This window comes from Amphibalanus amphitrite, unplaced genomic scaffold, assembly GCF_019059575.1.
Source record: "Amphibalanus amphitrite isolate SeventyFive unplaced genomic scaffold, NRLGWU_Aamphi_draft 001212F_arrow, whole genome shotgun sequence".
Lineage (NCBI taxonomy): Eukaryota > Metazoa > Arthropoda > Thecostraca > Balanomorpha > Balanidae > Amphibalanus > Amphibalanus amphitrite.
In genome coordinates this window covers 1-142,932 of record NW_024882706.1, presented here as the reverse complement: position 1 = coordinate 142,932, position 142,932 = coordinate 1, and the positions used below count along the sequence as shown (strand labels likewise).

At 51.1% G+C, this 142,932-nt stretch overlaps 5 protein-coding genes and 2 long non-coding RNA genes across 20 annotated transcripts; 4 read left to right on the top strand and 3 right to left on the bottom strand.

The window, feature by feature from the left end:
* Window positions 1-12,662: 12,662 nt before the first annotated feature.
* On the top strand, window positions 12,663-18,451 carry LOC122371168 (protein ALP1-like). Its single transcript, XM_043347301.1, has 3 exons — window positions 12,663-14,254; window positions 15,711-15,913; window positions 17,304-18,451. Exons 1-3 carry the CDS (start codon window positions 13,962-13,964, stop codon window positions 18,074-18,076), a joined length of 1,269 nt encoding a protein of 422 aa, XP_043203236.1. The 5' UTR covers window positions 12,663-13,961; the 3' UTR covers window positions 18,077-18,451.
* On the bottom strand, window positions 18,440-26,280 carry LOC122371169 (serine/arginine repetitive matrix protein 2-like). Of its 3 annotated transcripts, XR_006254684.1 has the most exons (6): window positions 25,975-26,269; window positions 23,280-23,451; window positions 22,705-22,885; window positions 21,033-21,128; window positions 19,949-20,781; window positions 18,440-18,997 (listed from the first exon to the last, which is right to left on the bottom strand). XR_006254684.1 is itself a non-coding variant. In XM_043347303.1 (5 exons), the coding sequence occupies exons 2-5, from the start codon at window positions 23,437-23,439 to the stop codon at window positions 20,016-20,018; spliced, it is 1,200 nt and encodes a 399-aa protein (XP_043203238.1). In that variant the 5' UTR covers window positions 23,440-23,451; window positions 25,975-26,280; the 3' UTR covers window positions 18,440-20,015. The 3 variants fall into 3 exon arrangements, 2 of the variants coding, with proteins under 2 accessions (XP_043203238.1, XP_043203237.1); XM_043347303.1 differs by having other exon boundaries at window positions 18,440-20,778; window positions 25,975-26,280; XM_043347302.1 differs by having other exon boundaries at window positions 18,440-20,781.
* A 28,695-nt stretch (window positions 26,281-54,975) lies between these two features.
* LOC122371165 (organic cation transporter protein-like) lies at window positions 54,976-126,913 on the top strand. The gene is made up of 12 exons (XM_043347300.1): window positions 54,976-55,216; window positions 55,490-55,783; window positions 119,625-119,762; window positions 120,203-120,306; window positions 120,537-120,691; window positions 121,174-121,342; window positions 121,824-121,947; window positions 122,532-122,715; window positions 123,016-123,144; window positions 123,526-123,716; window positions 125,059-125,201; window positions 126,028-126,913. Exons 2-12 carry the CDS (start codon window positions 55,553-55,555, stop codon window positions 126,107-126,109), a joined length of 1,650 nt encoding a protein of 549 aa, XP_043203235.1. The 5' UTR covers window positions 54,976-55,216; window positions 55,490-55,552; the 3' UTR covers window positions 126,110-126,913.
* On the bottom strand, window positions 90,151-105,224 carry LOC122371164. Of its 10 annotated transcripts, none has more exons than XR_006254671.1 (5): window positions 104,640-105,224; window positions 98,410-99,301; window positions 97,003-97,169; window positions 92,143-92,281; window positions 90,151-91,764 (listed from the first exon to the last, which is right to left on the bottom strand). XR_006254671.1 is itself a non-coding variant. In XM_043347298.1 (3 exons), the coding sequence occupies exons 1-2, from the start codon at window positions 94,932-94,934 to the stop codon at window positions 92,147-92,149; spliced, it is 2,481 nt and encodes an 826-aa protein (XP_043203233.1). In that variant the 5' UTR covers window positions 94,935-96,025; the 3' UTR covers window positions 90,151-91,764; window positions 92,143-92,146. The 10 variants fall into 10 exon arrangements, 1 of the variants encoding a protein (XP_043203233.1); XR_006254678.1 differs by lacking the exon at window positions 104,640-105,224 and adding an exon at window positions 104,604-104,621; XR_006254672.1 differs by lacking the exon at window positions 104,640-105,224 and adding an exon at window positions 104,476-104,596.
* Window positions 111,158-113,799, top strand: LOC122371166. The gene is made up of 3 exons (XR_006254680.1): window positions 111,158-111,243; window positions 111,760-111,872; window positions 112,727-113,799. It is a non-coding gene; the product is annotated as an uncharacterized LOC122371166 (long non-coding RNA).
* LOC122371167 lies at window positions 114,437-118,417 on the bottom strand. 3 transcript variants are annotated; one of them, XR_006254681.1, is made up of 3 exons: window positions 117,690-118,400; window positions 116,009-116,273; window positions 114,437-115,487 (listed from the first exon to the last, which is right to left on the bottom strand). It is a non-coding gene; the product is annotated as an uncharacterized LOC122371167 (long non-coding RNA). The 3 variants fall into 3 exon arrangements; XR_006254683.1 differs by having other exon boundaries at window positions 117,885-118,400; XR_006254682.1 differs by having other exon boundaries at window positions 116,009-118,417.
* Window positions 126,914-135,241: 8,328 nt separating the features above from the next.
* On the top strand, window positions 135,242-142,129 carry LOC122371160 (the record flags this gene model as incomplete). Its single annotated transcript, XM_043347296.1, has 6 exons — window positions 135,242-135,650; window positions 140,030-140,176; window positions 140,590-140,679; window positions 141,117-141,251; window positions 141,877-141,921; window positions 142,085-142,129. Coding segments are annotated over exons 1-6 (591 nt in total), but the record flags the coding sequence as incomplete, so codon positions are not given.
* Between the last annotated feature and the right edge of the window lie 803 nt (window positions 142,130-142,932).

Genomic DNA, 142,932 nt, shown 5'->3' with positions numbered 1-142,932 from the left:
AGGGGAGGATAGATCTCGAAAACTACGCAACGTAGCGACAGCGTCAGCGACAATGACAGTTTGTAGATATTGTTGGGCCGTAGATGTTGTGTTTGTAGATCTTTACCTTGTTTCGATCTTGTTGACATTTTGTAGATCTTTGTAAATCTTTTTGAACGTCCGGAGCACACTAACATTTTCCTGATCTGCTGACAAATATTATAGCCGGTATGCTTAATTGAGTGCGTCACTGTATCCCAGCTTAACCTTCGCCCTGGTGTGGGGGGTCATTTTGCCCCGCTTCGGGGAAGTGCTGACCCGAAAAACGGACATTTTTATTCGGTGACCTCTGGTGACTTAGCTTTTGACCTGACCGAAAAAAAATGACCGAAGTACTTTCGAACGTACTTGTTATGGGCTTTCGTTTGCTTTTGTCGCGTCTTCCTAGCTCCCTCCGTTTTCGAGTTAGCGAGTTAGAAGGGGTCATTTTGACCCCCCCACCACCACCACCACCACCACCACCACCACCACCACCACCACCACCACCACCACCACCGCCAGAGGCGCCAGACTTCGGTGGCGAGAGCCGACGTCTGGGCCTCCGGGCCCCGTCGCAGTAGCTGCAGGCCTGACATGGAGTCGGTGAGGAGGCGAATTCTTCGGGTCTGCGCGCGTTCCTCGGCGTCGAGGTTGGCGACCACCGCAAGAGCCTCCTTGATGGCCGTCAGCTCGGCCCTCAGGCTACTGCAGATTCCGCCTGCGGGGGCGCGCACCTCCACCTCCCTGTCCAGTCGGTGGAGTTCGATAAGCGCGCCCGCGCCTCCGTTTCGGGTGCCGCCCCCCGCCGATCCGTCCGACCAGATGGTCACATCCGTCGGTGGTAGCTCGGCGATGGCGCGTAGCGCCGCCTCCCTTCTTTTGTCCGGTGGGTCCGTCTTCTTGGTTGCAGTCGGTAGGCTGACCACGAAGCGGACCGCTCCGCTGCCAGGGCGCCAGGGCGGTCGGCACCGGTGGAGGCTCAGCGGCTCCGCAGGGAGGGACGCCAGCTCAGCTCCCTCGGCCATCCACCGGCCGACTCTGCGCAGGCATGGTTTGTGCGTCAGGGTGGCGTCTTCATCCGGCGGTTTCGGTAGTGGGCGGCGCCCGGCTGCAGCCTCTGAGCACGCTCTAGTCCACGCCTCATGGGCTCGGTACTTGAGGCGTGGCGGCGGGCACGTCAGCATCAGGGTTCGGGCTGGGTCGTTCTCTGGGAGGCGTACCATCCGCTGGTACTCGATGCCAGCAAGTTGCTTGGACCTCACCGTCAGGGGAAGAAGGTCGGCTTCCGCGGTGAGTGCGCCTGTCCTGGTCAGTCGGATGGACCCGGTGATCAGTCGAGAGCACTTGTTTTGCTCCGCCTCAAGCTGCTCCCTTACCGCCGGTGCGCAGTGGGTTCCGAAGACAGCGGCGCCGTAGTCGTACAGGGCTCGGATGTACCCGATATACGCCGTTCTGAGGGTTCTTCGGTGGCTGCCGTACGACTTGCCGGTGAGGGCTTGCAGGCACTGTCTGTCTTCTCTGGGCCATTTTCTTCTTCACAGCATCAACCTCCAAATGCAGATCTAGGTTGGCGTAAATTGTAAGGAAAACATTATTGACATAGTTCGGTTTGTCAAACCGAACTGCCTTGAGCTTGCAGTTCCAGGCAGTAAAACATGCGGTATTTAAAATATGAAAATAGCCTTGTTATGCAAATGCAGAAGCAATATGCACCAATCCCATCTTCTTTTTCTGCCACCCGTATTTTATGTGCTGAGTATTGGAGTCGGAGCCGCCGGGGCCGCCGGAGCCGGACCATTTTACCCGGAGCCGGAGCTAATTCTAGGATGACCTTCCTTCGGGGTTCTTATTTTGATCTCATTGGGTTTGTGGCTTTCCTTAGATTGACTCGCGAGACCTCCACCACGGTCTGGCGAGTGGTCCGCTCTTCGATAACTGCCTGCTCCAGGCGGACCACCGCACCGTGAAGTGCGGCGTACTCCCCCTGGACTTTAGCCACCACTTTGCTCAGTGAGGCCACCTCCTGGCGAAGGGCGGCCAGGTCTTCACGCACATCTGTCATCTCCATCTGTAACGCAGAATTACAGTTTTTTTTTACGTTTCTGCTAATCATAAAAAGGTGAAAAATTACATAGGAGTGTTGTGTCGTACGCATTACGTCATGTCATGCAGCGTCGTGTCCAATCACGTTACAAAACGACATGTCATATCGTTGGAGGGTTCACATTGGAGCTTCATTGGAGGCTTCACATCATCAACCTCCAAATGCAGATCCCCTCTGTCTTGCTCTTCCGTGGACATCCTAAATGCTGGTCATTATCATTGAAATAAACCTCAACTTCAAATCACGTAATAGCAATGTGTGCTCAGTGCTCACGTAATAGCAATGCAAACCGCGCACGTGTGCTTCGCTTTTGTAATGCCTGCGCTACTATCAAGGTCGGTGTAATAGTTGTTATTTGGCCACAACTGAAATAAATCAAATGCTGCCAGATCCAGAAAAGAAAAACTTCGCCGCATGAAGGTTTCATACACACCAGTAACTTTACAGTAAACTTTTCGCTTCGAAATAAAAGTAACGATTAGCGGATTAACGGACTAAATTTTAAAGATTAACGGAGCCGAAAAGTAACGGAACTAAAACGGTCCGTTACACGTGGAAAAAATTAGCGAGTCCGTTAATCGTTAACCCAAAATTTAGTTCCGCTAATTAACGGATTAGCGATTTAACGGACTTGCCCACCTATGCAGAGTTGTTGTGGCGTTGAAAGCAAATGTATCAAATATATTCGATTCAACGCGACAGCTACTCAGTTCCAATCGCAGCTTTGAAGGAGCTCACTGATTACACGAAACGTCATTAGTGTGACGTCATCATATAACGTCAGCTCGCGAAATGCGCTGGCAGCGCGCTGCTAGCGGCCGTGAAACACCGCTTAGGACACAAGCCTGAACGTTACCGACGACGCACGTTGTGACTATCCAACCTTTACGTTAGTTTTGAGTTGAAATAGTCAAATTGGGTTTCCTGGTTCGCAATTACTGATTTGGGGACTTGCAACATCGATAAATGCCTTAATTCGGATCTATATATTTTTAAAGTCTGCAGCACTCGAATTTTAAGGGGCAAAATCATTCGAAGTTAAAGGCACATTCAAATGATTTTGCCCCTTAGGATTCGAGTGCTGCAGACTTAGAAAATAAATATTTCCGAATTTAGGCATTTCTCGGTGTTGTGAGTGCCCAAGCCGGTAATTGCGGGCTAGGAAACCCAAGTTGACTATGGGTGACTAGCGATTTTCCTGTCCACGCCTTCACTTTAGCAGAGCCTGCACTTCACGCAGGAGCCTGTTTGGCAACTGCGGCCCACCATTGATGCCCAGAACATATCGGTATATGAATGCTGAGGCGTACCTCAGGGCGCGGCCCCCACAGCCCCCCGCCGGGAGCTTCTGCTGGAGTGCCGGGAAGGCCAGGGCCCAGGCCAGGGCTTGCTCCACTTTCCCCATGGTGAGAGGGATGCTGATACACTCTACAACCAGCTTTGGGCCGTCTTCTTTGTTCTCCTCGATGAACGGCGCCGAAGACCAATGTCGAAGACCAACCAGGTGATGTCGGCGCCGTCCAGTTCTTCAAGGAGCTCTCGCATCAGTCCGTCCTCTGGGAAAAGACCGCCTCATGTCAATTGTAAGCATTCATTGATCAGCAAATTATTACTTTAACCCGCGACCCGCTGGGGCTCCTGGATTTCCATGCCCTGACGACATGTCGAAGGTTAAGGTTAGGCCAAATGTCAGCGCACCAGAGGTCATCTAAGGTAAAGTTTTGCAAATTTCTAGGTCTAACTTTGACAATTTTACGCAAGCCGGCGCATGGCTCAGGAACCGAATACCGATAGAGCTACAGCGCCGCAGAAAAGCGCATTCAATAGCTCTTTTAACGGTTTTTCGCTAATAAGTCCTTAGATTTGACCTGAGTCAATAGTTAAAGCCTGCAGGGGACAAAAACTGCCAAAATGGACGTTTTTTTTGTTGAAACAGCTTTTCTGCAATAACTCTTGACTCAAAAGTTGCACGAGCTTAATTTTACCAGCATCGTGTTCCTCTCGTCGAAATGCATCGAATGAGCTCTATAGTTTAACCTTGAAAGGTCACCTTAAAGAAAGGACCACAGGTCAAGACCATGGCCTGACCGGAAAAGGTCGTGTTGCACGTAAGTCGATACATATGATCAAGCTGAGCACATCTAAGGTGTTTTCATTGCTCTAGCATGTATCTATCAAAAGTCATTAGCGAAAAACTGTTGCATATCCTCCGTGACCTGAGATGACCTCAAGTTCATAAGGAGGGGTCACGGGTGCGGGGTGCCATTTTCCGGTTCAAAGTGTCATGTCGTCTTTCCCCGTGTACTGTCACCCCATGTTTCGTGCATTACACACTTGTCATTTGCAATTTTCACAGCACAAACACACATGTAACTTACCCATCTTCAGACACGACGAAAAATAGGGCCTCACGCAACTCGCGCAACGGTACACTGACATACAATACCAAACTGCACCCTCAGCCGGTACGCGCGAAACTGCCGGAAACTGGCGTCGGCGGCGCCGACCACGCTGTTGCGATTCCAAGTCGAATGTGTAGCGAATGAAACCCAAAAAAAGTTATAAATACACCAAGCGGATGTATTTTAATCAAAGTCCGGGCAAACCCAGCTCTAAACACCGGAGAAAACAGTGACCCTGCCGTCCGCGCTTCAGGGGTCGCCAATCGCACTAAACAGATGCGGCCACAGTGCCGACTCGATCCTTAAATGGGTACAAGTAAATACTCGAGATAGGCTCGAGCGCTACCCCGCAATTACCAACCCTTTAATAGGCTCACAGCCGTATAATTATGAGCGCCCGTACTTGGCACGCTAAATGGTTAATTTCAATACAGCACCATTAATAGCAGCAGACGATCAGCCCACAGACGTTCACGTTTTAACTGCCGCATTAATGGCGCTGTGTTTTGGTGGTCGGGACAAAATGGGTGTGGGGTGGAGGCTAGCCGACAGACGTAGTCTCCAATTTAGATTCTCGAATGCATATGCGCCGCGGGGAACGCCGACAGACTGCCCACAGACGAGCCTGCCAACGCCCCGCAAACGGATATAGATTCGAGAGCCCAACACACCCAGCCGCAGCAAGGACTGTTGCGCGACTGCCCTCCGCCGGCACGACACGACCCGACATCGCCTCACCACACGTGGTCAGCCGCCGACCAATCAGCACACGCAGGGCCGCGGCAATCGGCGGCGCCCTGACAAGTTAGGCTGTACCGCAATGCGGCGGCCCGCCGCGGCGGCCGGGCGGCGCGCAGGAGCGATAACCGGGGCCCAGCCGTTAACACAAGTTACAAACCAAAAGCAAACTAAGATACACTTTAAAGTTACATGAAAAATATTAATTCATTATGCAAACTTAACATACTCCCCACCAAAATGGGGCTAGCCCCATTTTCTTGAACCACAGGGGACGTCGCTGTGCCTACTTGAAGGCCGCTGTCAGCGAGATCCAGATGGGCAGCCGTAGTGCATCGGCCACTCTGGCGTACCCTTCGGCGGTCAGGTGCACGCCGTCATGTCTGAACGATGTGGCGCACTCCTGGACGACGCAGTAGCGCCCGCCAGCGCGACGCAGCAGCTGCCGACCCAGCGGCACCAGACGTACCGCAGGCGGAAGGGAGTGCTTTAGCCGCCGCTCGAGGTGGTAGGAAGCCGTAGTTTATTTACAGGTCGGCGGGTTTTCACGCCTCTCATAAAAATGTGAGCCGCTCGGGGCTGGCCATCCGAGCCTGGGATCAGTGACATGACCCGCGCCAGCGGCCAACGTCCTCGCGGTCCCTCACCATGGACCAAGACTACATCACCCACGCCGGGGAGACGTCCGGGGCGACCGCGAGGCGAAACTGTCCAACTGAGTCCACCGGGGTCCAACAAACTGTCCAACTGAGGGCCATCCAGGGCATCCCAGTCACGGGTGACGGGTACGTGCAGGCGGTGTCGGCTCTCAAGGAGCGATTCGAGCTCGAGGATGTGCGGAGAGAGACTCTCCTGAGGGAGCTGCTCAACATGCCCTCAGTTCGCCAGGGCGACTTGAAAGCCATGCGATCGTTCATCGATCACTTGTCCGCTCATACAAGAGCTCTCTGCACTCTCGGAGTATCCTCAGAGAGTCTGTCCAGCCTGCTGCTGCCCATGGCAAAGGAAAAGATTCCTGAAGACTGGCGCCTGGAGTGGGCCCGGCGAGCGACTGACAGATTTGAAGATTTTCTCACTTTTCTAAACAACGAAATTCGCATCAGAGAGTCCGCCAAGGGTGCAGTGCACCATCGACCGTCTGTTGATCCGCCGGCGACCCTCTCGGTGACCACCAGTTTAAATGCCCAGCGTGAGACCCACAAACCCAGCTCACGTAACCCACAGAGGGTGTTCCAGTGTTCATGCGGGCAAGGTCACCGTAGGCTCGACCACTGCCCGAGCTTTCTGAAAATGGCCGTAGGCGATCGCTGGAGGATTGCCAAATCCAGGAGAGCCTGCTTCAGATGTCTGGACACTGGTCACTTGGCCAGGCGGTGTCACGGCAGTCTGTGCGCTGAGTGTGGCCGCCCGCACCATTCGCTGCTACACAACGCAGAGTTTGTGTCACCGCGCTCGGCGTCTGCCGGCTCTGAGTTGCGTCCAGGCGCTGAACCGTTCTCGCCTCCTGGAAACCCAGCTTCGGCTTCGGGCTCTGGTGCGGTCACTCAGACGCACAAGGTTCAGCCGCCCAGCCACCACCGGTACAATGTGAGTTCCACTGATGGGAGCTTTCTCCAGACTGCTGTTGTCATGGCTACAGGTCCCCACGGCCAGCAGACAGCGGCTCGTGTTCTCATTGATGGAGGATCGGACGCCTCCTATATCAGGCGCTCTCTGGCGCAAGAATTGGGACTTCCTGTGACAGGCTCCGGTACCTTTGCCTGCCTCGGGTTCCAGGAGAAGGCCGAGCATCCCCGCACCTACGACCAGGTCCAGGTCAAACTCGAGAGCCGTTTCGGTGGCTCGTCCGTCACACTGGATATGTGGAGCACAGACTTGCTGTGCTCGCCGCTCCCGTCTGCTAAACCGCCTCTGGTGCCTTCCGAGATCCGGATGGCTGATGATTTCCATGGTGGGAAAGTGGACATACTCATAGGAACTGATAACATGTATCAGGTTGTCCTGTGGGACCAGAGGGAGCTGGCTGATGGGCTGAGAGCCATTGAGACCATTTTCGGCTACGTCTTGCACGGATGCTACGGCCGAGACCCGGACGGTCAGCGCTCACGCCAGTGCTATGCCAACGTGCAGAAATTCGTGGTCTTAAAGTCTCATCTTGCCGGAGCGGCACTGGTTGTTATGTACAGAAATAGAAAAGAGTTCCCAAAACTCAGGCCATTTCATCACCTCACCGTTGAAAGTGGGAATTTTTACGGAGAGGGATGTTTTCAAATCGGCGCTACCAGCTGTGTTCAGTGACTCAGAGGCCCTGGATTGAGCTTCTTCAGCTCTCTCGAGGCGAGCCAGGAGGCGAGAACCGAGGAAGGCCTCATCCTCCAGAGTCTGAACATGATTCGTCTCATCGGCTTGACCCTGTTTGTCCAGCTGGACCTGCAAGCCCTGCAACTCAGTTTGGATCTTCTCCACATGGTGGAGTTTTAGGGCAAGTTGGTCCGGGTCTAGCGCTTTCCGATCTCCCTCCCTGTAGGCTCGGAGATCGTTGCACGCTTTAGTAGCCTTTGTGCGCAGACGCGACCTAGCAGCCAGTAGCTCCTCCATGTTTGAGTGAAATGGGAACTAAATCAAAGTACAAAGTGGACTGTATGTTCAAAAACAAACTATCAATTTACCCAGTGGACTTAACAAAATTTAACAAAATTTAATACCGGTAGCCTTGGGGACTGTGTCCTCCACTGAATAAATGATCCGGCCCGGAGGACTATGTTGCGATTCCAAGTCGAATGTGTAGCGAATGAAACCCAAAAAAAGTTATAAATACACCAAGCGGATGTATTTTAATCAAAGTCCGGGCAAACCCAGCTCTAAACACCGGAGAAAACAGTGACCCTGCCGTCCGCGCTTCAGGGGTCGCCAATCGCACTAAACAGATGCGGCCACAGTGCCGACTCGATCCTTAAATGGGTACAAGTAAATACTCGAGATAGGCTCGAGCGCTACCCCGCAATTACCAACCCTTTAATAGGCTCACAGCCGTATAATTATGAGCGCCCGTACTTGGCACGCTAAATGGTTAATTTCAATACAGCACCATTAATAGCAGCAGACGATCAGCCCACAGACGTTCACGTTTTAACTGCCGCATTAATGGCGCTGTGTTTTGGTGGTCGGGACAAAATGGGTGTGGGGTGGAGGCTAGCCGACAGACGTAGTCTCCAATTTAGATTCTCGAATGCATATGCGCCGCGGGGAACGCCGACAGACTGCCCACAGACGAGCCTGCCAACGCCCCGCAAACGGATATAGATTCGAGAGCCCAACACACCCAGCCGCAGCAAGGACTGTTGCGCGACTGCCCTCCGCCGGCACGACACGACCCGACATCGCCTCACCACACGTGGTCAGCCGCCGACCAATCAGCACACGCAGGGCCGCGGCAATCGGCGGCGCCCTGACAAGTTAGGCTGTACCGCAATGCGGCGGCCCGCCGCGGCGGCCGGGCGGCGCGCAGGAGCGATAACCGGGGCCCAGCCGTTAACACAAGTTACAAACCAAAAGCAAACTAAGATACACTTTAAAGTTACATGAAAAATATTAATTCATTATGCAAACTTAACACACGCCGAGATTCAGCCAATCAGCGAGCAGAATGGCAAACTCATCCATGGATTGGTAACTACCCCTCCATGGATTGATTGGCCTTACCCCTCGTACCTACTCACAAAGGTACTAAATCTGAGGGGCGAAGTCGCCACTACAAAATCGTTCGATATTTTTTGTGATTTTTGCTCGGGCATTTTTGCTCACCGCTCGATTCCACACCAACCTGAGCAAAAATGACAAAATATATATAACGGTGTGCATTTTATAGCGATTTTACTAAACCACTACACACTGTCTCAAATACCACTGTCTCTAAGCGTCCCACCTTCGGTACATTTTGTAATACCTAAGGCACATCCCAGATGCTCACATCAATACGCGCTGTTATACACATTGTGAAAAACAGTGAACGTATATTAATAACATAAAAGACATGTGACACTCAGCTTCGACACTTTCGAGTATATCGTTCAACGCACTGCACGCCTCCTTATTTTGTATTTGTGCGTGCTGAACACATGAAACGATCATGCATAGACCTTTGTCCGTAAGGGTCTGTGGGCGTATCGAGAAATATGCTCCAAAGATCATGAGTACGCGTTGCAAAGGCAGTCTGCTGAAAACGGGAACGCGTTCTAAAAGCCGTAGCTGGAAAGGGGCAGCATATAACGATCACGAGTACGCACTCAAAAAGCATTGTCATTATGTAGGTAACCGTAGCTGACAACAGGCAACGCAGCTAACAACGCAAGAACCTGAAAAGTAAAGTGGAACCTTCTTAAAGTGATGCACCCTACTAACTTACATATCTACATATCTACAACTTACACTACAACTTACATATCTAACGAGCAAGAACTTGACGTCCTTTCTACTCGATCACCCCCTTTAGCTTCATGCAGTGTCCTGAAATTGATTTTTCGGAGAGTGTGATTGAAGCCGCGAGGACGTCGCTATTTCAAAAGGACGTCGATATCGGTGCGGAGCCTAAGCCACTGAAGCCCTTACCTAAATCTCTTAAAATTAGCGATTTTCACTGGCAATATTGACTAATACCACCTCAAGGCACCTCAAATGATCATATATAGACACAAAGTAATGCCAGTTTACCCCTAGTAAAATACAAAATTCAAGCATTCACCACAAACACCAAAACAACACTTTGAAGATGTCTAGTTCTTGTCCATGGTCGTATATAACAGTCAACAACAAATATGCTTCAACAAAAATCAGCCCAAGAGCCAGCGGCTATCACTAAATGTTGACGTCATAAGAGGGATATCATATCGAGCAAGAGGACTGATGTAAAAAACAGACGTCCAAACAAAGAGGTGGAAAACAGCTCGGAAAATTAATTTCCATAGCTTCCTGTTATGAAATTCAATTAAGAAAACTCCAAGGTGGACGCTGAATTTTTCTTGGCTGGAAAAAATGTGAAATCATTTTGCACTTTTCAGTTTTGTACCGACGTCGATTAAATGGGAATAACAAGGTCAATCGACGTCCCCAACATTGCGTGTATTTTTAAGCCAAGGACGACATACTTGAATTAATACTGTTGAAATTCGGTGGCTTTATTTTAATTCAAACAGATAAACATTAAACTTTTTCCCCAACCACTATCAACATATGCAAAATTAACTACTTTTGAAGGGCATGTTCAAGGGGCAGCGCTAACCCGTTACTGTGACCTTCTGAGGGGAAAAAATAATTAAATATGTTACAGTAATTTGATACAAAAGGTATGTTGCGTGCTTATAGATAAATGTCCAAGTAATATATTCGCATGATTAATTTTTATCTATACACTGCACAGTTACTAAAACTAAAAGTGGAAAACGACGTCCTCAGATCCCTCTATTCCGACATCTTTTCTCCTTCATATGGCAGCATTACCTTCACATGGTAAAGGAAAAAACTTATCCATATCTGACGCACAGAAAACAAAAATAAAATAAAACCGCGTTGTTTACATACTGTTGCGGCAGTTGGCCAGGAAAGGGGAGTTGAGTGTAAGAGTGAGTTTTTGAGGACTTAGGATATATTTATTGTCATTTTGCATAGCCGTGTTTTTAGGCTACAGAGGTGATATTTCTTTTTGTTAGTTTGCTTTTGGTGTTCGATATACTTATCGACTTTTATCTGTCAGGGACGTCGTTTGGCTTTCCGGGACGTCACAAAGAGAATCTGTTAGGTGTGGGTTTCCACCCAAATTCACGAAAATCAGGACACTGGCTTCATGACTCGTCCATAGACCCGGCTCGCCATGACCCCGCCTGCTTTTTCCAGCTCATGCGAAGCGAGGAAAGGAAAGCGTTTTTTTTTTGCAGTTTTCTCCGGGGTCTTCTGATTAAAGACCGGAAATGAGACCGCCGATAGAAGCAGCAGGTCTGCCTTGGTGCCACTCATGTTGCACACAACCCACTGTTCTTCCACTATCAGGCTGTACTGGCCTTCGTTCTCCTCGATGCGAGGAGACGTACCTGCCTGCTCGCCAAATATCTCATCAGGGTTTGTGAGGACGTACTCCAGCAGAACGTCCACCTTTCCGTCGTCGGGAAATAAGAATAATTAATTAAATTCTAATTGACAAAATCGGAACACTTCTTTTACCCGCGTCGGACCGGTGCTCGACGCCAACCGCGCCGGAACGGGGAGAAGGGGTGTTTACTGTTTGAACACTCCCGTCTAACTCGGCTCTTGGACCATGTAGCGACGCGCGATAAGCGGTATTCGAAAGAGCGTAAAAATGTGAAGGAAGTATTTGGGTCATTTTCTAGGTCAGGTCAAAGGTTAGGTCACCAGAGGTCATCAGAGTCAAATTTAACTGTTTCAACATTTTCCTGTATGTTTGATGCAGTGTTGCAATGCAAGCCAGCCATCCAAGAAACTGTGCACGAGACGTTTTCTTGGATGGTTTTCTTGTATAGCTCGATTTCATCTGGAGGATTCACCGTCCATCACGACGGTGGTGAACTACACCACATTTCCGTAGTCATCACGGGGCCGCTGCTTCTTCAGCAACGCGCGTCCTCTTGCAGCTGCAGCGGCCATCCCAAACGCAGGCAAAACCACAACTAGCGTAATGCATATCGCATCTCCTGGCATATAGGGCCTTGCTCTTGGCACTGAGAACAGGAACTGCAACAGTAACTGTGGATTATCGTTCCTGTCTTTGGCTGATAAGAAGACTAGAGCTATCGTTGAGAAGACATAGTGTAATTCCCAGACTAACAATAAACAGCCATAATTACATTGCATAACAAAATAAAAGGCATTATGAAGAACACCTATTTTCCCTTACCATATTGGAGCGAAGCCACGAGCCAACAGGAAAAAAACGGAACCAGTCGGCACCGGCTCGCTCGTTATCCACATCAAAGCTGTGCTTGAGCTGATTCCTTTCTGTCAGCTGGAAGGCCAGCTTCTTGAGGTCGTCGGTTGTCAGGCCGGCGGCCATTTGCATTTAGGCACAGAGCCATAGATATAAAGACTAGATAGGACAGGCCTGTGTAAAACCCGCTCGCTAGATACGTAAAGCGGCCGGGCGGCCAACCACAGTCGACATCATAGACTCGCTCGTGCCCTCCCGTGTTAAAAAGTGCATTTTGGGGGGGGGGCTCGCACGAACTTTTGAATGCGAGTCAAATGTCGCAAAGCATCTTAAATGAATGTTTAGGCCTTTCTCCTAATGAGAACCAAGGTTTTTAGTAGCTGACGTGCCTCTGATGGTCTACAGGACCCCTCCTATGAGGACAGTTCAGTTCTGCAGTTCTTCGATGAAAGCCCACTTCACCTGCTGTCCGTCAGCGCTGACAATCATGCCGTACGCTTTCAACATGCTTCTCAGCAGCTTCTGCATGTGACATGCGTCGAAGATGATTGCCATTTCCCGCTGGCTTGCTGGCTCCAGGAAGGATGTCTGTTCTGAGGCGATGTCACACCCCAACACTGCGCACATCCGGTAGTTTGATGTGTGGCCGTCCATCGTCAGGGCGCGAACCACTCTCCAGGCTTCGTGCAGCCTGGAGAGCGTCAGCAGCACGAGCTGGGACTGGGCGGTTGCTGTGAGGCCGTGGTTCAGGAAGTAGGCGACCAGAGCCTTCCAGTGGCCTGAGGTTCCGACGACCATGAACACAAGCGCGTCTTTGGCCGCCTGGCTGCACCCTGCTGGCCGTCGCCGAGGTTCACGAAGTCCACCATGTCATCCTTGGCGCTGTCGTAGGTGATGTGTTGCCTTATCGACATGCCGTCCAACATCAGCGTGCAGTTACGGTAGGTCTCATCTTCTTCTGCCTTCACCTTCAGCTGCTCGATCATGACCGAGCTGATGCCGGGTGACGCGTTCAGCTTCTCCAGCCACCTATCAACGACACGGATAAAACAATTAAGCGCATACTCTCAACTGCAATAGAGGCAGGAGAACACTAAATAGTAAAGATAGGGCGGTTATTGGAGAGGCAGGGTCAATTATGCTTCTTATTAAGGACAGACAAGCACGAAGCAGCAAATGTTAATTTAGGATTACAACGTTCATTATCGATTCCTTCAGGTTCATATGCCAACTGAAAAAAATGAATATAGTTCGTTTTTTTTCAAAAGGACGCTGGCTCCAAGTATGTTTTTCGAACAAGCACGTGTTTTAGCCGCCAAAACGAGCAAAAACTGAACCTGAGAAAATCGAACGTCGACTAATTTTAACATGTTATTTCTTCCCGATGATTTCCATATGTGCGTTTTGGAACCAGATATGGGGACAGTGGTGACGTCATGCTGTCGAACACGTATTGCAATGTAACGTATAAAGCCCGGTTCTCACTGCCGAAACCGATCGGAGCGGATGGTAAGCGGATGGTGATCGTATGGTAATGGTATGGTGAGCGTGGCTAGAGAAAAAAGATAAAAATCTCTAGGCCCGATACGATCCTGGGGCCGCTGCTCCCATCGTACGCCGCGCATGCGCAGAGGCGTTGTTTATTCTATTCGTTGCCAATCATGGCGCAGTGCGATGACCTTGGAAACCACAACAATAACAGACGTTTTGTGCTTTGATATTGTATTTTGTGGGTTCAATAAATAAATTTAGGTCAAAATAGGGTATGGCGGACGAAGACATGTTCCTTTTTTTAGCGCTAGCTTCAGGCAGCGAAGTTCCTCAACAAAAAAAGAAAATATGGGTCAGGGAAACATTAAAACACAGGGATATAAGGGGAGAGTACGCTACACTTTTACGAGAAGCACGAAACCACCCAGAAGAATTTTATAGGGCCTATAGAATGATGCCTGAGAGATTTGATGAGCTGCTGGACTTTGTGGCACCCCGCCTGAAGAAGGAGGATACCAACTTCAGAGCTGCAATCCCTGAAGCGGAGCGCCTGGCAATGACGTTGAGGTGAGTTTTTACCTGTTTCTGATGTTATCTGTTTCTGTCAAGACGGGTCCGCAGGGCTGTCAGCGCCATGTAGCTGGTCGGCGCGGCCGTGATGGCGTCACGGACCTGCCGGGCGACGTCTGTCAGTGTCGGCAGGTTCGCGACCAATAAATAGGTCGAACTTGACAGCGTCTTCCGTGATGCCATTGCCGGCCACCCGGCAGCCGCACTCCACCTCACTCCACCTGGGCCGACCTGGGCCAGCCAAAGGGCGGCATAGATGGCGAGCTTGTAGTTGACAGATGAGGTGGCGCTCACTAGATGGCGCCACCGCGCCACCCGCTTTCGGTAGGTACGGCAATGGACGCCGCCGCGTCGGCACGCGGTAGCCGGGCGTGCTGAGGCGTCGGCGATCGTCCGCAGCGCGAGTGCTGGACGAGGAGTCAATGGCGTGACCCAAACACGCTCAAAAGATGTCAGATTACATTCACTTGCGTCCAGCCGTGATGACTCCTGCTTGTGCTCAAAACGCTCCAGCGGGAGAGGAGGTAGCCGCGCCATAATACCGAAAGCTCGTAGGTAAAAGGATATGGTTCACGAGGAGTCACCAATATGTTGTGCAGTAGAAATCAAGGTAAATAAGTAAACTGGCGTTACATAGGGATTACTTACACAACGAAATAACAAGTAAAATCAGAAGCGCGCAGGAAAGCCGCGCGTGCCGCCCGGCCCTGGCCGAAAGAGACGCGGGAGGCCTTGCGCGGGTAAACAATCAGCCGGCCGCGGCGGCCGGAGCGCCCGGGGGAATGCACCACTAAATGATTCGCTACAAAGTCTGTTTTAATTTTTCATTAGATTCTTATACTGAACTGTTTCATTCTATGGTGATTGGTGAAGTGTTGTGCAGATTGCAGTATTTTGGGGGATCCAGCCCGGTTTGGGAGGGCAATCAATGACATAACCAGTACCATAAGTTCAGTGTAGTAGGCAGAATCCGGAACAGGGGGTCCGAAAGTGGATGCGGTCAAGAATTCGAAGTAAAAGTTCGGTACCCTCAGGTTAGGTATTTAAGGTATATACATATCAAGGAGTGCGTAAACCAAAAATGAGCCAGATCGGACTTCTCAGCCGGTGGTGAGAACTCAGAGCCTAAATTGAGAACAAACAAAAATGCCGATAATTTTTACTTTGACCTGACCTGTGACGTCATCGGTGACCTCTAGGTCAATGAAATTAGGTTCGTTCAACAGTTTTCCCAGGGTTATATCAGAGATCGTTTGAATTTTGACGATCAGCCCAGTAGTTAGGGGGGGGGCTCTGGAAAGCCCCCCTCCCCCCTCCCAGTCACTCGCGTTATGGAAAATACCCCAGGGATGCGCGGGTTAATGGTTGCAAATTCAGTGTATTGTCAAGATGTGCTGAGTTTTGTCTGCTGATAGGAATATTAACTTACGTGTTTTCCTGTCTGGCTTTATAGGTACCTGGCCTCTGGCATGAGCCAGCAGGACACCGCCCGGTACTTCAGAATGGGGAAGTCGACGGTCTCCAGCATCATCCCTGAGGTGTGCAACGTCCTGTGGGAAGAGCTGGTTCCCACAGAAATGTCTGCACCTACCACCCAAAGGTGGCTCGACATCGCTGAGGAGTTCGAAGACAGATGGAATTTTCCACACTGCCTTGGTATGAACCTTACCATTTTGACTATTGTGTTGCCGTTAATGACAAATAATGATCTTTTTCCACTAAATCTGAGTTCAGGTCATATTCCGAGGGGAAAAGCGGGGAAATACGGGGAACGAGGAAAGCGGCGTTCGAAACAGCGTCAAAAACAATGACGAAATCACTTCAGTCCCTTTTTTCGTCAGGTCAAAGGTCGGGTCATCAGAGGTCATTGAAGGCCAAATTTCGCCGATTTTGAGATCGAATATCGACAATTTTCAAGAAGCCGACGCATAACTCGGGAACCAATAGAGTTACAGCGCCGCGGAAAAGCGCATTCGATAGCCTCATTAACGCTCTTTCTGAGTAATTCCCTCAGATTTGACCTGAAGTCAACGGTTTTGCCTGCAGGGGGCAACAACTGTCAAAATAAACGATTTTTTTCGGAAACGGTTTATCTGCAATAACTTTTGACTCAAGCCTTGCACGAGCTTTCTGTTACCGGCATTGTGTTCCTCTCGTCACGACACATCGAATTAACTATAACTTGACCTTGAAAAGTCAACTTGAAATTTTGACCTCAGGTCAAGGTCATGACCTGACCGGAAAGGGTCATGCTACATATCAGTCGATACGTATCGTCGAGTTGAACACATCTATGGCGTTTTCATCGCTTGAATGTCTCTATCAAAAGTTATTCGCGAAAAACTTTGAGATACAATTCGTGACCTGAGATGACCTCAGGGGCATAGAGGGGTCACGGGTGCCATTGTTATGTTCAGTATGTCGAAGTTACTTATTATTAAGTGTTTGAGGGTGTTAAGTATGGTTTTCGTCGAAAAGAGGCGGTTTCGAATTTTCTCCCATTGACTTGTAATGGGGAGGTCGGAAAATTGACCTGACCTTAGGTGACTGATATGACAATTCTAAGAGATACATTTTGTATACACTGCTGCTCTTGTCAATCGCTGAAAGTTTCAAAGCGACCGGTCACTCGGTGTAGCTATGGCATACATTGAAACATCTTATGAGTGAGGCCACTTGAGGTGACCTGGTGACCTGACCTTGAATGACCTTGGTCTAAAATTGTCACAACATGTGTAAAATTGATGCATGATAAGGTGTGCAAGGTGCTCAGTGTCGCCGTTTTTTTTTTAGATATTCGTAAAAAAACTAGTGGGTGTTGAAACCATACCTGCGCCCCCCCCCCCCCCTCCAGCAGGGCGCAGGTTAATGAAATAAAAATTAGGTTAGCGGCGGGATTTGCGATTTTTAGACCTTTGAGTGAATCGTTGATCATGAGCAACTTCATTATTTTATACACTTTCTACAATTCAGACATACCTACGCTTAGCAACGAAAGTCACCATGGTTTACGACGCATAAAATGTTGATCTGGTTCTGTTGGCAGGTGCTATCGATGGAAAACATGTCCGGATTCAGTGTCCCCGTCTGTCCGGCTCAGCCTTCTTTAACTACAAGGCTACATTCAGCAGTGTGCTGATGGCTGTCGCCGATGCGGACTACGCATTTACGTACGTGGACGTTGGGGCGTACGGACGCGAAAATGACGCCAACATTTTCGCCAACTCCACGTTCGGCCAACGCCTGCAACAGGACACCCTGAACCTGCCCAGTGCCGATCCCGGAGAGCTAGAGTATGTCTTCATTGGGGACGAGGCGTTCCAGCTGAGGCAGCGGATCATGCGTCCCTACCCAGGATCGAGGCTGGGGGGTGTAGCAGAAGAGGACTACCACCAGCGGCTCGTTTACAACTACCGGTTGAGTAGGGCGCGGCGAGTGGTCGAGAATGCGTTCGGCATTTTAGTGACAAGATGGCGCTCACTCAGGCAGCCAATAGTGGCGAAGATAGAAACTGTGGACGCCATAGTAAAGGCCACTTGTGTTCTCCACAACTTCTTGCGTCGCCGCGATGGTGTCTCCAACGACAGGCGCTACATCTCCCAGGGCGACGTCGACGCGGACGATGGTGGGCGGGTGATGCAGGGCGCCTGGCGCCGGGAGCTCGCAGGCGGTGGTCTAGCCGACATCGGTCGGATGGGGGCCAACAACCCAGCAAGGGGCGCAGCGGACCTTCGCGAGCGGTTTGCACGATACTTCGTGTCGCCAGAGGGAAGCGTGCCCTGGCAGGATGCCATTGTGCGCCGAGGCCGACTGCAGTAGGCCAGAGTCTGCCTGCGGGGGCTGTCGCTGAGAGCGCTCTGCCGCCCGACTCGTCGGTGCTTCCGTGTCATGTGTCAGTTTGTGCGCGTTAATGAATGTTATGTGGCCTTCGATAAGTGTCACCGTGTCATTGTTAATTTTCAGCTCGTGTCCCGCACATTGCAATGCGTGTATATATTGTGTCCCTCTGCATGCCGCCCGTTGGTGCCTCCATCGAGTGCCGGTTCGCTCGACGCCCGTCGGTGCTGCTTCGGATTGTTCGCCCGGTGCCCGCTCGTAGCACCGTGCGTCCGCAATGGACAGATTTTAGGTGCTTTTAGGTGCCTCGATTTATTTGCTGCCGAGTGTATGCAAATACATGTGTTGGCCTGAGAACGAAGGTTTTATTTAATTTAAACAATCAGTCATTCACAACTGAGGCATTGTGTGAAGACCAACGCCAGTACACATCTTCCGGCCTCGCTATATAACCCAGCGGTGGCGCGCCCGTTACGGCAGCTTAGCACTGCCTGAAAGACACAAACTGAAAACTAACAATAACACACTGACACATGACACATGACTGAGTCCCGATGCGCCACCGGCGGCACACTTCGACGCATTGATATGTGCAAGACACGTAATTTGAAAACTAACAATAACACGGTGACACTTATTGAAGGCCACATGACATTCGTGAACGCGCGCACACTGACACAGGACTGAGTCCCGATGCGCCACCGGCGGCACACTTCGACGCATTGATATGTGCAAGACACGTAATTTGAAAACTAACAATAACACGGTGACACTTATTGAAGGCCACATGACATTCATGAACGCGCGCAAATAGCCACAGGATTATTTGACTTTGAAGATATAGAAAAACTTAACCCGCGCACCGACGGGGGTCTGCGCCAACTTCGCACCGACGGGGGGGGGGGGCGGATGACCGCCCCCCCCCCTGAGATCTCGAGAACGAAGCAAGATAGCGACAAGCGGTGAACGGCATCGGATACGCACGGTCAAGATCTACAATTTTTACTAAGGTCATTTTCAGGTCAGGTCAAAGATGACGTCACAGGGGTCGAAAAAGTCAAAATGGCGGCGCTAGATATTGAGAGTTTTTCTCGAATAACTTTCGAATTAGTCAAGATAGAAACAAACTAAGGGCATCATCGTGATCCTCTCGTCAATCCGCATCGAATGATATATATGTTGACCTCGAAAGGTCAAGGTCAAAGGTTGACCTCAGGTCACGTGACCTCGAGGTCACCATGTATATTGTATATCATTCGATGCGTCTTGACGAGCTGAACACAATGAGACCATCCACGCGGCTGTATCTTGTTCCTGTACGGAGTTATTGGCCAAAAACCTTTGGTGACCTTTGATGACGTCACATGACCTCACAGCTGCCCAACAGCAAAACAGACCTCAAGGTAGTGAAGGTTGATCGTATATAAAGTCATGTATGGTATATGGGGCCATTCCGACCCGTTTTAGTGGTAAAAATAGGGAGTTGATTTTTCCCCCATTGACTTATAATGGGGAAGTCGCGAAATTGACCTGACCTTAGGTCACCGATATCAAAATTCCGAGATATACAAATTGTAGCTACTAATGATCTTATAACATCCTGCGACTTTCAAAGGTCTCCGACATCTACTGTAGCTCTGGCACGGTGACAAAGTTGCAAAAAAGTGACTTGAGGTTGGGTCATTCAAAGTGACCTGGTGACCTGACATTAAAAGTTACGAGGTTTGAACTTGCACACCATGTGTAAAATTGATGAGGGAATAGTCATACCAAATTTCGCGGCGCTACTTCCCGCTATTCGCGAAAAACCTCAGGGGGGGGCGGATATCCGCCCCCCCCCCGTCGGTGCGCGGGTTAAAATATGTGATAACATGGCAAAACATGTGATATGGTCATGCGACTAGCCAGTCGCATGCTCATTTCACATGAAGGTTCGCACGACACGCACGAGCTCCACCTCCATGTCAATGGTCCGTTCCTCCGGCACCATGCGCATTAAGTGCGTTAGGTAGTCCCCAAAGGCACTTACCCGGTCATTCGGCCTTCTAGACTTCTCCCATGTGGACAGGAATTGCTCCTGCCAAGTTGCGCCCTGCCCCTGCCTTTCATCCTGGTGGCGGCGACGCTGGCGGACCGAAGTGGGTGGGCGTCCGGTGCCACCACGTCCGCGCTGCTGCCCAGCTCGCCCGGCAGGGCTGCGACGCTGCCGCGTCGGCTCGGCTGGGCTGACGCTGCGCTGCCGCGGCTCGGCTGGGCTGACGCTGCGCTGCCGCGGCTCGGCTGGGCTGCGACGCTGCCGCGTCGGCTCGGCTGGGCTGACGCTGCGCTGCCGCGGCTCGGCTGGGCTGACGCTGCGCTGCCGCGGCTCGGCTGGGCTGACGCTGCGCTGCCGCGGCTCGGCTGGGCTGACGCTGCGCTGCCGCGTCGGCTCGGCTGGGCTGACGCTGCGCTGCCGCGGCTCGGCTGGGCTGACGCTGCGCTGCCGCGTCGGCTCGGCTGGGCTCGCCTGGCCCAATGGGCTGCGGCTGCGAGTGCGGCTCCGTCGGTGTGAGCGCTCCGGCTCTGTGGCTCGGGGCCGCCCGGCTGATGGTCCGCCCTGGTCGTTCGCGCCAGGCGTAGCGGCGGACTCGGAGAGGATCCGTCCATCCTCCAGCATGATGATGACGGAGGCCGGCACGTCCTGACTTCTGAAAAAAGGATAGATGAACTGAAGCCAGTGAAGGGTCATCTGAACGCATGGAAGGGCTCTGATGGCTGATCGTTTGGCGTGGCTCTCGAAGATGACTAGACCCAGGCTCTAGGGATAACTAACTCCAAGATAACTAGCTCCAAGCTATATCCCTCCATCCCCATCCCCCTCGTCATGTATCCGCCCATAATGACGGCTGCATTCAGCTAGAAAATCTGTAGGCAGGCGAGGGGTTTCGCCTGTACGTACCTTACAAAGCCATCCTCCTGTCGGTAGACAGCTGGTTGGCTGCCGTGTGAGGCGCTTGTTTGACTGGCTGGTCGAACGGAGAAGCTGTCCCCGCCCCTGAGGAAAGAAATTCATGGAATATTAACAACTATCACCAGATTCGCGTTCGTCCGTCTGTGTCCGTTTGAGCTGCATCGAATCGATACCCATTTTATGCAAAAATATCAACTTTGAAATTTGACCTAATTTGACCTGACCTTCACCAGAAAATAATCTTTACTGACCCCAGAGTCTGCCTGATCCACATAATCGCATTTGGCATATAAAATGGACCATAAAACATACCTCACATGATATTTTCATGCTGTGACCCTTAGTGACCTGACCTCTGTGACCTGACCTGGTATCAGCGACCTCAAATAGCAAAATATGTGTTTGACGAACATTTCCCCATCGATGATTTCCCATGAAATGCATTTTACTCGATTTTACAACGTACCTATGTATTTCTTGAACTGCCTGTACACTGTGAAAATTCGACATTTGACCTGACCTACATGACGTCATCGGTCAGTGTTACAAAATTTGTTGTTTTGGGTGGGAAACGACATCCAAATGAAAATCATTTAACACTCTCACCTCCAATTTTGAAGAGCAATTTTCCACTCCCAATATTACGAAGAAAAAGCATTAGCGTGGATAATCGTTGTACATCTCATATTTTATCACGCATGGATAAAAATTAATGCTATCGATCTTTTCCCATCTTTCTGGGCCTCACCTTGGCCAGCAATTTTCCACTCTTATCCCCATTTTTGGAAAGCAATTTCCCCTCTGACACCCAAGCCAAAATGCAATTTTGGGACACTGTCATCGGTTTGACCTAGGTCAATGAAATTGGGTCACAAGGTAGTTCCATGTTGGGGCTATCCAACACCGTTTGTCGCTTGTCGCTATGTTGCGTGGTTCTCGAGATCTTAGGGGAGCGGGGCAAATTGCTCCCCCCCCCCCCAGCAGGGCGCGTTGCTCGGCAGACCCCAAAGGGGCGTGGGTCAAGACGTGCTCCAAGCATGTGAATATTTATTGTCTTCGTCTAAGGAATGGGCGAATTTCTTGACATTTTGGTGATCACTGGCACACAACAGTTTAGGTACAAAGTGTGTGCAGAGTGAAGTACTGCACTCATGTTGCGCCAACTATACAAGAAGTCATACAAGGAAGACATAATATGAAGAAGTCAGATAACCAGGTCACAGTTAGTTACCTCACCTCAAAAAACATTTTTCGTAGTTTGACATCTGGCTGGGATAACAGTGAGCAATAAATGACCTCGAATCTCAGCAAAGGCGGCGGAACGGGGAGAGCTCCGGGGCACCATGCCGCCCCCTTGATTTGGGCATTTTAACATTAGCCCTATGGGTGTTGCATGGAAAGAATGGGACCAAAAGTCGGCAGTGCCCCCCCCCCCCTAATTGAGGGTGTTCCGCCGCTACTGAATCTCAAGGAATATTATCTATGGATGGGAAGCCAGTAGCCACAATTTGCATATTTCGAATTTGCGAAAATTTTGACCTAAAGTCACGCCCTTTTTGTCTCAGTCCAGGAGTCGAGTTTGAGAGGACCGTGAAACTCCAGCAAAGCACGGGTGAATGAGCAACAACTTAAAGTGAAAAACCAAGCACTCGCAACTTACCGCCTCCTCTGGCACGTGTGACGCGCCAGGAACGCGTCCATGGCCTCAAATAGCGGCCACCTTGGCCTCGAGCGCTCGGCGTCTTGCCGACTGGATCCACTCGGAACTTTAGCCATACTCGCCTTCTTGGCCCTTCGGTACCTGTCCCGCATCAGGAGCCAATGCCGTTCGACCTCAGGCGCTGAAAACAGTGGATATATTAATGTAACCTGTGAATTCATTGACAGTGATACTGTCAAGTTTTGTGGCCATATCGTTGAATCGCCTGTGCTATTTCAGAGTGCATTGGGAAGCATATCGTAAGTAGTCACACTAAAGTCACATTTTACCACATTACATAAAAGGGCTTGAGCCAGGTAGGCTCCAGGCTCCTACACAGTAATACCTATGAGGTGAAAAGTTCACAGGCAAGTCACACTACCCAAAACAATTCATGAAACAGCAACTATGAACCACTAATCAACAGCAACTAATCAACTAGCTATAACTTGTATTTTCCTGCAATGATGCAACTGTGATCTAGGACTGTATGTAGGTAGTGCGTACACAGAAATATGTATACCATTAGTACATACCACCAATTCCATCTCCGAATAGTCCTGCGAGCTCCATCCATGAGTTCTGTTTTTTATTTTTATCTTTGTACCAACGATGTTTACAATCAAAAAGCCATGTATATTCTTTGATTGCTTCTATGAGTCGCTCCTCAGCTCGTTCAGACCAGAAGTCGGCCATCACCCACAAAATCTGCAAAATGAAGGCGTATGTACATTAACAGATCACAAAACCAGCTCGAGCGCCTGTAGTAGGGACACTCACATCAAATCACTACCAGTAAGTTGTGTCAAATCATACCACCAATGAGCATGTCTGGATGAGGTGACATGAGGTGAGGTGACACTTGAACAATTACTTGACTGACAAGCTAGTGTGACGTTTTACAAGAACTTAATTGAAGTTAACGGTACCTAGCACAGGGAACACTCTGGACAGCTCAAAACTTTTGGTCACTCAGACACCCCGCCCGCCACCACTCAGCCCGACACGAGAAGGGGGAACACAGCGCCCCTGGCGGTCAGCAGACGAATCAGTCTCAGCTGATCAAGTCAAAATCTGGGTCACCGGGACAGCACGCGGCGGCCGACCCACAATACTAGTGATGCAAGTTTGGAGCTCACAGGCCAAGCATTGGGCTCAACTTCGGGCCCGGCCGGCGTTTTTCGTGGCCTGAACTCAGACTGGCCTGGCTCATGCTGGACTCATTCAGACCTAGCCTGTGTTTCAGGTTTTGCAAGCTGGGCAGAATGCCGGGCTCGACAGACATATGCTGAGCCTGGAACGGTACTCCTACGAAATTATTGCAGTGTCAGGTCGGCGCCTGGCTTTGGTTTACGATAAATTATTGTATCTCTATGACAAGCATGGTGAGGTAAGCAAACATTACAATGCTTAGCTGCCATTGGTGGAGCAAACAAAAATTCCAGTTCATTATAAAACCATTAATATTTTGGGAAAATTAAGTTCCAAATGCTATCAAAATAATGTTCCAAGTGCAATCAATGAAAAGTCTCTAGGCTAGCTCCTACCTAGGCGAGGAAAGCAAAAATAAATAGTCATTACATCATTAAATGATTTTATGTAACACCACAATGACATGCCTATGAAAGCAGTAGGCACACTAGTCACTGTTTACAATTTTGGCTAAGGTCACCCTAATGAGCAGGCCATCAATGAACTGCTCAGCATAGGGACTGACACAATAGGCATTGATAGCTAATGAATTGATCCCATTCCAATTCATGTCAGACATGAGACATGACAATGTCTCATGTGCACAATGCACATGAGACATGTGCATTGTGCATTGTACAGGACATAGTTTGACATTTAGATCATTCTAGTTTGATGCTTGGAAAGCTGTACACATAGTGCAAAACAATATCAACAAAAACAATATATTTTCACAGCAATGAAAGACAGATAGAGGTAAAATCTGCCTTTTGCACTCCTGGCTCAAAATTGAATAAAAACCACATAAAATTGTCAAAAACCATATACCTATTAAGCCTGGTGTCCCGGGAAGACGTCAGACTGGGACAACTGAACTAGTACCATTAAAGGTTGTAGGACAGTAGGTTTGCAGGTTTGTACAGTAGGTTGCAGGTTTGTAGGTTGTAGGTTTGTAGGTTGTAGGTTTGTAGGTTGTAGGTAAGGTTAGGTCAGCTTAAGTTAGGCTTGTTTTGGTCTATATATCCGTCATCCAAATCTGGCATCTTCCTGGGACACCATGCTTACTAATGCCAAAAATTGTTCAAACAATCATTCAATGCAAAAAGTCAGGTAGACTAGGTACTACATGCGGAAATAACAAAACCTAACCCAACCTGACCTCACCTTTCCTAATGTCACATACCATCACCTGACAATGTGTGGTTGGGTGATGGGTCATGAGTGCAACTTAAAATGTTTCGTGTAATACGTTTTGCATCAATGTGTGGTCTTACTTTCAACCTTAGAAGAATGTATTCTTTTTATTCATGTTTTGATTTTGTGAATTTCTTCAGTTTTTGAGGAGTGCAAAAGGCAGAAATGACCTAGATAGATAATAAACAAATTCCATGAATTAGGATGCAGCTGCAGTGCAACATGCTGGACGACAGATCTAGAAAAGAGGCCTCTTTCAGCACAGTAATAAAAAATCAGCTGTTATTTTCATTATTCAACCTTGCAATTGGTGTAAAAAAAATCAGCAACATTTTTGTGCTGTTGACACACGTTTTAGTAATTCATTTAGACAGAGACGTCTTGGGTATGGAATGAATAAGTGGGCCCATCAATGTCATGGAAAATATGCTACCTATCAAGTTTCATCAAATTTTATTGGCACATGAATATGGAAATGGTTCAAAACTTAGTAATGAGGCAACGTATCACATAGGTAGTAGGTGTCTAACTAATGGGACTGTTTGGAGTTCATTTCAATAAATAATGTTTAGTGACAAGCAATGATGTGTTATATTTTAGATCATGTTAGCCTGGAAATAAGAGAAATTGCCTGCATTCATAAATCCACTACTTTTTTAATTGAACTTTCCACTTTTCTTTGACACCAAAAATATCGCATATTTTTCAACATCAGTGTCAACGTCAACATCTTTATCAACATCAAATGTAGTTATACAACTTATAAGAATGAAATGGAAGTGGACAATTAGCATCATCTAAAGCACAGACCAGCCAAATAGTTATATTAAATATGTCAGCACAAACCTTCCACAACGCAGCAGCAAGAAGAGCAGCAGCACAGCAATTTCCCCACACGATGCACGATACGATCAAGGCAAAAGATAAACTCAATCCATCTTTCGACGGAACGCACTACGACGCACGATCCGCCGCTTCCGAACGTGGCGCACAATCATGTTTTTTCCCGGTTCTCACTGCAAACACACGATTACCATCGCGGCGATCGGGAAACGGGCGTGCCGATCCCCATCCCATCACCATACGATCACGATACGATCACCATACGATCCGCCAAACGATCGAAAAACGGCAGTGAGAACCGGGCTTAACTATCATGGACGGAACCGCTTACTCAATTATGCTCGGCAACAGTGAAAAACTAAGTTTCACCCAAATTCGTTGACACTTGTCCCATTGCACGGACATTTGGGTGCCTGCTGCCACCAGTGACGTCATCATAGTATGTTCATTTTTAAGAAACAATTTCCAGCTACTTACTGTGCACAATTTGAAATCGGTCATTTTTCCGGTAAGAAATTCTTGGCCAGACACTGAAGCTGCCAAAACACACGTGAGAGCTTCGATATTGCACTTTGAGCCAGCGTCCTTTTGAAAAAAAAAAAACGAACTATATACTCTGTTCCGTTTCAAGTTTGCAGCCGAAGTGCCCTGCTGAAAACAGTGCGTGATTTCTGTGTATACAGCTGTTACATTTTAAGACGCAAATTCTTGAGCGGAGGAGCGATCTGCCGAAGAAACTCCAACTGCAAGCTTGATATGGAACAGACTATAGTGGGGAAGCAAAACGTACCAATTAAATGAGAAAGTCAATTATTTCACCTCTGCAAAAAACGTGTAATAACAGCACTGCTAAATTAACCATGACAAAATTAACATCATCAGATGCCACCAGACACAAGTATGTTTTCCAGCATACAGTGAGTTAAAATTAATGCATGTTTATGTCTTGCACATTAGCTTTCTTTGTAAGATAATTGTCCTCATGGTATTGGAATTTAATTTGCTAGCACTGATAAGTTGCCATTTAACATTGGTTGACTGATGTGTTGCCCCATGTCCCATTTGTTAGGACATCATGCATTTGGGAGAAATGTGTCATGATTGCCATTTTTTATTCATCCAATGTCATTTAGTAAATCAAGTTTAAGTTCAGAAGGTTTATCGAAAAGGTTTTCAAATCTTTTATGGCAATAGTTGATTTTCATAATACCGACCAAAATCCCAAATGCTTTTGGTATATACTACCGAATACCGAATCGGTATTTGTTCGGTATTGGCACGGAATATATAGTCTACGACTGTCGTAGGCTATATTATGTTCCGTGGTATTGGTATACCGAAATTTTGTTAACCGATTGACACAACTATAGTTCGTTTTTCTTAAGTTCGACCCTCACTGAAATCGTCTCTTTAAACACAACACGAGAATTGCTAGCTGAATTACTGAGAAAACTGGCTGGCGCACATTGATTTCACAGACGATTAATTTTACTCAAAATTATTTCTTCCTGGCTCTTATTTTCCAGACTCCTAGCTCGTAGCTAGCTAGACTCCAGACAGCCCAACCCCACAGGGATAGACGTCTTGTCAGAAATTATAACTGAACTGATCAATAGATCGCACGGCGTTTAACAGAACGTTATATCATCGGTGTTTAAAACTTATTTGGAAAATATTATTGTTTAATTGTCGGAACGCCTCTTGGATGTAGGGCATTGTTTCAACTTGAATATTTGTGTGTTGGTGACCTTAAGCCCTAGTGTAAAGACAAAAGAAACCAGACTGACCTCCAGATGATGTGAAGACGATGCTGTAGTCGACGATGATGAGGAGAAGACGACGAAGAGAGGACGACGAAGAGAAGTGTGCACAAATTTTCGGCCCTAGGCCATCCTCAGGTGATGAGAGGGGAGGTAGAGGTAAGGAGGGGGAGGAAGACCACCTCCGACGGTCGCCGCGGCGAGGTACCAACTGACGCCAGACGGAGGTTTGAAATGACACCAGTTGGCGCGCGAGGTGACCTGCAGCGCCACCTGTCTCGGTAGGCCATCTGTCGGTCACCGTTCGGACTGGCAACTCCTTCAGCCGCCGGTTATAATATCGGCCATGATGTGGTTTGGGTGTTCAGCGATGGTCTGCGGTCTCGAATAAATAGCGATTCTGCGATTTTCCTGTTTGGGCCGTCTTTGCATACCGTCAAGATGTTGATGCGGAAGCAGTTGGTGATGTCTGTTTGTTCGTTTGGGTGGCAGGTAGTCATGTGGTCGCCGAGGGGAGTGTCCGGGTTTCTGTGCTTCATCTCACTGCCATTCATCGATGACTCGCTCGCTCACAAAATCCAGGGCACAGTCCGGGCGTCAGGGCTGGCATTCCAAGTGGCGTGGAAAAACGACAATAGCCTCAAAAAGAGCCTAGTGCGCTCCGCTCTGGAACCGCCCCCCTGCCCTGGAGGGGGTCGCAAATGCGCGACTTGTATGAGCGGTCTGGGTGGCAGGTGTCACACAAAAAATGTGGTCTATGAGATAGCCTGTGAGCTGTGTGAAAAAGTAAAGACGCGGAATATTTATATCGGAGAGACAAGACGAAGCGTGCGACTGAGATTTAACGAGCACCTCCGAGACGCGCGGCACAGAAACCCGGACACTCCCCTCGGCGACCACATGACTACCTGCCACCCAAACGAACAAACAGACATCACCAACTGCTTCCGCATCAACATCTTGACGGTATGCAAAGACGGCCCAAACAGGAAAATCGCAGAATCGCTATTTATTCGAGACCGCAGACCATCGCTGAACACCCAAACCACATCATGGCCGATATTATAACCGGCGGCTGAAGGAGTTGCCAGTCCGAACGGTGACCGACAGATGGCCTACCGAGACAGGTGGCGCTGCAGGTCACCTCGCGCGCCAACTGGTGTCATTTCAAACCTCCGTCTGGCGTCAGTTGGTACCTCGCCGCGGCGACCGTCGGAGGTGGTCTTCCTCCCCCTCCTTACCTCTACCTCCCCTCTCATCACCTGAGGATGGCCTAGGGCCGAAAATTTGTGCACACTTCTCTTCGTCGTCCTCTCTTCGTCGTCTTCTCCTCATCATCGTCGACTACAGCATCGTCTTCACATCATCTGGAGGTCAGTCTGGTTTCTTTTGTCTTTACACTAGGGCTTAAGGTCACCAACACACAAATATTTGGAAAATATTATTCACGTTCACAGTACAATGTGCGTTAGTGAGATTTGGACGTGGCACGCATGAGGAATGACACGTTCCGTTCCTTAAGGTCGTCACATGGCCAACACTTTAAAACAAAAGAAAAAAACTGTCCGTGACACATAGCAATGACAAGGCAGCATATCGGTTCTCGAACCTGTCCGCATCATCGCTATGATGTCAGCGGCTATAGTCTGTTCCATATCAAGCTTGCGGTCGGAATTTCTTCGGCAGATCGCTCCTCCGCTCAAGAATTTGCGCTTAAAATGTATGAACTGTATATACAGAAATCACGCACTGCTTTCAGCAAGGTATTTCGGCTGCAAGCTTGAAACGGAACAGAGTTATAGTCCACTAGCGTTTTCAGCTTTGCGATGCGCGCGAGAACTCTGATTCAGATTCAGATTCAGATTCAGATTTATTCAAAAGAAGTCCACTCACCATGGCTTTTCACTCTTTCACGTCAGTTACAAGTACAAAAAGGACGAATTTAGGCCACATTCACGTTCCACACGCATACCACTCATACATCAACTCACTCCGATCATCACTGAGGATCGACAGATCCGACGACCGCTCTGACAGCTCTACGGAACCCGGGCTAACAGGGATCTGCCCCTCTGTTAACTCTGTTACCGATCACGAGGTTCCCTGTCTTCTTCTGGAAGATGTACTCCGTTACGAATGCGAGGGCATTCTTGGCTGTTTGAGAGGGTGCCTTCTGATTGAAAACAGGAAATGCTGCAGCCCACAGCAGGAGAGCATCAGCTTTTGACAGAGTGACATCGGCCACCCGTTGTCCTTCCACGATAAGGGTGAGCATTCCGTCCCGGTCCGCCTCTTCAAAATGAGGAGTGGTTTTGTTGTCTTTGGAGCCGATGATCTCCTCGGGATTCACCAGGAGGAACTCCAGCAAGGAGTCGACCTTGTCATCATCTGAAATAAACGGTACTTATTTCTCATTCCCAGCTACAATTGTTTGCTTAATAGGGTTTCAGGGAATAGCAAAAGCTGTCGTCATTAGTTCAGACTACAGATGATGTTTACATCAGGGTTTCGGAGTCGGAGTTGCCCGGAGTCGCGGCAACGAGCTAGATGTCGGGAGTCGGAGCCTGAGCCTCACCTTGACATTCGGTGAGCATCTGCACGGCGGTGAGGTAGTCGGATAGACGCTTCTTGAATTCCGGGAGCTGGGGTCCGTTCTTTCCGCCTCATTCTATCCAGCTCTGACCAGATCTGCCAGCATCGTATGTGTGTGTGTGAGAGAGAGGAGAGAGAGAGAGAGAGAGAGAGAGAGAGAGAGAGAGAGAGAGAGAGAGAGAGAGAGAGAGAGAGAGAGAGAGAGAGAGAGAGAGAGAGATTAGTTGCGACTTGCGTGAATTGACGTAGTCGGGTGCTGATGCAAACTGTTCCGCCGAAACACGTTTAAAGGGACCCTCCCACCTTCAAAAAAGCTAATGAATTGGCATAAAAGTGATGTCCTTTGGTTCGGAAATATAAAGAATGAATAGCTACCAAATTCACCGACAAAAACCGAATTTCCGTCCTGTCGTGAGGTGGACTTGAGAGTGAGCAGGCTGTACAGTGGCTGCAGGTGGTCAGCTGCTGGACGCAGGAAGCGATGGTAGAAAGTCACCATTCCGATGAACTTTCTCAGCTGGCGCTCCGTTTGTGGGGTTGGGAAGTCAGTGATGGCTTTCACTTTGCTGGGGAGAGGCGAGATGCCTGCCGACGAGACATGATGGCCGAGGAAGTCCAGCTCGGCCACCCCCAGCTGACTCTTCGCCTTGTGCTCCTTTATTCCGTGCTGGGAGAGGCGCTTGAAGACAGCATGGAGACGCTCTCTGTGCTGGGTGGCTGACTCGCTGGCCACCAAGATATCGTCTACGTACACGAAACAGCCAGGCAGGTCTCGGAGCACTTCATCCATCAGGCGCTGGCACGTCTGGGCAGCGTTGCGGAGGCCGAAGGGCATCATCTGTGCTTCGAAGAGGCCAAATGGAGTGGTTAGAGCGGTTTTGGGAATGTCGGAAGGCTCGACGGGATTCTGATGGAAGGCGCGCTGGAGATCAAGCTTGGAGAAGATGGTAGTGCCATGTAAGTTGGATGAAAAGTCCTGGATATGCGAAAGAGGATAGCGGTCGGGGATGGTAGCTTTGTTGAGACGTCTGTAGTCCCCACAGAGACGGAATTGTCCAGGCCAAGGCCGTCCAGTCTGCCCCTTCGGCTCCAGGTGAATTGGTGATGCCCAGCAGGATTTTGATGGTCGGAACGTGCCGCTGTCCAGGAGCTTGGCGACCTCTCTCTCTCTCTCTCTCTCTCTCTCTCTCTCTCTCTCTCTCTCTCTCTCTCTCTCTCTCTCTCTCTCTCTCTCTCTCTCTCTCTCTCTCTCTCTCTCTCTCTCTCTCTCTCTTGGCTGCCTTCAGCTTGTCCGGGGCCAGTCTGCGGGGCCTGGACACCTGAGGTGGTCCTGTGGTCTCGATGTGGTGGGTGGTGTTGTGGACCACCTTGGCTGGTCCAGCAGGGGGCATCGTCACATCCGGGAATTTGCTCCAAAGATCCTCCAGTGATGCCGTCAGCCGAAGGCCCTGGATGCCAGCCGGGATGTCGTGGTGGGTGGCGGCTGATGCTACCACAGCTTCAGACGGCAGGCTCAGGCTCAGGGTGCCGGCTGCCATGTCGATTGACAGCTGGTGGTGGTGCAAGAAGTCAGCTCCGAGTATTGGTGTGGTCGTGTCTGCCACGAGGAAGGTCCAGGGGGGAACTGGCGACCCCCCCTCCCCCAGTTCCAGCGGTATCCGGACTTGGCCATGGACTGTAGTTGAAGAGCCATTAGCTGCCTTGAGGCTGGGTCTGATGGCAGGTTCCAGGCTGGGGTTAGCAGGCACGCTGGCTGGCGGCATGGTGCTCACCTGGGCGCCTGTGTCGACCATCAGAGTGAGCGAGCCACGTGGAGGAGGCGCGCCAGTTGTGGCCGGCCCGAGGGAGCAGACGCTGCTCCCTTCAGGCCTGGCCATTTCCCTGCTGGGCTGGTTTCCACGAGCATGGCTCTGCACACTTACGCGCTGCTGCCCCGAACCGCTGGTGGAAGTAGCAGAGTTGACTCTGTTGGCGGGATCTCTGGGCTGATGGCGACCTCGTCCTGAATTGACGGCTGTTGGAGCGGCCTCTGTGGTGCCGCCGGTCATGCCGCATGGCCTCCATGTCTGTTCGCATCTGGCCGACTGCAGTTGTGAGGGCAGCGACTGATGCTGTCAGCTGGTCCAGAGCTGACTGGTTGGGCACAGGGAGCTGGGGCTGCTGAACCGTGCAGACGCTGGGCGCTGGAGCGGCAGCAGCATTCGCCTCCATAAATCTGTCTGCTGCACTGGCCAGGTCGGCCAGCGGGATATCCTCTGGCAGCAGGGAGAGCGCGGCACGGGCTGACTGGGGAGGCGCTGCTTATACAACGTCCTCAGTAGCCCATTGTCAGCAGCAGCTACCCCTGCCATGGCCAGCTTCCCTTGCATGCGGCGTAGGAGCTCGGACGGCCGCTGGTCTCCCAGCTGCTGGTGGTGGAGGAGCGCCTCCAGTCTTGATGCTCGTGACTGGGCCAGACGGTCTCGCCAGACTCTCTCGTGACCTTAGGTCACGTGACCTAAGGTCAACTTTTGACCTTTCGACCTTTCGAGGTCAACATACATATGTTTCGATGCGGATCGACGAGAGGATCACGATGGTGCTATTAGTTTGTTCCTAGCTGGGATACCTTGAAAGTTATTCGAGAAAAACTTCATATATGTAGTGCCGCAATTTTGACTTCCTTTTTGCTCCTGTGACGTCATCTTTGACTTGACCTGAAAATGACCTGCATAAAAATTATAGACCTTATCCGTGTGTACCCTGCACCGTTTACCGCTTGTCGCTATCTTGCTTTATTCTCGAGATATCGCTGTCGCTCCCGCTCGTCACGTGACCTAAGGTCAACTTTTGACATTTCGACCTTTCGAGGTCAAAATACATATATTTCGATGCGGATAGACGAGAGGATCACGATGGTGCTATAAGTTTCTTCCTAGCTGGGATACCTTGAAAGTTATTCTAGAAAAAACTTCATATATATGTAGTGCCGCAATTTTGACATCATTTTTGCTCCTTTGACGTCATCTTTAACCTGACCCGAAAATGACCCCAGTAAAAATTATAGACCCTATCCATTTGTACCCTGCACCGTTTACCGCTTGTCGCTATCTTGCTTTATTCTCGCGATCTCGCTGTCGCTCCCGCTCGTAATAATGGACAGGTCATAAAAATGACCTGATCTGAGGTCAACGCAGGGCGATATCCACTTTTTTTATTTTCGCATATGAATGACAATTGATGAGGCTTTAATCGTCATCAGACAAAATTGCAACTTTCAGTGGGGAAAATATCAAGGTCACTCTTCGAAAAATAGGTCAAAAGGTCACGTGATCAAAATTTTTAAAAATTGAAAATCCGAGATAGCCAAAATGTTTGTTGGCTGATTGTGAGTTGAACCATATAAAGTTTTTATCGTAGAAAACCAATAGTTTCTGAGTTATAGGCCGCCAAACATAGGGCTGCAGCGCGACCTGCTGGAATTACCCGAGGCTATATCTCGGAAACCGTTGTTCGAAGAAAAAAATCCTTGCCACAGCTGGCTTCCCCGCCCATCACAACCCCTTACACCAGTTTTCAACGAAAAAATAAAATATGAGGGTGCAAATTTAATTTTTTATTTGTCGATTTGTCGTGGAGCGCCCCTCCTGATGTCTTGCCAGCACATCCTCCAGCTGCTGCTCCCTCTTCAGCTGCAGTACCCCGTGTGGGGTCAGGCCCAGGGCTGCCATCCATTCCCTGCCCAACAGGTTCACTGGCTTGGCGAAGTCGACCACCACCAGACGCAGGTTCTTATGTTTTGTGCCACGCTGAACCTTCACTACTGCCTCACCCTTGACAGGGACGGCATGCCCAGTGCGATGACAGCACCAAGTCCGATCTCTGTAGGCACAGACCTGGAACACTGCTGTCCGATCCTATGATGGTCACTGGGCTTCCCGTGTCCACCACAAACTCCATGTCCGTGTCGTTGACCTGTAGGGTCATCTTCAGTGGAGCCATGTGACTGGCCTCTGACCCCTGACCCTGCTGCACACACCACAGCTCTGTCTCGGGCTGGGACACTTCCTGCACTGGGACAGGAACTACCTTACTCTTGCAGTTTTTCTTGAGGTGTCCGGGCTGTCGGCACTTGTAGCAAACCGGACCACGCCCCTGCCGCTTTGTCGGTGTCCTCTGTTGCTGCTGCTGGTGCTGGCACTCCGCTCTCCTGTGACCCGGCTGGCCACAGCGGTAGCAGGTCAGCTGACGCTCGGCCACCAGCTGAACAGGCTCATCCGCTGGGCCGGCTGCCCCAGCCACCAGCTGTACCGGTTCAGCCGCTGAGCTGGGGCCCCGCATCTGCTCAATGAGAGCCTCCGTCCGCTGCATGGCAGTAGCAGCAGCCACCACATCCTGCAGAGTGAGCTGGTCGCCCCGCTCAGCAGCCCGCTGCAGCAGCCGCTCCTGTAGCTTACCCTTGGTGCCGGCCAGGCATTGATTCCGGACCTCCTGGCAGTGGCGGCGCCACGAATTTTCGCCAGTGGGGGCAAGGTTGAGGTAACCCGACTGTGGTCTGATACCTACCCCGATCTGCAAAATCCATGAGCACCTTGCCCCTATAGATGTTGCAATTCAAAATTATTATGGTTTCAGGTTTCATGCATACGTAATAAGCTTAACCATTAACTCTCGCGGGCCCGGAAGGGGGAGGGCGTTTTTTTTTTTTTTGCCTCCCCTGGCGAATATTTGCAATACCTCATGAACGCTTAGGGATAGAAAGACGAAACTTGCTGTACCTTATCCCCCATTAATTTGACATCTTTTGAAGCAAGCCAATTGGACCTAGCCTTTTTGATAACGTCTCGGGGCCGATTTTCCTGGACTCCTGCACGGCAAACTTCGGCGTCACAGACGTGAACTTCAACCAGCTGCCAAAAATAGAGTTTTAGAGATAAAGACAAATTACGAGCACGGTTGTGTAGCATTTGACCTAGAAAAAATACTTAAGTAACTTCGGTGACTTGAGGTTAGAGGTCAGGTCAATGACCTCGAGCTGGGGCTTTAGTTTTTTTCGCAAATAACTTCAACAAAAATGGTCCTAGAGCTACGGCAGCGGTACACTCGGGGGCAGATTGATGTTCAACCACTCCCTACCCATCGGGCTCCCATGGCTCAGCACTGGCTGCTGCCAGTGGCAGCACTGGCAGCACTGGCACTGGCAGGCAGTGCTGTGCAGTGCTGAGGGCAGGCAACACTGGCAGCAGCCAGTGCTGAGCCATGGGGGCCCGATGTGTAGGGAGTAGTGGAACATCAATCTGCCCCCGAGTGTACCATCGCATTGGTCTCGTCGAGACGTGTCGAATGACATATATATTGTTTGGAAAAGGTCAAGTTTTATGTTGACCTCATGTGACCTCGAATGACCTTTGGTTGACTTTGTTACATGAAAGGGCGTGATGATTTCGTTGCCGCTGATCACGATTATGGCATCCATTTTGCTCTTAGCATTCATTTAGACCCTCAGGATGGCAAAACATGTCTTAATTATTATGCTTGACTTGAATAAGTGAAATAACCTCTAGCCTAGCAAGGATACTCTCTTGTGACTTTGACCTTGTAGCAGCCTTGTATCGTATTTCGTAAGCTAAGGCACAAATACTGGCCCGCTAAGCTTCAAAACATTTCAAAACATCTCGAAATTTAGTAAACAAGATATAAGAAAAAGTGCAAAGTTTGTGGTCAATTTTGATCATGACTGTGACCTTGATTTGAATGTTATGCAGATCATCGGAATCCCCAGACTCTCTTCTTTCGTTTATTATCCATTTTAGCCGGTTTCATGTACCATGCCGTCCTCTGGAACACGTACTTTGAGACCACTACAAAAGTACCGGTTTTTGTCTTTGACCTTGACTTTTGACTTTGAAAATTGACCTGAGATTAGAAGCTTTAGAATCTTCTCGTAAATACCTTTCGTTTGGTACCATTTTTGTTTCCGTAGCTGCCTTATTTACGGAGTTAGACAGATGTGGGGGCTACCCCCCACGAGCAAACAAATCGAGCAAACAAATAACAAACAAACCCCCGGGCTGCGGTGGTTGGGATTGCCCCCGGGCCCGGGCGGGTTAAGGTCGCGAGCAAATACAACTATAAAACTATATTGCGAGACACAAACCTATGAAAACGTTATGTTGTTTGTTGAGATGGATTGAGAATGGCGTATTCCTCAAAACAGTAATCAGTACCTTGTTCTCCTTTTGCCCGTAGTGCGTATGTGTGCGATTCCCTCACACACGATTGATATACGAAATTCAGTGATTCCAGGTGGCTGGCTGACCTGGCACTGCTCACGGACATCACATCACATCCCATCTGAACACGCTGAACACAAAACTTCAAGGAGAATATCTTCTGCTCCCCGACATATATGCGCATGTCACTGCCTTCGAGGTGAAGCTGCGTCTGTGGGAAGCCCAGGTAGATCGAGGACAGCTTGACCACTTCCCTCGCCTGGCCACCTGTGCTGCGGAAGATGTCGACCGCGACGGATGTGCCGCTGCTCTTGCCACTCTGCGCCAGGAGTTTACGAACCGCTTCGCTGGCGTTCGGGAGCTCGCTACCGACTTCAAGCTGGTGACAGCACCGTTCGACTTCAGTGTCGACGAAGCGCCGGTATCCCTGAGAGAGTCGGTGGAACTCCAAAGCAGTGATGAACTCAGAGGAAAGTGCCGAACCTCTTCGCCTCTGCCCTTCTTCCGCGATGTCATTATCCCCACTGGCGGATATCCCAACTACATATCGCTCGTCCAACGCATCGCTGCCATGTTCGGTAGCACGTACTGCTGCGAACAGCTGTTCTCCAAAATGAAGTACGTGAAGTCCCGCCTCCGATCCAGACTGTCTGATCGTCACCTGAATGACGTCCTCAGGCTAAGCTCGACGACATCTGTGGCGCCGAATGTCGAAGGGCTTCTTCACGGCAGGAAGCAGCACCACCCTTCGCACTAAAAACGAGGGTGCGGAATCGAAGGACGCATTCCGGTACCTTTCTAGGACAGCATGAAGGGAGTGACGTGGAGTATCGTGTCAATACAAATAGCATGTGAATCACATGGTATTTTGTCTTCTTACGATCGAGAAAAGTTTTGCGGCATAAACCAAGAAACTAAACACAAACATCAAGGAAGCCCGCCGTCTCCAGCTTCTTGAGGTACCTACTTCTCAAATAAGTTGAGTCGTTATTTCTATGATTCCTAGTGTGTCTCTGCATTTTACAAAAGCAGACTTCATTTTTAGTACAGTTGTCATGGGTCAAAAGTCATTCGATTGTAAGTGTAACTATAGGTATTTGTCTCTGTCATGAGACAGTCATTGCCCGTCGTTAGTCAGTCGCGTCATAGCAACATAGCATCCATTTTAGTCATTGACAAACGAAACTCTGGCGAGCTTAGCACTCAGGCCCCCCAGTTGCTCACAAATGCAACACCCGGCCCGCGCTCCCAAAAGTTTGCCCGCCCCTGATATACCAGAATAAGCTCCATTAGGGCGATCCACATATGTACATTTCCAGATAACCCGAATACACATACCTATCACATTTTGTCGTACCTCCCTGAACTCAGTCTCAGTCTAAGGGTTCCCAAAAGAGGGTGATCTCTTCTCTGGCCGATTTTGACAAACTACCTCTCAACCTCCTCGAGGTCAAGCGCGAGGGCAGCCTTTTGGTGAATGAAAATGAGTAGGAGAATGAGTGGGGGTAGGAGATATGCGACAGACGGTCCGAGAGCGAACGTTCTGCTAATGCACTTGATACGCGGGGACCGTAAAAACAGGCGTACTATTATAACCGCCTATCATGAATATTGCAACGGTCTTCTGTTCCCATTTCAACATCAGCCAAATTTTGTGGGGGCAAAAACATAGTCTTGCCCCCACGGCCTCCTACCAATGGGGGCAGTCTGCCCCCACTGCCCCCACGGTGGCGCCGCCCCTGCCTCCTGGTCCACACCCTGGCCAGTGAAGCCGCACCGGTTCGCAGCCACCCGCAGCCGTGCCAGGTAGGCCTCGAATTTCTCACCAGCCTCCATCCGGATAGTGCTGAAGGCCAGTTTTTCCGCGATGGTGTTGCGGGCAGGGGTGAGGTAGGCCCTCAGCTTGGCCTTGCTGATCTCATACGCCCCCTCCACCCCGACCGGCTCTGGCAGCGTGCCAAACACCGGTTGCAGATCCAGACCGATCAGGTGCAACAACATGGCTCGCTTCCGCGCCTCGCTGGTCATATCCAAAACATCCAGGTAGAGGTCCACACTCGTCAGCCACCTGTCGAAGTCGCCGCCCATCACGAACCGGTCCACCCCCGGGAGCATGGTCGCCGCCATGATTGTTTTGTTCCGGCCGACCTTGACCGTCCAACCGCTGAGCACAGTCAGCTGACGCACCCGCCGACGGCCAGCTGGCGGCTGTATAGTTCCCCGCCGCTCCGCACCGCGGCGCTGGGTGCTGCTGCCCCAAAATGGCGTCCGTCCGCCAGTGACGTGACAACCCTGGTCTCGGTCGCACCACAGCTCAACCCGCCGCAGGCCACGGGTCTCCGGCAAACTGCCACCCGCACCGCACGAACCGTGACGAGTCCCGCACGTCCCCAGACCGTCCACGGCACTCCGCCACACGCCACTGGCACGCCCGGGTCCGCGACACTACCGCGCCCCGACCACGCGCACCGCCGGCCGCCGCACCGCACCGCCGCGCTTGGAACCGTTCGACTCGTCGCCAAGGTGTTCTGTCCTCCGCTCGCTCGGGCGTTCACGGCGCCGCTCGTCGGAGGCCCCACGTGATAGTCCAGGCGCAACGGTGACGGGTGTATTCGTCCTCGGCACTGTAACTGCACGCGCACAATCGCCGTCCCGGCGCCGGCGCGCGACTGCCCGCCGCAGCCCCGGCCGCCGATCACCGCGCCCCTGGCGGTGCTCACATAAACTCCAGGTGGTCAGCCTAGCCCACCGATGGCGCGACACCACAATTCCAATAATCATCATCATCACCATGATCACCTTTCCAAGGGCTTGGCCTATTGCCCTGGGGACCGACGGTGTTTTGAAGCCCGGTTGTTCATCAGTTACCTCACTACCGCCGAGCTCTTGCCAAACTTTGATGATCATCTCGAAACGAGCAGGAGTACACACTACACATATCTCGCATGGACATGTTCGTTCGCTCCATCTCTCTCGCCCTTATCAGGAGCTTTGCCAGCAGCCTGAGACGGTTTTTCAGTGTTTTACCTGGTTTGGTGCCGTGCCTTTGGTCTTCATAGTGTACCGAACATTTACATATTCCAACACTGTCGGGTCGGACATGATCACATCGTTTTCTGACGACGGAAGCATACATTCAGCTTCCGCCACGATTGTCCGTACAGGTTTTCCTCTCCTTTCCGAACTTTATCTCCATATTTGTACAGGTCATCCTTCAACATGAACGCTTTGCACGATGGGCATGGCAAGAAGCTCGATATTGGGATTCCGGTCCCTGATGGTCCTTCAAGACAAAATTGGTCCTTCAAGACAAAACTGCACTAGGTATACATTCATACACGTTATGATAACACACACATAAACTAGTGTCTAGTGGTGAAACACAATACATAAAAAAAAAACAGTATACACATAGCAAGCATAGTAGGATTGCATAGTAAGCTTAAAGTAGAAAGCTAAACATATACCGGGTGGCCCAGAAAAAAACGTTCCGAACTTTGGAGGCTTATATCTCAAATTCGAGTGGAAATAACGAGCCAAAATTTCCCCGCAGGGGGCTGACCGTGGTCAGAGCTGCTGCTTAGCCGGGGTCATCTGGCTCCGGCTGTGCGGCGGCTGTGACTTCGGCCAGTAAGGGGAGTAGCGCCCCCTCGGCCCCAGCTTGACGCGCGTTTGACCTGGACTTGCCTTGCTTACTGGATGGATTGTCTGCAGGATTGGCCCCGCAGGGGGTTGGCAGTGGCCTGGGTCGCTGTTGGACTGGGCTCCTTGGGCCCTCGCCCCGCGGCGGTCCTGGCCTCGGCCAGCAAGGGGAGTAGCGCCCCCTCGGCCCCAGCTTGACCCATGCTTGCTTACGATTTGCTTTTGATCACTGAATGGACAGATGGTACGGCCCGACTTTTCTTGGTTTCCGTGGTTTTGTTTCTCTTGAGCGGTCTTTGTTTGCTTTTGCTTTGCTTCTCACCGGATGTCCGCGTTTCGTTCGATCACAGCTTTCTGATTCCTTTCCCCTTTTTTTTCGTTGTTTTTTGCACCCGCAGGAACACAGCCGAGTTGGGCTAGTGTAAGGGGAGTGGCGTCCCCTCGGGTACCAGCCGGTTTTACTAGGCTAGGCGAGCCGACCCGTACCCCAGGACAACGGGATCCTGGAGGTTGAGCCCCCCACCGTGCGGAGCCAGTCGCGGTGGCTGGGCAACACGCCTCTTTGGCCCTGAGTTCTGTAAGGGCGGGACACTCAGTGGGGCGCCGCACTTGAGGAGCCATTCCCAGTCGTGATGCCGCCGGGGGTGGTGTCGGAGAGGTGTCGCCGGCGGGGTTCGGGCACCTGTGCTCGTCCTCCGTCGGTGGGACTGATCTGTCGCTGCCCCTGGCGGTGACTCGGCGAGGCGTCAAGGGAGGAGGCGGTATCCGACCGTGGGGGGTGGTGAGTCTCTCTCTCCCCCTCGGAAGGTGCCGCCAAGTCCCGTACAGTCAGCTCGGCCGTCCCAGGCCTTGTAGCGGCGCCGTTGCGGAGCGTCGGCGGCCGAGCTGGCGGAGACCAACAGACTCGCATGGATACCTTGACCAACCCCTCCTCCCCCTCTCTCACCAATCCCTCGGCTTCGGCCGATTCTCGCCCGCCGGCCTCGGCCGACGGGCGAACGTTGCACGTTCCAAGACCGAAAAATCCCAGAATCCTCATCTTCCGGAGCGCAGACAGGGAGCTGAGCTCTTTGTCGCCCTTCCAGCGAAAGGACGGTTGTGACCGGTTTGGCAGCATCGTCCGCTGCGACCGCATGCGGGACGGAGCACTTGAGGTGGAGTTCCGGAAGGGCGAAGAGGCGACGAATGCCTTAACTGCCACTCGATTCGTGTACTCGGAAGGACGTGCCTCCGGTCGGAAGCTCGTTTCTTTGCCGCTGACGGTGGAGCCACACCGCTCCAAGAACTCCTCTCGAGGAGTTATAAACTGCTTCGACTTGAGGAACGTGAGTGACGAGGACATCGCGGACGGGCTCTCCGAGTACGGCGTGACAGCCGCCCGCCGCATCCTCACGCGAAGAGGCACGGTCCCGACAAATAACATCATTCTGACATTTGACACCACCGACATGCCGAACGAGGTCCGTGTGGGGTACATCAAGGTCCGCGTGCGCCCATACGTCCCGGCACCCATGCGCTGCTATCGGTGCCAGAGGTTCGGCCACACGAAGGACAACTGCCGGGGTAGACCCACATGCTCCAAGTGCGCTTCTCAGGACCACACTGACGATACGTGCGACTCGGAGACCCCTCGATGCGTCAACTGCGGAGAGGGGCAGAAACCGCACTCCGCGTATGACAGGTCCTGCCCTACATACGTCAAGGAGAAGGAGATTAACACCATCAAGGCTACCAGGAATCTGACATTCAAAGAGGCCCGGGAGGTATATAACCAAAATCACCCGAAGACCTCGTATGCCCAGAAGGTGAAAGTGACAAACGCTACCGATGCCTCCCAGATGAGCGTGGCACAGCTCGTGCAGCTTCTCAAAAGATTTGGCCTCACTGTCGTAGCCACTGGTGACTCCGCGGACTCTTCGGCGCCTGGTGCGCCGCCGAGTGACACAGAGCAGACTGCTCAAGAGTCAGTGTGGGGTCCACCCAGTCCCGCTCCAGCTGCGAGCGGTGAAGGAGACGATTGGACCGTCGTCCAGCGCCGACAGGGTGGTCGGCGCCCCCCGGCGCAGGGTAAGGCGCCATCCACCCCGCCCCGCCCCCGACCGCCCACGGCGGTGCAGGAGGCTCTGCGGCGGGGAGAGGAGGAGAGGAGGGCACGAGAGGCGAGGAGGGCTCGCCTCGTTCAAAAGGCCATCGAGGCTAAGGAGGCCTCTGTTGCCGCCTCCGCCTCCGGGAGTGCCAATGCGGCTGTCGCCGCTGACACCCCGGAGACCCCTCAGGCGGGGACTCGGCCCATCATGGGTCCCCCGCCCCCTCCCTCGCTCTCGCAGCAGCGGCGGCCTCCGCCGTCGCTGCCAGACACACCTGTGTCAAGGACACAGGCCGCCGCCCCGACATCCCCGTCGGGGCAGCCTCAGCCCCCTGCGGCTCCGGGGCGCCTTGCCAAACGGCAGACGCCCCCGAGCTGGTCGCCCTCGGAGGGTGACGCTCCTCGGGCGAAAAAGCCCCAGCAGGGCTTGAGTCACGCCCGATCTGCCTCCGCAGAAGGCAGACTCCACCGAGAGGGCTCGGGGCACCCCCGTATCCGCTACGGGGGGAGCGCCTCTTCGGAAAAAGAGGACTTAGTCTAGTCATTTACTCTAGTCATTTCCTCTTTTATCCTTTTATCTTTTTCGCGCTATTGCGCTTTTTTACCAGGTGCGTTTCTCTCGGTGTTTTTTACCTTTTTTGTGGCCAGTCAGGTATCTGCGTGCGCCTTTGCCTCATGTTATACGCGCCCTTTTTGCGCCTTTTTAACCACGCCTTTTATTCTACAGTGGAACTGTAGAGGCCTCCGGGCCAACTACCAGGACCTACAGTCTCTTATCCGTTGGCGCACACCCCTTGTTTTAGGTCTCCAGGAGACCAAGCTAGCGCCAAATATCACCTTTGTCATCAAGGGCTACTCTGTTTTTAGAAGAGACCTAGATACCCCGACCATTGCCCATGGAGGTGTGCTTCTGGCGGTTCACCATAGCGTACCTGCGCGCCAGGTGCCGCTGCAGACTCCCCTGCAGGCGGTGGCCGCCAGAGTTGATCTCAACCACCGGGAACTGACCGTGTGCTCTTTATACCTACCACCAGGTAGAGCGCTCCCGGTGGTTGAGCTACATCGACTTGTCGATGAACTTCCACCTCCGGTCCTGCTAGTCGGCGATTTTAACGCCCATAGCCTGGCGTGGGGTTGCGACACGACTGGCACTCGTGGTCGACTTTTAGAATCTTTTATCCGCGATGAGGCGCTCTGTATTTTAAATACAGGACAGCGCACCCATTTTACAACACCCTCCGGTCAAACATCGGCTCTGGACCTGAGCTTAGCCAGCCCGCAGCTAGCTCAGCTTTTTAACTGGTTCGTCCATGACGACCCACTCGGGAGCGACCATTTCCCGGTGTGGCTGGAGCACCAGGAGTCCCCAGTAGTAGGCAGCCGTCCACCCAGGTGGAATCTTCGGAAGGCCGACTGGGGCGATTTCCAGACCGCCGTAGAGGCCTCTGTTCTATCCAGAGCCGACACCTCTGCGATATCCACAGAGGAGTTTACGTCCCTACTCATTGATTCCGCAAACGGGTGCATACCCAAGACGTCGAGCCAGCCTCGTCGTCCTCCTGTTCCGTGGTGGACCAAGGAATGCGGAGACGCGATTCGTGCCAGGAAACGCGCTTTTAGAAAGTTTGACCGGAGTGGCACCACTGAGAACCTCATCGCTTTTAAGAAAGCGCGGGCTTTTGCCCGACGCGTTTTAAAAGAGGCAAAGGCTGTTTCATGGCGCACTTACGTAAGTTCCTTAAACCGTTTTACTCCTACGACCCAGATATGGGCACGCATGAAGCGCATTGAAGGCCGGTTCAGCTCTGTTCCGCTTCCGGTTTTAAGAGTGAACAACACGGACATATCTCACCCTTCAGACGTCGCAGAGACGATAGGCCGTGCACTCTATCAGCGCTGCCGAGGAGAGTCCTCACGACCTGCACCAGCCGCCGTGGACTTCAGCACAGCTGAAAATTTCGTGTACAATGAGCCTTTCACCATGGTTGAGCTTACGTCTGCCATCAGCTCGTTGCGCAGCGTCTCAGAAGGTCCGGATGCTGTCCACAACGACATGCTCCGTCATCTCTCCGCAGTTGCCCTCGAGGCGCTGCTAGCAACCTTTAATTCGCTTTGGGAGACTGGCACCTTCCCTGAGACCTGGCGGGAAGCCATTATCATTCCTATCTTGAAGGCTGGCAAGTCGGGACATGACCCTCTCCATTATCGGCCCATCTCTCTCACATCATCGCTATCAAAGCTGATGGAGAAGATGGTCAATGTGCGTCTTAGCTGGTTTCTGGAACATCACGGTGTTTTTACAAACGCCCAGTGCGGTTTTAGAAAACACCGCAGCCCTGTGGACCACATCTTAGCCCTTGACACCGAGATACGCACCTGTTTTACTGAAAAGAAGCACCTTGGAGCACTGTTCTTTGATATTGAGGCGGCCTATGATACAGTGTTACGACACAGAATACTTTCCAAAGTACATAAGTACGGCATACGTGGCCGAATGGGTCTCTTTATCAAGAACTTTTTATCGGGTCGTCGGTTCAAAGTCCGTGTTGGCAGCCGTCTTTCGAGCAGTTTTATTCAGGAGAACGGAGTTCCTCAGGGCGGAGTGCTCAGTGTGGCGCTGTTCGCTGTGGCGATCAATGACATTGGCGACAATCTCGCACCATCTATCGGCAAATCACTATTTGTCGATGATTTCGCGATCTGGTTTTCAGCTACGACCGCCCGTCACGTTGCCAGACAGTTGCAGCTCGCTGTAACCCGTCTGGAGAGGTGGAGCGACGACAATGGCCTTCGTTTTTCAACAACGAAGACCGTCGCTATGCACTTTTGCCGCCGCCGCTGTGACGACTTAGCCTTGGGAATCAAGCTCCATGGACAGATGATTCCTACTCGGCCGGTGGCGAAGTTTCTTGGAATCTTTTTTGACAGTCGTTTGACGTATAGAGAACATTTTAGAACGCTTCGGGAACGATGTTTTAAATCCCTGAACGTTTTAAAATGTGTCGCCCGCACATCTTATGGTGCGGACCGCAGGACCCTTCTTCTTCTCTATCGATCGATTATACGATCGAAGCTGGATTACGCTTCCTTTGTCTATGATTCAGCGAGTGAATCCAGCAAGAAGGTCCTGGATACAGTCCATCATGCAGCACTCCGAATAGCCACCGGAGCATTCCGCACCTCGCCCAGGAGCAGCATTCTTGCTGAGGCGCACGAGCCGCCACTTTCTCTCCGCCGTCAGACGCTGGGGATGCGTTATGCTCTTAAACTACGTCAATTCCCGACGCATCCGACGTACCCGTACGTCTTTTCGCGTCACATTGCTTCATCTGGTAATGGGACGAGTCATCCATTCGGAGCACGCATGAGAGGTTTATTCTCTACATCGAATATAGCCTTGCGCGGCGTTCGGCGTATCTGGGGAACGCCTTCTCCACCCTGGAGAAACGCCCCGCCGCAGGTAGACCTCTCGCTTTCCGAAGTAAAAAAGGATAGCTTGCTGTCCTATGAAGCACAAACCAGAGCCTTGGAGCATATAGCCTCGTATGATGGTTTTATTTCAGTCTACACAGACGGCTCAAAAACATCCGAGGGAGCGGGTTGCTCTTTTGTCGCTGGTCGGGACACCCGCTCGTTTTCCCTTCCACCCAGCGCCTCGGTGTTTTCCTCAGAGCTAGTCGCCATCGAAAAGGCTCTGTGTTTTATTGAGGTGTCCGACGGTTTTTTCTATTTGATTTTATCAGACTCACTAAGCAGTCTGTTGGCTTTACGACGGTTTAATCCTGACGACCCGATCATTCAGGACATTTTAACTCGGCTAACTTCGGTGGAACAGTCCGGAAAAACTATCCGGTTTTGCTGGATTCCCAGTCATGTTGGAATCCAAGGCAACGAGCTTGCTGACGCCGCCGCGAGACGCGCTGCCGCAGCGTCCTACACTCGGCGATTTCCTCTGCCTGCCCGGGATTACTATCCCGTCGTACGATCTTCCATGCTCTCGCAGTGGCAGGCAGAGTGGGACTCGCGCGCGAGCAGTAAGCTGAGAGATATCAAGCCAACTCTCGAGCCTTGGTCGTCATCCATGCAAAGTAACAGACATAACGAAGTCGTCTTATGTAGGCTGCGCATCGGCCATACGTATGCCACGCATGGTCATCTCCTCCGCGGAGAAGAGCAGCCCACCTGTCGCAGGTGTACCGTGCCTCTCACTGTCTCTCACGTGCTTTTATCTTGTCCTCTCGCTGAACCGAACCGGACACGCTACCTCGGGCGCATCGCTCCGGGTACCACTATCCGCCGCTTACTGGGTGACGAGTCACCCTGGGTTTTATCCGGCAACATCTTTTCTTTTATCCGTTCGATCAACTTCCAAGTGATATACTCGACCTGACCCCAATCCAACTAGCCCTCTCTAGTCCTTTCATCTAGTCAGTTGTCTAGGACGACACCTTTGCGCTGTTTTATCTTACCTTGCTATTTTATATCGAGTCTTACTTTCTAGTCTTAGTATCTAGAAGGTTCTTTCTTGTGGCACACTTGTTTTATTAGTACGACGTTATGGGCGCAAAATGACCTTAGCAGTCGGCGCGCCCTAAAGCCCCAATCAACAAACAAACGAGCCAAAATTTTCATCAAGTTTGTGTCATTTCCTTGCGCATTGGTATGCCAAATCATAACACTGTACCATCATTTTCAAGCTGACAATCTTGAGTTCAATTAAGCAAGACGTTTTTGCTTTTTTTGCCGATGTCGAGCGATAGTGATGATTGGGTTAGACGTTCCATGTTATAAAAAAGAATAGAAAATTACAGCACGTGAATGAAACCAGCACGTATGTTCTTATTTTAAATATTTTTGTATCAATTATGTGCCAAATATTCAAATACTGAGCCAAAATGGTGCTCATGGATGCCATTCGTTTCAACACCAAATCATGTTTCGAGCAGGAGTGCCGTGGTACATGGACTGCTGCTGATTACCCTCCTTTCAGTAGACCAAACAGTAAATCGACCGGATAAGGATAACAAACTAAAGCAGACTGGTTCCTGTACCAGAAGACCACAGAATAGCTCATGAAAAACAACAAAGCCAGCAGATGACAAAAAAAAAAAACTGGTTGAAAAGCTACCTTTTCCCAGGGATGTCAGCCAGGAAAGCATTTGAGCCACAAGATGGTTAGAACACTGGAAACTTTTTCCGATAATGTTGCCGCTGGCACAGAGCCATCGTGGTTGCCTGAGGGAATGTGTCATCCTAAGGCCCGCACTATCAATGAGACTTAGCTGCCAGTGGCAGTCCTGGCTGTAGGCCGCGGTGCCGGGGTGAAAGTGCGAAGATGAAAGTTTCCTGCTCGAAGCAACCCGTTCACTCACATTTTTTAGTAAACATTGGAGCAAAAAAGTAATTTTTACATGGCATGCTTGAAACACGAACCGTTCAAAAAATAATTTACCAAATAGCATGAAAATCACACCATTTACTGAACATATGTGCCGCATTGACTCTTCGAAGGTTCAAAGTTGTATCTTTATCAGTTTCTGAGGAATATTGACTTAAAGTTAGGAACGTTTTTTCTGGGCCACCCGGTATAGTAGTACGGCTCTCCAGTAAAAGTTTCTTTAAAAAAAAAATCCGGTCCCTGAGGGCCTTCTTCGCAGGAGCTTTTCGTGTCCAGCCTCCAGCACACGCATGTTGTGATCATAATTGCCTTCATTCAGAAGTTTTTGAAATTTGGCCTGCTGCTCCCTTTTTGTGCCGGTCGACGCGGCATTAACACGCTCTTCGCAGGCATGCACAGTTTCGAGATGGCGTTTCATTTTTATTTTTATTTTGGCAGTACCAACAGCTGTTCACAGAGTCGTACCTTTTCTTTTTCGGTGCCACCCGGTAGATGATTCCTAGGCCAGGCAGCAGCGGGCTGCAATGATACAGAAATGCTAAAAGCATGACAATCAGTAGGGTGAAGTCGTATAAGAATACGCACTTAGTGGATTTCTAGCTCTCATTTGTTTAATATTTGAAAGAAAGAAATCGCAAATAGGGAATATTAAAGTTCATTGAATTAGCTATCAACCCATGGGGCAACGATCCTTCAGCGTAAATGGAACTGGAAGTGGTCTAAAACTGACATTTTCTGAACCGCTGCAGTTGCGTACTCTTACCATATGGGGTGTGTAAGAGTACGCACGCCAGGCGGGTGGAGTACGCAAGCATATGAACACACACCTATGCAGCTTGTACTGTCCAAATGCTTAACTTCAAACTCAGAAGGCATTTAAGTTAATTCTAGTATCCAAAAAGAAAAACATAAAATACATCTTTCAAGTCTATAAATCAGGAAATAATCATGTCGCGTGTTTCTTAAAAAAACGTACAATCAAAAGGGAGAATAACTCGTATTTGGAAGAATTTCGGGTACGCATTTGCATCACAGTGCTCCATTGATGATATACCTACAAAACAAACGTCATTGAGCGATAGATTAATAATTTTATATTTCTGTATATTCGATTTAATGTATAATTCTGCGTACTCCTACCCTCCTGAACAGTGCGTCCTCTTACCGTACATGCGATTCGCGCACAAAACAACCCCGAAACGTTGTGCAAAACTTCGCAAACAGAATATTGCACTGCACAGTATTTCCCCAGATAACCTCACAAGTTTCCCACAACAATCACGGAAATGTACCTTATCTCAACTGCCAAGTATCAAAATTATTGTACCATACCATAATAATATCATAACGCTCGAAAATAATATTTACCGCCTTTAACTCAACAGCGTCGCCGCTCAACGCCCACGTTCCGTTGGTGACAAGCACGCACTGGCGGCTTCATGTCACTTCATGAACTCGACAAACCCGCGTTGCTAAGCAACCGAAACAGCTGATGCGTACTCTTATCGCCCGCGTACTCTTACCCGCCCTTACCCTACATAAATGCGCACCGTATTGCTCCTTGACGACCGCCGCGGACACCTTTTCTCGTACTATCAGATTTCTGCGGGCGGCGAACGGATCTGCTATCAGGCTGTCGATGGCCTCCTGGCCACTGACTGGCTGCAGACTGCAGCTGTTCCACTGCCTGTTGCACTTCCAAGCACTGACTCTCGTCGAAAGCGGGGACGAACCGGGACAGGCTCACCCCGTACCGCACCGGCTTACGGTGTGCATCCGGGGCCAGAAGATGCACCAACGTGTTCACATTTTGAGCGAGGGCTGAATTCTCTGAACATCCCTGACACTGGGTGTGCCACTGAAATGGGTTCTCTCCTTTGTCTCTGGACTCGCGTGTTTACTGCTGATTGATATATTTCACATTCTTCGGTTCTCATGTCCCACCTCAAGCCACATCACCTCTCCCCCTCTTCACGTCCCCCCGCGTCCTCCAACAACCCACGCTACGACAGTTCTGGCGCAGCCTGGCGAGAACAGGTAAGTCACCGCAACCAAATTATACAACTCGCTACAATACCCCCTTCCGCTGAAGTTTCCGCCCCGGAAACAACAACAAAAGTTACCTACATATCTGGTTCGGAGAATATTGTGCGGGGCGACTCTACAAGATGGGTTCAAACGGTTCTTCCACTTACAAGCCATTTACACAAGTGTATCCGAGCGACATTTTGGGCCCTAAAATATCACACAGATGCAGCAATGTAAAGTAACCACCACTTCCCCAAGCCACGAACCCACGGCAGAGCGACGCGACAACAATGATATCCTAAACATGGACATTGAAACAGGCAACTTAAACTATAACGCTAACCCTATCGACGCACCACCCGGCAGTCAACATCATACACCGTCAGCCCACTACAAAGTCTGTCAGTTTGGTAGGGGTACGACTTACTCGGCCGGAACGTGTACGTTTCTCGGGAGCCGTTTCCTGGTCCCCTGCAGAACCCACCATGCCTTCGTCTGCATGGATGGTGGGCCGCCCCGTGTCCTCGTCAGTGTGTGTACACTAGTGATGTCAAATTCAGAAATTTTGGAAACCAATACCAAACCGATACCGACCAAACCCACTGAGAGTATACCAAAACCGAACCGATTTTCAGAAATAGGGGGGAAATACCGACTAGATACCGAAATCAGGGAATTATCAGACATGTGCTTCAAACTTTCTCAAGACATATGATTAGCCTTGAAAGGTATCTAATACTTTAAAATAAGGGAACAAAAACAAATCAGGCAACCTCTTAACTATTTGCACTGCAAAAAAACATTCATAACTGTATTTTGTAACTATTAACAAATATTCAGGTCAGTTATTTAACTGGAATGTGGATTCAAGTCATCTGCATAAGGTGTTAGAACAATAACTTGTCCATGCCTGAACCAACAAACGTTCTTTCAATTCCAGTCATTCATTTCGAGTCCGGTCAAGACAGGGTTAAGTGTGTTATCATGATCCAAAAGTGGTGACCCCATTGACAATGATGAGCTACACCTTGGGCTACACCATTAATGTAAACAAAACCCATGATACCTACAGTTCAACCGTTCAACCCAAGTAGCATGGTGATTGGTGACGATACTGACGCAGCCAATTTTTCTTCATAAACAAATGTTTAACACCACAAAACTTGATAAATGATTACTTACGAGCCACACTGATAGATAGCAGACACCACTGTAATGATATCGCGATGAAATCTAAGTAAAATGTCCATAATTTTACGGAAGCATTGACACACGTCACGTGTCATCTCTTCCATAATGGCGGCCTTAGAGGCGGCGGCCATTTGCATTAAGCTGTATAAAATAAAGTTTTTCTTTTCTTTTTCCTTAAGTCCACTTAAATCAAAATTCCTTGTATAGATTTTGACATCTTAAAATTAATTCAAGAAAGCTTGTAGGCCGTTTTTGCTGAAAAAATGAAGTACCAGAAAAACAAAGTTGTTCAATTATTTTCAATTAGCTATTGAGCTACATCGGTACTTGGCGCAGCTGCGACATTGAAATGTTTTTAGATGTGTTCAGTTTTGAAACTGCTGTGTGCGAATCAAGCCAAAAACCAATTATATTTTATTAATGCTTATGATAACATTGCTAGCGATCTGTATCTGTTGAGGTGAGCAGGAAAGAGAACACTAATTGAAGAAAATAAATTATCCACAGGATCATGACAGGATCGCTCACTACAGAGGCTTTTGAAGTTGAGCGAAGTTGAAGATTAGTGGGATGATGATGAAGTGACAAATGCTGCCTTCAATATTAGATGATAATGGTGAATCTAGTGCTGTATTAAACAGGGTTTTGGATAATGTAATTGCATTGCAGTGAAATGGAGAGCAAGACAAGGTCAAGATCAATCACAGACTCCTCAAAAAAAAGTCAAATTTGTTGCTAATAAATGCTTTGGAAATTTTGAGAAAGGCAGTTAAAGTATGTTTTCCAGCATACAGTGAGTAAAACATTAATTCATGTTCATGTCTTGCACATTGGCTTTCTTTGTAAGATAATTATCCTCATGGTATTGGAATTTGCTAACACTGATAACTGATAAGTTGCCATTTAACATTGGTGGTCTGATGTATTTGATATTGCAGCTCATGTGTTTGCCCATTTGTTAGGACATCATGCATTTGGGAGAAATGTGTCATGATTGCCATTTTTTCTTCATCCAGTGTCATTTAGCAAATCAATTTTGAGTTCAGAAGGTTTATCAAAAATGCTTTCAAATCTTTTATGGCAGTAGTTGATTTTCATGATACCGACAAAATACCAAATGCTTTTGGTATATCATACCGAATACCGAATCGGTTTTGGTTCGGTATCGGTATACCGAAATTTTGGTAACCGATTGACACCACTAGTGTACACTGTACCTGCTGTGTCGCTGCTTGGAGGCCCCTCACGGTCCCAGTCGGACTCGCCTCTCGCAGAGGGTCGGTCCTGGGCACGGCTAGTGGGTTGGCCGCGCCTTGACTGGTCCCATCCCCCAACCGGGTTGGGTCTCAAGGGGTGTCTCTGGACACAGGCAGAGGGGTGCCTTGACTGGGTTGCCCCTGGCTGTCTCACCGTCGTCCCGAGTGCAGCGGGTTGTGCCCGGGACGGATTCAGACCGCCTGTCACCGGCGGCCTGGAAGCCGCTCTGAGGGGAACTGGTGCCGTCCGGATGTTTGAAGGGGCAGTTCACTCTTATGTGATCCATCAGACCGCAAACATAACAGTTCATGACTGATTTTTCTCCACTGTCACAGTCCTTTGGTGCCACTATTCTGTGAACACCAGCACCAGTGTGGTCTCCCAGTGCCCTCTCAGCTCTCTCTATTCCTGCCACTGTCTTGACAGCTGTGCCAAGTGTTGTCACTCCCATCTTGACCAGCTCATGTTTACCGAAGGGTGGGAGTAGTTACATCAGATGCAGCAGAGACGTCTGATCTCTGTCGGCTTTGTTCATGAGAGTTGGGTATGCAGCAGGTATCAGTGCCTGTATTTGTAGCAGGGTGCGCCTCACGTTACCCAGATATCCAAGGCTGTCAAGCTCCTGCACGGCACTCACCGGATCCAAAGCTCCTCCCAAGAAGCTGGACACCTCTGACTCGAGGTCACCGAGTTCTTTCGGCAGATTCTCACTGCACAGCTGCCTCACACAGTCTTTGACTTCACCAGTTACAAAAAAAAATCTCAAGTTAGCCACCAGCTTTTCCTCATTCCACTTCTTCAGTCCACCAAAAATGCGTTGCGGTAGTCCTCCAACCACACCACCCATTCTTTGGCGCTTGTGCCACTGAACTTTTCGAGTCCAATATCTTTCTCAGCCATTATCTAGTCCGTTACTTCACTTAGATCAAACAATCAATCAAAAACACCGCACCAGAGACCCCAACGACTGCCACCATTGAAATGGATTATCTCCTTTGTCTCTGGACTCGCGTGTTTACTGCTGATTGATATATTTCACATTCTTCGGTTCTCATGTCCCACCTCAAGCCACATCACCACTCCCCCTCTTCACGTCCCCCCGCGTCCTCCAACAACCCACGCTACGACAGTTCTGGCGCAGCCGCGCCATTCACCCTGGCGAGAACAGGTAAGTCACCGCAACCAAATTATACAACTCGCTACACCACTAAGGACCACGACAGATGCACTGATGCGACACTGACGCTTTCATAAGAACTAAGACAAACTGGTCTGTCCCTGCTGGGCCGACGGCCCCTGTGTCCCCACCCCAATAACATGACCCAGCGCACCCGATCGTGTGGAACACGACCACGCACCCATCCCCTGCCCCCGGCGAATCTCCGGCCGCCGAGCTACCAATAAGACGTTTCTGCGCGGGCGCAGCGCGGCATTCTCGCCCTTATTGACACCAGCCGACTGGCCGGCGCGACATGATCCTCTTTAAAGGGACCCTCCCACCTTCAAAAAAGTTAATGAATTGGCACGAAAGTGATGTCGCTCGGTTCAGAAAGAGCGAAAACGAATATCTACCAAATTTCATCGAAAAATATTCACCGGTTTTCAAGATATTAGACTTTTATTTTTGTTTACTTTTTGGGTTCTCCGCTGTTCCTAGCGACTTTATTTGAAAGTGCGGCATTTGTTGCGCGCAAAGCAGCATATACCACCGCGTGCTACCAAACGTTTTAGTAAAAGATTTAAAAATCGTTAGATCTCCGCTGACGTCACAAATTCTAAGGGGGCATACCAATGCACTAGCCCCTTAGAATCCGAAAACTGCAAGTTTGAAATTCCATATCTCCGAATTAAAGCATTTGTCGATGTTGTGAGTGCCCAAACCGGTATTTGCAGGCCATGGCCACCAATTTGGCTATCTCAACTCAAAACTAATGTTAAGGTGGGAGTGTCCCTTTAAGCCGTTTGGGCCTAGGGGACCCCTGGCTTTAAATATTTTTCGGAAAAAAGTATCATTGATCTCAGAAAAGAATACCTCACCACACGAGCCCTAAGCCCGTATGCTTTTCCAAAATCGTTTTTTTTTAACAACCGTACTGCACGCCCACGGTCGTCCAAAGCGTCTGTAGAGGATGGATACTGGATAGGTCTGGCGAGGGATTTGGGTCACCAATCACCATGCATATTGCATAACATGAATCACATATTCCATAGCTAACATAACACGTTGTCACATCTCAAGATAGGCTCCACTGCCGCTTTAGCGATGTTGAATATAACCTGGGCGCCTTGTACGATTTAATTGGCATTTGATAGGCTGCCTGTTCCATAGTAGGTAGATACTCGGAGCGAAATGCGAACCAGGCACTGTTGCCGAATCTATTAAAGTGATATTTGTGTGGCTGCTAGGGAGTTTTCGGCTCCCCAGGATTGAGCATAGGGATGTGTTGGGCAATGATGCCCTGTGTAAAATGTCTATTGAACGGAGGGCTGACGAGAAGATGCAACTTTTTCATTGCCAAGTTGCGCAATGCGGCAGAACGTCCGTGAGCGGCAGCAATAGCACCGTGTGTCATCTCCTGAGGACAAGGACACCATACCACGGGAGCGTAGAAGCAGTAGAAGCAGCTGAACACCTGTGCCCGCTCTGTCGGGCTAAGTGTCGGGCATGCTCATTGCTCAGCTGTTGCTCTGTCGCACCGGGGGCATCAGCCGATCTGTCCCCGGCGGCTGTCACCTGACCTGCCCCCCCCCCCCCCCCCGCCGCGCTGGGGATCTGCGCGCGCGCCGGCCCGTTCGATCGCCGGGAATGACGTCACAGCTGGCACCGGCCCAGAGGCGGAGCGGCTGGCCGTGGTCGCTGACTGACCTGTGCTGTGGTGGACGGAGCGGCTGGCCGTGGTCGCCTGACTGACCTGTGCTGTGGTGGACGGAGCGGCTGGCCGTGGTCGCTGACTGACCTGTGAGGCGGCGAGTGTGACCAGGCCGTGGACTCCTGGGAGCGCAGCCGGAGACGGCGGTCCGCGGCCGGCAGCCACGGCCCCAGCCGAGTGACTGAGGCAGAGGCAGAGGCCAACAGCAGGTACGGGCTGCGGACGGCTGCTGGGGACGGGCTGGACAAGGAGTGGCGAACGGCGCATTCAGTCGCCAACCCGCCCCGGGCTGGAAGAGCAGTGGTGGGATGTTTGAACACCCGCTGCGGTTTTCGCATATGTCTCAAAAAACGCGGGCACCTTTTCATGCATCTTTTCTGCTGCTGTAGAAATTTCAGACCCAGGATTAAGGTGATGCGAGATCCAGATCCGTGGGATCAGTTCTCGGATCCATTTTCTGGGATCTGTCTATCTGCTGGCAGGTCGGCCGCTCCGCCGTCTGCCACTCTCAGCGTGCCGCTCCGCCGTCTGTTCAGCTCGGGACCATGACGGCGGCCGGCGGCGGCGGCGACGACCCGGTGCTGGCCGCGATGGGGACCGTGGGCAGGTGGCAGGCGTGCCAGTCGCTGCTGCTGTCGCTGGTGGGCGTGGTCTGCGGCTGGCAGGTGCTGGTGATCGCCTTCCTGGCGCCGCCCACCGCCCACTGGTGCGCGCCGCCCTCGCCGCACTGGGACGACCAACAGTGGCGGCGCGAGGGCATCCCCGACCCGGCCGAGGTAGGCACGACACCAACGGGACACGGGTCCCACACCCAGGCATGGATCAGACCGGACCCAGACAGACCAGAACCAGATCACACCGGGGCCCAATCTTATAAAGGGCGCGTTATCAAATGCCGTGCTGACATTTCACGGTACCCTACGCATGGCATGTAAGTACACAATCTTATAAAGACGATAGTGCGGCATCTCTACTCAGTGGCATTTTGCCCACGGCACAATTCAGCGCTAGCAGAAAGCACGCAACGTGATTGGCGAATGCTTCTCACCGTCACTATTGGAGATTGTGCGTGTTGTTTGCGAACAGGTACGTATGTTGTTTTGTTTCGAAGGGGTAGCGTGCAGCAGTCTTGTTTTTTTGTGAGATATTTATTTGCTTTAATCCACAAATAAGTAGGCGTGCAGGGTTTGATATTTGTGGAAAATGTGGTAGCAAACTATAAATAACTAAAGCATACTTACCTTCTCGAAGAATTATCCTGAAAGGCGAACTTCTCATCCAGTAAACTTCCACGTGGTGCGTTCTCGCGCTGAGAAAAAGTGGACAATGTTATCGACCCATTATGCTAGTTACCTATTTTTTCCATTTACTCGCTGTAAGCATATCAGTCGCACGACCCATCAGTCATACGAGCCAACGCTGCAGGCAGTCGCTCACGCTTTCTGCCGTCTGCTCCGAAGACGATGACGTCGTTGAGGTAGACTTGCACGCTGATTAGGCCCTTCAACATCGCCTCTATCGCCTTCTGGGACGCCATCGGCAGGCTCTTGGCGCCGTACGGACAGTTCCCTCGTGACATATTTGTGGCGGACGCGCGTTTTTGCGGCGTTTTTTTGCGGTTCGGCGGGCGGGTTATTGTGTTTTTGCGAAGTTTGCGTTGGCGTTTTGGGCGTGCGTTTTGCGCGTTTTGCGGTGTTTGCGTTTGGCGGCGGGCGGGCGGTTTTTCACAATTAAAGTCCCAACCTTCGGATCCGCAGTGCTGTTCGACAAGCGCTGCCCGGGCCTGCGGACAGTTCCCTCGTGGCATACGAACGTGGGCAGTGGCCACGAGTCTGGGTGCATCTCTAACTGATGGTATGCCGACTTCAAGTCCAAACACGAGAACGCTGGCCTCTGCACCTTGTCAAGCATGTCTTGGATGGCTGGCAGTGGATGGCCATTGGCCTCGATAGCCTCGTTAACGGCTTTGAGATCGACCCACATTCTCAGTTTATCGTTCTTCTTCGGTCCGATAGCACGTTGAATACGTTTATCTGGATCCCACGATCGGTGATATTCAGGGCGAGCTGTCCACCCTCTCGAGCACTCCCGCCTCCTGCAGATGCTCTGTCAGATGCTCCTTCACCTGCGGGGTCTCGGGGTGAAAGGGGTTGGTTGCATCTTGTGCTGCATAGAAACAGCCTCAGGCTTCACACGAATCCGGTGAACGAACCCTGTTGTCCCTGGTAAGACGCCATCAGCCTCCTGAACCGCACACTCGGCTTCACCGTTCGTGATAGACAGCTTCAGTCCCATCTGCAGGTATCTGCCCAACAGCGGAGTCCCTGCGTCAACCACATACACACGGGCAGTGCAGTTCCTACCATTGCAAGCACTTATATGCATCTACCTACCTGAAGAACACCTCGAACCGGAAGACGATGGCCACCGTATCCTTCGAGCCTTGTAGTCATTCCGGTGAGAACCACTTCAGGGAACATCTTCTCTTGTATGTGAGACGGTAAGATACTGACGGCAGAGTCTGTGTCAGCCAGCATTCTCACCGATTCTCACACAGCATTCCCATACACATATTCACATTTGTCCACAGTGCGTCCGGGTGGCGTTGTTTGCGTTTGAAGGCGTGCGGGCGTTACGTTTTTTGCGTTGTTTGCGGTTGCGTTTCTGGCGTTTTTTTTTTCAAACATTTACCTGCGGTCCGGTGATGCCCAGCATTGCCTTTCAGGTATTGAGGTTCTCTGGTTCTCGGTAGTGCATCTTTTGTCCAGTATTATTTAAATTGATGCGTATTCCCAGCACGATGGTCACTCACAGGGTTAGGTGTAATTATTGATACGGCCCTCAAGCTTCACCGACACATTCGTTCAGTATGTAGTACCTACACAAACAGGGGGCTTGCTGAGAGCTTTCTCAAAAGCAGTGTGTAGACAGATCCGTTGGCCTTTGTCACTCTCTCGAAGCCCCTGGTGAACATCAGTAGGCACATTCGTCAGCTACCTCACATTTAGTTCTGGTTGAGGGCGAAAGCTCGTAGCCATTTTCTGGCACCATGTAACGTTTGTTTGTAGTAGAGATGCCACTTTTGAACCCGCGAACCCGCTTTCTGCGGGTTTTCAAAACCCGCTGGGTTTTTGGCGGGTTCGAGAAGCAAAACTTGTCGTGTGGCGGGTATTTGGCGGTCAGACTTAAGAACCTATAAATTTATTTTTTTTAGATGCAAATTGCAAAACACAATGCCAAGTGCATTTGCTCAGGTTGACAATACAATATTCATCAAAACAACTTTTAAAACAGAACCAAATATAAAAATATATCAAGGTAGCACATTTCAAATGCAAAACTGAAAACAACCAGCAATAGCATCCACAGTCTAGCAATGACCAAACCAGACCAGGGTACAAGCAACAAACTACAAAGCATAAGTAAATGCTGATGAAAGCATTCCATAAAACATAAAAGAACCTGAAAGCAAACTTATAGGAAGCTGAACTGAAGTCTATGTGCAGTGTGCACCAGATATACATTATGGAAGAACCCAGACTTTAATGAGATGTTGAAAATCAGAGCAAATGCCACATGTTACTTTAACCCGCGCCCGGCTGGGGGTCCTGGATTTCCACGCCCTGCTGGGGGGGGGTGTTTGAACACCCCCCCTTGTAACTCGGCTCCTGGGCCACGTAGCGATACGCGGAAGGCGGCGTTCGAAAGAGCGTAAAAAATAATGACGAAATCACTTCGGTCAATTTTTTGGTCAGGTCAAAGGTCAGGTCACCAGAGGTCATTGAAGGCAAAATTTCGCCGATTTCCAGGTCGAATGTCGAAAATTTCCAAGAAGCCAACGCATAACTCGAGAAGCAATAGAGCTACAGCGCCGCGGAAAAGTGCATTCGATAGCCCTATTAAAGCCCTTTCTGAGTAATTCCCTCAGATTTGACCTAACGTCAACGGTTTTGCCTGCAGGGGGCAAAAATTGCAAAAATAGCCGATTTTTTTCGGAAACAGTTTTTCTGCAATAACTTTTGACCCAATCCTTGTACGAGCTTACTTTTACCGCCATTGTGTTACTCTCGTCAAGACGCATCGAATGAACTATAAGTTGACCTTGAAAGGTCAACTTGAAAATTTGACCTCTGGTCAAGGTCATGACCTGACCGGAAAGGGTCATGTTGCATATCAGTCGATCCGTATCGTCGAGCTGAACACATCTAAGGCGTTTTCATCGCTCTAGCATGCCTCTATCAAAAGTTATTTGCGAAAAACTGTTAGATACCATTCGTGACCTAAGATGACCTCAGGGCATAAACAAGGGTCACGGACACCATTTTCATGTTCAGTGTGTCTAAACCACTTGTAATTCGGTGTTTGGGAGTGTTTATAATGTCTTTTGTCCAAAAGAGGCGCATTTCAATTTTCTCCCATTGACTTATAATGGGGAGGTCGCAAAATTGACCTGACCTTAGGTCATCGATATCAAAATTCTGAGATATACATTTCATACATGCTATTGCTCTTAGCAATCGCTGAAAGTTTCAAAGCGATCGGTCACTCGGTGTAGCTATGACAGACATTGAAACTTTTTATGAGGTGAGGTCACTTCAAGTGACCTGGTGACCTGACCTTGAATGACCTTGGTCTGAAATTTTCACAACATGTGTAGAATCGATGTACGATAAGGTGTACCAAAAACGGCGGCGCTCCGCGCCGCCGTTTTTGAGATATTCGCGAAAAACCACAAGGGGGGGTGTTCAAACACCCCCCCCCAGCAGGGCGCGGGTTAATTGCGTCTGGTCGGCATAAAAAAGAGCTATCAGTTAAACAAAATTTGATGCAATGCAAATTCATTCATTACCTATCCTACTCTATGTTCTGTCCCACCCTATATTACGACAATAACACCAATTACCCTTACAAAAAAATCAAAATATTGACTGGCATGCGGCCCAAACATAACGCAATACAAAACTGGCGCACTTCCGACATTCTGACAAGGATTGGCATTTGACTGCGTCAATTTTGGTCTCTGAGGCGAAGGAAAGCTGACATTGATGACGCAATAATAATTTTACAATCAATTTTTCTGTTTTGGTTTTTGAATACCTCAAAATAGCAGTTACCTATACATGTTACAAAACCACGTAGCTGGTCGCATTTATTTCTTTTGTCTTTTTACTTGTCATTTGTATGCCGAGAGATGACCAGCCGGAGAGCATTACCAAGACCATCTTTAAAATTATTACATTTAATTTAGTATTTACTGTCTCTTTTTTTTTAACAGGTGATTAACTCTGATTTGTAAAACTTTAGCTGTTGTGTAAAATAACTATCAGAATGGCACATGAATATGCATTATACAACGGTGTTTTCGCAACAAGTTCGCACTAACTACGGCTGCAATAATTTAGTCGCTGTAACATTCCTTGCAATCAGCTGTTGATGACGCTTCTGACGCATGTTTCCAGAAACGCGTGGTTTATTGGTGGTTAGTTGGTTTTTGCTGGGATTTTGCATGATTTTTTATGTGTAGATCGACTGGATACTCATTATTCAACGTGTCACTATTTATTTTTAACTGGAAATCGCATATCTTTTTATATCAACATTCATTTTGATAACAATATCATTCTAGAAGCCTAATATTGAGAGGGAGCTAGAGTGAAATTTTGATCCTCAGCCAATGCTGAAGGGTAAGGTGAGAGAAAGATTTTACTGAACTCTTTTCAGAAAGGAATTTCAAATGTATTGATGCATTATTCATTTTCCGCTATCCAGTGTGCACTTCCTGAGGACTTAGCATAGAAATTTCAAGTCCTTTCTATTTGTTTGGCTGCCTTTTTCTGCACAGCAATGAAGCAAGTAAGGTTTATATAGCTCTAGCATTGACCCAGCTGTATTTTTTTTCTTGCAAAAGCAGGTTTTTGAAATTGCGGGTTTTTTGCGGGTTCGGCTCAGCCAAAATCAGCTTGCGGGTAGTTGTGGTTGGGCAAGGGGTAGCTGCGGGGCGGGGCGGGTAATGAAATTGCAAATTTGTGGCATCTCTAGTTTGTAGCTTCTTTTCCTTGGTCACGCATCGAGATCGAATGGTAGGTAGGTACACTCGGGGGCAGATTGATGTTCCACCACTCCCTACCCATCGGGCTCCCATGGCTCAGCACTGGCTGCTGCCAGTGGCAGAACTGGCAGCACTGGCACTGGCAGGCAGTGCTGAGCAGTGCTGAGGGCAGGCGACACTGGCAGCAGCCAGTGCTGAGCCATGAAAGCCAGATGGATAGGGAGTGGTGGAACATCAATCTGCCCCCGAGTGTACCACTAGCGACAACAGCCCGTGGCCGGCTGTTAGGTGAGTGAGCGGGCGGGGGTGCTTTAGTGGGAGAGCTCCGGTCGGTCTCAGAGTGGTACACACTTCAACGGATCACAGTTCTTAACATCAATCAAGCCTAGGCGCAGCGAGGTTTTGGGACTGAGAATCGGAATAGATCAGTTTTGCTTTCAGTATGGACCAGTCCCCCGTCATACATTCTGAGCGCCATTGAGCACGGTTTTAATCGTGCCGCTCTGTCGTCCCCCGTGACTCGCACGACTCCGAACGCGGAATCACGTAACACTCGGCTCCCGAGTCAATCAGAAATGGCGTAGTTGCGTCCGTCACTGTGAAGGGTTTTACGTTCCTTACTTGGGAAACTGTTGCACGAGGGCAGTCGGGATGTCATGTGGCTCCAGGGCCGCCGTCTGGGGCGGTCCGTGACGGCTCCGTACGGCCGCCGCCGGCCAGCAGAGGGGGGGGGGGGGGCGGCGCGTCGGTCGGCTGGGCGCCGGTCTGGCTGAGATTCGGCAGACCTCCCCCGGCTTACGATACTGCCTGCGGAATGATAAGCTCCGTAACGCGCTGTGCACTGCTTTTCCCACGCGGGACATCACTGTCGTACCATCGGATGGCATTGGCGACAAAACCGACACCCGCGAGTCGCTGCAGAGACGGCGGCGGCGCTCTCTGTCGTGAGAGGCTGCTGTTCATAACTTGTCATGAGCTTCATGTCACGGCTGGCCGCTTCTTCGGCCAACGCGATATCCAGGGCCAGCTGGAGTGTCAGGTCAGACCTCTTCAGCAGAGCTTGTTGATTCGACGGTCTCTGACTCCCATCGCGATGCGCTCACGTATCATTTTCTCTTGATCTACGAACTCACACGATGGTCGCTCTGCTGACGTCAGAGCTCCGACCTGCTTCTTTCCGCGCTTCGCGATGATGAGTGACTGAGTTTTTGGCACCGTCGTGATTCCTGTCTTGTCACAGTTGTATATTCTGTTGGGCGGTAGCTTGTTTTCGTCAATCACTTTTTCAACCTGGCCGAAGAACTCTTCAACCACAGCTCTGTTAAAACCCCGAGCACCAGCGGCTGAGGTTGGCTCTGGACGACGCAACGACAGTTCCGGGTGTCTTTTCAGGAACAAACGGAGCCAGTCGGCGCCGGCTCGTTCGTTATCCACATCAAAGCTGTGCTTGAGCTGATTCCTTTCTGTCAGCTGGAAGGCCAGCTTCTTGAGGTCGTCGGTCGTCAGGCCGAACAGCCTCTCCTCCATGGCCAGCACATAGGCCGCGAGCTCATCTCCCTGCTCTGGAGTGAACACACATCTGCACGGAAAAAAAATATTTACCCCTCTTGGGGGGTGTTTACAACACTTTACACCGTGCAAAAAGTGATTATACTTTTCAGAATAAAAAACACTACACTACAGGGTGGGATGGACAAATTGAGACACATTGTGTTTATCAATTCAAATGCAGTTTGACGGTTAACCAAAAAACAATCAGTCCCAAATATATTTATTTCGTGACACTGGCATCGTTGTAGAGCATTCTCACTCGATAAACCCTCCCTCTGCCGCCACCATCCTCTCCAGCCGGCTCCTGAACCTGCCGCACGCGCGCTTCACGACAGCTCGGTCCATGGCCGCCATCGTCTCCTCGATGGTCCGCTTCAGAGCCTTCCTGGAGGGGTGGGGGTTCTTGTTGGAGACCCTCTCAACTTCGCCCCAGACAAAGTAGTCCAGGGGGTTGAGGTCCGGAGAGTTGGGGGGCCAGAACTCCTTGGTCCACGTCAGGTGCATGTTCTGCCGGCACCACTCCTGCGTCTTCTTTGCTGCGTGTGCGGGTGCTGAGTCTTGCTGGAAGACATATCCAGCTCCTCTCGTGACTTCCTTGATCCAGGGCAGGATCAAGGAAGTCACGAGACTTCCTTGATCCTGAGAGACTTCCTCTCGTGACTTCCTCCTCGATCAGAGCCTGGAGTTGCTGCAGAAACGCCGGCGTTCTCTTCTTCCCAGGCCCTGATTTACGCTTTTTACGCTCGGGAGTCACCTCTCCTTCATCCTCGCCATCTCCACCGCCCTCCTGTGCCCGCACACGCTTGGCAATGCGGTCCACCGTGCTCCGTGGGACACGCAGGAACTCGCTGATCTCCGCCGGGCTCCTCCCTGCGCGCAGCGCCTGGAGCACGGCGGCTCGGCGATCGTACTCGGCTCTGCGACCAGACATGATTTGACCTAACCTTGGGTCACCCTCGCTTTTATAGCATCTGAGGGCCGTGCCAGCGATGCGACCAATCATATTGCGGTTATAGCCGAGGCGTACAACCGCGTGGAAACTTGTCTCAATTTATCCATCCCACCCTGTAATCGAATTATCCCCAATTTTGGTGTATCTTGGTCACGTTTTCCACGGTGTTTCACTACACCATGGCAAGAAAACACCGTAGTTAGGAATGTGAATACACCCATTGGGAATAACAATATTCCCGATGGGTGTCGTTAATCACCGTGGATAACACCATGGGTGTTTTCAAATCACCCTGGGTGCATTTAAATTCCCTATGGAGTGTATTTATATCTTCGCTCGGTGTTTTCTGATCGTACCCATTTTGAGTGAATGCGGTTGAATGGGTGTTCTACAACACCCCACATTTTGCCACCGTATAAGGGTGTACACCCAGGAGTATTTTTGTTCCTTTCACGTTTGAGAGGGTGTAGTAATGGGTGTATATGTAGTCCCTCTCCCTCCCTCCCTCCCTCCCTCCCCTCCCCTCCCTCTCCCCCTTCCTTAATCCCCTCCCTCTCTATCCATAGGAGAGAAGAGACAGAGACAATAGTGATGACAGATGATATATTATATATAGCCGTCGGAAGACGGCACGTCAACGGAACGACTAGGCTGAACATCATAATCACAGGCGACAATCACAGACTTGCCCCCCCCCCACACACACACACACACACACGAGGGCCCTGAGAGCCCATCGACCGATCGGCTATGCTACCTATAGCCGTCGGAATGTGAACGGAACGGAAAGACTAGGCTAAACATCATAATCACAGGCATCAATCATAGACGTTATTATATTTTGTAGATTTTGACAACAAAGTATGATTTCGAATGATTTTAAAACATTGCCCGGACCGCGACTGAATCCCGGCTAAAACTGTCGAGCGCTGACTAACCCTGTCTGAGCCGGCCTGCTCACGGCTAATGCTCCAGCTGACCGCACGGTGCTCACCACTGCACGGCCCGTCTATATGGCGCTGTCAGACGGGCGCGTGACACGGTGAGGCCTGAGAGCCCGTCGACCGATCGGCGCACCTAGGCTGAGCCATCGCTTATCTTTTTCCAGACGGCGGCTGCCATCGGTGTCAGTGGGATGTTGAACCCCAGCGCCTTGGCGTACATCAGTGTTAGCGTATGCTTTCCTTCCCCTGCGAATCTCAGATAAAACACGGCGTGGATAGCCGCCAGGAGAAGAAGCTTTTCCAGATCATCTTCGGCACGCGCTTCCACCTCGAGGAGTTTTGTCTCCCCCACCCAGGGGCGGATCCAAGGGGGGGGGGGGTCACATGGGTCATGGCCCCCCCTTGAGGCCCGGGGGCCCAAAGACCTTCCAGGGGCACCACCGGCCTATCAGGGGTATCACAGTCCTGACAGGGGCACCACAGGACCGCCAGGGGCACCACAGGCCTAGCAGGGACACCACGGGCCTGGTGCCCCTGGGCCCTGACAGGACTGTAACGCCCCTGACAAGCCTGAAGTGTCCCCGGCAGGCACGTGGTGCCCCTGACAGGCCTGAGGCGCCCCTGCAAGGCCGGTGGTGCCCCTGGCAGGCCTGTGGTGTCCATGGCAGGCCTGTGGTGCCCTTGCTAGGCCTCTGGTGCCCCTGACAGGCTTGTAATGCCCCTGGAAGGACTGTGGTGCCCCTGGGCCCTGACAAGCCTGAGGTGCCCCTGACAGGCCAGAGGTGCCCTTGTTAGGCCTGTGGTGCCCCTGGCAGGCCTCTGGTGCCCCTGACAGGCTTGCGGTGCCCTTGGAAGGACTGTGGTGTCCCTGGGCCCTGACAAGCCTGAGGTGCCCCTGACAGGCCCGTGGTGCCCTTGTTAGGCCTGTGGTGCCCCTGGCAGGCCTCTGGTGCCCTTGCTAGGCCGCTGGTGCCCCTGGCAGGCCTCTGGTGCCCTTGCTAGGCCACTGGTGCCCCTGGCAGGCCTCTGGTGCCCCTGCGCCCGGAGAGGACTGGTGCCCCTGAAAAGTCTGAAGTGCCCCTCGGCAGGCCCGTCGTGCCCCTGACAGGCCCAAGGTGCGCCTGCGAGGCCGGTGGTGCCCCTGGCAGGCCTCTGGTGCCCCTGGCAGGTCTGTGGTGCCCCTGGCAGGTCTGTGGCGCCCCTGGCAGACCTGTGTTGACTGGTGCCCCTGCTAGGTCGCTGGTGCCCCTCACAGACCTGTGGTGCCGCTGGGCCTTGACAAGCCTGAGATGCCTGGCTATGACAGGCTCGTGGTGCCCCTGATAGACCAGTGGTGCCCTTGCTAGGCCTGTAGTGCCCCTGGCAGGCCTCTGGTGCCCCTGCTACCTCTGCGCCCTGAGAGGACTATGGTGCCCCTGAAAAGCCTGAAGTGCCTCTCGACAGGCCCGTGGTGCCCCTGGGCCCTGACAGGCCCAAGTTACCCCTGCGAGGTCGGTGGTGCTCCTGGCAGGCCTCTGGTGCCCCTGGCAGGTCTGTGGTGCCCCTGGCAGGCCTGTGTTGACTGGTGCCCCTGCTAGGCCGCTGGTGCCCCTCACAGGCCTGCGGTGCCCCTGGAAGGACTGTGGTGCCCCTGCCCATAGGGGTGCTCATGGGCCCAACAGGCCCGTTGTGCCCCTGACAGGCCTGTCGTGTATACTTGCTAGACCTGTGGTGCCCCTGCTTCCTGGCAGGCCTGTGGTGCCCCTGGCGGGCCTGTGGCGTCCCTACAAGGCCGTAGGTGCCCCTGACAGGTTTGTGGTGTCCCTGGAAGGACTTTGGTGCCCCTGACAAGCCTGAAGTGTCAAGGACAGACCCTTTAGACGCCAGGGTCAAGTTCGTCGGACTGACAACGATTTGCTTACCTGATAACGTTCCTGGTAAGTACTCATTACTCAGCGTCCACAACATATATACACATAGCACATTCATATATACTTGCTTACAATTGGTAAATGTGGTTGTGGCTAAGAGGTAAGATACTGACTAAAAATAAAAAAATAAAAATAAAAAACTGAAAATGGGGGCACCATCAAAATGAAGTGGACGAAATCCGTTGAGTTTTTAATTTTGGGTATAGGTAGGGGCACCACTTCGATTCATGACCCTCCCCTTGGAGTTTTCCTGGATCCGCCCCTGCCCCCACCCACACATGACCGCTCCTTATGTACACGCCCTCCGACCGCGGAGCAGAGCTGTCCAGGAGACTTTCGCTGCATTCTCCATCCAGAAGGCACAGATCCCTGACGCTGTCCCCTGTAACAGCCCGAACAACGCGGTTGGTTAAATTGATTCCAGTGAAATGATACAGCATATTGCGCATACCACAAATAACTAGTAGGTGCCAAATATAATAATACACAAAAGTATCCGATTTAAAGAAAACCATTGTTTGATTCAAAGGTCATTTTGCGCTGATGGGGACATTAATGACAGCAGCATCGGCTTCTCTAAACGTCAGACACAGAGCCCCTAAAAAGCTTTAACCCTCGCCGGCCGAGGGGGGTTTGTGGGCTTTAACCCTCGCCCCCCCCCCCCAGACGGATTTTCCGGATTCGCGCCAGCGCCGCCGTTTTTTGGCTATGCTACCTTACATCGAAGGCGGATCGGATGAAGTTTTGAATTTTTCAGGTCAATTCAGGTCACTGACCTATGACGTCATTTCAGTCTGCACGGTCCAAAATTACCAAATTGCCAATAACTTCTGAACGAAGCGTCGTAGAGAGTCGAATTAGGCACCAAATGACTCGCATTGATGAGCCGGTTCGAATGATGTGCAATATGACATGTTTGCATGATTGCATGTTTGCATGCCAACATATGACCGCTGAGGTCATTGACCTGACCCCTGACCTCAGAGGTCACCGGTTGACCTAGGAAAATTTTGGTACCATTCTCTTCCTCTCGTCACGCCCGACACGCTCGTTTTTCCGCGACGCTCTAGCTCCATCAGGAGCGAAACGGCGAGGGGGGTCGTACCAACCCCCCCCCCCTCCTCGGCCGGCGAGGATGTAAAAAACCGTTACGTCCGACGAGGGTTAACTTTGCTGTTCCGTGGCATATTTCAGCCCTCGCTCGCGAGCCTCATCCCAGCAAACTTTGACCAGCTACTAGCCTGTGCCACGCCGAGGAGCTGGCACATCCGAGTCGCCAAGCCCAGTTTCACACAGCTGGCACATACGCTAAACCCGGATTGTTCTTAAAGCTCCTGTCAAATAACGCTAACTCCTCCTCCGTTCCTCACAAACGGAAGACCAAGCAGTAAGTGCTTCCCTGGACCATAGTGCCCTCAGCAAGCTAAATGGCCTGAGAGGCGAGGGCAAAAAATGGGCACATTCGTCAGCTTCTCTGCCGTCTTGCAGCGCGGTCGCGCACACCGTTGGTCGCCATTGACAAACCTGACGCCCACGGGCCTTTCGGAAACTGCAACCCACCCACAAGTGCCCGTCATCCGGCGCGTAGGACGCCCTGCAGATGCTCTATTTGTTGCGGCTGTATCCACCACGGACGGTCTCCCGCCGAAGGCCCTCTGGCACGCGGCTAGGCCAGGTCTGGGTGGAGGTGACGTCCAGAGGAGAAGCGGCGGGGCCCGGTGTGGTGTAGGACCGGGACGGGGCAGCAACCAGTTATACAGCTTGTGAAACCTCATGGTAGACCTCGGGTGTCGCTCGTGATGCTGCTCCATGGCGTCTGCGTCAGTCTCTCCTCGCTCGTGTCGCAGCCCACGGATCTTACGATCTTGCCCGACGTTTGCCTGTGCACGGATGTGCTCCAGGACGCCCTTACAGGGCGTGTAGGGGTTTAGCATCTCCTCATACACCTCTCCATCAGACAGGTCCACTTTGTCGGCATGCTGTGACGGCACACCAAGCATCAGGGAGTCTCTTGTAACGCTCGGTCGGGTCAGCATTTGTTGGCATGTTGCGACATTTGGATGCCTTTCTCTTGCCATCGTTTGCCAACACAGGCAAGCAGTGTTTGCAGACGCTGTTGGAGGTTTAAGCGCTGCGCTGGGCAGCCATCCGGTCCACGAGTCTTCGCCGTCATTGTCTTCGTCACCTGCTCCGTGCAGACCTCCTGTATTGTTGATGTCCAAAGCGCCAGCCGGCACTTCCTGTAGACGTTACTAAGCTCTTCCTCCTCCTTGTTCGCCTTTTCCAGGGCAGCTTTTAGTTCGCGATTTTCCAAACTCTCGAAGTTCGATGGCTTGAGAGTCCTGTCTGTTTGTATATTGTCGCCAGGCACACGTATGGCCCACAGCGCTGTGTATCCACTCATCAGTGATCGGCCGCCTGCTGTGATACGCGCTGTTTTCCCAACGACCTGATTGTTATCGAACCACATTTCGATGTCGCTCGGCTATTTAGCTCGCTGCTTCCGGTCGCACTCATCTTTATGAATTTCAAATGGGTTGTAGTTGACTCAGACCAGAAGGCAGCACAAACAAATAAAGGCATCCCACAAGCACTTCTGACCGACAACGACAACGATTTTTGTCGTCTGTCACGTTCAGGTCACTTCGGGAGCGAGCTGACGAAGCCGGCACACCAGTCCGACTCCTAGAGCCACACCACACGGACAACGTTCCGGACCCGACCGATTCTCCTGCGAGAGTGCGCCGCCGCCGCGGCACCGGCCCCACATCGACCGCCAGTCACGTGATCCACGGGTCACCAATCAGCGACCGCGCCCCCCGCAGGGGGCTGACCGTGGTCAGAGCTGCTGCTTAGCCGGGGTCATCTGGCTCCGGCTGTGCGGCGGCTGTGACTTCGGCCAGTAAGGGGAGTAGCGCCCCCTCGGCCCCAGCTCGACGCGCGTTTTGACCTGGACTTGCCTTGCTTACTGGATGGATTGTCTGCAGGATTGGCCCCGCAGGGGGTTGGCAGTGGCCGGGGTCGCTGTTGGACTGGGTTCCTTGGGCCTTTGCCCCGCGGCGGCCTTGGCCTCGGCCAGCAAGGGGAGTAGCGCCCCCTCGGCCCCAGCTTGACCCATGCTTGCTTACGACTTGCTTTGATCGCTGGTTGGACAGATGGTACGGCCCGATTTTTCTTGGTTTTCGTGGTTTTGTTTCTCTTGAGCGGTCTCTGTTTGCTTTTGCTTTGCTTCTCACCGGATGTCCGCGTTTCGTTCGATCACAGCTTTCTGATTCTTTTCCTACCTTTTTTCGTTGTTTTTGCACCCGCAGGAACACAGCCGAGTTGGGCTAGTGTAAGGGGAGTGGCGTCCCCTCGGGTACCAGCCGGTTTTACTAGGCTAGGCGAGCCGACCCGTACCCCAGGACAACGGGATCCTGGAGGTTGAGCCCCCACCGTGCGGAGCCAGTCGCGGTGGCTGGGCAACACGCCTCTTTGGCCCTGAGTTCTGTAAGGGCGGGACACTCAGTGGGGCGCCGCACTTGAGGAGCCATTCCCAGTCGTGACGCCGCCGGGGGTGGTGTCTGAGAGGTGTCGCCGGCGGGGTTCGGGCACTTGTGCTCGTCCTCCGTCGGTGGGACTGATCTGTCGCTGCCCCTGGCGGTGACTCGGCTAGGCGTCAAGGGAGGAGGCGGTATCCGACCGTGGGGGGTGGTGAGTCTCTCTCTCCCCCGCGGAAGGTGCCGCCAAGTCCCGTACAGTCAGCTCGGCCGTCCCAGGCCTTGTAGCGGCGCCGTTGCGGAGCGTCGGCGGCCGAGCTGGCGGAGACCAACTCTTTCACATGGATAACTTGACCGATCCCCCTTCCCCCCAGTCCAATCCCTCGGCCTCGGCCGATCCTCGCCCGTTGGCCTCGGCCGACAGGCGAACGGTGCTCGACAAAGGTCCACGATCTCCTAAGATCCTTATCTTCCGGAGCGCAGACAGGGAGCTGAGCTCTCTGTCGCCCTTCCAGCGGAAGGATGGCTGCGACCGGTTTGGTTCAATCGTTCGTTGTGACCGGATGCGTGATGGCGCGCTGGAGGTCGAGTTCAGGAAAAGCGAGGAGGCGGCGAAAGCGTTGGACGCTACTCGCTTCGTGTTCTCCGAGGGACGGGCATCCGGCCGGAGGCTCGTCTCCATCCCGCTTACAGTGGAGCCCCACCGCTCTAAGAACTCCTCACGAGGGGTCATTAACTGCTTCGATCTGAGGGGAGTGAGCGACGAGGACATTGCGGACGGGCTCGCCGATTTCGGCGTGACAGCGGCTCGCCGCATCATGACGAAGAGAGGCACGGTCTCGACCAACAACATAATTCTGACGTTCGACTCCACTGACTTGCCGAGTGAGATTCGCGTGGGCTACGTGAAGGTTCGCGTGCGGCCTTTCGTCCCAGCGCCCATGCGCTGCTTCCGCTGCCAACGTTTCGGCCACACAAAGGATAACTGCCGAGGAAGACCCACGTGCTCCAAGTGTGCTTCGCAGGACCACACTGACGAAACCTGTGACTCGGAGACCCCCCGATGCGTCAACTGCGGAGAGGGGCAGACGCCGCACTCCGCGTATGATAGGTCTTGCCCTGCATACGTCAAGGAGAAAGAGATCATGACCATCAAGGCTACCAGAAATTTGTCTTTCAAAGAGGCCCGGGAGGTGTACAACCAGAGTCACCCGAAGACCTCGCATGCCCAGAAGGTGAGAGTCACAAACTCTACCGATGCCTCCCAGATGAGTGTGGCACAGCTCGTGCAGCTTCTCAAACGATTCGGCCTCACCGTCGTAGCCACTGGTGACTCAGCGGACACCACGGCGCCTCATGCGCCGCCGAGCAACACAGAGCAGGCTGCTCAAGAGTCAGTGTGGGGTCCACCCAGTCCCGCTCCAGCCGCGAACGGTGATGGAGACGGCTGGGCCGTCGTCCAGCGCCGACAGGGTGGTCGGCGCCCCCCGGCGCAGGGTAAGGCGCCACCCACCCCGCCCCGCCCCCGACCGCCCACGGCGGTGCAGGAGGCGCTGCGGCGGGGGGAGGAGGAGAGGAGGGCACGAGAGGCGAGGAGGGCTCGCCTCGTCCAGAAGGCCCTCGAGGCTAAGGAAGCCTCGTCTGCCGACTCCGCCTCCGGGAGTGCCAAAGCGGCTGCTGCCGCTGACACCCCGGAGACACCTGAGGCGGGGACTCGGCCCATCATGGGTCCCCCGCCGCCTCCTCCACCTCCGCAGCGGCGGCCACCACCGCCGCTGCCAGAGACGCCTGTGTCGAGGACACAGGCCGCCGCCTCGACATCCCCGTCGGGGCGGCAACAGACCTCCGCGGCTCCAGGGCGCCTCGCCAAGCGGCAGACGCCCCCGAGCTGGTCACCCTCGGAGGGTGACGCCCCCCGGGCGAAAAAGCCCCAGCAGGGCTCGAGCCACGCCCGATCTGCCTCTGCTGAAGGGAGGCTACACCGAGAGGGCTCGGGGCATCCCCGTATCCGTTACGGGGGGAGCGCCTCCTCGGAGTTAGAGGACCTAGTCTAGTCTTTCAGTCTAGTCATTTCCTCTTTTATCCTTTTATCTTTTTCGCGCTATTGCGCTTTTTTACCAGGTGCATTTCTCTCGGTGCTTTTTACCTTTTTTGTGGTCAGTCAGGTATCTGTGTGCGCCTTTGCCTCATGTTATACGCGCCCTTTTTGCGCCTTTTTAACCACGCCTTTTATTCTACAGTGGAACTGTAGAGGCCTCCGGGCCAACTACCAGGACCTACAGTCTCTTATCCGTTGGCGCACACCCCTTGTTTTAGGTCTCCAGGAGACCAAGCTAGCGCCAAACGTTACCTTTGCCATCAAGGGCTACTCTGTTTTTAGAAGAGACCTGGACACCCCTACCATTGCCCATGGAGGTGTGCTTCTGGCGGTACACCACAGCGTACCTGCTCGCCAGGTGCCGCTGCAGACTCCCCTGCAGGCGGTGGCCGCCAGGGTTAATTTCAACCACCGGGAACTGACAGTGTGCTCTTTATACCTACCACCAGGTATAGCGCTCCCGGTGGTTGAGCTGCATCGACTTGTCGATGAGCTTCCACCTCCGGTCCTGGTAGTCGGCGATTTTAATGCCCATAGCCTGGCGTGGGGATGCGACACGACTGGCACTCGTGGTCGACTTTTAGAATCTTTTATCCGCGATGAGGCGCTGTGTATTTTAAATACAGGACAGCGCACCCATTTTACAACACCCTCCGGTCAAACATCGGCTCTGGACCTGAGCTTAGTCAGTCCGCGGCTAGCTCAGCTTTTTACCTGGTCCGTCCATGACGACCCACTCGGGAGCGACCACTTCCCAGTGTGGCTGGAGCACCAGGAGTCCCCAGTGTCAGGCAACCGTCCACCCAGGTGGAATGTTCGGAAGGCCGACTGGGGCGAATTCCAGGCCGCCGTAGAGGCCACGGTTTTATCCAGAGCCGACGCCTCTGTGATGCCTACAGAGGATTTTACATGTTTACTCATTGACTCCGCAAACGGGTGCATACCCAAGACGTCGAGTCAGCCTCGTCGTCCTCCGGTCCCGTGGTGGACCAAGGAATGCGGAGATGCGATTCGTGCCAGGAAGCGCGCTTTTAGAAAGTTTGACCGGAGCAGTACTACTGAGAACCTCATCGCTTTTAAGAAAGCGCGGGCTCTTGCCCGTCGCGTTTTAAAAGAGGCAAAGGCTGTTTCATGGCGCACGTACGTGAGTTCCTTAAACCGTTTTACTCCTACGACCCAGATATGGGCACGCATGAAGCGCATTGAAGGCCGGTTCAGCTCTGTTCCGCTTCCGGTTTTAAGAGTGAACAACACGGACCACAGATAACAGTAGTACTGGATTGGAAACAGAATATTGGCAGTTGCAGTAAGAGGCCGAATGTTTTTATGCGACGGCGCCAAAATGGGATTCTCGCGTGCAGCTGAATGGATAATTTGTGTGTTGTGTATTGCAAGAAATCGTCATTTTTGTGTTTTGTCGTTTACATTTAAAATCGAAGCTACCAATGTTACTTTCATTTGCTTAAAAATTAAAGTATTTCACTTTTAATTTGATCATTTAGAGGGCACAGTGCGTGGTGTTTTCTTTTGAAAAATTGTGGTGCAAAGCCTTACATACGTATACCTATAGGTACATCAACAATGGAGGAGGGGAATGAGCGGTAAAAAAGTGCCGTTCCTGGCTACAACCCAACGAACCAAGAGGAACAAGAGATGTCTCACATGCCACCTATTCGCTTCTCTCACCGAAACATCTCTACGGGCTCAGTGGATTGGCGCCATGGGTCACCGTGACCGGGCTGAGTGGGATCAGGACTATTCCGCTGTGTGTGAGCTGCATTTCAGAAAGGAAGATTTCGAAGATGATCGGTCATTTCGCATCGGCATGCAAAGACAGCGCCGTCGGCTCAAGAGCGGCGCAGTCCTGTCAGTATTAACCAGCGTGGATTACGCGATGCCCCCTGTGCACGAGCGGCCAGCGAAACCAGCCATGGCATCCGCACGCCACTCACACCAGAAGCAGGTTATGAAGGGCCAGACCGATGCGTTCTTCACGAATGACAATATCAGCTATCAGGTGGCAACTACAACTGGTCGAGTGTCCGACAGTTCCCGGAGAATGAGGCGGTACTCCAAAGTCGAATTAAGGGCCTCAGATGGTGGTCACTGGTCACGTTTCAGCCCCGCCGACGCCTCCGCCCGAATGGCACCATCACAGCAGGAGTGACAGCAGGATGGTGCTCTTGTCATCCAGGAGCTAGTGGCCGCGGTGGCGAAATCCACTGAAATGGAGGACCTGGATGACAGCGCCAAGGCCTCCCTGGGACACAGCTCCGGCGCTTTGGCACGCTCGGCCACCAGGCGTGACAAGTAACGTTGCCTCCGCCAGCGTGCTGATCTATCATGGGGCTACGCCGCTGGAGGTACGGCTGGAGAAAGACGAGGAAGACATCGACCTCACCGTGAGGATCTGCCATATTTGGGGGCAACTGCCGAAGACGGAAGCTAACAGGAACCAGCTGCTGGTCTGCGATCAACCAAGAAGTGACGCAGAAGTGACGAAGATAGTCGTAAAACGGGCTGTCGAACTGACCGGAACTCGTTTGCAATCATAGTCACGACGTCCTTAGGAGCCTCCTTCCAGAGATGTATGCGACGGTTTTCAATCTATTTGCTGGAAAGTGTGGAAACATGGCAACTGATAAGTGAGGCAGACACTCAAGACAGTGCTGTCCATCGAAAGTCAGGAAGCAGACACCCCAGCCACTGGTGCAACCCGATCGAGGAGCGACAAGAGGCCAAAGTTCAGCAGGGTCAAGAAGATGTAAGGCGGGGAAGTAAGGTCGCTGATGAAATTGGGAGGGCAGGCGAAGCGAAGTGACACTTGAAGGGGTGTTTTGTGACGTTGGTTTGAATTGTGACGTTTGGATGGCTCGTTGTGACAGGACTGGTGTCGATGAGCATGTAAATAAAGAGAGCAAACTCCCATGTAAAAGTGCTTTTTGTGGATGAGAGTGAGGAATCATTATAATCAAATCAGTGGCATACGTTCCCTCACTACGGTGAGGAAAGTGCAGCAACGTTTAGTAAAATAAGTTGCCATTATGCAAAAATGCAACAATAAACACGAGCACGGCTAGATTGCTTCTTTATAAGTTTCATTCACATAAACCAATATATATATATATATATTTTTTTTTTTTTGTTGCCTGTGAGAGGAGATATCGAAGTCTAGGCACGAAATATTCGGTTCTGTTTTCGGCCTCTTACTGCAGCCACCGGAATCCTGTTTCCAATCCAGTACTACTGTTATCTGTGCACGGACATATCCCACCCTTTAGACGTCGCAGAGACGATAGGCCGTGCACTCTATCAGCGCTGCCGAGGAGAACCGTCCTCACGACCTGCACCAGCCGCCGTGGACTTCAGCACAGCTGAAAATTTGGTGTACAACGAGCCTTTTTCTATGGCTGAGCTCACGTCTGCCATCAGCTCGTTGCGCAGCGTCTCAGAAGGTCCGGATGCTGTCCACAACGACATGCTCCGTCATCTCCCGGCGGTTGCCCTCGAGGCGCTGCTAGCAACTTTCAATTCGCTTTGGGAGACTGGCACTTTCCCTGAGACCTGGCGGGAAGCCACTATCATTCCTATCTTGAAGGCTGGCAAGTCGGGACATGACCCTCTCCACTATCGGCCCATCTCTCTCACATCATCGCTTTCAAAGCTGATGGAGAAGATGGTCAATGTGCGTTTTAGCTGGTTTCTGGAACATCACGGTGTTTTTACAAACGCCCAGTGCGGTTTTAGAAAGCACCGCAGCCCTGTTGACCACATTTTAGCCCTCGACACCGAGATACGCACCTGTTTTACTGAAAAGAAGCACCTTGGAGCACTGTTCTTTGATATTGAGGCGGCCTATGATACAGTGTTACGACACAGAATACTTTCCAAAGTACACAAGTACGGCATACGCGGCCGGATGGGCCTCTTTATCAAGAACTTTTTATCGGGTCGTCGGTTCAAAGTCCGAGTTGGCAGTAGTCTTTCGAGCAGTTTTAATCAAGAGAACGGAGTTCCCCAAGGCGGAGTTCTCAGTGTGGCGCTGTTCGCTGTGGCGATCAATGATATTGGCGACAAACTTGCACCATCCATCGGCAGATCGCTATTTGTCGATGATTTCGCGATCTGGTTTTCTGCCACGACCGCCCGTCACGTTGCCAGACAGTTGCAGCTCGCTGTAACCCGTCTAGAGAGGTGGAGCGACGACAACGGCCTACGTTTTTCAACAACGAAGACCGTCGCTATGCACTTTTGCCGCCGCCGCTGCGACGACTTAGCCTTGGGAATCAAGCTCCGTGGACAGGTGATTCCTACTCGGCCGGTGGCAAAGTTTCTTGGAATATTTTTTGACAGTCGTTTGACGTATAGAGAACATTTTAGAACGCTTCGGGAACGATGTTTTAAATCCCTGAACGTTTTAAAATGTGTCGCCCGCACATCTTATGGTGCGGACCGCAGGACGCTCCTTCTTTTATATCGGTCGATCGTCCGATCGAAACTGGATTACGCATGCTTTATTTACGACTCTGCCAGCGAATCCAGTAAAAAGGCTCTTGACTCCGTGCACCACGCGGCGCTACGTGTTGCCACAGGCGCATTCCGCACGTCGCCCAAGAGCAGCCTCCTCGCCGAGGCACACGAACCGCCACTATCTCTCCGCCGTCAGATGCTGGGGATGAGGTACGCACTGAAACTCCGCCAGTTCCCAGGACATCCGACGTATCCGTACGTCTTTTCTCCTGATTTTAATCGTCTTGACAGAGTGCGACAATCGGTCTCCTTCGGATTGCGCATAAAAGAGCTCTTTTCTACAGTCAACATAGAGTTCCGTGAAGTGCGACGTACGTGGGGTACGCCCTCTCCGCCATGGAAATACGCTCCAGCGCAAGTAGACCTCACGCTCTCTGAGGTCAAGAAGGACGACCTGCCGCCATGTGTGCAACGAGCACGGGCATTGGAACACATTGTGTCATACGACGGTTTTATCTCGGTGTTTACAGACGGCTCGAAAACGGAGGACGGCGTCGGCTGCGCTTTCGTGGCTGGTCGCGACACGCGCACTTTTTCATTGCCTTCCTCTGCCTCCGTTTTCTCATCCGAGCTCGTTGCAATCGAGAAGGCGCTGTGTTTTATCGAGGTGTCTGACAACTTGTCTTACCTCATTTTATCGGATTCTCTCAGCAGCCTGCTGGCCATACGGAGGTTCAACCCAGACAATCCGATAGTCCAAGACATTTTATCTCGGCTCACGTCGGTGGAGCAGTCAGGCAAAACTATTAAGTTTTGCTGGATTCCAAGCCATGTGGGTATAACTGGCAATGAGCTCGCTGACGCGGCCGCGAGACGCGCGGCCGCGGCTCCATGCCTTCGGCGTTTGCCCCTGCCGGCTCGTGATTTTTACCCAGCCATCCAAACCTTCACGATGTCAAGCTGGCAGGCAGAGTGGCATCTCCAAGGATCTGGGAAGCTGCGGAGCGTGAAGCCTACTTTGGAGCCCTGGCAGTCTTGCTTCCAAAGCAACAGGCACCAGGAAGTGGCCCTCTGCAGATTACGTATTGGTCATACGTACGCGACTCATGGCTATCTCCTCCGTGGAGAGGAACAACCCACATGCAGTCGGTGTGCCGTGCCTCTCACTGTCTCTCACGTGCTTTTATCTTGTCCTCTCGCTGAACCGAACCGGACACGCTATCTCGGGCGCATCGCTCCGGATACCACTATCCGCCACCTTCTGGGTGACGACTCACCCTGGGTTTTATCCGGCAACATTTTTTCCTTTATCCGTTCGATCAACTTCCAAGCGATTTACTCGACCTGACATTAAAACCAACTAGTCCTCTCTAGTCCTTACATCTAGTCAGTTGTCTAGGAAGACACTCTTGCGCTGCTTTATCTTACCTTGCTCTTTTATATCGAGTCTTTTACTTTTTAGTACTCGTATCTAGAAGGTTCTCTCTTTTGACACACTTGTTTTATTAAAACGACGCTATGGGCGCAAAATGACCTGAGTAGTCGGCGCGCCCTAAAGCCCCAATTAACAAACAAACAAGCGACCGCGCCGCGCGGCGCGACCGAGCGCCCGCCGGGTAGACTGCGCCGCAGCGCTGCTCGCTGCAGCAGCGGCGGCCAGCCGAACGGCCCGACAGCCGTAGAACGGTACCAAATATTCACATTTCTCCCCACCAAAATGTGGGAACTCACACATTAACACATTTTCAACAAAAGAGCAGCAATATCACTTTTCCCAACAGACACCCGCAAACTCACACCGTCGGTCGCGGCTCACTTTAGAGACGGGCGGCGATCATTTTGACCCATATGGGCAGCTCCGGAGCGTCCATCCCTCTCCCGTAGCCCTCGGGGGAGAGGTGCATTAAGTCACGCTGGAACCAAACGGCGCAGTCGCAGTTCGGGGAGCGCACGTTGTGTTGTTTCCGAGTGAGTTGGCGGCCCAGCGGAACGAACTGCACAACCCCCTCCAGAGCGTGCTTGAGGCGACGCTCAAAATGGAAAGTTGCGGTCTGTTCCCACTTGATAGGGATCACGTCGCCGCTGAGGCGACCGGCCCGACGGTCCTCTCCTCGAAGTTCGCCAACTCCGTCAGCCGACTATGAATGTCGTTACCTCACCTGTGAGCCAGACCAGACAGGTTCCGCACTCTGGCGTCCCTCGTGGACGCGGTCTCTCCACTGCTGCTGCAGAGAAGGCAGATCTCGCGACAGAGACCGCCAGGTCGCGCCTCCTTTTGATGGTTGAGCAGGTCCTCGCCCGGCAGACGCTAGATCTGCCAGTCATCGACCCGTCATGAATCGCCGCGAGGCGATTCGCCACGAACACGTGAAGTCGTGTCCGCTCGTTCCGGATGTACTTGAGTACGGTCGTGCTGTCAGACGAGAAGCTCTGCTCAGCTTGAGTGTCCAGCGCGTGGGCTAGTTCCTGTCCGACCTCAACTGCCAGCTCTGTAGCAGCCAACTCCAGCCTGGGAATCGTTAGCGTCTTCACTGGGGCCAGTCGAGCTCTGCTCGCTTACAGAGCGCAGCGAGCGTGTCCGTCCGGCGTGACGATGCGCAGATACGAGACAGTCCCGTAGGCTCGCTGGCTCGCGTCGGAGAAGTGGTGCAGTTCGACCACTGCCCCGTCCAGTCTTCCCTCAGACAGGCACCTGGGAAAGAGACAGACATCCGCTCCGCACAGGCTCACAGCTTACCGCCAGCAAAGCCGGCGCACGCCCGGTGTGGTCGCCACCACACTACCGCCTATAGTGGCAGCTTGCAGCAAAAGGGGATTTTAAGATAAAAAACCAGACTTCACAGTTGAACATAACTGAATCACTAAATTCACACTAAATAAGTTATCGAATAAGAGTACCCATATTCATCGAATAGCATAGGCAACGAATAAATAAGCAACAAATTAAAGTCTACGCCGAAGCGGCCCGCCTTTATATAAAAGGCATGAGGAGGGCCTGAGGAGAGGCGGGTGAGAGCTATCAAATGAAAAGGAAAAACAGCTTGGGAAAAGGAAAGACAGCTTCGCATCAACACACCCATTTTGAGGTTCACCTCCCTTGGCGTTCCCAACACCAAGAAAGTGGTCATCAGGAAGTGTGGTTACAGCACCCAGAAAATAATGGGCTGGCTCAGTGGGTTCATTAGTGTGCTGTGTCTCAGCCTTATGCACATCCACAGCTGCTCGCTTTTGGTGAGTGAAGCACATGGAGCTTAGTGTTCCTTCTCCCACATTTGTTGCACGTTATTTTCGAGAGCTGGGCATTGAGGGCCCTTGTGCACAGTGCACCCACATTTGGTGCAGGGTTTCGTCTCACCGTGCCTTTTTACTGTGTCATTTTGTCTTTTTCAATTACTTGGCTGTTTTTGTTTGGGCCCTACTACACATACTGTGGCTTCACTTTGGCCACGCAGCATCTTCTGGTCCATTTTCGCAGCCTCCTCAATACTGGCTATCTCGATTGCTATTTTTAGAGTCAGGTATCCATGTTTTAGCAGCTCAGTTACTGTCAAAGGGTTGCTCAGGGCTTAGGTCCATCCACAGCACAGGCGATCGCGGATCATCTCATCTGTATCAGTGAATTTACAAGTGACAACTAATGAACGAAGCGAACTTGCATACTGTTACACTGTCTCACCTCGCTGTTGCTGCCTTTTGTTGTAGAAGTTGTGCCTTTCCACGATGATGTTTTCCCTTGGGATACGAAACTTGTCGAATGCCTCTATTGTTTTTCTCAGTTTCTTGGCATGCCATCTGGATTTTTCTACTCGAAATGGCTGTTTCTTTCCTGGGCTGTAAGGCCCGCACAGTTGAAGTGACCCACTTGCAGCGTCAGATTTCTTCTCAAGCTCGTTGGCGTTGAAGAAGTAGGTCCAGTCTGTTTTCCAATAGGCATGAGAAGCATGTGAATATTACGCGCATTTTGCGTGTTAGTGTGTTTTCTTCTGTGTGTGTTATGTAACACCGAAGTTAGTTATCCTGCAACATAGGTATCACAATGTGCAGGACACGACGCATCATTCGAACCGGCAATGGCATATAATACCTGCACACGACAAAAACCATAATGCATACGTTTTCTGTGTTAGCGATGTTTGTACAAGCTGTGATTGTATTTTAAGTGCAATAATCGTGGTTTCGGCTCATCATGCTGCTCTCTTTTGCTTATGGTATTGCTTATTGCGAAAGCACGCCAAAAGAACTGATATTTCCTAGCAAAGTATATATTCAAACATTCACAATGAAAGCCCATCTCAACGCAGAAGCACGCAGGACAACACAAGAACGGAAAAACTACACTCGCGTCAAGCTTCTTCGGACGGTCTTTGGTCTAACGCTTAACCCTCGCCCGCACATGGGGGGGGGGGTGGTTGCCACCCCCCCCCCCCCCCAGGTAGTCTTTCTGCTCTGCACTCAACATTTTTAGCGGTAGAAGGCTGATTTTTCGTATAGCTGCTCCTCTATCCTTTCTTGATGTCCACTGAAAATTTCAAGTTTCTGTGATTTTTGGTTTCGGAGATATGACCTTGTTTTTTAGGTCATGTCATGACCCAAATGGCCAATTCTCAACATCTTGCGTTTGCCATGGGCCTTGCGAGCTTTTGACACCCTGATTTCGGCCTTTTTTGCCAGTATTACCTCCCACCTATCATGGAACATGTTGTTCGACGATGTGCAGGGGTCAAGGTCAGGGTCAAGGTCAACCTAGGTCATCTAAGATAATTGCGTTTTAGGCAAGCTGAATTTACTTTTTTTGAATTTTTTTGACTGCATTTTTGGTAAAAGCTTCTCAGAGCATGATTTCATTACGGAGCGAGCGAAGCGAGCGGAGTCTTTACTTAGATTAACGGAAATTTCTGAGTATGAGCGGCCGGCCGGCCGGCCGGCCGTGCGGACGCTTTTGCGAGGCTTATATCTCAGCAACCACTTGACCGATTTACACAGGGTAATTTTTGTAGGGTAGCTTCATTCCTTCTTCCAAGTATTGGACTATTCCCGATGCATGTGGGTGACCCCTTATGCACGTGCCACGCGCAAAACGAAGAGGTGTCAGTTTTGTAATTGTTGCAATATCTCGGTAACTACTTGGCCGATTGCGCTGAAAGTTAGCATGTAGGTAGGCACCCACTAGGCACTGCATATCCATGTGCCAGAGTTGGGGTGCTGCTGCACGTGCGCACGTGCAGGGGTCGTTTCCAGATCTCAAGAACGGCTGGACCGATGGCGCTCAAATTTGGTACACGGTTAGGGACCAGTTAGTAGGGTGCCGTGCACAAGTCAGTTGGGACCCATTTTGCACGTGCGCACGTGCAGGGTGCCGCTTCCAGATCTCGAGAACGGCTGGGCCGATTGTGCTCAAATTTGGCACATCGCTAGAGACCGGTTAGTAGGGTGCCGTGCACAAGTCAGTTGGAGGTACCCCCTCGAAATTTCGCACGTGCAAGGCTCACCCTCTCGCTCGCTCCGTTAGTCGCCCCAAAAGGCGCTATACTGGTGTAATATGGACCCAAAAACAATCGGTGCACACATCAGTATACACACAGACACACACAGACATACAAACACATATAATTGACCTTGACCTAACTTGACCTGAAATGACCTCAGCCGCAAAATTCTGGTCGGGTAGTGTGACAAAGAGGTTCTAGCTGGCCTGGCACCAGAAAACAGCATCGTCATCGGTATTTGATAAGCAGCGCACTTGATATCCAACGGTGACCCAAAACAGCAACATTTTTTAGTTTGACCTGACCTGGAAGGTCAATGACTGACCTGAGAAGGTAAAACTGGGTATCATTGGATTCGTCTCTTCCCAAAGAATCTTTTTGGTGTTTACCGCTAAGCTCTATCTCCAACAGGAACGAAATGGCGCGGGGGGGGGTGGCAACCACCCCCCCCCCATGTGCGTTCTAGGATGGGAAAATGGCATGTGCGGGCGAGGGTTAAACGATCAAGGGTCAGGGTCAAATGCTACGATCGATCACCCTTGCACTGCAGCTTCCCGAATCAGACGCTCCTTGTTATGAGTGACGCCCAGACTCTCAAGGGTCAGGGTCTGGATTTACCATCACCCCACCAGCTTCTATAGCCGCTCGATGCGGTTCAGGGCCCTGTTTAGAATAGTTCCCGCCCCTTCCTACCTAGGATATGCTCCGTTACGAAGCTGAGGGCTATTTTGCTCGTCTTTTTGGGGGCTCTCTGGTTAAAAACCGGGTGTGCAGCAGCCCACAACAGCAGCATGTCACCTGTCGATAGTTGCAGATTTTCGAGCGCACGCTGCTGTTACGGCGATGAGCGCAGCTTCCCCGGCCCCATCAGCGTCCACATATAGTGGACTGCCATTCACCAGACTCACTGTCGAATATACCTTTGAGTTGGAACCCATGTACTCCAGCAAGGATTCCACTCTGTCCTCATCTGAAAGGGTATCGTGCGGTCAATGTACGCTTCCAAGATCGAGTGGTAGGGTGCAACACCCGCACGATTTTTTTATAACGAAAGGCAGGGGATGACGTCAAACAAGTATCCTTTTGGCATGTTCGTAGCGTTTTGACCACATGTCAGCGCCCCATGCCCCATGCAGAGCAATAACAATGGCGTTTATCCGTACTGCTGTTGTCGTGTTTTAGGTCGACAGGGATTGTCGCAAACCCCTTAGCTGATGTGTCTCTATTGAGGGGAGAACGGCCGGCACTTTCTTGCATGGGACACATTCGTTCATGGCAGTTTATGGGAACACGAATGGCTGACCATGCTCAAGGTAAATTATGAAAACATTGCTAGCATTGCCTCCCCGTTCACTGTAGAAGATTACACTGGACCTGCTTCTGTACCTCTTTGATAAAATCGCAGAGTTGCATTCTTGGAGCGTTTTCCAAACTTTTGTCAAAGCGTCTATTTTTTGTGAGTCTGACTTGTAAATGCGGCTCAGCTTTTCAAACATCACCGTGAAGAAGCTCACTCTATCCACGGAACTGTTGTAAACTCCTCCGTTCAATAAAGTTGCCATCTCTCAACAATGAATTTTGCAATATATAAAAAACAACGTTGTGGGGCAGGTTCGTGGTTCGTGCATCATGCATGCACTCAATGCAACATGCACTCCCTCTCCCATACAATTTACACTACGAAGTACGAGTACAACAACTACCGTAACGCTTCACTTCTAGCTTTCCGATTGTGAGTACATCAGACATTCGGACCGTCAAAACAGCGCTTTGTATTCCGCATGTGCGTATGATACACACGCCCTCTGCCATCCACCAAATCCAGGTGACGACGACCAACACACTGTGCCGCACAATACAGGGTCCGTCCCACGGGTCGTCCATTTTTGATCGCGCGCCAAAAATCTTAAGCCAAACACGCTCACCAGGCAGATACTTTTCGTCTTTCACTTGATACCGCCGGTCATAATAGCGCTTATTTTCCTGCATACGATCACGCTGTCGCTCTCGGGCCCGCTGGAATACCTCAGATAACACACGGAGCTTTTCTGAAACATAATCATCAGAATATTTCTGTACCGGGCGAGTCACTAGCGCAGAGAGGGGACTATGTGTGTTCCACACTGCGCCTCCGCTGATCACTTGGCGATCGTGGCGGCACCCGGTGGTCACGAGCCGAGTCCACAGCCACACACTCGGCCCAGTGGACGGCTGGACGAGAAGCGGCCCCGGCTCGGCCGGCCGGCCGCGCCAGACGGTCCCAAACAAACCACGTGACCCAGCCGGCCGGGTCAAGGTCAGCTGAATACCCGACACAGGTTCACGTCACCACACAGCACCAAAAACGGTTTCGGCGTGCTGGTTGGTCAGTATCTGGCCGTGGGGGCTGGTTGGCTACTTGGCAAGGGCGATGAAGCCGTGCTTGTACCGCCTGCCAAGCACGAAATTGGGCCTGTTGCTCTAGCGCCTTCTCCAAGGCCAGAGTCCGCTTGCGGTCAATTGTGGAATAATTGACCAACGGCGCCCCTCTTAAGTGGGGCGGCTTTGGTGGCCGAGGAGGCGGATGAAAGACCAACGGCGCCCCTCTTAAGTGGGGCGGCTTTGGTGGCCGAGGAGGCGGATGATCAAGTTCGACGTAAGTCACTGCGAACAGGACAGGGATTCATTGGATGATAAAAGTGAACGCGTTGCACAGCAATGCTAAATACCATGGCATAGTATTCACATATGCCGTGAAGGTGGTAGGGAAAATGCTAGGAGTGCGCACATTAGCTTTACATTGTTTCTGCAACTCCCATGCACTAAAGCGATCCATTATTTCGTGATTGGCGTGATAGGGTAAACATATAGCTACGCTTGTCCTGCACTTGCGCACGTGCAAAGTGAGACCTTGTTTGTTGTTTGTTTGTTGGGGGTTAGGGGCGCGCCGACGGCGAGGTCATTTTGCGCCCATAACAAAGATTTTAAATGCGTCTTTAATATGTGCGTATATTTGGCGTCAAATTCGTATTCGCGTGGAAAAAATGATAAAAACTATCAGCGGACCCCTAGGAATCTCTTGCAAATTGGTCCACTGATACAATAAAATCTTCTGATTACGATGTTGATTATAAATAAGCGCGGCACGACCTACGAACGGAGTCATAAGAGGTCAAAGGTCACGCACCGTTGCCCATTATCAAAAATACATTGTATGCGGACCCCTAGGAATTTTTTGAAACTCATTTCTACTATATATTTTCATCTTCTGATCACAATGGTGTTAATATCTAGGCGCGGCACGCCCTACGAGCTGAGATATGACATTACCAAATTATGCGTGGTTGCCTTTTACAAAATAAAATTTATGTGCGGACCCCTAGGAATCTATTGAAATTTATCCCAGCGATAGATTAAAATCTCCTGATCACGATGGTGATAAAATCTAAGCGCGGCAAGCCTAAAAAACTGAGAAATCAAAGATCAAAAATAAGAATCAAATGATTGGCTTTATGACGCATGGCAGACCAAATTGGCGCAAACAATATTTCTGTGTGAAAATCGTGGTGTGGTGATATTGTGCTGGTTTTAATCGAATAATCGAAGGTCTATTTGCTCAAATAATCTGGTAATCACTCAAGATTAAGACTGATCGTCCCAAGATTAAAAGGATACTGGCTATTTTCACAGCGTTTCGATGTGCGAACTGCTGGATTGGGTGGTCATGGCAAGAAAAGTGCTCCTAATATGAATTGTTTTAATTTTCCATTTTGATAGGCATAAGGTTGCCAGAAGCTTTAGACTGTGAAATAAAGCACGTTTTACAAGATCCTGGATTGCATTGCTGCAGGAACATGGCTCTGGAGATGGGTTGGAACATGATGGAACTGTGCAGAACCCAATGCGAGAGATTTGCACATGTCTTGTGGTGTGGAATGTCTGCAAAAAGGTGCAGTCTTCTTAGGTTGGGAATGGTAACACAATCCCAAAGTTTCTTGTGCCTTAGTGATCAAACCATAAGCACATGTCTGATGATGTGCTGATGCTCACCTGTTAGACTCTCCTGTTTCATATCCTCCTTCCATCTGATCGAGAAGTAAGGAAACAGTGAATGACAGAGAGTTGCGCCAATTATTCCACAGCTAGATGTAAGTTGGATTCGCATGACAGAGTTGCAATAGTGAGTCTGCTATAAGGTAGTTGGTAGAAATGGCAAGTATTTACTCGAGACGCTGCTCATAGTCTGTCTGGATGCAATGTGTGCCTAGTTCAAGTTGCATGTATTGCTTGTGCTTGTGCTTGTGTTCTACGAGACATCCTAGTGCAAGGCACCTGGTGGCACACACTATCATTGATGATAGATTGTGGTTCAGAATGTTACGTTGACTCGTGACAACAGCAAGGACGATCTTCACACTTTGAGGTGCCGTACAAATGACTTCTGTGCAAAGGGTATCACTGTATAACCTCTTATAACTTCTGGTATTTCTGATAGCATTGCCCTAGCTTGAGTAGCTGTGTGTTTAAAGTGTCATTATGTATTTTGAAGGAAGATAAATTATGTTCTACGTACCTACCTCTCTTTTTATGACAAGGCTGAGGATGTGTTGAGAGCAGAAAACAACAATTGTCACTTGCCACTGCTGGTGTGGAGCACAGTCATGTGAGACACATGACTTACAGGCACTACAAAGCTATGCACTGCACCCAAGACACTTCTATGTGAGCACCTATGACACACAGCACATACTGGACAGCTGGGTTCAAGGTTACCACATCAGCTTACAGCTGGCTAAGGAACAGACCACTAATATCACTGACTTTTAATGGTCATGTCACCACAAGGATAATTAGTCTACATACAAAGCCTCTCCCAAGTCTGAGGCAAAAGGTGCTGAGAGGCCCCACACCATCTCAGTGTGCATCCCACAACACCTCTGAAGTCTGGTGAGGCCACCTTACATCGGTGAGATTTCGTGACCTGTCAGCGTGCCTCTTCTCTTGAGATGGTGGAGGGTCTGGTGATTTCACAGGTGAACCATCATCTCCAGAGGGGACAGGTGATTGCTGAGAGGACAGCAGAGGTCAGACAGGTGAGATCTTGTGAGGTCGCGGAATAGACCACCGTCTGCAGAGTGTCAGGACTCAGCATAATTCCCAGGCCAGGTCACGTGGGGTCACCAGACGGCCACAATCCCCAGGTGGGACAGGTGACTACTGGGAGGACAGCATGGGTGACAGGCCAGGTCACGTGGGTCTCCAGACGGGCCACCGTCACCAGAGACAACAGGTGACTACTGAGAGGTAATCAGGGGTCACAGGTCAGGTCACCAGACAGACCAGTCCCCTCTCGTGACGGTGGACGGTCTGGTGACATGACCTGTGACCCCTGCTGACACCTCAGTAGTCATACGTCCCCTCCGGTGACAGTGGTCTGTCTGGTGACCTGACCTGTGACCCCTGCTGACACCTCAGTAGTCATACGTCCCCTCCGGTGACAGTGGTCTGTCTGAGTGACCTGGCCTGTGACCCCTGCTGACACCTCAGTAGTCTCCGGTGACGGTGAATGGTCTGGTGATCTGGCCTGTGACCCCTGCTGACATCTCAGTAGTCACATGTCCCCTCCGGCGACAGTGGTCTGTCTGGTGACCTGGCCTGTGACCCCGGCTGACATCTCAGTAGTCAAACATCCCCTCCGGTGATGGTTGACGGTCTGTTGACATGACCTATGACCCCTGCTGACACCTCAGTAGTCATACGTCCCCTCCGGTGACAGTGGTCTGTCTGGTGACCTGACCTGTGACCCTGCTGACACCTCAGTAGTCATACGTCCCCTCCGGTGACAGTGGTCTGTCTGGTGACCTGACCTGTGACCCCTGCTGACACCTCAGTAGTCATACGTCCCCTCCGGTGACAGTGGTCTGTCTGGTGACCTGACCTGTGACCCCTGCTGACATCTCAGTAGTCAAACATCCCCTCCGGTGACAGTTGACGGTGTGGTGACATGACCTATGACCCCTGCTGACACCTCAGTAGTCATACGTCCCCTCCGGTGAAGGTGGTCTGTCTGGTGACCTGACCTGTGACCCTGCTGACACCTCAGTAGGTAGTCATACGTCCCCTCCGGTGACAGTGGTCTGTCTGGTGACCTGGACTGTGACCCCTGCTGACATCTCAGTAGTCAAACATCCCCTCCGGTGACAGTGGTCTGTCTGGTGACATGACCTATGACCCCTGCTGACATCTCAGTAGTCATACGTCCCCTCCGGTGACAGTGGTCTGTCTGGTGACCTGACCTGTGACCCTGCTGACACCTCAGTAGTCTCCGGTGACGGTGGACGGTCTGGCGATCTGACCTGTGACCCATGATGACCTCGCAGTAGTCACACGTCCCCTCCGGTAACAGTGGTCTGTCTGGTGACCTGACCTGTGACCCTGCTGACACCTCAGTAGTCATACGTCCCCTCCGGTGACAGTGGTCGGTCTGGTGACCTGACCTGTGACCCCTGCTGACACCTCAGTAGTCACACGTCCCCTCCGGTGACAGTGGTCTGTCTGGTGACCTGACCTGTGACCCCTGATGACACCTCAGTAGTCATACGTCCCCTCCGGTGACAGTGGTCTGTCTGGTGACATGACCTGTGACCCATGATGACCTCGCAGTAGTCACACGTCCCCTCCGGTAACAGTGGTCTGTCTGGTAACATGACCTGTGACCCCTGCTGACATCTCAGTAGTCATACGTCCCCTCCGGTGACAGTGGTCTGTCTGGTGACCTGACCTGTGACCCTGCTGACACCTCAGTATTCATACGTCCCCTCCGGTGACAGTGGTCTGTCTGGTGACCTGGCCTGTGACCCCTGCTGACATCTCAGTAGTCATACGTCCCCTCCGGTGACAGTGGTCTGTCTGGTGACCTGACCTGTGACCCCTGCTGACATCTCAGTAGTCACACGTCCCCTCCGGTGACAGTGGTCTGTCTGGTGACCTGACCTGTGACCCCTGATGACACCTCAGTAGTCATACGTCCCCTCCGGTGATGGTGGACGGTCTGGTGACATGACCTGTGACCCCTGCTGACACCTCAGTAGTCATACGTCCCCTCCGGTGACAGTGGTCTGTCTGGTGACCTGACCTGTGACCCCTGCTGACACCTCAGTAGTCATACGTCCTCTCCGGTGAAAGTGGTCTGTCTGGTGACCTGACCTGTGACCCCTGATGACACCTCAGTAGTCATACGTCCCCTCCGGTGATGGTGGACGGTCTGGTGACATGACCTGTGACCCCTGCTGACATCTCAGTAGTCATACGTCCCCTCCGGTGACAGTGGTCTGTCTGGTGACCCCTGCTGACATCTCAGTAGTCAAACATCCCCTCCGGTGACAGTGGTCTGTCTGGTGACATGACCTATGACCCCTGCTGACATCTCAGTAGTCATACGTCCCCTCCGGTGACAGTGGTCTGTCTGGTGACCTGACCTGTGACCCTGCTGACACCTCAGTAGTCTCCGGTGACGGTGGACGGTCTGGCGATCTGACCTGTGACCCATGATGACCTCGCAGTAGTCACACGTCCCCTCCGGTAACAGTGGTCTGTCTGGTGACCTGACCTGTGACCCTGCTGACACCTCAGTAGTCATACGTCCCCTCCGGTGACAGTGGTCGGTCTGGTGACCTGACCTGTGACCCCTGCTGACACCTCAGTAGTCATACGTCCCCTCCGGTGATGGTGGACGGTCTGGTGACCTGACCTGTGACCCCTGCTGACACCTCAGTAGTCTCCGGTGACGGTGAACGGTCTGGTGATCTGGCCTGACTCCTGCTGACATCTCAGTAGTCACACGTCCCCTCCGGTGACAGTGGTCTGTCTGGTGACCTGACCTGTGACCCCTGATGACACATCAGTAGTCACACGTCCCCTCCGGTGACAGTGGTCTGTCTGGTGACCTGACCTGTGACCCCTGCTGACATCTCAGTAGTCATACGTCCCCTCCGGTGACAGTGGTCTGCCTGGTAACATGACCTGTGACCCCTGCTGACATCTCAGTAGTCATACGTCCCCTCCGGTGACGGTTGACGGTCTGGTGACATGACCCGTGACCCCTGATGACCTCACGCGTCTTATGACCTCACGCGACCTGGCCTGTAAGTCATCAGTCATTTGAGGTCGCCGGACTGGACACAGTCTCCAGCGAGAATATGGGCTGATAAGAGCCAAACGCAAGCGAAAGGAAAACAATATTTATTTATCATTTGCAGGGCATGCCATTAATGCTCACGACCTCCAGCGCCCGAGATCAGCTTTAACGTCAGACTTGTCCACCTCAATCCGCAAGACTGCAAGCCGCAGTAGAAACGCCACGTCCGCGACGCGACACGCCGTCTTGGCACGCGGTGCAGTCGGCACGGCCGGTACCGCGCACCAACAGAACGTGAACAGAACATAGCAGAGAACAGAACGAGTATGTTCAAGTGCATCACTTTGTCCTACTCAAGCGGACACATCAGCTACCATCGCTGCATGGTGATTGCACGCGCAACGTCTTAGAGGCGAACAGTCCTGAGAGCATGAGTATCAGCGAGCTCAGCTGGGTGCTGAGCGAGTCAGTGACGGCAGCGAGTCAGCGCATCGCTGCCGAAGGCAGCCGCGGAACGCGCTCACACACATTCATCACATAGAGTCCAGCGACCCGCGGCCTCTCTAGCAGTACAGCACGCAGGCCCGGGTCGTGCTCCACCGAACGACTCCAGGCACCCAAGCTCAGCTCACAGTGCGACATCAGTGCCACATCGGAGAGCCTGCGCCGGTCCAGCTCAGCTGAGACGAGTAGCCGAACGTTGCGAAAATGTGCGCCACCACGGCCAGGTGCGGCTTCTTGGTGAGCCGGTAGTTCGGGAGCGCCAGGGTAGACTCCCGCTCCTCCAAATTCAGGTCACCGAGCGCTCGAACAACTTGCCCACGGACACGCTGTTAAGTTTATACGCTCTAGCAGATGAGTGCCGGCGCCGGCGCTGGCGTCCAGCTCGAGTAGCACCGTCTCGTGCGTAGAAAGCAGTTCGCAGATCATCTAGCCGCGCTTGGTTATCACCAGACAGCCGCGCATCAGCATCGGCCGCAGCGTCTCCAGGCGCGGTGAGATCCACGCGCGCAAGCCGGCGGAACGCTCTCGGTGATTATAAGAGCCAACAGTCCGTCATCCCCACCACAGATCAAACTCGTACATGAGCAGTCTACAATAAGCCGACGATATTCACTTCACACTGTGAGAAGTTACTCGATATGAGAAACACGCGCCGCGTCGGCATTCGTCACGAAAATTACCGCGTTTGTGACGAACAGCCAACCGAAAGACGGCGGTACCTTGTGGACAACAGTCAGCAGTCCACCGTATGCAGCTGATAGATATAAGCTATGCAGCCGACTCGGCGGCATTCAGCGGCGCGTTCAGAGACACTGCAGCTGGCCAGCTGGTTCTCCAATAACAGCCACCACCGGCACTTGATATCAGCACATACACATACTGACCAGCTCTTCTCGCACCAACTCTAGGCGCTCAATACCGCGGCACAAGCGATATGTCCGCCCACACTCGTCATTGATCAGGTGGTCCAAAACACTATCTGCCCTGGTGACACTGAGTCAGGTCGGCGCCGCCGTGCCGCCACCAGGCCGTGACCGCCGGCTGCCGGCGGGTGAGCATCAGCAGGCACACAGTGGATCCGGCCAATGAGTCGACTTCGCAGCAGCGCGGCCGTGTCGAGCAGCAGGGCCAGCACTGCGTCGGTGCAGCTCTGGCGCGATGCCACCAGTCGGACGGCGGCGGCGACGCTCCGATCCAGCTGCCGGAACACGGAAGCGGCGTCACGAACATACAGAGAGATAGCAGTGGGTCGGCATTCCGCTAAGATCATACAAGGTAGTAGTAGATGGAAGCAGGTAGTACGGAAAGCAGGCGACAAAATGGAAATTAACTTATTACTTTTCCATGACAAGGAAGCTCTGTCTATAAGTCAAAGACAATCTTGAAACGGATCACGTCGAAAGCAACAGCTGACACCAGGTGTCTATATCGGACTGAAGGAAAACAGCTCCGGGTACCGAGTCGACGGACAGGGGGCAGAATATCAGCATCAGTGTATGTAAAACTTCGTTGTCGGTACCGTTTTAAATGTTCTCCAAGTGTTGGTATAATTGTATTACAACCAATGAAAACGTACCGTATCAGCGGAGAGCAGCCAGGTAGAGGTTGGCCGGTGTTGCCACTCTCAGTCGTCTGAGTGACTGCGGCCGCACACCGACAACCTGCGCTTCCGCACACCGACAGGCTGATGGCGCGTTGGCAAGCTTTGTCGCCTTCTGTAACAAAGAAAAACTCAGCTCAACATAGGGAAACACTTAAGATAACTAAATTGAGTCGGGAGCCCTCGAAATCTGTCTTTTGGCACCAGCCAACCTGGTTATCCCCTGGCTACTGAGAACAGAATAGATGACAGCTGTACAATGACACAAATGATACTAGGTGAAATGACGAAAACTATTAAAGGAAGTTTATGCAGTTTATATATAAACGACACTCTAAAAGGTCTCATAAAGGACATACGCTTTGAAAGTTTGCGATTAGTACACTCGCGTCTGAAATGGGACGGTCAATTTGAATTTGCACCTGTATCCGAGCGAGCACGTTTTCTTCAGCATCAGAAGAGTACGGCGTAGTGCTGCCAGTGGCCGCCGCGAGTGCCAGCCAGCAAACTCTGTAGCCGCAGCTCCACGTGTCCGTCTGCTGCGGAGTCTCGGGCACCACCAGGCGCCAGCTGGTCCACTTGAGATGGGGCTGCGTCGCCTCCATGAGGAGCTGCACTGCCTCTGTGTAGGCTCCGGATGGCCAACAGCCCATGGAGTCGAAGAACAGCACCACTTGACGGCGCCAATCCACTACGAAGAGGACCCAGTGATTGCCAATATTCAGTGGCAACAACCACGTGTTCGCTGTGGCGAACTGCCTCATCGATTCTGTGGTGCAGCGTCGACAGGGTGTCCTGAGAGCACCATACCAGTACACCGACAGTGCCAGCACCTGCGGAGATGATATGGACTCGCAGAACAGATCGATGTCCTCCGCGGTCAGCCAGGGTCTGCGCTTCGGTGGTTGTCCTGTTCGCAGCGGCCGTCCTTTGGGACGCCCTGAGGTGGCGGCTGACGGCGCCCGTCCTTTGGGACGCCCTGCGGTGGCGGCTGACGGCGCTCGTCCGCTGGCTCGCTCAGGGACCGTGGCTGACGGTCCACGCTCTGCTGCGGTGGCGGCTGACGGTGCTCGCTCAGGGACCGTGGCTGACGGTCCACGCTCTGCTGCGGTGGCGGCTGACGGTGCTCGCTCAGGGACCGTGACTGACGGTCCACGCTCTGCTGCGGTGGCGGCTGACGGTGCTCGCTCAGGGACCGTGGCTGACGGTCCACGCTCTGCTGCGGTGGCGGCTGACGGTGCTCGCTCAGGGACCGTGACTGACGGTCCACGCTCTGCTGCGGTGGCGGCTGACGGTGCTCGCTCAGGGACCGATTTGGTCGCCGGGGCTGGGGCCGTCTTGGGGGCCGGTTTCGTCGCTTGGGCAGGGGCCGTCTCGGGGGCCAAGTCCAGCGGTGGCTTAGTACGAGCATACCACGTGGGCTTGTCACTCGTGCGGCGCTTGGCCCAGCATTCCTCCTGGGTTTCAGGATGAAACAGCCCTTCTGCTGCCTTCCTTTTCCGGCCCCTGAGGACAGGCCGGCTCGGGATCAAAGCCGCCTTCATGCGGGCAGCCGTGTCCTTCAGCAGGACTCGCACAAAGTCGCCTGGCTGCAGTCGAGTGCGTCCCTGCAGCATCTGTTTTTTGACGACCTTGAAGTGTGACTCGACTGCCGCGTTGGTCACCACGGCAGCCGAGATCACTTGACTCCAAAGTGGAGTGAGCGGCATGACAGCCCCCAGCAAGTACTCTACCAGGCCAGGGCAGAAGTACTTGTTGGGGACATCGCTGGCTTCCCCGTCCGTCTGCAGGCTGCACTTGACTCCGTTAGTGATGTCCTCGAAGTGACGCCCGAACGCGGTCCGCGCGCGGTAGGTCCTCCGGGCTGGCGCGTCTTCGGCTGCCTCCAGCGGCGCCTCGGTTTCTTGGCGGTCGTCTGTTCCATAGTCTACGCGCGTGACTTCCGGCAGCTCCACGGCGCACTTGCTCCTCGACAGGGCCAGGACACAGAGTCGCTTGTACGTTGTGTCTAGAGTTTGCAGCGAGGTGGCCTGCTGCATGCTGGCGAAGAGCCACATGAAGCCAGGTCTTGCCTCTGCAGCCACTCCTTTGCTCTTCAGGGTGTGCGCGAAACTGTGCAACAGGTGGGCACCGCAGAGACTTACGAGAGTCTTGGGCTGCTTCGTAGGGTCTGTGAGGCTTTGCCAGCAGGCCTCGAGGTACGCTTCGGTTGTGGTCTTGACGATCGCCTCCGACACAGCGTGTATAAGCGCCCAACTGAAGTCCGTGACCACCCTTGGAGGCGTGAGAGGGACCCTGGTCACGAGTTTGTATCCATGGGCCACCTGTGCCAGGAAATGCGCGATAGTGGGCACATTGTGGCTTTCCGCCAGCAGGTGGGCTAGCGGAAAACTCCTGTCGGTGTCAGGGCTCTCGGCGATGAGCGCGTACAAATATGGCCGTTTCTCGCCGACTTGGCGGGTGACAGAGCCCGTGGCATCGAGGTGGAGCGTCCTCGGAGCCAGATGGTATCGCCGGAAGAAGTGCTCCCTGTAGAGGTGTACCACGACCGGTGCCCTCCCGATGAGATGGATGCCACCCTTCACGACTTTACTAGTCAGATCCTCGGCTCGTGATATAGCCATCGTCGCCGCCAGGTCTTCAGTCCAGTTCGTCGAGTGGCGCTCGGCCACCCGACGCTCGTGTGCCGCTTGGCGCAGGATGTGGCGAGGTGGCGCCTCGGTGATATTTCCGTCCGCGAGCTCGCAGTCCGGTGCCTGCATCAGCATATCTTGCGACACACGGTACGCTCCGCGATCTTCCACGCGCTCAGCAGTCTCCCGTCGCCGCTCTCCGCTGAGGTACCGGTGGGCGTGCTGCAGCTGATGCGCCGTGCTCGGCGTGCCGTACGTCGTGCAGCGCACAGTCAGCGGTTCCCCTACCGACGGCGTATGTTGAATTGAGAAAGAGTACGAACTGCACGAGGGGAAGCGACATGTGGCGAAGCAGGTGAAAAACGCAGCACCCCTCTTACGCGACCACAGCTTCTTGATTCGCCGTCGACGGACGGCCAGTACGCATTTCGGCCCGGGAGTGCTTCGGCAGAACGCCGTCGCCAGCGTTGAGGGCCAATCTTTCTTCAGATTACGTCCGACAAATACCTGTTTGACCTCCTTTTCATCGAGCTGAAACGTGAAAGTCGACGGCCCCGCCTCTCGCTGGTCCGGCACTGCCGTCGCAGGACACCCGGGGTCCGCCTCTCGCTGGTCCGGCACTGCCGTCGCAGGACACCCGGGGTCCGCCTCTCGCTGGTCCGGCACTGGCGTCGCAGGACACCCGGGGTCCGCCTCTCGCTGGTCTGGCACTGCCGTCGCAGGACACCCGGGGTCCGCCTCTCGCTGGTCTGGCACTGCCGTCGCAGGACACCCGGGGTCCGCCTCTCGCTGGTTCGGCACTGGCGTCGCAGGACACCCGGGGTCCGCCTCTCGCTGGTCCGGCACTGGCGTCGCGGGACACCCGGGGTCCGCCTCTGTCGTCGCCTGATGGTGACATGTCGTATCGGTATGGGGCCGAGGTCCGGTAGGAACAGGATGCGGAAGTGCACTGATGAGCTCCAGCACATGCCTAGGAGAAGGAAAATGATTCGGTTTTAGGCCATGGTCAAAGGAGAGCAACAGAGGTCGGACAACATCTCCACCCTTTCAAACCACGTCACGTTTTCTGACGATTAAACGGCGGACATATATGGGGGTTCTGGCTCTAGAAGTGGTTTGTGGCGCGCCAGCCTATAATGTCCCACCGACTGTTTACTATGCAAAACTGTGGGTATTCTATCTCTACCGCATTTTTTCCGATAAAAAGCAAAAAAAAAACAAACAAAAACAGTTCATGGTCGGCGGCCCGCGAGGCTCGGCGTGGCTCGCCAGCCTCGCTTCCAACTTGTCCGGTTTATAGAACCGGGATGGGGTTAAAATGCGTCGATATCTTCATAATTGTATTCTTATTTTTTGCAATAGGTGAGCACCAGGAGTTAGGACACTGATTACTTTCGCATTACTGATGGTTGTGGACTTCGTGTGTGTTTTATGCTCTTGTGTCAACATCATCAAAGCTTGTTCTGACCTTTGCCAGTGTTTATCATATCTTAATTCATTAGAAGTTAAACATATCGCACTATAATCGAGAACAACAAGCCATATAATCAGAATGAAGATGGAGAAACCATACAATATAGAACAATGTTGCAACAAAATTAGCACAAGGAGCCAAGGACATATTTAAAGCTTTGCATGATGGCATAGGGTACATGGCCACTTGGTAACATGTGCCATTTCTTATTTGTGCCAGTCAGTTGTGGGGAACGAAAGCGCAAAAAATCCAATACTAATATTCGCCAAGTACATGCGCGGACCTGGTCGGTACTGCAGCTGATTAATGGCGGCGGGAGACGCACTGTCGCTGCTGCTTGGGCCTGCGGATGGCCAAGAGTAGGCATTTCCCGCCCTTGTGGAGGCGTTCCCCTGTACGCGTACCTGCGGCTCGGGAGCCGGTCTGCTTTTGGAGCACCCCTGGTCTGGTAGCGCTGTTCAGGTCGCTAGCCTAATACTGAAACACTAGCATTCTCTCCTCTAACAACATTAACACCTCTTACTCTTTTCCTTGCGCTAGCCTACAAGGCAGCGTCATCTGCCCTCAGTGTGTCCCCCGACAGTCATAATCCGTGTTGTCATTCTGATGTTTTTCTTCTTCTCCCTTTTACTTGCACGTGTTTTTAAATAAACGTCATGACCTGGGTTTATACATTGCATATTATCGGTGCTTTACCCACGGTATGTGCAATCGAGTCAGAATACACACCTTCCTAAATGTCCTCTGGCAAAATCTCGGCGCAGTGCGTCGGCTTTCCGGGACAAAGCCGCTCGCTGTTTGGCGTTCTTCGGCTTCCCATCGCGTCTCTCCAGGACACGCACCCAGAACGACTTCAGCCTTGGTGACAGTCCTTGTCTTGTTGCCTCCCAAATGCCCTGGGAAAAGATTGTGTTTCATTCATTTACAAAGTGAATTATATAATTACACAGGGATCGAGAGAGAGAGAGAGAGAGAGAGAGAGAGAGAGAGAGAGAGAGAGAGAGAGAGAGAGAGAGAGAGAGAGAGAGAGAGAGAGAGAGAGAGAGAGAGAGAGAGAGAGAGAGAGAGAGAGAGAGAGAGAGAGAGAGAGAGAGAGAGAGAGAGAGAGAGAGAGAGAGAGAGAGAGAGAGAGAGAGAGAGAGAGAGAGAGAGAGAGAGAGAGAGAGAGAGAGAGGAGAGAGAGAGAGAGAGAGAGAGAGAGAGAGAGAGAGAGAGAGAGAGAGAGAGAGAGAGAGAGAGAGAGAGAGAGAGAGAGGAGAGAGAGAGAGAGGAGAGAGAGAGAGAGAGAGAGAGAGAGAGAGAGAGAGAGAGAGAGGAGAGAGAGAGAGAGAGAGAGAGAGAGAGAGAGAGAGAGGAGAGAGAGAGAGAGAGGAGAGAGAGAGAGAGAGAGAGAGAGAGAGAGAGAGAGAGAGAGAGAGAGAGAGAGAGAGAGAGAGAGAGAGAGAGAGAGAGAGAGAGAGAGAGAGAGAGAGAGAGAGAGAGGAGAGAGAGAGAGAGAGAGAGAGAGAGAGAGAGAGAGAGAGAGAGAGAGAGAGGAGAGAGAGAGAGAGAGAGAGAGAGAGAGAGAGAGAGAGAGAGAGAGAGAGAGAGAGAGAGAGAGAGAGAGAGAGAGAGAGAGAGAGAGAGAGAGAGAGAGGAGAGAGAGAGAGAGAGAGAGAGAGAGAGAGAGAGAGAGAGAGAGAGAGAGAGAGAGAGAGAGAGAGAGAGAGAGAGAGAGAGAGAGGCAGTGGACAGGGAGAAGAGACAGGGAGAAGAAATGAAGGACAGACGGACATGATCTGTTGCTTTATCAATCACACAAGTATATGCAAAATGGGTGGCTTAACTTTGACAGCTTGAGCACTTTTGTGTTTCTGTTTGTTTGGCACTTATGACCATGTTATGACGACATACAGCATTGTAAGGTGAGGTTATAATGAGGGCGGCGGCAACGGCCGGAAAACAGTTTATTCATTCCTTTAGGCCCGAGAGCTTTGTGTAAAAACATCATGTTTAACACAATTAGCTGTTCCTTGCAAACATTGTTTTACGATAGGCTGCAGGGTTTACAGGTCCGTTTACGAAGCAGTAATGCAAATTCACCAATATAAATAAATACAGAAGACACCATAACAACGTAAGACAGTCGGTACATACCTGGTAGCTTATGCGGCGCCGCTGTTCCGGCGTCAGCGCTGGAAGGCCCGTCCGGTCAGTCGGCACACGCAGCTCGGTCTCCGAACCGTCCCCGCCGGCTGACACACCGCACACCCGTCCCGACACCGTGCCAGTGCCGTCAGCGCAAGGCGGCGGCTCGACAGTCGCGGTAGCTCCGGCGCAGGCCTGCACCGGAGCTACCACGTCAGCGTTCACTGATCGCGGCACAGACTTGCGGTCACAGGCTGATTCGACGTCCGGGGTGCGTCTCTTCGGCGTCACCGGCGATCTCGGAGGGCCAGATATCTCCTTCGCGCGGCCTCGCTGGCTGACGAGATTGCTCGGCGCTGCGGCAGACCGGGTGCAATTCACTTCCGCAGCCCGTTGTGGCGGTGATGAGCGGCTCGTCTTCAACTCACCAGCCTTCGTCACGTCATTCTCCACAACCCAGATGAGTCTGCCGGTCCCGGAGACGGCGCCGCAGTCACCATCCTCAATCACCTCGATTAGCTCCGTGAAGGCGACGCCGCCGCCTGCAGACGCCTCCTCATCAGACACCTGGGACGAGCAGTCCGTCTCCGTGTAGATGTCGATCAGCGGCGAGCCGACGCCGTCCAGTGTGCCGCCCACAGCTCAGACAGCACGCAGTCGGGGATGTCCGCCGGTACGGCGGTGCCGCCGTTTGAGGACGAGGACGCCACGGCCAGCGGCGGCGGCGGCGGCGGCGGCGCCTCTTCACCGGCAGACCACGACATCGCCCCGACAATGTGTAATTCCCGACAGGAGGTGCATCGGTGGCCAACGAGGTAGGTCGACTAAGTACGACCACGCAGCCGGACTCCGGAGAGGCGCCCGATCACCCGGGAAGCAGCATGCCGTCTATCAGCCGCACCTGAGAAAGAGAAAGCCGTCAGTTTTCAGAGCTACACATATCGGGATACTCCAAGCTACTCGTATATGTCACCAGACAGTCCACTGTCACCGGAGGGGACGTATGACTACTGAGGTGTCAGCAGGGGTCACATCACAGGTCATGTCACCAGACCGTCCACCATCACCGGAGGGGACGTATGACTACTGAGGTGTCATCAGGGGTCACAGGTCAGGTCACCAGACAGACCACTGTCACCGGAGGGGACGTGTGACTACTGAGATGTCAGCAGGGGTCACAGGCCAGATCACCAGACCGTCCACCGTCACCGGAGACTACTGAGGTGTCAGCAGGGTCACAGGTCAGGTCACCAGAAAGACCACTGTCACCGGAGGGGACGTATGACTACTGAGATGTCAGCAGGGGTCACAGGTCAGGTCACCAGACAGACCACTGTCACCGGAGGGGACGTATGACTACTGAGGTGTCAGCAGGGGTCACAGGTCAGATCACCAGACCGTTCACCGTCACCGGAGACTACTGAGGTGTCAGCAGGGTCACAGGTCAGGTCACCAGACAGTCCACTGTCACCGGAGGGGACGTATGACTACTGAGGTGTCAGCAGGGGTCACAGGTCAGGTCACCAGACAGACCACTGTCACCGGAGGGGACGTATGACTACTGAGGTGTCAGCAGGGGTCACAGGTCAGGTCACCAGACCGTCCACCGTCACCGGAGACTACTGAGGTGTCAGCAGGGGTCACAGGTCAGGTCACCAGACCGTTCACCGTCACCGGAGACTACTGAGGTGTCAGCAGGGTCACAGGTCAGGTCACCAGACAGTCCACTGTCACCGGAGGGGACGTATGACTACTGAGGTGTCAGCAGGGGTCACAGGTCAGGTCACCAGACAGACCACTGTCACCGGAGGGGACGTATGACTACTGAGGTGTCAGCAGGGGTCACAGGTCAGGTCACCAGACCGTCCACCGTCACCGGAGACTACTGAGGTGTCAGCAGGGGTCACAGGTCAGGTCACCAGACCGTTCACCGTCACCGGAGACTACTGAGGTGTCAGCAGGGGTCACAGGTCAGGTCACCAGACAGACCACTGTCACCGGAGGGGACGTATGACTACTGAGGTGTCAGCAGGGTCACAGGTCAGGTCACCAGACAGTCCACTGTCACCGGAGGGGACGTATGACTACTGAGGTGTCAGCAGGGTCACAGGTCAGGTCACCAGACAGACCACTGTCACCGGAGGGGACGTATGACTACTGAGGTGTCAGCAGGGTCACAGGTCAGGTCACCAGACAGACCACTGTTACCGGAGGGGACGTATGACTACTGAGGTGTCAGCAGGGGTCACAGGTCAGATCACCAGACCGTTCACCGTCACCGGAGACTACTGAGGTGTCAGCAGGGTCACAGGTCAGGTCACCAGACAGACCACTGTCACCGGAGGGGACATGTGACTACTGAGATGTCAGCAGGGGTCACAGGTCAGGTCACCAGACAGACCACCGTCACCGGAGGGGACGTGTGACTACTGCGAGGTCATCATGGGTCACAGGTCAGATTACCATACCGTCCACCGTCACCGGAGACTACTGAGGTGTCAGCAGGGTCACAGGTCAGGTCACCAGACAGACCACTGTCACCAGAGGGGACGTATGACTACTGAGGTGTCAGCAGGGGTCACAGGTCAGGTCACCAGACAGACCACTGTCACCGGAGGGGACGTATGACTACTGAGGTGTCAGGAGGGGTCACAGGTCAGGTCACCAAACAGACCACTGTCACCGGAGGGGACGTATGACTACTGAGGTGTCAGCAGGGTCACAGGTCAGGTCACCAGACAGTCCACTGTCACCGGAGGGGACGTATGACTACTGAGGTGTCAGCAGGGTCACAGGTCAGGTCACCAGACAGACCACTGTCACCGGAGGGGACGTATGACTACTGAGGTGTCAGCAGGGTCACAGGTCAGGTCACCAGACAGACCACTGTTACCGGAGGGGACGTATGACTACTGAGGTGTCAGCAGGGGTCACAGGTCAGGTCACCAGACCGTCAACCGTCACCGGAGGGGACGTATGACCACTGAGATGTCATCAGGGGTCACAGGTCAGGTCACCAGACAGACCACTGTCACCGGAGGGGACATGTGACTACTGAGATGTCAGCAGGGGTCACAGGTCAGGTCACCAGACAGACCACCGTCACCGGAGGGGACGTGTGACTACTGCGAGGTCATCATGGGTCACAGGTCAGATTACCATACCGTCCACCGTCACCGGAGACTACTGAGGTGTCAGCAGGGTCACAGGTCAGGTCACCAAACAGACCACTGTCACCGGAGGGGACGTATGACTACTGAGGTGTCAGCAGGGGTCACAGGTCATGTCACCAGACCGTCCACCATCACCGCAGGGGGCGTATGACTACTGAGGTGTCATCAGGGGTCACAGGTCAGGTCACCAGACAGACCACTGTCACCGGAGGGGACGTGTGACTACTGAAATGTCAGCAGGGGTCACAGGTCAGGTCACCAGACAGACCACTGTTACCGGAGGGGACGTATGACTACTGAGGTGTCAGCAGGGCTCACAGGTCAGGTCACCAGACAGTCCACCGTCATGAGAGGGGACGTCTGACCTCTGCTGTCCTCTCAGCAATCACCTGTCCCCTCTGGAGATGATGGTTCACCTGTCTGGTGAAATCACCAGACCCTCCACCATCTCGAGAAGAGGCACGCTGACAGGTCACGAAATCTCACCGATGTAAGGTGGCCTCACTAGACTTCAGAGGTGTTGTGGGATGCACACTGAGATGGTGTGGGGCCTCTCAGCACCTTTTGTCTCAGACTTGGGAGAGGCTTTGTATGTAGACTAATTATCCTTGTGGTGACATGACCATTAAAAGTCAGTCACATTAGTGGTCTGTTCCTTAGCCAGCTGTAAGCTGATGTGGTAACCTTGAACCCAGCTGTCCAGTATGTGCTGTGTGTCATAGGTGCTCACATAGAAGTGTCTGGGGTGCAGTGCATAGCTTTGTAGTGCCTGTAAGTCATGTGTCTCACATGACTGTGCTCCACACCAGCAGTGGCAAGTGACAATTGTTGTTTTCTGCTCTCAACACATCCTCAGCCTTGTCATAAAAAGAGAGGTAGGTACCTAGAACATAATTTATCTTCCTTCAAAATACATAATGACATTTTAAACACACAGATACTCAAGCTAGGGCAATGCTATCAGAAATACCAGAAGTTATAAGAGGTTATACAGTGATACCCTTTGCACAGAAGTCATTTGTACGGCACCGCAAAGTGTGTAGATCGTCCTTGCTGTTGTCACGAGTCAACGTAACATTCTGAACCACAATCTATTATCTGTCGGAGAGGCCAACGTCACCTAACGTTTTCATTGTACCGTAAAATGGGGTGTTAAGGGACAGTGGGGTGTTAAGGGACAGTTGCATGGGAAAAACTTTGAGTCATATTAACTTCCTAATTTGAGAAGGTTCAATAAAAACTTCAGTGTGGTAGTTGACACTGTTTTGCTCTTGACCATAGGACAAAATGGTATGGTTTTTCATGCAAGTGATTTGGTTCAAAAATGGATTTGAAAATCATGCTACATTTTCACAAAATTGAAACATCTCCAAAACTCTGTGTGTACCACATAAACTGGTGGGTGTACAGGGAAAATGAATGCATAGGTGTATTGTCACATGTATTGCACATGTTTCCTGAAAAGCTTGTGCAAATCCACCCATTCATTCATCATGCTCTTCCTCTGTTCCGGATACATGCATATTTTGAGGTGGATGTGGGGTGCTAAGGGACAGGGAAGAAAAAATAGAAAATAATATCTAAATATAATTTAATTAAGTTTTCTTTCAGTAGGCATGGAAAACACCAAATTCCACATAAAATGCTGGCAAGTTCATGCTTTTATCTCTAACACATCTTAAGTTATGTAACAAAACATCTCAACACTCTCTTTTACAATGATGGGTCAATGGAGACTGATGTAGGTAAATGTGATGTCATCATAAAAAGGCTAAAACAAAGAGGGCAACATAATGACAAGTGACTAGCTTCAACATGGGTTTTAATTGATGACAGAAGATTACTTTTTGGTTCTGTTTACTGTATAATTAGCACATTTTCCACAAACGTAAACTGCATTACACGTAATTGGCTAAAAAGGTCATTAGTGGTGAATGAACCTGACTTGTTTTGTGACAGAATATGCAAAACATTTCAATAAATAAATTGTGTGCCCTTCCACACCCCAATTGTGGGCATTTGATGACCATTTCTTGGAATAATATAGGTGTCCCTTAACACCCCACATTGGGGTGCTAAGGGACAGTGATGAAAAATAATAAAAAATAATATGCAGGTATAAATCTTAAAAACTTTAATGTGGCAGGCATGTAAAGCACCAAATTCCACATAAAACGCTGACAATTTGATGCTTCTATCTCCAACCCTTCTTGAGTTATATAACAAAACACCTCGAAACTGTCCCTTAACACCCCGTTTTACGGTAGTTAATTCAATCTGATTAGTGTCACGCCATCTCATAAAACACTTACTCTTCACATTTGGTTGGGTTAGGTTAGGTTTTTTAGGTTATTTCCGCCACATGTGAGTATCATTTTTGGATTCCGGATGTCAAATAATGTAAGGAAGTGCAAATTTTATCTTCGAACAGCAGACCGTACTAATTCTCCACATTTACCGACTTGTTAACCTCTGGAAGTCTTCCTGCTGATGTTGTCACTGCTCCAGATCTGCAGTCTTTCAAACGAGGCCTAACAGATGCCATTCCGGACAAACTTGTTGAATATGTTTAGATGTACCTAAGTAAATTGTTATATTGTTGTGATAATCTCCTGTGAAAAAATGATGTTTCAAACCATGTACTCCTCAATGGTGGCACAACATTCCAGTTCAATGTATGGCAAGACTGCAATGGTGTACTGTACAGCATATGCATAACTGGCGCGCCTTGTGATGCAGGGTACCTCCCATCCTCAACCATCCTGTGAGCCAATTTGAATTCTGTACTGACTGTTGTAGTGGATGGAACCCGACAAGGTGAGTTGACAAGGTGAGACAGACTATGAGCAGTGTCTCAAGTAAATACTTGCCATTTCTACCGACTACCTTATAGCAGACTCACTATTGCAACTCTGCCATGCGAATCCAACTTGCATCTAGCTGTGGAATACTTGGCGCAACTCTCTGTCATTCACCGTTTCCTTACTTCTCGATCTGATGGAAGGAGGATATGAAACAGGAGAGTCTAACAGGTGAGCATCAGCACATCATCAGACATGTGCTTACCAGATTATTTGAGCAAATAGACCTTCGATTATTCGATTAAAACCAGCACAATATCACACCACGATATTCACACAGAAATATTGTTTGCGCCAATTTGGTCTGCCATGCGTCATAAAGCCAATCATTTGATTCTTATTTTTGATCTTTGATTTCTCAGTTTTTTAGGCTTGCCGCGCTTAGATTTTATCACCATCGTGATCAGGAGATTTTAATCTATCGCTGGGATAAATTTCAATAGATTCCTAGGGGTCCGCACATAAATTTTATTTTGTAAAAGGCAACCACGCATAATTTGGTAATGTCATATCTCAGCTCGTAGGGCGTGCCGCGCCTAGATATTAACACCATTGTGATCAGAAGATGAAAATATATAGTAGAAATGAGTTTCAAAAAATTCCTAGGGGTCCGCATACAATGTATTTTTGATAATGGGCAACGGTGCGTGACCTTTGACCTCTTATGACTCCGTTCGTAGGTCGTGCCGCGCTTATTTATAATCAACATCGTAATCAGAAGATTTTATTGTATCAGTGGACCAATTTGCAAGAGATTCCTAGGGGTCCGCTGATAGTTTTTATCATTTTTTTCCACGCGAATACGAATTTGACGCCAAATCAGGGCCTCCTCTAACATACCCACTGGGTGGGCAAATGCCCACCCAGTCGCCACAATTGCCCACCCAGTGGCGTCGATTTGCCCACCCAGAAGCAAATGCAAAAATAGGGGAGAGTGGGGTGGGTTGTATCAGTTTTTACTCAGAGACCCATAACCTCGTAACTATCCGTGATAAACTCATTATTTCCATACTATCTCCTTCCTTGATTCTTCTGCTTTTTTTGTGCGAAGTAACTTTTCCTCTACCTCTACCAGTTTTTCTTCTACGGTCTGCCGAATAGAACAATGTTTTTGATACAACTTGCCCCATGGCTTGGGTGAGTTGTATCACATGGTGCGGTAATTTGTATCACTATTTCACGTTTCAGGGAGTGTGCTTGCTACTGGTTTTGAACATAACAACAACATTAAATGGGGTTAATACCATGTATATGCTCAAAGGCTTCACTTTTATTAGACCAAACCATGGGTCAATCCGAACGAAACATCGAAACGAACGAAACATCAACAGACGACGCAAAAGTGGCCCGTAAAGAGCAAAGAAGCCAACACATTGTGCCGAAATGGAACGAGTATTGACTAGCTACCTACAAACGCGAGCCAGGGCTTAGCTTTCGCGATCAAAAGCAACATACCCTGACCCATGCATACATACATACATACATGTTACAACATACCCCACCCGGCTCTGATACAACATGTACCTCGCCGCCATCTTGGAAAAAACATCCTCGTGCTCAAAAACAGCGGACAGCTGGAGAAATCCATGTTCACTCACGCAGCCTTAGAACCTACCCTCACCACCGCTACGGAGATCTTTCAAATTCGTGCACATCTAAATGCCGAAAACACACGTCTTCTTGCAACTTAATTTTTTAGAATGACATTAAAAAAACATAAAATCGGCTCTCACCTCGAGACGCGTCCACCCAGCCACACGACAGAACAGGGAAAGATGACGCCCGGAAAACCTCGTCGGCTGGTCGTGTCACGAGCGCCATCCATTGGATAAGTTTGACACAATTAGCCCTGATACAACTTGGACATGATACAACTCTCCCCGCTCTCCCCTAAAGGTCCGGCCGGACGTCCGGTACTGCCTTTCCGGTCTTAAGCAAACTGGATGCTGTTTGAAGGTCAAAAAAGTTTTCTGGTTGCTCGATATTCAGGAGCGTAGCCAGGATTTCCTCAAGGAGGGGGCTAAACGCACAAGGGCGCAAGATAACCCCCTCAAAATCCAAAAAGCCATCGGGTTGCATCCAATATTTTTTTGGATGGGGCCCAAATAAATGGAAAAAATATTCATTAACAAACAATGTTAGAACTGAGGGGGTAAGCAGTATATGGGGCCCTGTTAGACAGGCCCACGAATAGCTTCATGAGTCGCCAGCCGGTTCTGATGGCGGTCTGAGGACCCGTAGGTCGGATGAGGGTTCTTCAGACCGTCACAGGCCCCTATAGCCCATGAGAGCCTCGTAAGTCGTCTGAGGGTCATATAAGCCGTCTAGGGCCACTCAGACCGACAAAGGCCCCTTGCACTTGCAGAGGCCCAGTCAGGCCGACGTAGGGCCCTCTCAGACAAACTAAGGGCCCGTTCAGGTCATTTGAGGGCCTCCTCAAACCGATAAGGGCCCCTCAGATCGACAGTGGATCCGATCCGAGCTCCCTCAAACCGATATAGGGTCAGACCAACAGTCGGAACGCATTGATTCTGTTTACACACCGTTGGACCCAAGTTGGACCCATCCCATCCAACTGGCCCCCTGGTTTCAATAGGGCCCCAAGGCTCTAAAATTGGGTCTCTCTTGGCCAAAGAATAACTACTCAGCTGTGTCAAAGGATCTGCCGCAGGGCCTTTGCGTCGCCAAGGGCCCACTGTGTCAGTCAGGGGCCTCTATGGAATAAGGACCCCTGGCTTCCAGGAGGGGCCATGGTCCCCATGGTCCCCCCCCCCCTCCTTGGCTATGCCACTGCAGGTGACAAACGTTCTTTCAGACGACCAGGGGGCAGGGGCCCAGGCGACCAGAACCCCAGGTGACCAGAGGCCCCAGGAAACCGGGGGTCCTCGGATGAGTGCAGGGGCCCATTGGGTAATCAGGGGCACCTCGGGTAACCAGGGCCACAGAAATGAAACTTGAATTGATATAAATTTGCTTCCGAGTAAAATACGTTTTATCCAGTGTTAGAAAATAAATATCCCGGGGCCTGTGGGGCCCCCATGGCGCCTTCTGCGCTCAAGGGAGGGGGCCATTGCCCCCGTGGCCCCTCCCCTTGGCCACGCCCCTGCCGATATTGGAGTTATCAAGTAATTGTCTCGTAAGTGAAAAGGCACGTACAATAAAAGTACAACCCTCTGCAAGCTGCGTGGTAGGTATCTTTTTTCGACAAAACCGAGAATAACGCGAATACGCTAACGGTCATTCGGAAATCGTAACAGCAAGACGCGCGAGACTCCGCACCTTAGATTGGGCTTATTTTGGTATACATTTTCCATCTAGTTTGACAACAACACACAAAAGTTTATATTTCCCCCCAAAACAAACTTTTGCTTTTTTGCTACGGTAAGAGTACACATTGTTCAGTGACTGAATTAATCGAAGGGGTGGAGCATGGCGCATCTATATGCAATGTGTTCCGACCGACTGATTATCATAACCTTTGAGATATTAGGTATCGGTTTTGTCGAAATAAGAATACCTACCACGCAGTTTTTGCGGAGGGCTGCAAGTACAGCCCTCTGCAGACTGCGTGGTAGGTATCCTTTTTTTTCGACAAAACCGAGAATAACGCGAATACTATGCTATCGGGCACTCGGAAATCGTAACAGAAAGATGTGCGAGACTCCGCAGCTTAGATTGGCATTATCATCGTATGCATTTTCCATCCAGTTTGGCAACAAAACCCAAAAGTTTATATTTGCCCCCAAAACGAACTTAAACATTTTGTTGCCACACAAGGCGTAGGTATGCTTTGTTTATTGATAGGCCCTATTGAAGGAGTGGAGCATGGCGCATCTATTTGCAGTGAGCTTCGACCGACTGATAACATGACTTTTGAATTATAATCAGTTTTGTCGGAAAAAGAATACCTACCACGCAGTCTGCTGAGGGCTGTACATGTAATCTGGAACGAATCGCTCGAGCATCGCTAACCATAAAACATACGACAAACGTTAACTATCATTTTATTTCCAATAATGGCACAGCTTATTTCGTCTCATCCCCGCACCCCCCCCCCCCGGTAACAGGTTTTGAAATTGGTTGAACCCCAAAACAAGTGGCTGGATCCGCCCTTGGGCGGGGAAGTGGCGAAAATTTTGCCCACCCAGTGAAAAATCCTTAGAGGAGGCCCTGCGCCAAATATACGCACATGTCTTTAATTACTTACTTATTTACGTTTTATGCTTAGGATAGGAAAGTAACGGGGAAGTTGGCTGCACGGATAAAGGAAAATATGCTACCGTTATGGATCCAGCGCGAGTTATCTGAGAGAAGATCTAGGAGAGTCACTGTGGGCGCAAGATGCCCGAGGTGGTGTGACCGCATCCCGGCAAGCCGGCGGCAATTCAGCAGCACATGGGCCACTGAGAGTTGTTCCCCACAGTGGGTGCAGTTCGGTCTATCTTCATCGCGCAGCAGAAGATAGACCGATAGAATATAGACTCTTGCGTGACATTGACTTTGGGGCTGCCTTGGATCGTAACTTTATTACTTTACCCACAAATAGGGGACTGATAAGCGTTAAGCTACTTCAAAACATGTGCAAAGACTGTTTTTCAGTCGTCGAAACTTGTACGGACATTCCGTACAAGTTTTCGGGCCTTCCAAAACATCTACGGACACTGTCCGTAGTGTCCGTAGTGGTGGCGACGCCCGCACTGTAGGAGTTAAAGTGATATTACTCATTAGATAAAGTGAGCGAGATATATCTCGCTCACTCATGAGGAATCCCACTTGACACCATGTCACGCATTTACCGTGTAACTTCATTCAACAAGCCATCGTATAAAGCTCACCTTGACTTTTCCTTGTAAGTACCGTAAAGTGGGGCTATTTGAGACAGTGGGGCTATTTGAGACAGTAAGGTAATGGTATAGTAAAATCGCTGTAAAATGAAAACCGTTTGATGTTTTTTCGTCATTTTTGCTTAAGCTGATGTGGAACTGAACAATGAATGCTCTGAATAACCTTTTTGAAAATTTCGAAAAGTTCTGAAAGAAATTTGCAATAAAATACGAAATACAGAAAAACGCACAATTTAAGTTGCTCGAAAAGGACCCCTACCTGCAGCTTAAAAAAGTTGAAGTTTTAACAGCTTCGCCACTGTATCTATCGCTACTACCTTTTTGCTTATAGGTTAAGCACATTTTTCATGAAAATATTATATATTGTTAACGGTACTGCCGATTGCGTAACCCATTGTCTCAGAATCCCGATGATGCCCACCTGGTCAAACCTCAACGGATATGCCAAATAGCTGATGATAACGGTGATGCGATGCACCCGAGAAGACTTACCGCCATCTACCTGAAGTGCATCGAACGTTCGACATAAGCAACACCGGTGAATCGGTCGTGGTCATAAACGTGCAATGGTTTCGGGTTCATGGTAGGTACTTTTAGCAGCAAGCAATATTTACATGTTCGTAGTGTAACATAATAACCCTTTAGCTGGTGACCAAACTAGTTATTTTGATGAATATGCGCTTAACCCGGCAGTTGCTGGGGTATTTCGCCACCCACCGTTTGCTGGGGGGGGGCGTTAAACGCCCCCAGCCGATAACTCGAGAACGAATAGGCGCAGCGAAACGCACGAGGCGGCAAACGAAAGAACGCGACGAGACGCTTCAGATGAGTACTTTAAAGTTGAATTTTGAGGTCACAGGTCGGGTCAAGGTCAGGTCAAACACCTGAAATCGGGCTTTCAGTAGCATGGACTTCAGGACTTCGCAATGGGCGCCTCTCGTCATAAACTCTGTCAAAACGGTGCACAATCCATCATATAAGGCCTACAAGAGTGTCAGCTCCATGTAGGGGTCAGTCAAGCATAGGTCAGGGTCAAGGTCAGGTCAACCGGGTAGGCAAATATCCCCGAAAATCAAAACTGAAATTCGCAGCCTGTGACACATGTTTTATGGGTAATTTTGGGCGTAGAACACGATGGTGGCATTCATTTTATCATATGTGTACGTGTTTGGCTCAAAAAGTTGAATTTAAAAAATGCATGTATCATGGTCGTGAAGTAGTCACGAGAAATTGCCGAGATTCAGTTCGAGATTTTGGAAAATGCGGAACGATAATCAATAATCGAAGATAGCCATTTGATTGTTCATGGTATTGGCAGTCTAATGGCGTTTACAGCATGTCTGGATGTCTATTCTGTGATTTTATATGATTTTTTGAACATATGCCGTTTTTGGTCGAAAACTCAGAAATCATGACGTCACTAAAACCTCGATATCTCAAAAATTTTCCGACCGATTTTTTTGAAACTTTGTCACAATAAACTTCGATCAATTCCCTACAGGTACCCAAAATTTGGCGCGCCTGCGGCGCGCCGTTTTTATGCTATGGCCCGGCGAAAAAAGTGGGGGCGTTTAACGCCCCCCCCCAGCAACTCGCGGGTTAAAGGAAGACTGCCACCTTCAAAAAGTTTTCTCAGATCGGCCCATGATTTTTTCCCTGGATAAAACGAAATTTTAGAATTCACCTGGCAAGCTATCATCACGTGAATCGCGTAAAAAAATTATCGATTATCATAAATTATCAATCGGATAATGTCTAGCGACAATGTTGACACATCACTAGACTTCAAGGTCATAAGATATGGAAGCGGGTTTTGTCGCCATAAACGGCGCGCATGTTACAATTGAAATATACAATGATCCTTGCTTTGGTTATGTATGTCGTGTTTACGCTTTTGGAATTGCCTGTTTTAATGAGTTATGTTATCTATATCTTAAAATATTCCAATTCTGATTCATCTGATAGGTATATATATACGTGTATTTTGGCATGTGATATTAAAAGCTAGACTATTTCCAGGTTTATATGAATAGTGATAGACTAAGTTGAGACAAGTGCTATTTGAATAACAAATACCTATGGTATTGGAAAAATTGTCATGAATCTGATAGTGTTTCCATTCCAGCACCAATTTCCCAGTCTTCAAAGTGTGGCAGGGAGCTCAATCCGTGACAAGATGTTTGGGACAGTCAAAACATTGCCCCAAGCGGAATGCCGAGACCTGGGCAACCCAATTCCTTTCATGAGGGCCCCTCATGAATATGATGAAAATGATATAATGATGAAGTGCATCATTTAATAAGTATGAGAAGCGAAATGAATCAATGCTGTGACAAGCTTTCAACTTCTGCCCCAGATTTCCTTGCTTCTGCCCCAAAATTCCTCAAACCTGCCACAACCTGTGGTGTGTGCCCTGACAACATATTGTCAAGACCTGCCACGTTTTGCAGACTGGCCCATTTCTGTATGCCTACCTTCCAGGTGAAGATGCCTGGTGAGCGAGGGAGAGGACGAGGACGGGTGAGGAGAGGAGGTGGTCGAGGGGCAAGAAGAATTCTCAACTTTTCACCCACCGCCCAGCCCGAGCCCCAAAGGTAAATAACTGAATGTTTCTTACGATGCGATGTGAAAGTATGAAACAATTGTTAATATTTATTTAATTGCCATGTGTGGCCTAGCCTTTATCTAGGTTGCTAGCCAATATATATTTTAAGGTGATTATTGCAATTAAAATTATCATGTACCTACCTTGAAAAGTCAGGTACACTACAAGCAGAAATAATACAACCTAATCTAACCTTACCTAACCTTACCTAATGTAAGATAATCTCACCTGACTCATTGTGTGGTTTGGTGGAAGTTATAAATGTTTTGTGAAAAAAATATGGTTAGTACACAAAACATTTCTAAGGATGTGTTCTTTCTAATCATGTTTTAATTTTGTGAGTCTCTTCATTTTCTAAAGAGTGCAAAAGGAGGTATTCAACTCTGCTCATGATAATTCAAAAGGAATTCTTAAATACAATGCACCCATAAATCACTGATTTTCACTTTGTGGTTCATCAGAAAACACATTCAACATCATTGTCTTTCTATAATGAAAGATGGCACTAAAACATGAACCACTTTTCTTTCAGAAAAGTGGTGCTAGGTGAACTTGATACAGGTGAACTTATTACTTAATACTTAGGACACATGTCTTGACACAAGTCTTGATCTTATCGTGGGAGGCGGCTCGGGTTGGAGATACACGTACACTGGTTATTAGGGAGACCATTAGGTACCATTAATGATTTTACATTGCTGTGCGATACGAGGTTGTACCTAGTGATGTTGCGTCATTTGTGGACTTCCCCCCTGCGAGTTGTCTGGTCCTAGGATTTCATGCACATCTTCCTTCACTTCAAACTGGGATTTACCGGTGACGTGTTTTCTCTGTGTGCGCCAGGTGTACCAGTGGAAGCTCCTGCACCACGTCTTTAAGGACCACCTTGTGATGCTGAACCCGGTGCACCTTTCCCTACAAGTGCACCGTCTGTACGGCCACATTCGCATATGTATACAAACAGTTCGAGAATGACGTCTACAGCCCTCACTCTGTCGTCGCCAAGAAGATTATGGAGTCGTTTGGCCGTAGGAAGGCAGCTGCGGCGGCGGCCGCCACCGGACAGCCCATCAAAATCAACAACGAGATCACAATTCACAATCATCCCTCACACGGGCTCGGGCGGTGCGGCAAAGGGCTCGTCTCAGGCCAGCTCGACGCCGGTGAAGCGGCGGCGACCGGAGTCGGCGCCGGCTCCCGTGGAGCGTGAGTGCGAGCTGTGCGAGCATCGCGCGCTGCCGTGGTGCAGCCGCGGCCGCTGACGGAGCACTACGCCTGCACCAGGGCCGGCCAGAGCTCGAGTTCACGCCGCTGATGCGCGACCCCAAGTGCGCCACCTTCGTCACAGAGGAGATCTGCGAGCAGCTGCGCCGGCGCGCCGCCGCCGAGGACTCCGACAGTGGGGTCGAGGTGGAGGTGAGCGACGCGAAGGACGGCGCGGCCGGCGGCGCCCCGTCCGCCTCCGGTGGCAGCGCGCTCAGCAAGCTCAACGAGGAGACTCACGCCTATTGCCGCGGCGCGGCCCCGCCGGCTGGTGACCGTCCGGAAACCCAAGCCGTTCATGGGTGACTGAGTGAAACGAATGGACGTGCATGTGCGTTTTTGTTCTGTGTATGCGTGCGTTTGGAAATGGCGTCTCTATGTGCGTGCTTGTTTTGTAGAAGCGCTAGCGGTGCCGACGGACCCAGCGATGGCGCGGAGGGCTTTGATGTACCGTGTGTCTTTGATGTTGATGCATTCTCGTGTTTTGTTGGTCGCGCGCCCAGCAGCACCGTGTACATAGCCGGGGGCGTTCCTGCTCGACGCCACGTTCTGTTCGTTGTATCTCAATGCCAGCTTTTTGCTCCAAGTCCCGCTCGTGGAACACGCGACTCGCTCGATTCAAATAATAAATATACACTTTATTTCTCTGACAACCTGATGTCCTCTCTCTCCTCTCTCCTCTCTCCATGTAAAAAAATACGGCCACGGTGAGTAGGTGCCGGCCGGCGTTAACTGCCTCCGGCCGGACGGTTCTCAGTTGATATGTGACAACAGTTAGGAATGTAACACCGCCATAGTACCCTCCATCACTGCCGGGCGCGGCGGTCCCCGCACACAGGACCGGCGGGGGGGGGGGGGGGGTAGCGACCGCCGCCAGCTGCTGGCCGCCCATCAGCTGCAACACCAGCTGCTGCAGATGGACAAGCTGCTGGCGGTCCTCGTTTAGCGCGATCAGCTCCTGTTCGCGCGCCGCCGACACAGCGTTCACAGCGCCGCCGCCGATGAATTGCTGCAGCCGCGCGCGCAGCTCCTTTCGCTCTCTGATGAGACTGAGACTGAGCCAGCCAGAGCCAGAGTCGAGACTGAGCCAGCTGAGTCTTGACAGACCGGACAACACACAAGGCGCCAAAAACGAAGCAACATGATTGGTCGACACATCGAACCGTCTGTCACAGCGACTGTGCTTGGACCACGGCCATCCCGCAATAGTGACAAGACAAGGCATTATCCTGAACACGCGCAGAATCACGCCCAAAGTCAATCGACACACCAAGAAACGTAAAAACATGCAACGGAACGAGAACTAATTTATTGAAATTAATACACAACCCAACACTAGTCAGAAACGCAGCGATACCATTCAGCGTCCTTGGACATGAAAAGAAAATCATCTAAATACGCCAAACACCTGACGTTAAATCTCGACTCTACAAGTTCACTGAAAGCATCTGTTAGGTACTGCATCTCCGAAGGAGATGCAGTACCTAACTGCATCTCCTTCAGTACCTAATAATGCAGTACCTAATAATGGTACTGCATCTCTACCTAATAATGCAGGAGATGCAGTACCTAATAGGGCCCATTGGTAACAGAGAAAAGGTATAAGCACGTTTTACCATCATACAAAACACCAAAAGGACGTGTGGAACGTGCGCGAGAAATGTGATGAAATCCATCTTTTAAATCAATCTTGATACCGGTATAAACCCCAAAACGATAACTCTAACGCATCCCCAATAGACGGCAAAGAGCACGGCCGGCACGGCAAGAGGGGCGTAAGCACTGACAAATCGTATACCAGTCTGGCCACAGTCGCACTTTTTGGCACAGTAGCAGGCCAACTAAACAGCGACTCGCTCGCGACCGGTGCCGACGGCGATGAAGATTCGTCGTCACCAGCGTCCTCCCCAGGCGCGCTGCCGACGGGGCACGCCGCCACCGGCCCGCCAGCATCACCGTCGACCGATGATGTCTTCAAAGAAGAGCCGTTCCCCTCAGTGGCGGCAGAAGAAGAGACCGCAGGCGGCGGGGACCCGGAGCAGGGCACAGAGACGTTGCCCCCCGCCGCGCCTCAAACGCCGACCTAAGCCGGACGTCTCGGCGAGCCGGGCCCGCGGCGCGCGGCGGAGCGCGCAGGCTGGACGGCCAGGCGGGGCGCGGGCGTCGCCAGCTCCGCCGTCGGGTGAGCTCCGGAAATGATGATGGAGAATGATGGAAGGATGATGTCATGGAGCCGCGGATGCTGCTCCATGGCAGAAATCACCTCTGCAGCTGCGCCGTGCGGATGTTGGTGGCGAACGCCCCCTGGGCTCTGAGTCAGCTGGCTGGTGGCTTGCGCGCTCTGTGGGAGAGCAGGACAAGGTGTAAAATGCTGCTACGGGACACGTAAGCAGATGTAATACCTCTGCTCGAGCTACCACATGCAGATAAGACTAAAGTCTGTTCCATTTCAAGCCTGCAGCCGAAGTACCATGCTGTAAACAACACATGCTTTATGTGTGCATAGCTCCTACATTAACCCTCGCCCTGGCAGGACATTTTTCATAACACGGCCTGGCAGGGGGGGGGGGGTGATGCGACCCCCCTCGCGATTGGCTCCTATGGCACCTAGAAACACCAAATTTGGTAGGTAGGTGGGCCCCCTGGAGTTCTCGCCCCTGCGCAAATTTGGTTGCTCTAGGTCAATATTTAGGGGGGTTTTGGGGGGTATAAATGTAAAAATTTTGCTGCAGTATGCTCGAGGCACGTCCATGGTCAAAATAATAGATAAAGCCCAATTTGAATAATTCTAGCAGAAAGACACCAGAATCACCCCTCAAGCAAAAAAGAAAAGTTTGTCATAAATAGGTTGCCAGTTCTCACCTGCTTCCACTCCACCGCCGTTTACCAGCTCGCAGCTGATGTCCATGCGGTGTTGACACCAGCGGCGCAGGTGACGTCGCCGACCTCTCCGGCACTGGCAGAGTCGATGCCACGGCCGTCGCTGGATGGTCCAGTGCCGCGGATGGTCCAGCTGGTGACGGCGTCACGGCCGTCGCTGGATGGTCCAGGGCCGCGGATGGTCCAGCTGGTGACGGCGTCAGGGGTTCCGCGGAACTCGCAGGTGACGTCGCCGTCGTCTCCGGCACTGGCAAAGTTGTTATACAATTAATATTAAGAGGTGCAGCATGACAGCTTTCAGCATGTCTGAAAAACGTGGCTGCCACGTTTTTCAGACTGAGTCAGGTCAACGGTCGCTGAATGGTGATTGACAAATACTAATTTTTTATAACTATTTATAATTATAAGCATTCATATTTAAATTATTTATTCCTAGTTTGGTCATAGCCCTGCTCACTTCAACTGTTTATTGGTCGATCAATATTTGGATTTGCGCCTAGTAGTTTCCCAGTCTGCAAAGCATTGCAATTTTGACAAAAGCTTGTCGGTGCAGGCTTGTTCAGCTGGTGCTGATCTGATGCGGCGTGGTGCGGATTTGGCTGGTAGGGTGCAGATCTAGTGTAGCCCAGTGTCCCAAGATTTGGGTGGAAAGTGAAATCCTTGTGAAATTGAATAGTCCACTCGGTCCACTCTCACCTTTAATTTTCCAGGACAAGTTGCCCTCCCAACTTTAACAACTAAGATCATCCGCATGTACATTTGCTGGCTGGCTTGTACCTACATTCAAATTCCATTAAATCATCGCAGCTCCCACATCCTGTAACATTCACATAGAAAATGGTGATCATGTTTTCATTCTTCTTTGTATCTTTCTGACTGGCAATTTTCCACTTTCAGTCCTCTTTGTAGTGAGGAATTTTACCCTCGAACACCCAAGCCAAAATATCCCTAATTTTGGGACACTGGTGTAGCACATTGCAGATTTGCTTGTTGATGGACATGACAGACCAGACAAGATATATGAGGAAAATTGAAAAACATTGCTGAAGCTGAAGCCATACTTTGCAGCCGTGCGCAGCCATGCTGCAAAGTATCGCTCGCATGTCGACGAAGGGCACTAGCCCAAGTTCACAATCCGCACCAACCCTTCAAAACCGGAAAATCCACCCCAATGTGGGCTGAGGGTAAAAGATCCGCACAGAACCCAAAAATGACCAGCAGTTGCACACTCATTGAAACCCAGGGGACACTGAATTACACATAAAAGCTCCAGCAATGTTTTTCGATTTGCCTCATCAATATCGTCTTGTCCGTCAAGTCCATCGCCAAGCCAAATCTGCACTGTGATCCACTAAATCCGCACACCAAGCGAAATCCGCACCACGCCGCAACAGCTGAACAAGCCCGCACCGACCAGATCTTGTCGAAATTGCCATACCTTGCAGACTGGCAGTTTCCAGCATGGGTAGTTTCCCCAAGTCAATTGTATAAATTTGAATTTTGGCATGCTCATCCTCAATTGCATGATTAGGTATTCACTATGCCAGCATTTGTATTTATAACTTCAAGTTCAAAAAAGAGATAATCGATCTTTTTCCAAAACTAAGTGCACACCCGTTACTTGTTACTTGAGAGATTCCGGCACCGTTGTATATCAACTTACCACGATGAAAACCATTAAATATTAGCGCACAGAGACCGTAGAAATGAGGATGAAACCACTTTCAGCATCGCCTATGAATTAGCAATACATTTGACACGTGCCCCGAAAAAGTCTTCAATTTTATCGCGTCGTGTTTGAAACAGAGGTGGAAACATGCAGAACATGGTAGCAAACCAAAAATCCTTTACCACTTACCTTTGTCATAGGGTCTGCTCCCTTCACTAGTGTTGAAGAGATCGGACCTCAGGTCTTCCCTTTACCACTTCCCTTCAAGTAAAAAAAGCATTGTCTTCTACCACAAATTTGCTAATTAACAATTTATCGCCTTTGAATTGAATATGTGTGAATAAGAAAAGATAAATAAAACCCTTTTGACGAGTTTTTCCTTAAAATTTGTATAAAATGCTCTTAATTAAAATCGACAAAGTTTTTCCTTTCCCTGAAATCCTTCACAATGCTAAGAGATCGGCCTTTCTTCATGCTAGTATACTAGGAAACCTTCAACATTAATTTGCTAAATGTACGTCTTTGCTGTTGAAATTAATATTGGTATTACGAAATTTGTCACAACATTCAAGAAAAATAACAATGAATCTCTATGATGCCAAAATGTAATGAAAAGTGTCATACATGCTATCGTAGTGATGAGCATTTTCACCGGCGAAAAAGATGGCATCAAATGGAACTTTGGGAGGCGATTGCGCGTTACAGGGTGAGGATAACGGAAAATGGACCGGACATCTGTGGTGAGGGCGGGCACCTCTTACGAAAACCGGTAAGTGAAAAAAAGGTGACAGTCTACCTTTAAAATGTGCTTCATCAGTCACTGACTCATTCGACAATCAACATATGTCTACCTTGGTTGACCAAAAAACACCATCGAATGTTACTTAACACATGAACGTACTGTTAGGTGAGCCTATCCAAGTACTTGATGTGGTAGGGTAACCGGCCAATTGATACGGCATGCAGCGATCGAGGAAAATCGGCATAAAATCAAAACCGATTAACATTTTTCTGTTATTTCTTCGCATGGAGATGTACAATGGAACAAACAATCATGCAGACCATTCACTCAAATGTTTTGGGAAACCTTTTGCCTTGTTTGATTCATTACAGTGTGCTTCATAAGGTAGCGAGACTGTCTCAAATAGCCCCACCGACTTTCGGTATATCTGTTTTCACGTCACCGGGGCTATATACAAAAACTTACTTTCAAAATTTTACTGTCGATGACTTTAAAATAGTCCTTGATGATCATCCTGTCAGTTTGACAGCTATGGGTCACATCATATTATGATAGCCTTAGCATATAGTGATGCAATTTTATACCCTACCGAAATGAAGTGTCCTATGAAAAAGGAAAAGATTGAATATAAAGGTCATATAACAGTCATTGAAAAAACAATTTTTGCCAAAATGATCAAAATTCAATTTCCAAATGCATGGCGCTTAAAAAACTATCTCTAGCGTGACCGATTTTCTTTAATTTCCTTGCAACTAAAACTGTCTCAAATAGCCCCACCCTATGGGGCTATTTGAGACAGGCTTTAACATAAAAAATAACCTCAGTCATTATTACTAGCTGAACCAAAATACACCTATATGAAAGAGCTCACAGATAACTACATTTTTGCAATTTACATGCTATAAGAAATATGAGTCGTCTTAAAGGGAGAGGCAAAAAACTGTAAAATCCGTTTCAAATAGCCCCACTTTACGGTACGCAGTTTACAATGGCAATTGGAACCGTACCAAGACGTTTTTTTTCTACAACTGCGCGCTTGCGACATATAGCGATGGATCGTGCTCACCGAAAATAATAGGTATTTTCTCTAATACATTTACCGTGACAGCGACCTTCCGGCTACATCGCACACTACATCAGCTCGGTTTGGCTATGTTGCCGTTTCTGAGGTGGCCGGCCGTTTTCAGAGCGCAGCCTGGGGATGTCGCTCGTACGTCGCCGACACAAACTCGACGTCTGTGCGCATCCTGGACAGAAACCGCACAGTGCCATGCCGCCGGTGGACGTACAACACCTCCGAGTACGACAACAATGTCGTCATTGAGGTAAGACTCCGTGTAAGACACAAAGGAGGGCGGCTAATCAGCACATGCTGAACTCGCCCGCTTACGATATTTATGGGGCCCATAGCACCACGCAGCACGCTGACGCGCCTCTCAGCGGCCTTTTCCTTCATTCAGATGTCGGTTGCGGGGTCGTAGGGTGTGCAATGTGCATGGATGATGGAGAAAATAAATGCAGACAAGGAAAATGTGCCAATGCAATGTAGACAGCTGACAGCTGGAACAGGACGTTGCCCAAGCGCATCAAACACCACAAGCGACGTTTTGCGGTGTTTTAGGCATCTAAAACACCACAGCGTGTGGTATTTTAGATGCCACACGCTGACCGCCAGGTGTGAGGTCTGACCCCGACTAATGGTGTTCGCCTGTGACCCCCGGTGGGTCCTGGTCTGACCCCCGGTGGGTCCTGGTCTGACCGCCAGTGGGACTTGGTGTGCGATCGCCGCTGGCTGCAGATGTTCGCTCAGGCCATCTACATGGTCGGCATCGGCTGCGGCGTCCTCTTCTGGGGCGTGTTCGCCGACAGGTGAGTGGTCCCGCTCCGGTGACCGCGACCTCGACCCGGTGACCGGCGAGCCCTCTTGATGGCCGGCCGCCCTCCTCGCCGCGTGCAGTGACCGGCGACCCTCCCCGCCGCGTGCAGTGGCCGGTGGCGCTCGCCCGCCGCGTGCAGTGACCGGTGGCCCTCCCCGCCGCGTGCAGTGACCGGCGGCCCTCCCCGCCGCGTGCAGTGACCGGCGGCGCTCCCCGCCCCAGGTACGGCCGTCGGCCGACGCTGCTGCTCTGTGTGATGCTGGCCTGTCTCTCCGGGAACGGCTGCGCTGCCGTCAACAGCGTGCAGCTGTTCCTCGTCTTCCGCTTCATGATCGCCTTCTGCGGCATAGGCGCCTACTGCGCCTGCTTCGTCACTTGTGAGTGGCAGCGCGCCGCCGCCGGACGCTGGCGCTGGCAGGGGACACTGGCGCTGCCAGGGGACACTGGCGCTGCAGCAGGGGACACTGGCGCTGCAGCAGGGGACACTGGCGCTGCCAGGGGACACTGGCGCTGCAGCAGGGGACACTGGCGCTGGCAGGGGACACTGGCGCTGCAGCAGGGGACACTGGCGCTGCAGCAGGGGACACTGGCGCTGGCAGGGGACACTGGCGCTGCAGCAGGGGACACTGGCGCTGGCAGGGGACACTGGCGCTGCCAGGGGACACTGGCGCTGGCAGGGGACACCGGTGCACCCGTGGGCAGCTGGAAACGATCAGGCATTGTCTTGAGATAATCTTGTTTTCATGGATGCTTACTATATCTTTACTTCTTAGACCTAGGGTGCTATTGAACATCTGTGTTTAATAACACGGCAATCCGTCCCGAAGTGACCGGTGCCACGTGGCGTGCGCTCTCACAGGTATGGAGATGCTCGGGGACTGGTGGCGCGTCGTGGTCGGTATCGCCTTCTGCATGCCCATGTCGCTGGGCTACATGACACTGGCGGTGCTGGCCTACTTTGTGCGCCACTGGAGGGCGCTCCAGGTCGCCGTGTCGCTGCCCGGCATTCTCTACATGGCCTATTACTGGTGAGAACCGCTGCTTACCTACTACCCGTAAGAACCGCCGCTCACAGGGCCTAGTATTGGTCTGTACCTATCGCCGGCACCTAGGTAAAGCGTATCGCCCCAATGGGTGTCCAGTGTCCACCAACACGTTTCAGTGCAATCTGCCCATTCGATGTGGGTGTTATTGCAAACGAAACGATGCTGGCACCCCTGGCTAGTGGCATGTGGCGCGTGCCGTGGCAGTCTGCATCACAAGTGGTCGAATTGATGATTGAAGGGATGGGCTATTCGCTAGGTACTGTTCGTCTCTATACAGCAGACCCTTTGTCGGTCGGTCAAGCGGTGGCCGAGATATATAAAGGCTACAACGGTATGTGGTCAGATCACGCGTACCACGTGACGGGCGGACACTCGTAGCGGGCACTCAGTCCATGCAGGTTCGCGTGACGGTGAACCCATGGTCCAGACGATACTCACGAGCGCCCGATACGCGGCGTTCCAGGGTTGTTCCCGAGTCGCCGCGGTGGCTACTGTCGCGCGGCAGAGCGAACGAGGCCGTCACCATCATGAAGAGGGCCCGCCTGTATAACAAAATGCCAGTCCTGGATAACCTGCTCACTACTCAGGTCAGTCAAACCAAGGCCGTACATAGGAGGTAGAATGGTTAGCCGTTTGTTTACATCGGTGACCTTGAATGATGACGTTAGCGGTGTCTACCAATCTTCGCCAATATTTATCTTGAGTATTTTATCCTCTAAGGCAGTTCGATATTAACCTTTGGGCTTCCTTAGAGCCTAAAAAGATTATTTACTGCACAGCAATGTCTTAAAATTGAAAAAAAAATTGACAAAACCTTTACACCCTGTGGCGTTATCTGTCTCCTGAGCCCTCCCTATGTGGCAGCATAGAACCGTAAGCGCCTGAGTCAAACCACGCATGGTGACTGGGCTGAAATGCATGAGAAGATGACAGGGTTTGAATTATTGAAGCCGTACCTAAGCATGCTATGAAACATTGCAGCTGGTCGCTGGCCTGCGCTCCCAGCTCGCAGAGTCCGCCGTGTCGCGGTGGTGTGACCGTGTCTCCCAGCTCGCAGAGCCCGCCGTGGCGCGGTGGTGTGACCGTGTCTCCGCGGCCTGCTCACAGAGCTGTGAATCCGCCGTGTCGCGGTGGTGTGACCCGGACCGTGTCCCTGCCCCGCGCTCGGCAGGGCCGCGCCGAGCCGGGCGAGGCGACTCCCGCCGGCTGCCGGCCGCTGGCCGCCGACGGACGCATGCTGGCGCTGGTCGGCTGCCTCTTCGTCTGCTGGCTCGTCAACAGCATGGTGTTCTACGGCATCCTGCTCAACACGGGCGACTTCGGAGACAACATCTACATGAACGCCTTCCTTGGAGGTATGCTCATACCACAGCCCGAACAATCGGTTTGCTGAATTTAGGGAGATTAATGGTTTGAGATCCGATCTATTTATTTAGTTGAAGTAAATGGTTTAACTCTGGGTTATAATATAATTTGCATCCGAACATACCAAATCACCCTTTTCACCTTCTTTGGTTGAGATGCCTATGATCCGCTGGAAAATCCACGATCACAATCACTCTGCCCTCCTCCAGTGGCTGTCGAGCGGCCAGTATGTGTGCACGGTAGCCAGTGCCGCTCAGTGTGTCGCCGCCCGTCTATTCTGCCTCGCTCAGGAGCGGTGGAGGTTCCGGCGTACGCCGCCTGCATCTACGCCATCCTGCGCCTGGGCCGGCGGCGACCGATCGCGCTGGCCATGACCGTCGCCGGCCTCAGCTGCCTGCTGACGCTCGCCTTCGACCCAGGTGAGTCGCGCGCTGCCGGCACTGCAGTGCTCACAGCACCTGCCGGAGACACTCGGCGGCGTCAGACGGCGCCGCGGACTGGCGGTGGCACTGAAACGGAACATACAAACAGTGATACCCGCCCCTCGGTTCGCTCAATGTACAGCCGTCATCGTGTTGTACCCCACGCTGAGACCGCACGGCCGACTGTGTGACGCGCGTCTGCTCCGACCGGCAGCGGCGTGGCGGCGCGGCTGGCCGGTGGTCTGTCTGGGCCTGCTCGGCCGGCAGTGTGACGCTCCTCTGACGCTCTCTGCTCCGGCAGCGGCGTGGCAGCGCGGCTGGCCGGTAGTGTGTCTGGGCCTGCTCGGCCGGCAGTGTGACGCTCCTGTGCTCCGGCAGCGGCGTGGCGGCGCGGCTGGCCGGTGGTCTGTCTGGGCCTGCTCGGCCGGTTCGGCATCACGGCCTCGTTCGGAGCCATCTACGTGTACTCGGCCGAGCTGTTCCCCACGGCGCTGCGCAACACGGGCCTGGCCGTCTGCTCAGTCGGCTCGCGCTTCGGAGGCATCCTGGCGCCAATGCTGCAGCTGCTGGTGAGGGGGCCGTGGGGGGAATGTGGGGTAAGGCGGACCAGCTAAGGTTTGAATGGCCGGGTGCAACTGTACCCCATGTGCCCCTGTCTGTACCCTTTGTGCCCCGTGTGACTATATCCCACTCTGGCCCCGGTGTAACTGTATTGCGTCCCGATGTAACTGTACCCCACTCTGGCCCGCGGTGTAACTGTACTGCGTCCCGATGTAACTGTACCCCACTCTGATCCCGGTGTAACTGTACTGCGCCCCGATGTAACTGTACCGCACTCTGGCCCCGATGTAACTGTACCCCACTCTGGCCCCGGTGTAACTGTACCCCACTCTGGCCCCGGTGTAACTGTTCCCCACTCCGGCCCCGGTGTAACTGTACCCCACTCTGGCCCCGGTGTAACTGTACCCCACTCTGGCCCCGGTGTAACTGTTCCCCACTCCGGCCCCGGTGTAACTGTACCCCACTCTGGCCCCGGTGTAACTGTTCCCCACTCCGGCCCCGGTGTAACTGTACCCCACTCTGGCCCCGGTGTAACTGTACCCCACTCTGGCCCCGGTGTAACTGTACCCCACTCTGGCCCCGGTGTAACTGTACCCCACTTTGGCCCCGGTGTAACTGTTCCCCACTCCGGCCCCGGTGTAACTGTACCCCACTCCGGCCCCGGTGTAACTGTACCCCACTCTGGCCCCGGTGTAACTGTACCTCACTCTGGCCCCGGTGTAACTGTACCCCACTCTGGCCCCGGTGTAACTGTACCCCACTCTGGCCCCGGTGTAACTGTTCCCCACTCCGGCCCCGGTGTAACTGTACCCCGCTCTGGCCCCGATGTAACTGTACCCCACTCTGGCCCCGGTGTAACTGTACCCCACTCTGGCCCCGGTGTAACTGTACCCCACTCTGGCCCCGGTGTAACTGTACCCCACTCTGGCCCCGGTGTAACTGTACCCCACTCTGGCCCCGGTGTAGCTGTACCCCACTCCGGCCCCGGTGTAACTGTACCCCACTCTGGCCCCGGTGTAACTGTACCCCACTCTGGCCCCGGTGTAACTGTACCCCACTCTGGCCCCGGTGTAACTGTACCCCACTCTGGCCCCGGTGTAGCTGTTCCCCACTCCGGCCCCGGTGTAACTGTACCCCACTCTGGCCCTGGTGTAACTGTACCCCACTCTGGCCCCGGTGTGACTGTACCCCACTCTGACCCCGATGTAACTGTACTGCGTCCCGATGTATGTAACTGTACCCCACTCTGGCCCCGGTGTAACTGTACCCCACTCCGGCCCCGGTGTAACTGTACCCCACTCTGGCCCCGGTGTAACTGTACCCCACTCTGGCCCCGGTGTGACCGCGCAGAGGGACGACGTGCACCCGTCTCTGCCGGTGGTGGTGTACGGCCTGTCGGCGGTCGGCTCCGGCCTCTCTGTCCTGCTGCTGCCCGAGACGGCCGGCCGGCCGCTGCCGGAGACCGTGGCGGACGTGTTCGGCGACACACGCAGGTCAGTGGTCGGACACCGCTGTCAGAGACTGGCCGGCGACCGCTGTCAGAGACTGGGACTGCTGTCAGAGACTGTCAGGGTAGGGTCTGTCAGAGACTGTGAGAAACTCTGCCAGAGACTGGGACTGCTGTCAGATACTGGAACTGCTGCCAGAGACTAACAGACTGGGGCTGGTGTCAGACTGCCAGAGACTGTCAGACTGGGACTGGTATCAGACTCTCAGAGACTTGAGGCTGCTGCCAGAGATTGCGCAGCACTCTCTGGCTTCCGACTTGTTTCGAGTGTGCTTAAATTCTAACTTTGGTGATTCCTCACTTCTTGTATTTCACCAAGAGCCGTTCAAATAATCAGATATTAATGGTGCGCTATCCATACATATTTTGTATTGCGAATGCGATCCTATACATTCCTCGTATGTTATGCGCCCTTCACATGTTTGGCTTTCTGATGGGATGAGCCCAGGTACTTTGTTATTGTCCAAAAACGCTACCAAGTCCGTCTGACTTGGCCGTTCGGCCCGATGATGCTCTCGGTGGTTATCAGCACAGTGCGGCAGCCTGCAGGGTAGCGGCATCGCCGCTAATTAGGTGGCCGTCACTATTTGGCTCAATAACTGTCCTTTGTGCCGACATTTCCTTCAACCTGCTGAACAAATATTGTATAACATGTTCATTTCCCCCTCTACGTTAGCACCTGTCACCTGATGCAGTGATGCCAGCTTGTCCCCACTGTATCTCTGACGATATCTACTATTCTTCTCTAGGCTGTTACGTCACATAATTTTCTACGCGCCAGATCCGTGTTGTCACAGAGCGTATTTCGCCAGGTCTGAGACTCACGACACAACAGCTGAGCAGCAGCCCCTAGACGGCCCAGGCACAGGTCATCCGGAGCGGGCGCCGGCGTGAGGACGTCAGCCGGTACAGGTCACTGTACCGGCCCACCCGGTCACCTGGGGCCGGCCGGTACAGGCCACCCTGAACGGACACCGGCCGGTACAGGCGACTGTACCGCCTGGTGCCGACCGGTTCAGGTGACTATACCACCCGGTCTCCTGGTGCCGGCCGGTACAGACGACTGCACCGCCTGGGGCCGACCGGTACAGACGACTGTACCGCCTGGGGCCGACCGGTACAGACGACTGTGCCGCCTGATGCCGGCCGGTACGGGTCGTACCACTCGGTTTCCTGGTACCGGCCGGTACAGGTGACTGTACCGCCCGGTCACCCGGGGCCGGCCGGTACGGGTCACCTGAACAGACAGTGGCCGGACATTCATGCCAAACAGGAATGAAGGTGTGTTTTTGTAACCGATTGTGACCGATGGCGGGGAAGCGGCAGCCGTCTGTTCAGGGAACGTCCAGCTCAACACACTGTACATAGACGCCGTGACGTATGCCTGCAATATAAGCAATGCAACCTGGTTACTCAGGCGAGCTTAATTAGGTTTGTTGATTATCAAAGTAGATCTGTTAAACATGTCGTATAGGCTATGTTGAATATTCAAGAAATATGCTACCTACGATAAGCAAATGTTTTATTGTGTGTGACAAAAAAAAATATATGGGTATGTACCTCCTTTGTGCTAATGATATTTCTTGAAAACTTTTTATCCGTGATTGATTTCAGAATGCATTTGCATGCATACCGTTCGGTGGAAAAGCGCAAACATGTAAAGTGACCGAATGCGAATAAACAATATGTGTGGTGGTATGCACACTTTTACCAGTATGACGCCTTTTTGGGACGATAAACGACCGAGTGCGAGTGTGAGTCCTGTACATCACGTGCAAACGGGGTTCCAACTGACTTTTGTCCGGCACCCCACACACCGATCCCTAACCGAGTGCCAAGTTTGAGCGCAATCGGTCCAGCTGTTCTCGAGACCTGGAAACGATACCTGCACGCATGCACGTGCAGTATAGCACCCCAACCGTGACATTTGGATATACGTTGCTCGGTTGGTGTCTTCCCACATGCCAAGATTCAGCGCAATCGCCCCAGTAATTGCTGGGATAACATGTACTAAGAATAAACTTGACACCTCTAATTTTTGCATTCTGCACTTGCAGTGGGGTTTACCTACACATGGTTTACAAGTTTTATCAGTGCTTGTGCAAGGATATACATTCTTGGACGATACCGCGAAAACGAAATATTTCTATCGAGAGTTTTCAAAGGATTTCATGCACGAGGCCTTGGCCGAGTGCATGAAATTCTTTGAAAACTCGAGATAGAAATATTTCGTCGCGGTAGAGTCCTAGATATTATTTCCTGTATGTTTCTTAATATCGTTCGTTATTTGCTTAAAAAGGTCGAAATATGCATAAATAAAATACAGTAACATTAACTACACGTTAAATACTGAAATACTGGCAGTTCTAATTGCTCAACAGTTCAGCAAAGCTTACAAATTTTCTTTAAAACAGAAGCCCTCGATGAAATCAAGCTATCCAAGAAAACCATCCAAGAAAACGTCTCGCGCAAAGTTTCTTGGATGGCTGGATTGCATTGCAAGACTGCATCAAACATACAGGAATCCTGTTTAAAGCGTTCTACAGTGTAATGACCTTGTACTCACAGGTAAAAAAGTTACAGGAAAACACATGTTTATTTCACCCGCGCACCGACGGGGGTTGCGCCAACTTTGCACCGACGGGAGAGGGTGGGGTGGGAGTTCCAAGTACCAATTTCAACCAAAAAGACAAAACAATAGATGCAGAACTTGACCCAGTATCTCAAACACGCACGGTTAATCAGGCGTAAAATATCGGCCTTGACAGTAGGGAAGCCTGGGGCAAGACGCCCCAGATAATTTATTTTGCCACATAACTTTTGTCCCACATCACCTGGAAGGCCAAATTTGTGCTCAATGCGTTCTTTGGACATTTTACTTTAAATTCCACCCCTCAAATTCATTCACTTATGATCGGACTCCAAGCTAGGAAGTGATTTGTGAAGCAACTGCAAATGGGGCATTTTGCCCCAACCCCAGGGCAAAACGCCCCACGGCCTGGGGCAAGTAGCCCCATACTCTAGATTAAAGATTAAACATGGTAGTTGGCTAAATCCTGTATGAGAGTTCCGTTAGACTGAAGTTAGCACATTCCATCAGGTGTTCAGCTAATAGCTATGACACTATTGTATGAGCAGGTTTTTCACCTGCCTCATAAGCCCAAATAATAAATTATTGCAATGCAAATGTTAACAAAATACTTCCTTTGCCTTCCAGTTGCTGAGTAAAATACGTATAAAGGCATAGAAACTTACTGTTAGCCAGCTACCGAACATTAGGAAGTGGGTAGTCCGAACAACACATGAGGTAAAACGCCCCGTGGGGCTTTTTGCCCCGCGACCTACTGGGGCGTTTTACCCCATCGCGTAATTCGGTCAGAGAACAACGCCTGCGCTCCAGCAAGACATAATTTAACACGAAACAACCCGGCATTATAAGCGTTAGATAATAGTTGTTCAGAATACATAAAAGTCGTTAACCTGATGTGGAACATAAAAGAACGCCATGATGCATAATCAGACAACAAAACATAAAAATCACCTGAAAAACACATTTTTGGCTATACCTCCCTAAAGAGTTATGTCAGTTATCACAATTTCTTTCCAGTCTGTTTACGGAGCGAGCGAAGCGAGCGGAGTCTTTCCTTAGATTAACGGAAATTGCTGAGTATGAGCGGCCGGCCGGCCGGCCGGCCGGCCGGCCGTGGGGACGCTCTTCAAAAGCTAATATCTTAGGAACGGGACATCCGATTGACAAGCGGTCTTCTTTACTGAATGTCACTTGGACGTAAAAGTTCTGTGGTGTGATGGCCACCATGCGTTCTTGCCAACCACCGCACGTGGCGCGTGGTAAAGTTGGACATTTTTTAAGAACCCCCAAAATTGCAACCTCAATAACGGCACAACGGTTGGGCCGATTGAATTGAAACTCGGTACACAGTTAGGTCTCCATCAGATAATTCATCTGCATGTGTTAAGGTTGGGGTGCTACTGCACGTGCGCACGTGCAGGGGTCGTTTCCAGATCTCGAGAACGGCTGAACCGATGGCGCTCAAATTTGGTACAAGGTTAGGGACCAGTTAGTAGGGTGCCGTGCACAAGTCAGTTGGGACCCATTTTGCACGTGCGCACGTGCAGGGTGCCGCTTCCAGATCTCGAGAACGGCTGGGCCGATTGTGCTCAAATTTGGCACATCGCTAGAGACCGGTTACTAGGGTGCCGTGCACAAGTCAGTTGGAGGTACCCCCTCGAAATTTCGCACGTGCAAGGCCCACCCTCTCGCTCGCTCCGTTAGTCGCCCCATAAGGCGTTATACTGGTCATATAATGATCATATAGTGCACATTTTATAGAAGAGAGGATGTTTCCCCAGAACCTTGCCAGTTCCGAGAAACATCGGTGAGGCGTTTTACCTCGGCGGGGCGACTTGCCCCGGTCTACCCTACAAATGACAAATGACACACACGATACCAAATGACGATACAAATGACACGATACCAAATGATCGTGAATTTTGAATCGTGTCATTTTGTTGGTTTGACGAAGGCTTGCAGCCGAAAGCTCACCGCATTAAATATAACTTTTGGCATTGTTTTTACTTCTTCGACGAAAATGTCAGTGATTCTTCACATATTTAGGGGAGAGTGGGGCAATGGCGACACCCTAAGCATTTTGCTCAATAGCTTAGCTATTTGAAGATATTTTATGGTGATTTTGACTGTGGTTATAGCCAAAGGAATAGGCTTTCAGATAACACCCAGTTTTTGTATCTCAGATCACTGATGACAGATTCAGAGCCTACGCGAAAATGTGGTGAAAATGGAGGTGCAAAAAAAGCGAGGAGTAATGCCGGCGACTAAGTGCAATAGCACAAAAAAGTCGAAATATCGCCACTGGTATTCATCCTTAAACCGTTCTTTCGATGGAGATTTAAGTGAGAATTAAGAAACGACAACTGTATTCAGCAGTTAAAGGGACTATCCCACCTTCTAAAATGTTGTTAAAACCAGTTAAATTGTGCCCGACTTTATAGATTGGATGACCAGGAACACGGTTCTGGCATTTAATTTTCATTAAACATCTTAGGCTTCCCATATTCCAAACACAAACTTTCAAATATGTGACGTCACAGCCCAAAATTACCTCCTTCCCCAGGCCACATTACTGTCATAAAGCTGTTTCTTTTTACTCTGTAGGCACCACAACAAAGTTCAGACCAAGTTTTAAGCGATTTTTCAACGAACAAACCCATTTAAATCAGAATAACTAAACGAGGTGACGTCACACTAACGGTCGCTCCATGTTGAAGATAGGGCCTTGTACAAGGCCCATTTTCAAATGAAGGGAACGAATTTCTTCAACACCAGTAGGCCGCGGGGGTTGCAACCTAGATAGATAGTGGTTTCTGAACCTCGCCGCAAACTTGGCTATCTCAACTCAAACCCCATGTTAAAGGTGGGATTGTCCCTTTAACAGTGCACTCACACTGCACTGCAACACAACACTGCACTCGCTGCAACACAACAGCGCGGCGCCAACAGAGCAGCAAACTAACACAACAGGAAACAGCAAGCAAACTAACACAGCCGTAAACACAGCAACCCGAAACGTTGAGCTTTAACGACAGAAGTCGCAAACAAAACCGCGTAGAGTCATTCCGGACACGTGTCCGGTATTACCCCGAGGTCAGCTTTATTTTAAGAAAGCAATGTCAAAGGCATTGCGTCGCAAATGGCAGTCGCCTAAGAAAGGCTTAATTGAAGGTCCTTGCAAAGCAGCACTTCTGAAGACTGAAAATGCGTGAACACATTTCACAGTCAGCAAAAAGATGCAACAAAAATTAAAAATCAGATACGAAAAACACATTTAACGCTATAAAAATGAAAATAATGGAGCTACCGTGACAAACTTGCACCACGTGCTAGAATGGCGCTCAACTGAAATGTAAACAACATCAGCTGATTAGTGATGGACAAAGTAGGTACTCACTAGAGATGGGTGCCCGGCATTACCCACCGTCCGCCATTGCCCCGCTCTCCCCTATTCTCGCTATCTTCCTCGGTAAAGCACTTCACACCAGAAATTTACAAAGGTGTAAAATTAGTAATGTCCCGTAGCTCAGTTGGTAGAGCATCGGACTCCCGGTAGTGAGAGCCCGGGTTCGAGACGCTCCGGCGCTCGATATTTGAAGTGCTGCAAAACTGCTATCTCGGATTTTTGTAAATTTTGGATTTTTACCCCTTAAGTTGAAAAATGAATTTTTAGATCTACCACCCCTAAAACACCACAAATTTTCAAAAGGTAAAAAATGGAATTTTATATTAAAGAACTATTGGTTTGCTGTTGAAATGCCAAATTTGAGCTCGATAGCTCTATTTTTGGAAAAGTTAGGACGAAAAACTACTCAATTTATTACGTAAAATTTTCAAACTCAACTTTTAGACCTTATATGTATAACGCAGAGTTAAATGAAGACCACCATTGGATTCTTCGTGATGAGCTGCATCGAATAGGTACCCTTTTTATGCAAAAATGTCAACTTGGAAATTTGATTTTTTACCTGACCTTGACCTGACATCCACCAGAGTCCAGAACGGAACCTTAACTGGCCCCGATGGTCGTCTAACCTACACCATTGAATGTGAAATGTAAAATTGGCCATAAAACATGTATCACACGACTCTGGTATACCTGGGTCCATATTGTGACCCCTAGTGACCTGACCTCTGTGACCTGACCTGGCATCAGTGCAACCTCCTAAGCAACATATACATATATTAGGCGACCAACGTTGCATCGATTATTTTTACAAAATGCCTTTTATTCGATGTTATAACGCACTCCTTAAAGGGGCCGTAATCGTTGAAAATGCAACATTTGACCTGACCTGTGACGTCATCAGTTTCACCTAGGTCAACGAAACTACGCCACCAGGTAGTTCCCTGGTGGCGCTATCGAAGGCCGTTTGAATTTTTATAATCGGTCTGTAACTTACCGAGGTCTTAGGTGGGAAGGGGGAATTTTACGGCGAAAAGGCCTCCCCCTAAGATCTCATAAAGTTACAGACTGATTTTAAAAATTCAAACGGCGTTCGATAGCGCCACCAGCGAGCAACCTTCCTTGTGACCAAGTTTCGCTGCCCTGGGTGCAACCGATGAGGTTGCAGGTCGGGTCAAAGGTCGCATTTTTCATAGATTACGGGCCTGGTAAGGAATGTGTTATACTCGTAACATCGAATAAAAGGCATGTTATCGAAAATTATCGATGCAGTATTGGTCGCCTAATGCATATGTTGCTTAGGAGGTCACTGATGCCAGGTCAGGTCACAAAGGGTCATAATAGCCGTTTTCACGACGGCCATCTGGTACACATTGCTGCACATCTGGTAGGTACAGATTAGGTGCATATTTGGTCAAATCAGGTTCAGTGTGTCTCTTAGCAGCTATCAGCTAGGGTTGCACTAATTGCTTATATGCCTGCTTTGTCATATTATCAGAGAGCATCATCTCGATTAAAACACTGAAATAAGTTCATAAAATGAAGATATTTGCTGTAAAAGAGTTTAGGTGCAGATTTGGTCAAATCAGGTGCATTCGCCGGATAGCCCGTCGTGAAAACGGCTAATATGGACCAAACGATACTAGGACTGTGTTTTGAGGCCCATTTTCTATTTCAAATTGAATGGTGTGGGTTAGCTGACGCATTACGGCCGGTTTAGGTTACGTTCTGGTGGAGGTCAGGTCAAGTCAGATCAAAAAAGGTCAAATTTCAAAGTTGATATTTTTACATAAAAAGGGTAGGGGAGAGTGGGGTAGATGCCCTGGGTGGGAAAGACGTTTCCCCTCTAACGCGGAAATAAAGAAGCAAACCTGGAAATTAATGCTCTTAGCGTAATTAATGCTCTTCCTTGTTAACTGCACAAAAAGTTGCCAAGCTTAGTTTGGCAACGGTGGGCTGGTGGCTGCTTGTTTTATATGTGCTGCTTTCAAAAAATATTTTTGTGTCAAAACATTGTGAATATTAGATAAAATATATAATTTTTAAGTCCCTTGCTATGGTCGTGATACATTCATATCCGTGTACTTTGTCCCAACTAGTTTGTTTCGGGTGTAGTTTTAGTGCTAACAAATTGATTAGATGTTAATTCGGTACCTTGGGGAAAGATGCCTACTGACCTGATGGGGAAAGACTTAATCCGTAGGCTGCCCTTCAAGGAACCCGTCGAATCATTTAGCACATGGTACTTGTGAAGAGAGACAAAAGCCGAATTGTGACTATTGAGAGTCCAATACGGTCAGGTGCTCGCCATGTCGGTCTCTTGGCCCATACGCCGACTTTTTGGGCGGCATCTGACTCTGAGAGCCCTCACGACGGCCTATGTTGGCCCCATTATTGGCTTCGAGCCAGGGTAAGTATACATCAACCCCCGGTGGCCTGGCGAGGGTTAAATAATTTGAAGCATATTTACCTACTTGGACATTCTTGTGTCACCATGAATGCATTGATCTTTAAGCGAGCTAAACGCAGGACAGTTGGTACCTACGACTTAAGGCCGCCCCACACTGGACCTCGCATGCGGGTTGCGGGTTTTTGGGTTTTCGGGTTTCTTCAAAATCAAATAATACAATCTAAGCTGAGTGACCCACACTAGGGGAAGTTGGGGGAACGCCGAATACTTTTTTCTGACGCCCGTAGCACGCAAGGTAGACAACATAAGCTATTCATGTTGGCGTCATTCGAGAGGCCAGTCTTTTGCCTTTCAAACGTACCAGGCGCATTTGACGAATTCGCATACCGTTAAGCGCACAAACTAAAAATATCAAAGTAGTGACTTTTTCGGCGTTGCCCCGGACTGCGGGGAAAGCCGAAAATGGGAGAAATGATCTACGAGGAATGCCAAAATTTATGTTTTGCCACTTTATCTCAAACTTTATCCAGAATTCATCAAAGCTGACACGCGTTTTAAGAGCTTGAGGACGCTTGGTGCACACTGGAAGTTATAATTGTGTGATGTAATAAGAAAAGGCCTGGTAAATCATTCCTTATAGGCAACAGGCCGTTGTGTCGGTTAAAAGTGTAATATGTGTGACTAAAAATACGCGTTGCTATTCTACAGCAGTAAAGTCCACGTAGCGTGCTTCAACGTGCGTAATCGCACGTTTTCGGCATTACCCCAGCCAGCCATACTTTTATTTGCAGGCCCATAACTTTTCAACGTGCTGTTTAAATTTCAAATAGGCAGCACACTTATGCAAAGACATGCTGAAGATTACTTGACCGAATTGGCCAGACAAACGGTAGCATAATAAGTAAGAAATACAGCTTCAAAGGCGCATGTAGTGCAAGAGAAACGTACCCTGAAAACGCTCTTGGCGCCCTCACATCCGAAGTATTTCGAATGACGACTCGTAACAAACATGCGATAATTGTAGTCACTTAAGCTTCAGAGCATCACTGACAGGTGGCATCCATGTCGAACGGTTTTCGAAATATCTCGAATTTCGGCTTTGCCCCAACTCCGGCATTACCCCAACTTCCCCTACCATCTAACAAGCCAGTCTGCATGTTTTTAGCTTGCGAGCGACCTTGCATCGCATTCCAAAAGTTGATTTTAAGTCAACTTTTGATTTTCCTCGCTGCGAGGTCTGCGAGTTCTGCGAGTTTTGCGGGTTTTTCGTTGGAGTCGAATTTTGGTTCGTTGCGCTGGTATTGCGACTATATGCAAGTTTCTGAAGATGAACCGGCTTCACTACATTCATGAAGTTACCATAAAGGAACGGTCTAATCACTCTATGAATAAGTAGAGTCTGCAGCCAGTCTGCATGTTTGATCTTATGCCCGCAAACTCAAAACCCGCAAAACCCGCCCGCAAACTCAAAACCCGCAAACTCGCAACCCGCATGCGAGTTCCAGTGTGGGGCGGCCTTTACGAGTGCACTGAATCATTCATGGTTTTACAAACTAATGAAGAGGTGCAGCTGCCGACAACTCACGAAGCCAAGAAATTGAATATCAAGAGGTAGCAACAACCAAGATTACTAAAACATAGCTGAAGCGCTGAAGCAACATGTCCCTAAATTATCGTAGCAGTCATCGCGTCATGATCGAATGAGACGAATCGCCGACGGTCTTTGGATATCTGTGTAATGTGTAGGTAGACGAAACAAACATTTTTTTTTGTTAGAAAATTCAAAAGTTTTAGCAAAATCCTTGGCATCTTTTTTTTTAACTGAAACAACACGTGGGTAACAGTTGGTCACCGTCACAGAGGGAAGCTATTGTGCACTACAAGCTACAACAAATTAAACATGAGTGGACGTTGGAATGACGACAGTTTAAACTGTGATTTCAAGAGCATACACTGTAAGTTGGACCAATTCGAAAAAAGTTTACAATCCGTCACCGATAATATGTCTGAAGATATGGTCTATGAAAAGGTAAGAAAATTGAAAAAGCATCGCAATTCCTTACGGGTGGGTACAAAACTACCTATTTATGAAGGTTATACTTTACCATGACTGGGATCTCTGTCAATCATTTATTTATGCATGCTAGCCGGCGCATGTCAGACGAAGTTTCGATACACAATGGCCGTTTTCACGACGGAACTTTCGCAGAGGAACTTATTTAATACCTAAAAAGTACCTACCCTTTGAGGCCTTAACATCCCTCAAACTGAAATATTTTATGTTCAAAATAATTTCAGAAGTTTAAATCCGGGCATTTTTTGCCCTCAAATCACTTATTTATTTACAAACACAGCAATTTTTGGTTCTAGTAGCCCACCTTTCGACTATGAGGTATCAAATCAGCGTGGCAACTTTACTCCCTCGGGTATCTAATTCCGGAATTCTTAAAAACAAGGAAAGTATATATCGAGCTTTCTTTTATGCCTATTGAGTTATGTTTTAATGGTGATTAAAATATGGCAATTTTTTTAATTACATTTCACATAAGAAAAACACGCAAAACAATGAAACAAAAATAACTACGGTGGAAATAACCAATCAGCACCTCAGTAGGATATGACGTCATACAAGAATGGTGTTGAAGGCCGTTTGCAGTCCCGGCCGGTAGGTCACGTGACCGCCGGGAGCCTCGGGTCACGCGGCGGTCGGGAGTCGGACGCGGGACGTGGTCGCGGGTGGACGCGCGGGGCATCATGCTTTGCTTTGCTTGCTTTGTCAACTTAATATAACTTACGATCGCATACGTGTGAAACCCAAACACTGCTCAGTGCCCTTAGAAATTGAGTTTTGGAAAGCTCAAGTCCCTATAGCTCCTCAGGTCGGCAACAGTTGAAGCCTCATCTGGACTAGTGAAAAAAGCGAGGGTAAGGAACCTTGTGTTGCTTTTTCTTTTACCGTTATAATTATCTCAAACCATCACAATTTTGAGTTGCCACATTGTCTGGTTCACTACATTCGTGTAAAACTTGGTGAAGGCTGGTGGCTCAAAGAAAGGTGAAGATATTTCTTTAAGTGCCTAATCCGTGAAATATCCCGGCTTTACAAATCTACACTTTTCATTTTTTCCACGATACATTTTTTAAAATTGTTAAAATTTATTCAACATTTGTTAAAAGGGGCTTTGGTTTGGTGTAAACTAGATCATAAAGTTTACTATAGTTTTGTGCAAAACCTGGTGGCTGAAGAAAATAGTAATTTTGCTAAAATGATGTGCGGAAATTTGTTGCTTTCCAATTTCCAAATCAAATTACTCATACCTATATTTCATTCAAAATTAGGAGGCATTATTACTGTTTTTTCTTGCAACATGAACTGAGTTTGGGTGCAGTGCTCCGGAAACGTTGTGGAACTTTAAGCTAGCTAGAGCAGTTTCCATAAAAATTGTTTAGATAGTTGACATGGCATGTTGACAACGGTTTTGCTGTTTCTAAAAAAGTGAAAAATATTTTCCTGCATTAAACAGACAAGGCATGCTATTCTCATAAGCTATCGAATGTGTGTGCGTGTGTGTGTGTTTTTAAGCTGTCAATTGTAACTTCAGTTACTTCACTTTAGAACATATTGCCCAGAATGCGTCACTGATCATGAGCTGGTATATCATATCATATGTAGCAAATACATAAATGGGAATAGTGTGTCATGAATTTTTGTGCATGCTTCTGGATCATCTGTAATTACATCAAAGGCTCGGCTCAAGAGTGTCCTGCCGACCAGCTTATGCCCAACCCTTTCTGTCCGCAGAACGTCTTCCGTCGCCTGCGACTCCCGCACGCCGTTTGCGCCCCGGCCGTCCGTACCGGTCTTCGCGCTGCGAGCCGCGCTGCTGGAGTTCGCGGCGGCGTCGTGGAGCTCCCATCGGGACAACGTGTGATGCCCGCGTCGAGCTTATAAGCCGTGAGCTTCGATTGGCGGCTCACGCGGTCACCAGCTGTATGTACAGCCTCGGCCCCGACGACCCCGCTAATGGCCGAGACCGGCATACCCCCTGCATGGGTCCGCTGTCCGGCGCAGCGCTGGCCGCCCGCATGTTACGTTTGGCTGTATCGCTGCCCAGCGGGAGCGCGCTCCACGCTGCGGTAGAGGCACACGTTGCGACCCGACTGAGGACCGCAACCGGATGGTGAGACGTCGGCCTCTGCGCCCTGGCCGGGGTAGGCGTGACCGACGTCACAGTGGAGGAACACCCAAACAAGACCAGCCCACCGTCGGAGCAGCATGGAAATATCATGTTCTGCCTGGACGTCGGACCCGGCGGCCGCAGAGCACCTGCACACGTGCGGAGAGGGGCGCTGGAGGCGCGGCTTCTGACATCCCGCGGCGCGGCTGCTGGCAATACCTGACAACGGCGGCAATGGAGGCGGTTGGGAACAGCTGCAGCAATGGTGATGGCGGTGATGGCGACATGGCGGTTTGGGACTTCATCTCAGCGCGGCCGCCGCCCAGGCGCCGCTGCGCCCGGCTGCTCAGCCACCTACCGGATGGCGGGGTGGCCCTTACGGCCCTCACGCCCGTTCGGTCTGCGGCCACGTTCTGGGGTGGCCGTCGCGGGGTTAGCGGCGTTGGACTTCGTCCTTTATCCAGACTGCACCGTACCATCTGAACGGATGGATCTGCCAAGAAAGATGACATCCAAGGCGGCTATGAGGCGATCACAAAGCTTCAGCAAGAGCTTCTCCTTCATGGGGCCGGCCGGCCGTTAAGTCGCAACACCGGCTGCCGAGTGCCAACAGCTGCGTGCGCTGGCGCCGACGCGTTGTGGGCCGCGCTGCTGACGCTCAAGCTGCGATATCAACCATCTATGAATAAGTGGCAGCGGTGGCGGCTTGTCAGTTGTTAACGTGCCTTTGCAGACGTTGTGAATAGCCCGCGTTGGAATCGCATGGTTGGCAACACCACGCAAGCTAAAATGGGCTTCCTTGATGAACCTACTTTTTAAAGCATTGTAGCCTTTGTAATTTTTGATGTTTTGCTGTAGGTATTATTTTCTACATATATACTATATAGGCACTCACGTGCTTTGAATCGCGCAATGCAATTGAACCATGGTAAAGACAATGATAAATGAACTGAGAGCTGACATGCCCCATGCTTTGTGTGAGTGTGTGTGTGTGTGTGTGTTTTTTTTTTGGCGAGTCGATAAAAGTGGTTTTGGACACTGGATGAGTTTTTAGGGGTGTGGTGAGGGGGAATGTAATTCCACAGACCTTTTGTCAGATTCACCAATGCAGTAGGTCTGTGCGGTATTTAGATATCGGAGCATTCTTTGAAAGTCGTGAATAGGGCAACTGAGAACCTACCTATAGCCGTGATATCCCCTCACAAAAACTTCTTTTAAATAACCGGGGATAAGTACATAAGCAGAGTAATTGCTATTACGAACACCTAGGTATCACAATGCTGAGCGAATAGGAAAATCTATAGATGGAGAATTGTGCCGCGTTACGGGTGCTCGGGCGCAGCCAATCCAGCGTTACCCCAGCGGTGACCTTGACCCGCATCGTCTGTCTCGGCTCCAAAGCCAAACCGGCGTGGAATTGGGAGCGCTCGAGCACTCATGGTCCAGCGCAATTCTCCACCTGAATCCATTCCTGATACACATTTGCTTGCTCATAGTCATGTAACCCCGGTAAATTCATCTAACTTTCATATTGGTCGCTCCATAGACAGATGGCCACAGATATCAACTTAAAAGGCCATTGTTGCATTCATTTAGTGGAGATCATTAAAGAGCCGTGATAGGCCACAAGTCGCGTGACATCATACGTGTAACAACCAATGACGTCGGCCTGCAAAACCCAATGGAAGCGGCTAGCAGCGTGCAATAAAACAGGGCGCTGCTTTCTAAATGTCTGTCGTGCGCCATAAATGAATATATCTTTTGTAGTGTGGCAACTCAGTATCTTTTTTTAACTATTGTACTAGTATTTAATAATTTCATAATTTTATAATTGTGCTTACGCTTTATGTTGATGTTAGTGATAAATCCTTAGATAAAGTAAATCGATGTGATATTTAATAGAAAAATAGCAAACTAACGCGCCATTCATTCGAAAGCTGGTAAACCTACTAAAAAGAACTACTAAAATTCCTGAGGAACCAAAGGATTATATTGGTATCAAATAGATGCCTGCTATTCCGTCGTGAAAACGGCCAATACCTACCTTTTTTTAGCCTAGTGATGGTGCTGTAGAGTATCGATTAATAATATCAGTTCATAACTGCACCGAATAATTTGATGCGAATCTCGTCCGATAGAAATATTCTGGTGTGGAAATATATCAACAATTTGTTTTGTTAATAACTTAATCAACGTTATCATATTTTCATTGTTACCTACTCACCTTTAGAGAAGCTTGGAAGATCGCATCGACATGCTCCAAAGAGAACTGGATAATTTTGAACATGACGGCGCGTCAAGCAGGGGTCGTGAGCCTTATCGAAGCTCATCACCAGGAGAGCTCGCTAAGGGGAAAGGAAGGTCCAGATCGTTTCAGGTAAGCAGTGATAGAAGTGATTGCAATGAATGCAGTACCTAACAGTGATTTTTTTCAGTCATACTCTGGCAACTCAAGTACCTAAAACACAAGCACTAAAGTCACGCTGGGGTAGTAGGCAGAATCAGCCCATTTGCGTATTTCTGCTGTATATTTTAAAGGTTTCAGAGTAACTGCATGAGGCTCAAATTGCCTCGCCCTACGTCACTTCGACGAGTTACGTCGTCCACTCCAGAAATTTTGACTTTTTTCATTAGAGAGATGTGTTTATCTTGGAGAAGTAGAAAGTTCAGTCACCCTCGAAGTAGGATCGCCGTGTTCGGTGCACCTGTCTGCGTGTAGTGCGCTCAGTAGCGTGTTGTGTGCGGCGCTGGAGCTCTCTCAGTCTGCGCTGACGTGTGTCGCACCGGCAGAGTTTGGGCCGGGCGTCCCAGTCGCGTCGCGCCTCCCCCGGTGGCGGCTGCAAGTGCCGCTGTACCGCCTTCCTCGACACGCGAACCACGGTGAGTGGACGGTCCCCGGGGCAGTGGGTGTGGAGACGGTCCCCGGGCCACAGGGGGTGGGGACCGGACGGGTTACGGACCACGGTGAGTGGACGGTCCCTGGATCACAGGGAGTGGGGATCGGACGGGTTACGGACCATGGGAAGTGGTACTGACAGTCAAATGAATATCACCTCCGGGAATTTCTCGACTTTAACATCTATTCGGCCATCTCAAACCAATTATAATGTAGAGGTGGCACAGTCGCTTTGCCAGGACAAATCAACACTTTTCCTTTTCGCACGGTACCACTTTTCCTTCTCTGACCACCTGCTCCAGTCGGCGACCGCGCTGTGGTGTCACCGCGCTGTGCTGTGGTGTCCCCGCGCTGTGGTGTCCCCGCGCTGTGGTGTGGTGTCACCCCGCTGTGCGTGTCATCGTGCTGTTCTGTGCTCCAGTCGAACCCGGAGCGGGACAGTCTGATGCAGGAACTGCGCCAGGAGCTGCGGGACATCAACAACCAGAAACACGAGCTGCAGGAGAAAATGTTCGGCCTGGAGGAGGCGCAGCGGTTGAGCGACAATGACACCCAGGTGGGCACAGTGACCGCGAGTAAAGTAGACACCCAGATCCTCGCAGCGACCGACTGAATACACCCAGGTGGGCGCAACGACCGACTACACCCAGTGGCCGTATTCACAATCACGGGTTAAGGGTAGGGGTATAGAAGTAACGGTAATGGGCTATTTTTTGTGACCATATTCACAATCGAAGTTCACCCCTGATGGTCGCCCGGCGCCACGCAGACGGCACCACGCAGACCAAGTGCCGTCTACGCGGCGCCGGGCGACCATCAGGGGTAAACTTCGATTGTGAATACGGCCACAGGTGTGTGTTTGCCTCTAAAATGCGCTGTGTCTCACTTCATACAGCGTGGTGTCTGACTGTATGTCTGACTGTATGTCTGACCGTATGACTATATATCCGACTATATGTCTGACTGTATGTCCGACTGTATGTCTGACTGTATGTCTGACTGTATGTCTGGCTGTATGACTGTATGTCTGACTGTATGTCTGACTGTATGTCTGACTGTATGTCTGACTGTATGTCTGACTGTATGTCTGACTGTATGTCTGACTGTATGTCTGACTGTATGTCTGACTGTATGTCTGACTGTATGTCTGACTGTATGTCTGACTGTATGTCTGGCCGCAGATGCTGCAGAGCCAGCTGGAGTCGGACCGGGTCCGGTGTCTGACTGTATGTCTGACTGTATGTCTGAGACTGTATGTCTGACTGTATGTCTGACTGTATGTCTGGCCGCAGATGCTGCAGAGCCAGCTGGAGTCGGACCGGGTCCGGTGTCTGACTGTATGTCTGACTGTATGTCTGACTGTATGTCTGACTGTATGTCTGGCCGCAGATGCTGCAGAGCCAGCTGGAGTCGGACCGGGTCCGGTGTCTGACTGTATGTCTGACTGTATATCTGTATGTCTGACTGTATGTCTGACTGTATGTCTGACTGTAGGGGAGAGTGGGGAAAGATGCCCAGGGTTTTGCTATGTCATATATTATTCGAAAACGACGATAGGAAAGCAAAAACTTGGAGTTTCAACGGAAGCCGACATCATTTTTCTCCAAAAATATCACACTTTCGTGCCTGAAATATGATAACTTTGTTTGCTATTAAGCATTTTCCCGAAGAAGTGAAAGGGGGCATCTTACCCCACAGGGTGGGAAAGACGCCCCCTGGCGTTGGGGAAGATGCCCCCCTGCACTATAAGTGACATAAATGGGCACTGAATCACCTGAACGAATCAGTAGTCCCTTCGAGCCTGCAGTAGACACCAAACGTCATCGTAAGGGCCCTCAAAAGTAGTAAGGGGCTTCAGAGGCATCGTTAGGGCCATCATAGTCCAGCGCGGCCAAACAAGCCCTCCATGGTGGCGTTCGGAGACCACTGTGGGCCCTTAGTCTTCATGATGCTTGAGGGCCCTCGAGCCCATCGTGGGACCTCAGATGCCAGCGCGGCCCGTGGAGCCAACGACGTGGGAGCCCTCAAAGGATGTCGTGAGGGGCCCTGGAGCCAATAATGGGGCCCACAAAGGCCGTCGTGAGGGCTCTCATAGTCAGATGCCGCCCAAAAAGTCGCTGTGTGGGCCGAGAGACGCGGCATGGGAGCACCCGACCGTACTGGACTTTCAATAGTCCAGATCGGCTTTTGTCTCTCATCGCAAGTATGTAATAATGATTTGACGGGCGCTTGAAAGG

Coding starts and splice junctions, on each gene's coding strand:
- LOC122371168 (XM_043347301.1), top strand. CDS start 13,962: ATGGCGGACGAAGACATGTTCCTTTTTTTAGCGCTAGCTTCAGGCAGC. Junction 14,255..15,710: donor CGCCTGGCAATGACGTTGAG/GTGAGTTTTTAC, acceptor CTGGCTTTATAG/GTACCTGGCCTCTGGCATGA. Junction 15,914..17,303: donor GAATTTTCCACACTGCCTTG/GTATGAACCTTA, acceptor TTCTGTTGGCAG/GTGCTATCGATGGAAAACAT.
- LOC122371169 (XM_043347302.1), bottom strand. CDS start 23,439: ATGGCCGACTTCTGGTCTGAACGAGCTGAGGAGCGACTCATAGAAGCA. Junction 22,886..23,279: donor ATTCGGAGATGGAATTGGTG/GTATGTACTAAT, acceptor CACTGTTTTCAG/CGCCTGAGGTCGAACGGCAT. Junction 20,782..21,032: donor CAGGAGGATGGCTTTGTAAG/GTACGTACAGGC, acceptor TCCTTTTTTCAG/AAGTCAGGACGTGCCGGCCT.
- LOC122371165 (XM_043347300.1), top strand. CDS start 55,553: ATGACGGCGGCCGGCGGCGGCGGCGACGACCCGGTGCTGGCCGCGATG. Junction 120,692..121,173: donor CTGCGCCTGCTTCGTCACTT/GTGAGTGGCAGC, acceptor GCGCTCTCACAG/GTATGGAGATGCTCGGGGAC. Junction 122,716..123,015: donor CATGAACGCCTTCCTTGGAG/GTATGCTCATAC, acceptor TGCCTCGCTCAG/GAGCGGTGGAGGTTCCGGCG.
- LOC122371164 (XM_043347298.1), bottom strand. CDS start 94,934: ATGCTGATGCAGGCACCGGACTGCGAGCTCGCGGACGGAAATATCACC. Junction 92,282..92,588: donor ACGTGCTCGCTCGGATACAG/GTGCAAATTCAA, acceptor TCTTTGTTACAG/AAGGCGACAAAGCTTGCCAA.